This window comes from Muntiacus reevesi, chromosome 5 (assembly GCF_963930625.1).
Source record: "Muntiacus reevesi chromosome 5, mMunRee1.1, whole genome shotgun sequence".
NCBI classification, from domain to species: domain Eukaryota; kingdom Metazoa; phylum Chordata; class Mammalia; order Artiodactyla; family Cervidae; genus Muntiacus; species Muntiacus reevesi.
In genome coordinates this window covers 47,112,007-47,247,505 of record NC_089253.1, presented here as the reverse complement: position 1 = coordinate 47,247,505, position 135,499 = coordinate 47,112,007, and the positions used below count along the sequence as shown (strand labels likewise).

General features: G+C 60.8%; 6 protein-coding genes and 2 long non-coding RNA genes across 31 annotated transcripts; 6 read left to right on the top strand and 2 right to left on the bottom strand.

Moving 5' to 3' along the window:
- The first annotated feature begins 21,583 nt into the window (after window positions 1-21,583).
- Window positions 21,584-24,713, top strand: SYT8 (synaptotagmin 8). The gene is given in 9 exon segments (XM_065937096.1): window positions 21,584-21,943; window positions 23,402-23,500; window positions 23,628-23,795; window positions 23,851-24,003; window positions 24,054-24,114; window positions 24,117-24,179; window positions 24,274-24,407; window positions 24,509-24,531; window positions 24,533-24,713. Coding segments are annotated over 9 exon segments (1,242 nt in total).
- Window positions 24,714-27,416: 2,703 nt separating this feature from the next.
- Window positions 27,417-28,610, top strand: TNNI2 (troponin I2, fast skeletal type). Its single transcript, XM_065936628.1, has 5 exons — window positions 27,417-27,576; window positions 27,689-27,817; window positions 27,941-28,030; window positions 28,135-28,311; window positions 28,422-28,610. The coding sequence occupies exons 2-5, from the start codon at window positions 27,695-27,697 to the stop codon at window positions 28,515-28,517; spliced, it is 486 nt and encodes a 161-aa protein (XP_065792700.1). The 5' UTR covers window positions 27,417-27,576; window positions 27,689-27,694; the 3' UTR covers window positions 28,518-28,610.
- Window positions 28,611-35,349: 6,739 nt separating this feature from the next.
- LSP1 (lymphocyte specific protein 1) lies at window positions 35,350-74,014 on the top strand. Of its 14 annotated transcripts, none has more exons than XM_065938031.1 (12): window positions 35,350-35,402; window positions 36,152-36,378; window positions 61,934-62,071; window positions 64,746-64,916; window positions 66,460-66,655; window positions 67,011-67,100; window positions 67,293-67,336; window positions 68,222-68,303; window positions 69,024-69,158; window positions 69,423-69,500; window positions 69,621-69,726; window positions 73,620-74,014. In XM_065938031.1, exons 2-11 carry the CDS (start codon window positions 36,311-36,313, stop codon window positions 69,711-69,713), a joined length of 1,095 nt encoding a protein of 364 aa, XP_065794103.1. In that variant the 5' UTR covers window positions 35,350-35,402; window positions 36,152-36,310; the 3' UTR covers window positions 69,714-69,726; window positions 73,620-74,014. The 14 variants fall into 14 exon arrangements, with proteins under 14 accessions (XP_065794103.1, XP_065794100.1, XP_065794099.1 ...); XM_065938028.1 differs by lacking the exon at window positions 35,350-35,402 and adding an exon at window positions 35,945-36,002 and having other exon boundaries at window positions 69,624-69,726; XM_065938027.1 differs by lacking the exon at window positions 35,350-35,402 and adding an exon at window positions 35,945-36,002.
- PRR33 (proline rich 33) lies at window positions 69,966-76,448 on the bottom strand. The gene is made up of 2 exons (XM_065938035.1): window positions 76,149-76,448; window positions 69,966-72,682 (listed from the first exon to the last, which is right to left on the bottom strand). The coding sequence occupies exon 2, from the start codon at window positions 72,671-72,673 to the stop codon at window positions 71,189-71,191; it is 1,485 nt and encodes a 494-aa protein (XP_065794107.1). The 5' UTR covers window positions 72,674-72,682; window positions 76,149-76,448; the 3' UTR covers window positions 69,966-71,188.
- Window positions 76,449-81,187: 4,739 nt separating this feature from the next.
- TNNT3 (troponin T3, fast skeletal type) lies at window positions 81,188-94,016 on the top strand. 5 transcript variants are annotated; one of them, XM_065938036.1, is made up of 16 exons: window positions 81,188-81,219; window positions 81,332-81,345; window positions 81,761-81,778; window positions 82,855-82,872; window positions 83,012-83,053; window positions 84,021-84,041; window positions 84,241-84,255; window positions 86,569-86,587; window positions 89,119-89,164; window positions 89,858-89,974; window positions 90,078-90,155; window positions 90,426-90,539; window positions 90,617-90,726; window positions 90,810-90,900; window positions 92,395-92,435; window positions 93,817-94,016. In XM_065938036.1, the coding sequence occupies exons 1-16, from the start codon at window positions 81,203-81,205 to the stop codon at window positions 93,869-93,871; spliced, it is 816 nt and encodes a 271-aa protein (XP_065794108.1). In that variant the 5' UTR covers window positions 81,188-81,202; the 3' UTR covers window positions 93,872-94,016. The 5 variants fall into 5 exon arrangements, with proteins under 5 accessions (XP_065794108.1, XP_065794109.1, XP_065794110.1 ...); XM_065938037.1 differs by lacking the exon at window positions 92,395-92,435 and adding an exon at window positions 91,793-91,833; XM_065938038.1 differs by lacking the exon at window positions 84,241-84,255.
- Window positions 94,017-102,164: 8,148 nt separating this feature from the next.
- On the bottom strand, window positions 102,165-125,352 carry LOC136169855 (uncharacterized). 4 transcript variants are annotated; one of them, XR_010663450.1, is made up of 8 exons: window positions 125,268-125,352; window positions 122,428-122,679; window positions 121,684-121,765; window positions 118,975-119,119; window positions 110,456-110,702; window positions 107,961-108,146; window positions 106,450-106,598; window positions 102,165-104,112 (listed from the first exon to the last, which is right to left on the bottom strand). It is a non-coding gene; the product is annotated as an uncharacterized lncRNA (long non-coding RNA). The 4 variants fall into 4 exon arrangements; XR_010663451.1 differs by having other exon boundaries at window positions 122,428-122,693; window positions 125,268-125,346; XR_010663449.1 differs by lacking the exon at window positions 125,268-125,352 and adding an exon at window positions 117,448-117,526 and having other exon boundaries at window positions 122,428-123,791.
- On the top strand, window positions 123,908-130,562 carry MRPL23 (mitochondrial ribosomal protein L23). 4 transcript variants are annotated; one of them, XM_065938017.1, is made up of 5 exons: window positions 123,908-123,976; window positions 125,663-125,785; window positions 126,604-126,686; window positions 127,238-127,293; window positions 130,356-130,562. In XM_065938017.1, the coding sequence occupies exons 1-5, from the start codon at window positions 123,960-123,962 to the stop codon at window positions 130,518-130,520; spliced, it is 444 nt and encodes a 147-aa protein (XP_065794089.1). In that variant the 5' UTR covers window positions 123,908-123,959; the 3' UTR covers window positions 130,521-130,562. The 4 variants fall into 4 exon arrangements, with proteins under 4 accessions (XP_065794089.1, XP_065794087.1, XP_065794088.1 ...); XM_065938015.1 differs by having other exon boundaries at window positions 123,911-123,976; window positions 127,238-127,311; XM_065938016.1 differs by lacking the exon at window positions 123,908-123,976 and adding an exon at window positions 125,151-125,170 and having other exon boundaries at window positions 127,238-127,311.
- A 2,532-nt stretch (window positions 130,563-133,094) lies between these two features.
- On the top strand, window positions 133,095-134,020 carry LOC136169857 (uncharacterized). The gene is made up of 3 exons (XR_010663452.1): window positions 133,095-133,225; window positions 133,307-133,481; window positions 133,836-134,020. It is a non-coding gene; the product is annotated as an uncharacterized lncRNA (long non-coding RNA).
- The last annotated feature ends 1,479 nt before the right edge of the window (window positions 134,021-135,499 follow it).

Genomic DNA, 135,499 nt, shown 5'->3' with positions numbered 1-135,499 from the left:
GAAGCGCAATACCAAGTACGTGAGCTCTCACACACTGCCTAGGGGCCTAGACACTCTGAGGCTCTGGGATGAGATGAGGGTCAGGCTCACACAACCTGGGTGGGAACGTTTGCAGCAGCATCGTCTTCGTCATGAGATACTGTAAACCACCCAGACACCCTTCAAGGTGGGAAGCAATCAGTATACTGAGATATACACACAAGGGGACCACCCCACTGTATAAGAAACACTTAATGATCCGAGGACAAACCTCAGATGCATCAGTGAGAAAAGCCAGATGCAAAAGGCTACATGTGCTGAAGGCCGCTCTATGGAAAATTCTGGAAGTGACCAACCTGGAGCCTGAGGCCAGATCAGTGGGTGCTAGGGGCTGAAGAGTGAAGGATAGACAGTACACAGGACGTTGGGGACAGAATGGTCCTATCTCTGGATTTTGGTGGTGGTTATACAACTCTTGGCCAAACTCACGGAACTGTACTCAAAAAAGTGCAATTGGCTATTGTAAAATGTAAAAGGCATAAAATACGATATAGGTTCTTTATAGTGTTTCCTGTTAGTCAGCCTCCTAGCGGCCTTGAGCCTCAATCTCTCTCCTTACTGATGTGTTATCAGCAAACATTCTATTTCCACTTTTTGAAAATCCCTACAGGTAAGGTATTTATTAATTTTTAAGATTTGCTTAGTTTTACCTCAATGTTTACCAGTTAATTAACTCATCATTTCTTCTTCTTTTTTATTTTGTTTACTATTTTTTTGCTTATTTATTTGGCTGTAGCAGCTCTTAGTTGTAGCATATGGAATCTTCTTTTTTTTTTTTTTAAATAGTCTTATGCGTTTGTTTATTTTTGGCTGTGTTGGGTCTCTGTTGCTGCGTGCGCCCTTCCTGGGTTGCAGTGTACAAGCTTCTCATGCTCTGGCTTCACTTGCGGAGCACAGGCTTAGTCGTTGGGGCACACGAGTTTAGTTGCTCTGCGGCATGTGTGGTCTTCCCGGGTCAGGGATCAAAACCACCGATGGTACAACAAATAAATAAATGTGGATATTCGTACAGTGAGCACTCTACAGCAATGAAACGGATTACAGATGCAAACAGCATTAAGGAGTCTCAAACAGGCATCCGTGGATGTAGGATGTGTGAGTTGTGTATATGATGTGTATACACATATGGACATGTACACATATGAGTGTGCTTGTGCATACATAAGGTTATCTATTCACTACACATGCATATCCAGATGCATGTGTAGGCATTTATATATTTTGTACACACGTGTGCTTGTACATGAGTGCATGTGCACGTACACATACATGTGCACATGTGCACGCACACATGTATATGTGTCTTGTGTGCCTGAATGCATATGCATGTACTAATGTGTGTGTACATGCACATGTGTGTGCACGCATGTACATGTATGGATAGACGTGTGTGCATTGCATTATGTATGCATGTCTACCAAAGGGCATCCATGTTTGTGTGAATGTACATTCACGTATACACGTGTGCACATATGTGCCTTTATGTATGTCTATGCATGCATATTGTATATGTACTGTATGCATGTGTGCATGTGTAGCACATGTGTATGCATACACACACAAATGCACATATATATGAAATGAGCAGCACTTAACAGAACTGGATGTACACAGATGGTATTTTAACAAGGCCACCGGCTTTCCCAAGTGAACGCACAAATTAACACACTCCCAGCCACACGTGAGCCTGTCTGAGATCCCACATCCTTCTCAGCACCTGGCGTTTTCAGACTTAAATCATCCCAATCTGATGAGTGTGTAATAATTTATTGTTGTAGTTGATATCGCTTTTTCCCTACTGCCAGTCAGCACCTTTCCATGTGTTTACTGGGAATGGTGTTGTTTAGTTGTGAAATTGTGTCTGGCTCTTTGCAACCCCGTGGACTGCAGCCTGCCAGGCCTCTCTGTCCATGGGATTTTCCAGCCAAGAACACTGGAGTGGGCTGCCACTTCCTCTTCCAGGGGATCTTCCTGACGCAGGGATTGAACCTGTGACTCCTGCACTGGCTGGTGATTCTTTCCCCTGAGCCACCAGGGCAGCCTGTTATTAGGAATGTGGATGTGCTATCTGACCAATATCCAGGAGAGTTATCTGCCACTCCCACGCTGATTTTCAACAGAACTTTTCAGTATACATGTGTGGAGTAGTATCTTCTCCAGCGCCATCGTCTCTTTTCAGTGTTTATGAGAAGTTATTGTATCAACTTTATCAGGATAGAATTAAAATGAACACAACAGTTCAGCTAATTTTAGAAATGTATACACTCACTGAATTCTGCATTAGGACATAAAACACCCCCTTTTCTCTGTAAAATTCTCTATCCATTCACCACCAAGGTTGTTTCTACCTCCTGACTATTGTCCTTGACGCTGCTGGCAACATGGGCTGCAGCCCTCTCCCATGTCCCATTTTCATTTCCTTTGGATATATATTCAGAAGTGGACCTGCTGGGTCATATGGCAGCTCTAGTTTTAGTTTTCGGAGGAACATCCGTACTGCTTTTCCTAGCGGCTGCATCAATTTACATTCCCGTAGAACTCTTATGTTCCTTTCTTTTAAATATTTTATCTTCTACTTGACTAATTCTCTTTTAAGCTGCGCCTAATGCAGACTGCATCCATCTAACTACCGCTGAGGTCTTTGTATTTCTAATTCTAGAATTTTCTTCTGATGTGTTTTTTGTAATCTTCCTGCCAAGTTCCTCCATCTGGTTGTTAAAATTCTTAAACATCATGATCAAGTTTTTATTAAAGAGATGCCTGATAGGCGCTGACACCTGAGCCTTTGGTTTCTATTCCTCTTGGTTCTTTCCCCCTCTGCTCTGGTTCTCCTGTTTTTCTGGGCTTGCTTGTTTCTGATTTAGGACCAGACTTGTTACACAAACATCCCAGGGGATGGTCAGAGCTCTGGACGACGTTATCCCTCTCCAGAGAGCGTTTCCTCCTGCACCTGGCAGGTGACCGGGCTGACAGAGTGGTTATAATTCACTTGAGAATGAAGTGGGTTTCAGTCTTTACGAGGCAGGTGGCGTTCAGCTCCCCTTCCCCACTTGAGTATGGGACTCCGGCCTCCCACCCGGGTGTCCTGGGTGCCCACTGTCCTTCCAGCGGTGGGAGATGCAAAACGTACCTCAATTCCCCCAACTCTCAGCTGTTGCAATGTCTTTAGGAACATCTGATCTCGACCGGAAGGGACAAACATCTGCCCCCACCGCGCTCACATCCTCTCTGAATCTCAGACAAAGAAATGCTCGGGTCCTGCTAAGCCCCCATTGTCTTCAAAACTCTTGTTTGATCTTTTGATGTTTCCTCCAGTCGTTCTCATCAGGAGAGATCAGACAGTTTAGCCCGTCACTCCCAGAAGCCGGAATCCTCCTCCCTTTTTTATTATCTGAAAACTATTATTATTTTTTGGAAAACTCAGAGTACTGCTTTACAAGCTCATTGTTGGGCATGTCTGACTGCTTTTATGGGGGAGATAGTGAAGCTTTCTATTCTCCAGGTCCCTGTAAATTGGATCTCTGTCTCTTTCTTAATTGCTTCCCGGAAGAAGGCAGAAAAGATGTTTACACAGTGCTGGATCCCTTTGGGAGAAGTGCCATCATGGAGACGTGCTGTCTCGGGGGGTCAGTCTCTGTGACGGGTCAGCACATGGTCCAGGTGCCCCTGGAGCCCCTGAAAGCAAAGTTTTCTCTTTTCACTTTGACCTGAGTCTGGACTCAGCCCTGCCCTCCACTGGGCCACAGGTGCCCCCACCTGGGGATTCCTCTCCAACTCGGAGGCCAGGGAACGCAAGGCTCCCAGCGCTGAGGGGAGCTGGAGCTGGAGAGGCGGGGGGCTCCAGTCGAGGAGCGGGGAGTCCTGACGGCTGGGCACACTGTCCCGCGGACCCGGGTACTTAAGTGTCCCGCGAGCGCCAGCGACGGCCATGGCTGGACGGGCAAGTCCCGGAGGCCGGGGCGAGGCCGGGCAGCCTGCGCCCGAGGCACGGGCTTTTGCAGCAGCAGCGCCCACGCTTCCCTGGGTTCTGCCCATCACTCCTGCCGCGGGGCGCTCAGTTCTGCGCGGTCTCATGGCAATGGTACCTGAGGCCAAGCCCAAGCAGGACCAGGATGCCCACGTTCGCTGCACGGCCAGCTAGGCCAGAGCACAGGGTGTCCCGGCCGCTCGGCACCCCCAGCCCTGGCCAGGCCCACAGGAGGGTCCCCGGTGACCAGGTAAGCGGAAGGAAGAAGCCCGCACTCCACTTCCCAATGGGCCGGCCACAGCGTGGCCCCGTCACAGGCGCCCCTGAAGACATTGAGGAACTAACCCACGTGGTGAGAGCCGCGCACGCGCCTGCCCATCTGTGTGGGGGGAGAGGCCCAAGCTGAGAAAATGCAGATTGCTGGGGATGGACTGGCGGCCCGGAAGGAAGAGCCCTGGAGGTGGGAGACGCGACCCCCTGGGGAAGACGTGGGGAGGGGCCCGAGTGCGGGGTCTGCTGGAAGTCAGGCACTCCGTGGCATGGAGCGCCCGGGGGGCCCCCTCAAGGCACCCTGGAGGCCCTGCTTGGGGAAAACACGGAGGAGGAGAGGCGTGACGTCCTTAGGGATTAATGGTGTGCACTCAGTCTGACACCCCGCCGCGTCCCCAGTGGAGGGCTTGTGAGTTCAGGAGAAAGCGCGGGGCTGGTCAGGGTCTCTGCAGAAACAGAAGCAATAGGCTAGAGAGACACAGGCGTGTTCTTGTCTTCTGGCTGCTCTACAAGGCTGGTGTGGCTTCCCTGGCAGCTCAGACGGTAAAGAATCTGCCTGCTGCATGGGAGACCCGGGTTCGATCCCTGGGTCGGGAAGATCCCCTGGAGGAGGAAACGACAACCCACTCCAGTATTCTTGCCTGGAGAATCCCATGGACAGCGGAGCCTGGAGGGCTACAGCCCATGGGGCTGCCCAGAGTCCTGGACGTGACTGAGCGACTAACGTAACTTTCACATCACACCACGAGGCTTGCAGGCTTAATTCCCTGACTGGGGGTTGAACCTGGGCTGCCTGCAGTGGACACTTGGGGTCCTAACCACTGGCCTACCAGGGACGTCTGCGGAGTGATCTACTACAGGCCCCGATTCATAGTGTCAAGGAGGCGGAGAGCCCCACTGGACACTGGGAAGCGGGGAGTGTAGGTCACTGGGGCCACATCTGAGTGCCCGAGAAGGTGGAGGGCAGTGCCTGAGGGCGGGAGAAGATGGGCGCCCCCGCTCAAGCAGGGAGCACGTTCCCTCTGTCCCCCTCGGGCGCTCACGGGCTGGATGACGCCCGCTGTGCCGGGAAAGGCATCTGTCTCCCGAGTCCACCCCGTCAGAGCCCGACCCCTCCCGGACCACGTGCTCCCAGCTCTCTGGCCTCCCTCGGCCAGTCGAGCTGACACATGAAGCTGACTGTCGCAGAGTGGGGCCCGCTGCTGGCTGCGTCCCCCAGGACCCCTGGGGCCTGTGTGCTTCCTGGGTCCACCGCCCTGGGCTCGGCACAGGTGGGGGTGCTGGTCCCCAAAGGGGGCGCTGGCTTTTGTGGGCACACCACGTGACCCTGGCATTCAACCTCTCAGGAGGCCTGCCACTCCCAGCCCCGCCTCCCACCCCATGCAGCAGGCGAGCTAGGATGACTCAGTTCTGGCTGCTGGTGGCAAGCCTGCGTCCAGCAGCTTCTGGAACCTTCCCTGAGACACAGACGGTTTGGCCCTTGCTCTCTTCTTCACCACTGCCTTTGCCTCACGCTCAGAGCAGGACCACGGCCACCCTTGCCCATGATCTGGCACCCTTGGCCTGGGGATGGTGGAGTGGTGAGGAGGGCGGGCGCTGCCCCGTCTTCAAGAGAAACTCTTAAGCTGCCAATGTGTTACAGTTGCCACTCGCGCCTGCCCTGACGCCTGTGCCCTGGACCGAGGCCAGTGCCAGAGTCCGCCAAAGGCCCAGCAGCGCAAGCCGGGGGAGCCAGTGTCTTGCACAAACACTTCCACACCTGCAGCAGTGGGCTTGGGTGGCTGAAATGCCTGGAGCTTTAAGCACACTCACTGTCACCCAGGCCTGGGGCAAAGCTTCCTCTTCTTACAAGGACCCTGGTCACACTGGGTTAGGACCCACCCTAGTGACTTCATTTTAACTTAATCCCCTCTTTAAAGGCCCAGCTCCAAATCGTCACAGAGTCTGCGGCACTGGGGGTCAAGACTTCGCCACGTGAACATGGGGGGCAGCATTCGAACCATCAATGGCTGCTCAGCGCTTGTGCACGCATGCACGCCTGGGGCTGCAGAGGTGAGGGGACCCCGACCTGCACACAAGGACATGCTGGGGGAGCTCACCCAGGCCAGCCTCCTAGAAGGCTGCAGACCTCTGGAAGAGGGCAGGAAGAGGTCCGGAGCTCAGCCTCTGGGGCAGCTCCCGACCTTTGCCCACCTCCCAGTACTGGCCAAGCCCCAGGAAGAGGAGACTGCAGAGTGCAAAGAAGCTGGTGTTTTTTTCTTTTATAAATTACATATGGCCTTCCACTTCCTCATTGTTTGGCTGGGCTGGGTCTTAGTTGCTGCACGTGGGATCTAGTTCCCTGACCAGGTACCGAATGTGGGCCCCTGCATTGGGAGCGAGGAGTCTCAGCCACTGGGCCACCAGGGACGTCCCAGGCGTCGCTGCTGAGTGGCCCAGGGAGGCGTGGAAAGTGGCCCCCGGGGGCACCCCTGCCAGAGGCCGGGGGAGCCTCTGGGTGCGGGTCGGCTCCCAGCGCAACTGCCCGCGCCCCCCGCCCCAGCTCCTGGGACGGAGACCTCCCTTCCCTGCAGACACAAGCCAACTCCTCCGCGGGCCGTCTCGGGGGGCCTGCTGAGCCCGTCCTGGAGAACAGCAGGATGGCTGGAGGGAGTGTCCCCTGGTCCCCCGGCCAGGAGTCTGGGTCACCCTCTCACGTCATTCTTCCGCTCCTTCTGGGTCCTGCCCGCTGCCCCTCCTGCTCCCCAAAGGCTCCTCTCCTTTTCTGGGGCTCCGGGTGGCCAGGCCGCTTGTTAATTGTTACTGGAGAGCGTCACCCCGGGCCCAGGTCCTGCGAGGATCATGCTGGAGTTTTCCGAGGGCCGTGGGGCCGGGAGGCTCCGAGGCCTGAGTGTGGCGGCCCAGTGGCCGGGCTGGGCGGAGGGGCACACGGCCGGCCTGGCTGACCCTGGGAGGCCAGGGGGGCCCAGAGCCCACCCTGCGCTCTGCCTTTGCTGGGAAGGGCCTGCGGACAGCTGCGCCGTCTCCATCTGTGAGCAGACTCGGGGCGAACCCGTGTCCTCCGCTTCGGAAGGTGGATTCCTAACCACTGACCCACCAGGGAAGTCCCAGGATGAATTTTGTATGTATTCTACTACAATAAAAATAACTGAAAAGGTATAACTGTCCTAATTCTGTCCACTGAAGAGCCCTCGGAACGATGACCACAGCGGCAGCAGCGAGCACCCAGGGACCGGAAGGGGGAGCCCTGAACACCCACAGAAGTCCCTCTGGGAAGGATCCAGGACCCCCGGAGAAAAGGCTGGGACGGGGCTTCTATAAGCTGAACGAGGACCTCGGGTCCTGCCTCAAGGCACGGAACCCAGGAGTGTTGAATCCTGCCGCATCGCTGCCAAGTGGCCCGGGGGCAAACACGGTCCAAGATGCCACCCCTTGGTCGCTGGCCGGGATGGCAAGTATGACAAGCTGGGATGGTCACGGCAGAGATCCAACATGACCCCGGGCTGTGCAGGGGTGGGGTCCGTGGCTGGCTCCTGACCCCCGGGCTGGGGCAGAGGTGTGGGGCTTTCAGAGGTCACTGAGGCGATCAGGGTGGCTCTTCCTGGCGGCCTGCCCTGTTCAGGGAGGCCTTCCTACGAGGCTGCGGCGTCCGTGAGAGGACAGCACCCGTGTGTCCTCTACGTTTCTGGCGACTTGTTCGAGCACAGAAAATGCACACGCTGGCCCCAAGAGGCAACAGGGCCAAGGCTGAGCAGCTCGTCTCAGGCAGTGGTTTTCTTCTGGGAAGGTGTGTGTGTTAGTCGTCAGTCGTGTCTGACTCTTTGTGACCCCATGGGCTGTAGCCCGCCAGGCTCCTCAGTCCGTGGGATCCTCCAGGCCAGAACACTGGAGTGGGTAGCATTCCCTTCTCCAGGGGATCTTCCTGGCCCACGGATTGAACCCAGGTCTCCTGCACTGCAGGCAGCTTCTTTACCATCTGAGCTATTGGGGAAGCCTTCTATAAAGGGCCAGATAGTAAATATTTTGGGCTTTTCTATCATCACACAACAGGTGACCACAGACTTAGCAGCCAACCAACACTCGTTGTTTCGGCTCGTGTTTCTGAAGGACTGGGGTCCAGACAGGTTCCCTGCTCAGGGCCGCAGGCTGACATCACAGGGGGCTCCCTGCTGCAGGCTCTGGGGCGAAGCCCCCTCTGGGCCCGTCCTGGTGGTTGGCAGAGGTCAGTCCTTGTGGCTGCGGCACTGAGGGCCCCCTTCCCTGGCTGCCTGTCATCGGCGGGCCCTTTCCGCTCCTTCCACGGGGCCCTCTCTGCCTCAGCCCTCCTGTCACATCTCTTGCTTTTTGACTCTCTCTGAATTCCTCTGATACCAGCTGACACTCGTGTGACTTAGATTAGGCCCACCCAGGCCATCGCTTGATTTTACTTATTCATGTATTTTTTATTTTTTCCTCTTATGGCTGTACCATGTACCATGTAGGATCTTAGTTCCCTAACCGGGAACTCAACATGCGCCCCCTGCAATGGAAGTCTGACGTCTTATTTTTTTTTAAGATTTATTAATATTTAATTTTGGCTGTGCTGGGTCTTCCTGGCTGCCTGGGCTTTTCTCTGACTGCAGCAGGTGGGGATCCTCTCCAGCTGAGGTGCGCAGGCTTCTCCGGCTGGGGAGCATGGGCTCTAGGGCGTGCGGGCCTCCGTAGCCGTGGTTCCCGGGCTCTAGAACACAGGCCCAGTAATTATGGCACATGGGCTTTGCTGCCCTGAGGCATGTGGGATCTTCCCACACTGTGGATCGAACCTGTGTCTCCTGCATTGGCAGGCAGACGCCTTACCAGTGACCCACCATGGAGGCCCGGAAGGGTGGAGTCTTAACCATCATCTCTCTATTTTAAAGTCAAATGATGAGCAGCCTTAATGACATCCTCAACCCCCCTTTTGCTAGTAACATAACACCAGCACGAGTGTGAACTCTGATGGTATTCACAGTTCTGGGAACTAGGGCAGAAAATCTGGCCAGGAGCGGGGTTTCTTAGAATCCAGCCCACCACAGCCGTCATACCACGAAAGAAGCCATGGGTGGCCTGCGGACAAAGCGTCGGGGCCATGTTTCAATCAAAGCCTATTTGCAGAAACAGATGGCCAACTGGATTTGGCCTGTGGCTCTGTTGTCTGCCAACCTATCAGGCAAAGGTCACCAGTGGCTGCTAAAACCACGGGAACAGCTGAGGGGAGCCGGGTGGCTGTTGGCTCTGGCTGACCCCACCCTGCCCGCTGGTCAGCTTCACAGAAGAGACGCCCTGGTCACCACGCACCTCTGGCCCTGCTGCCACAGGACACACCATTTCTGCCTTCAAAGTAGTCTTACCCAGAAATCTGACCTCAAATGAATCAGGGCTAACAAAAAACACAGAGCATGGAAAAGTCGGTGTGATCCAGGAAATGCGGAATACGGGGAGTCCCGGAAACAGAGAGCTTTGACCTGTCAACAAATGACTGCAAGGATTCAGGGGGATATTGCAGTTATTCAGTCCCTCAGTCATGTCTGACTCTTTGCGACCCCATGGACTGCAGCACAGGTTCTCCTGTCCTTCACTCTCTCGTGGAGCCTGCACAAATTCATGTCCATCGAGTCAGTGATGCCATCCAGTCATCTCATCCTCTGTCACCAGCTTCTCCTCCTTCCCTCAACCTTTTGCAGCATCAGAGTCTTTTCCATTGAGTCAGCTCTTCGCATCAGGTGGCCAAAGTATTGGAGCTTCAGCTTCAGCATCAGTCCTTCCAGTGAATATTCAGGGTTGGTTTCCTTTAGGATGGACTGGTTTGATCTCCTTGCAGTCCAAGGAATTCTGAAGAGTCTTCACCAGCACCACATTCAAAAGGACCAATGCTTTGGCACTTAGACTTTTTCACGGACCAACTCTCATAGCCCTACATGACCACTGGAGAAACCATAACTTTGACAATACGGACCTTTGTTGACAAACTGATGTCTCTGCTTTTTAATATTCTGTCTAGGTTTGTCCTAGTTCTCCTTCTAGCGAACAAGTGAGTCTTAATTTTGTGGCTGTAGTCCATGTCTGCAGCGATTTTGGAGCCCAAGAAAGTAAAATCTGCCACTGTTTTCACTTTTTCCTCATCTATTTTCCATGAAGTGACGGGACCGAACGCCATTAACTCAGTTTTTTGAATGTGAATTTTAAGCCTGCTTTTTGACTCTCCTCTTTCACCCTCATCACTAAAGAAACTCTCTAGTTCCTCTTCACTTTCTGCCATTAGGGAGGTACCTAGAGTGGTAAGGGCGATACTTATAGATAAAAAGAAAGCTTCAGAGACGTGGCAGCAAAGCCTGTGTGAGCTCTGTGTGGATTTTGACTTGACGAAATCACCTATAAAATTCACTTATGCGACTATTGAGAAAATTTGGACCTGGTCCACAGATTCGATGACATGAAAGAGTTTATTACTGATGCATTTTTAAGTATTATGCTAGTTTTCTTTTTTTTTTTCTTTTTTGCTGCCCTGGGGGTTGGTTGGGACATGTGGAATCTAGTTCCCTGACCAGGAACGGAACTGGGCCCCTGCACTGGGAGCATGGGGCCTGAACCACTGGACTTCCAGGGACGTTCCGATTGTTTTTAAAATTTAAGTTTCTGTTTTTATTTACTTATTTATTTGGCTGTGCCAGCCCTCAGTGGTGGCATGTGGGATCGTGTGGTATGTCAGAGGTGGAACCTGGGCCCCCGCATTGGGAGCTTGAAGTCTTAGCCACTGGATGACCAGGGAAGTCTCATGGGGTCTTTTTTAAAAAAAGAGCTCTTATCTTTCAAAGACATGAGAAGTGATACTGGCCCACAGACTTTGAAGAATGCAGCATTGATGGATGGATAGTATGGTGTGTGAAGTTCGCTTAGAAGTAATCTGGAAAGTGAGGCAGGTGGGCCTGGAAGGTGAGCGACTTTCACCAGGCTGAACATTGGTGGTGATCCTTGGATCTGAGTAGGATGGTGACTGCAGCCATGAAATTAAAAGATGCTTGTTCCTTGGAAGAAAAGCTATGACCAACCTAGACAGCATATTAAAAAGCAGAGACATTACTTTGCCAACAAAGGTCTGTCTAGTCAAGGCTATGGTTTTTCCAGTGGTCACGTATGGATGTGACAGTTGGACTATAATGAAAGCTGAATTGATGCTTTTGAACTGTGGTGTTGGAGAAGATTCTTTTTTTTTTTTCACTTTTCTTTTTTTTTTTTTTTCCTTTTTTTTTTTTTTCCTTTTTTTTTTTTTTTTTAAATTTTATTTTATTAGTTGGAGGCTAATTCACAACATTTCAGTGGGTTTTGTCATACATTGACACGAATCAGCCATTGAGTTACACGTATTCCCCATCCCGATCCCCCCTCCCACCTCCCTCTCCACCCGACTCCTCTGGGTCCTCCCAGTGCACCAGGCCCGAGCACTCGTCTCATGCATCCCACCTGGGCTAGTGATCTGATTCACCATAGATAATATACATGCTGTTCTTTTGAAACATCCCACCCTCACCTTCTCCCACGGAGTTCAAAAGTCTGTTCTGTACTTCTGTGTTTCTTTTTCTGTTTTGCATATAGAGTTATCGTTACCTATATCGTTACCTATATCGTTACCTATATCGTTACCTATCTTTCTAAATTCCGTATATATGTGTTAGTATGCTGTAATGTTCTTTATCTTTCTGGCTTACTTCACTCTGTATAATGGGCTCCAGTTTCGTCCATCTCAATAGAACTGATTCAAATGAATTCTTTTTAACGGCTGAGTAATATTCCATGGTGTATATGTACCACAGCTTCCTTATCCATTCATCTGCGGATGGAGAAGATTCTTGAGAGTCCCTTGGACTGCAAGGAGATCCAACCAGTCCATCCTAAAGGAGATCAGTCCTGGGTGTTCACTGGAAGGACTGATGCTGAAGCTGAAACTCCAATACTTTGGCCACCTGATGCGAAGAACTGTCTCATTTGAAAAGACCCTGATGCTGGGGAAGATTGCAGGCAAGAGGAGAAGGGGATGACAGAGGGTGAGATGGTTGGAAGGCATCACCCACTCGATGGACATGAGTTTGAGCCAGCTCTGGGAGTTGGTGATGGACAGGGAGGCCTGGCATGCTGTAGTCCATGGGATCGCAGAGAGTCAGACACGACTGAGTGACTGAACTGAGCTGAAGAGTAATAATGTCCTCTGTGCTTCTGTAGCTGTGTGAAATTCTCCCAGCCAAGGGTTACAAAGGATCTGCCTTCTGTCTGAGGCACAAAGTTTCAGATGGACCTGCCGGAGGTGGCTGGGGAGCCCCTCGGGGCTGTGGGAAGCCAGACCCCCCTGGTCCAGGGGCCCCCCTCAGGAAGACAGGAGCGAGGCCCTGCGGCATGGGCGGGAGTGAGGTGAGCCAGGGCTCCCGGACCCTCAGCGGGCGGCTCACAGGTGGGGCCCGTGAGTGTCTCGGGACCACTGCCTGCCGTGAGACCCGCCCTCCTTCTGACCCTGAGGGACACTGTCCCTGTCCCCAGAGACCCTCATGCTCACCATCGTCACTCCGGGACGCAGGCGCTCAGGGCAGGGGTGAGAGTGGGCCCCGCGCCTACCCCTGGGGCCGCTTGAGGGCATCATGGCAGACGGGGCAAGCCAGGACGGGAGCCGGGGCCCACCGCCTCCCGAGCGGGCCGTGGGCAGCACTCCCCTCCTCGCTGGCCACACACGAGCCTCACACGGCAGGCGCTGCCTCTGCTTCCTGGTGGAGTGGGAGGGGGTCGCTCACCGACCGCATCCCGGGTCGCAGGTGGCTCTGGCATCCTCTGGTCTGTGTGGACACTCAGGAGAACTTGTCACCTCCCACCTGGGTGCCCCCGGGAGCGGAGGCCTCACCCATCAGAGCTTCTGTGGCCCGTGGATCCCACGTCCCATGTTCCCTGTCTCGCGCCGACCTCTCCAGGGATGGGGGCTTGGTGCTTCCTCCGCTCTGTCCCTTGCTGAGCAGGCCGGGATCTCAGGATGGTTGTCGGTGCTCTCAAATCTCCTGGCTGTACCGCATCCTGCCTCCTCAGCCCTCCACGCTCTTCAGGGTGGAGAGACCCCAGAGGTTCTGCCTGCTCTGGTTTCAGGGTCTAGAGGGTCTGGCTGAGTCCTGCAGCCTGCGGGGCTGTTCCCCAGCACCTGGCACCTTCAGCTGATGAGGCCCAAGTATCTTTCCCCAACAAAGCTGCGGGGGATTTGAGGCCTAAGGGGCCCCATTCTAGGGGAAGAAAGTCTCGCAGGAGAATGGCCTGGCAATGGTTACTTACGTGGGGTCCCGACCCACGATCATCAGCGTCCTTGTGCACAAGCTCCGGAGCCCCACCCCCAAGACAGACTCAGTGAGAAGGAGGGAGGGAGGGAAGGAGGAAAGGGGAGAAAAATGGCAACGTGGATGAATGGATAGATGGATGGATGGAAGAAGGAGAATGGGTGATGATGGGTGAATGGATGGGTGGATGGAGGATGGATGGGTGGAGGGATGGATGGAGGATGGATGGAGAATGGATAGAGGGATGGATGGTTGGAAGGAGAATGTGTGGATGAATGGACAGAGAATAGATGGATGGATGGATGGATGGATGAAAGATGGAGAGTGGATAGAGGATGAATGGAGGATGGATGGATGAATGGAGGATGGACATACACATGCACACAGAGGGTGGGACTGACTGACTGCTGAGGGTCCAAGGAGGATGAGGAGATGACAGGCATGAACACACATATGCAGGGGCGGGAGTAACATGAACGCTCCCACCCCCATTCTTACATCTCTCCACGTGGTCACCCGTTTCAGTCCCAGGAGCCCTCAGAGAGACCACTGCTCTTCTTCCCAGTTACAGAGGAGGAATGTCGGGGTGTTCCTGGCTCCCCAGTTTGCTCCGGGTCACAGGCTATGAAGGTGAGGAAGCCACACCCAGTGTTTCTAGGCACCGAGCAGAGACCCATAGAAACACAGGCGTCACAGAGGTCCCAGAGCTCAGATAAACCCCAGATGTGGGGACAGGGTCCGGCCCACGAGTACACAGAAGCAGCCCAGCACCCTCAGGAACAGCGAGGGGGACCAGGAGCAGAGGTGGAGGCTCCAGACCCTGCCCGAACCCTGCCTGAAAGCGCCGGCCGCCCGCCAGGGTCCGCGCGTGCAGGGGCCTGAGTGCCGTCCGCTCTGGGGCCTGGGCAGCACCCGCAGGGGCCCCACGTGTGACGGTCCCGCAGGGCGGTGAGGGAGCGTGGGAGCCGGTGTCCATCGCGGGCCTGAGACGCCCCCGCCCCACAGGTGTGGCCGAGACAAACAGTGCGGGGGCAGCTGGGGGTGCCACCCGGGGCCGCGGGGTCCCGGGGCCAAGGGGGCCTCCCGAGAGTCAGGTCTCGGGATCTGCGTGTGCACGTGTGTACGTAATGCGCACCACGGGTACGGACATACACGCGTGTGTAGGTGTGCTGGGGTGTGCGCCTGCCCGCACACGCAGCGGGGGCCGCCTGCACGGCCCAGGGGAAGCTGCAGGCTCCGAGGCCCCGGTGGGCGCATGGCAGCGGCTTCAGGACTGAGGGAAGGGGCCGCCCCACAGCCTCCCGGCCAGGCCCACCGGAGCCAACCTTCCATCTCGCCCCGCGCCCCCAGGGCTGTCTGTGGGCTGGTGGGCCGAGCTGAGTTCAGGCAGCTGGACCCCTTTCCCAGGTGATCCCAGGCCCCTGGGGTTCCAGCGAGCCCACCCAGAGCGTGTTTGGGGAGAGGGTGTCCAGGGTGGAGAGCTGCTCGCGACGGGCCTCAGCTAAGGGATTCTGCACGAATCAGGCCCCCAGGTAGGGAGGCCTTTCATCTGGAAGGACGGTTCTGTGTGGAGGGGCCCCAGATGGGGCATTTCAAACTCAGGGTCCCGAGGCCGGCCTCTGGGAGAAGGAGCGTCAGGACAGCGGAGGGGGGCCAGCGTGAGGCCTGTGTACAGAAGGGGGCGCCCACACGCCTGCCAGGCAGCCCGCCCTGCTCTTGTCGGGAGGGTGGGTGGAGCCGGCTGGGCTGTGGGGGGGGAGCCGGGGTCGGGCGGGAGTGGGAGGTCAGGCCGCCTCCAGGAGCGGCCAGCGGACAGTAGGGGGAGCTTGGAACCCGGCTGATCTTGGCCCGACCACCTCGGCCCTGGCCCTGCCGCCCAGCCTCCTGGGGAAGGTGTTGATGGGCCCTCGCTGCCCTGGGGGTGGCTGCCTGGGAGGCTGACAGCGGGCCGGCACCTGTGGGAGCCCCAGGCCTTCCAGGCTCACCTGGAGACCGAGCGGGAGCCCCAGGCAGGGGCCAGAGGGACCAGCTGCCCGTCGGGAGGGAGGCAGGGAGACCACGGCCGGCCTGGGGGGCCCCCGGCCCAGAGCGAGGACAGGAGGGCAGGTGGCCGGGTTCCGGGGAGCCTCGAGCCCCCAGGCGTGGATCAGAGGCCCTGCCTGCAGCTGCTCCCCAGCCTCCCGCTGTGAGTCATCACGCCCCATGACGGCGGCGTCCCCGCCAGCCGCGAGATGGGCAGTCACCGTGGGCACAGGAGGTGTCCCTGGAGGACACTCTTGCAGCAGGGGCCTCCCCACAGCCCAGAGACCGAGAGGCCACTAGGGAGGCAGCCGCTGGCTGCGGGGAGGCCCTGGCGCTGACCTGTCCACACTCCCGGCTCAGGCCCAAGCGTGGGGCATGGGCCTCGGGGCCCACCCAGTTGGCTGACTGGCAGGAAAGCCTCGGAACACCCCACCGACCCCCGGGCCTGACTGGAGGGGTTCCCGTGCATGTTGCTGGAAATGCGGGCGGGCCGCGGCGGCCCGGGGGGCTGGGGGAGTGCTGGCGGCCTAGCCCACAGAGTTCGAGTGGCCTGGATTGCAGTTGCGGGGGGAGCCCGGGACCCTCCAACCAGGGGGACGACTGGCCCTCTGGATCCCGAGAGAGGAGACCCTGCCCAGCAGGCCTGCCCGGAGAACAGACCGACCCCCACCCCAGAGCTCGGATCAGGCCCTCACGTGGGGCCCTAGAGGGTGGGGTTCAGGCCCTGGCCCCCGTGGGGACTTCTGGGAAGCCAGGACGCTCCCTGACCCCCTGGAAGCCCCTGGGCAGAACATGGTCCCACGCACACCCCTTTACATCCTGACGCGGGGTGGGAACAGAGGGGTCAGCCCCAGCCAGGCCCTGATGGGTCCCATCCCCCTGGGGCTGTCAGTCCTGGGGCCAAGTGGGCAGTGGCCAGAGTCACGGTGGGGGCTCAGGGGTCTGCAGCCCCCAGAGGCGGCATTCCCCTACACCCGCTTGGCCTGGGCCCCTGGGCCTGCCTGGAGGCCCCCTGCTTCCCAGCCAGGCAGCGGCGGGTGGGCCGGGGGCAGCCTGGGCAGGAAATGTCAGCTCCAAGGAGGGGTCTGGAATGCACGCTCAGCCGCTGGCAGCCCGTCCAGGACACGCACGGCGGAGGGAAGGCTCCGCTGGCCTGCTCCCAAACCGAGGGTCCACACTCTCCCCCCACGGCTGCTCCCCACCCCTGCCCCCACCAGCTCCTGGTGCCAGCGATACCGGGGTTTGCATTGGCTTCCAGCCAAACCCCGGAATGTGCCTGCTGGCTGCCCAGCAGCTGTTCCTGGAATCGGGGCGACAAAGCACCGCCTGTCTCGGAGTCGGGGCGGACGGGCCGAGCCCACCCAGCGCCACGCATGAATAGGGCTCAGAGCCCCGGGCCGAGAATGAATGGGCTCACAGACGCCCAGACACCCATGAATGGGCCCCGGGCGTCCAAAGACGCAGTGGAACTTGGAACCGGCCACGGGGCACGGAGACCTGGGATGTGGGGTGCAAACCACTCAGGGTCTGTACTGGTGAAATCCTTGGTGAAGGGAGAAGAGAGCCCCCCCCCCAACACTCAGACTCACAGCATGTGGGACTCGGGCACTCGGGAGCGGGGTGCAGGCCGCGGGGCCCTGATACCCAAGAGAGCGGTGGACACTTGCCTCCAAGGGTGCCTGGGGATTTGGAGGCGCAGGGGACGCGAGTCTCCTGCTATTACAGTCACAGGGTGCAAGAGTCAAGGCCTTTCGTGAACAGGGTTCATGCCCCTCAGATGCTCCAGGGATGGTGGAGGGTTCAGACCCCCAGGAAGGGGCCTGGAGTCCCTGGACCCTTGGCAGCAGGGAGCCGCCTGCCTGGAGTCGCGGGTGAGCCCAGTGGAGACAGCAGGACAGGATGAACGGAGTCACGGAGGCCCAGACCTCCGTGAATGGGCACTGGGTCTTCCAGTGGGATTTAGAGCCAGCCACCGGGGGCCCGAGACCTGGCACCTGGGCTCCCTGAGACCCCGAAGAATGGAGATTCGGGCAACTGGAGAGAAGGCCTTGGGAACTGGAGAAGGATGCATATCACCTAGGACTCCCAAGGATGGCCAGGCTGAGGGGCGGACAAGGGGGTGGATGATGAGGGGGTGGGCAATGGGGGCGGACGGTGAGGGGGGCAATGGGGGCAGACGATGCGGGGTGAATAATGAGGGGGGTGGACAGTGGGGGTGGACGGCCCAGAGGTCCTGGAGACGGGGGTGGCAGGGTACCCTTCAGGTTGATGGTTGGCGTCCTTGTTACCAAGGTGATCAAAGAAGTGGGATCTAGGCCACCCAGATACTCAGAAAACTGTGGGTCAGAACCTGATGGCAGGAGCTGTGGGTTCCTGGGGCCTGTGGCTTCGTGGGAAGAGCCACACCCAGAGGGTGGTGGTCGGGGGTGAGTGGTCTGGACCCAGAACATAGGAAAGGGTGGGGAGAGGCAGAAGCTGAGGGTCGTGGTAAAAAAAGCAGTGGGAGTGTCAGTCGCTCAGTCGTGGCTGACTCTTTGGGGCCCCATGGACGATAGCCCCCTGCCAGGCTCCTCTGTCCATGGGATTCTCCAGGTAGGAATACTGGAGTGGGTGGCTGTGCCCTCCTCCAGGGGATCTTCCTTGACCCAGGGACCAAACCCGGGTTTCCAGCATTGCAAGCAGATTATTTACTCTCTGAGCCTCTAGGGAAGCCCGAGGGGACGGTACCTGGCCTGATCTATCTGGATGAACCAATAGGCTGGCCGGCCTAGGTGAGCAGGTGCAGAGGCAGGCAAAGGTGCCAGCCCCCCAAGGATGTGGAGGCACACAGCGAGCCAAATTCAGGTGCTGGGGAGCCAGCTGAGGCTCTGGGACGGGGCAGCCAGACCTTCCGATGGAGGAGTAGGAGACAGCCATCTCTTCGGGGGATGGTGTGAGTGCCCAGGACTGTGTCCACGTCGCCCGATGCCCAGCGGGTGGGCGGCCGGGTGCCCAGTGTCCTGGTGTATATTGTCAGGATGACCGGATGACAAGGAACGCCTCCTCATTCTCCAGGGAACGCGGTGAGGCACCAGGACTCCAAAGCAGAGCCTGCAAGGACTCGCCCCCGAGGCTCCCCCAGGCTCTTGGTCTTAAGGGGACGTGGATTGGACAGTTGAGCTCTGCAGCAGAGTGGGAGAGGGGGCCTCAGACACTCCACTAACGGGGTACGGGACTCACATTCCAACCACTGGGGTAGAGGACCCAGATACCCAGACGAAAGGGGTAGGGCCCTGACGCGTCTCTCGGGTGGCGTCTAGCTCTTGGGAAGCATGGGTGCAGCCCTGGACACCTCGCCCGGCGGTGAGCAGGCACCAGCATGGGGATGGACAGCACACACAGTGGAGTCAAGGGTGAGGGGGGCACGCGCCGGTGGGGGCCGTGAACGGGGCGCAGGGCGTCCAGACCACAGAAGCAGGGCCGCGGGGCTTGGCCGGCACTCAGGCCAGTGAGAGACGTGTCGGAGGGACGGTTCGGGCCCCCAGGGGGCCAGCTCATGCGTCCAGGCTTTCCAGGAACCAGGCGACCACAGAACAGAGAGCCCGTGTCCACACCAGCAGGGAGCGTGCACCCTGCGCCTTGGGTGTGAGAGGAGAGGCTGCCCGGCAGCGCAGAAGCCCTGCGTGTCTCCAAGAATCCCCAGGAGGGAGGAAAAGAAGCTCTGACGGCGGGGGGGCCCCCATGAATAGATCCCCAAGGGAACGTGAATGGGGGCCCCAAAGCTGCAGAGGAACCAGGGGTCCCAGAGGCCCTTGGGAGATGCAGTGCGGGGAGGGACCTGATGCCGGGGTCACAGAGAGCCCCCGTGTTCTGGCACGGGTACTGGTGAGCAGGTCTCACTGCACACGCAGCCGGATGCCGGGTACAGGCTGCCTCAGTCTCCAGATGGATGGGGTGTAGTTCACCCAGATGCCCCAGGAAGCAGGGCTTGTATCCCGGGGAGACCCGGGCTGACTCTGACCCAGAGTCAGCAGGCAGACCCTCTGCTGGAGAGGAGCTCAAGGAACCAGCTCTGCAATGCGGACCCTCCGCGGAGGGGGCAGGCTCCTCGGGTGCCTGCGTGACACGCACAGGCCCCCTCACACTCAGATGATGGGGTGCAGGCGTCCAGATGAAGAAGGCGCAGTTAGCCTGAGTCAAGGACCACCGGGGCACCCTCAAGCTGGGACCCAGAGGGTGGGGAGCGGGCACCCCAGCCCGGGGAGGCCTGTGGCGAGCTGAGTGCCCGCCCCGCGCGGGTCGGGGCGGGTGGGGTGCACGCGTGCTGTCCCAGCACGTCTCATGGTTCCTTGCCAACAGCTCCCGGCTCCCCCAAGCCGGCGACTGCCATGAGTTCCAACCTCAAACATTCCCCCAGCAACCTCAAAGGAAGCATCCCGTCCAGGAGCCCCGCCAGGCTCTCCATGTGGCTCTTGGCTGCCAAGCCGCCGTCTCGGGGCCGCGGGGCTGGCCTGGGGCTGCCAGCTCTGTTTGGTTTTCCCCTTCCTGCCCTGGAACCTCAGACGCCCGTCTGGTCATGGAGGCGCCCGGATCCTGGGAAAGGCACAAAGACCCTACACAGCTGGGCTGGGGAGAGCCCCTCGCGGGGCAAACGCTGCAGGCGGGCCCACGCCCCCGCGCCCACCCACGCGCCTCGCCCCCGCAGCACAGGAGCCCCAGCAGGCCTCCGCTTGGCCCCAGAGCTGTTTCACTGCTCCTTCCGAGCCCCCAGCCCCGGGTGGGACAGGGAGAGGGACCCGGACCTTATACGGGGAACACGTGCCCAGAGGGACACACACACTCCCAAGCTCCATGAGCCCCCAGAGCCACACGTGACCAGCTGGGACACACGTGTGCACATGTGTGCGCACGCATCCCATCGCTGCTGTCCCCAAAACAGCCTTGGCACCCGGGTCCAGTGTCCCAGAAGTCCTGCCTAACGAGCCCCACGTCCAGCCGTGGGTTGATAATGGGTTGGGAGACACCCTGACCTGGGTGGGCCTCTCAGAGCTGGACCCGGGGAGGGACCGAACCTGGAGTAACTGGACCAGATAAACTGGCCAGAGCAGAGTGCGGCTCCGCTGACCGGCCCTGCTGGGCCCGCAGGAGCAGGAGGCACTGAGGCAGACTGGAGCAGGTCTCTACCCGCTGCCTCCACAGCCAGGGCCAGAGGCTCAGACAGAGTGGGCTCCGGAAGGCTCCCTGGGCCCTGGGAGCAACGGGAGGGCCAACAGGCCCAGGCAGTCACCAGTGAGGGCGCCTGGCCCCGCTCGCTTTGCTGGGTGCCAAGTGCCCCCGGGTTTGGCTCCAGCGGACCCAGAAAGTCACTCGCCTCCAAAGCCAGGCACCCTCCTGACTCGGGACACCGCCCCCCGCGCCCCGGTGTACACCTTTCACAAGCTGAGTGCAGCCCGACCTCTCCACTGCCCGCCTGGAGGTCAGTCCCAGGGGGCCAGCACACCCTCCGGCAGGGCCTTCGGGAGGACCTGCGATGCCCCAGGGGGGCCCTGCGGGTGGGGCTCGGGGAGGGGCCCTCCTCCCAAGGGAGTTTCCCGGCCCCTGAGGGCCAGCAGTTCCGGCCCCGAGGTGGGGCTCCCCGAAGCCCTGCCTCCCACACCCTGCCACCCCCCCACCCCACCCGAAGCAGAGTTTCCAGCCAGTGGAGGCTGAGCAAAGCCGCGCGCTGGGGCACCGTCTCCCAGGGCCCAGGGCCGAGGGGGCGGCCTGGAGGCCGGGCGTCAGGTGAGAGCACGTGGTGGCCGGGCGGGCCCGCTGCCCCCCAACATCTGGGGGAATCCTGTCCTTCTGGAAGGAGGTCCACAGGAACTTTGTTTCCTGGAAGAATCAAACATTCCGGTTAGAGCAAAGGTGGCAGGGTCAGTCAGCGCAGCTTTGGTAGGTGCCAGCCCCAGGTGGACAGGGAGGCCCTCCCCCGGGGAGAGCTGGCATGCCCGACTCGGGGAGGACACAGCGTGGAGCCCAGCATCGCTCCTCCAGGTCCAGGAAAGGCTTCCTGGAGGAGGTGGGGGCTGGCTCAGGTCTCCAAGGCCAAGCAGGATGGGGAGGGGGCAGCAGCGGGAAGCTCATGGAACAGCAGGCTGGCTTGGCAGTTTCAGGAGCAAAACGGCTTGTGCCAGGAGGTGGGGAGGGGGACGCCACCCTGCTCGGAGGGGAGAGCAGCGTGGCCTGGAGGGAACCCTGGAGGAGGTGGCGGGGGCTGCGACTCCACTCGGGAAGGGCCCAGCCCCGCTTCCTGGGAAAAGCAGCCTCAGCACCCGGGAGGTTTTCCCCAGCAGGGCCACAGAAGGTAGACTCCTGCGGGGCCTTCCTGGCCCTCCTGAGCGGCTGAGGCACTGCCCAGGCAGGGAGGGCGTCCAGAGGCTGGCACGGGGACAGCGAGGGCTGAGCAGGGCCCGTGAGGGCGCCCCTGGGCCACCTGCCCTCCCGGGCCCCCGTGAGCGCCCCCAGGACCCCAGGCCTGGACGCAGGCTGGCGGCCCGCCCGGCCGGTGGAGCAGACAGCGCCACCTGGTGGCCGCGTGCAGGCCGGAACCCTGACCACCGCAGGAACCCGGCAGTCCAGGGGGACCACGCGCCTGCCCAGGCCTCGGGGCCCCCACCGCTCGCGGCTGGCGTGCCCAGGGGCCCGTGGTCCCCTCGGGTCGGCTCCCAGGCCCCTATCGCGGTTCTGGGGCTCCCCCTTCACCAAATCCCGGCGTCTTGAGGTCCACGACTCTCCGGCCAAACAGGAGGGGGACAGCAGCCAAGCGGGGTGCAGGGAGGGTACACGCATGCACGCACACACACCCACACACAGGCACGCACACGTACCCACACGCACCCTCAATCAGGTAAAGGTGGGCTTTCAGCCCCACGTGGGAGCTGAGACCCTGCATCCACCACAGTGCAGCTCCAGGGGCCCGCGGGCCTGCGGCTCTGGACAGCCCGCCCGGGCGCTCCTCCAGGCGGCTTAGGAGGGGTCAGCGGGGCCGCCTGGTCCTGTGAGTGCCCCGAGCACCCCCACGCTCCACCCCCAGGGCCTCGCCAGCGGCCCCCCGGCCAGGACTGGCTCCACAGTTGTGGGGCCCACGCAGGACTCATGCGGCCTCTTGCTCCAAACCTTCATTCTCCAAGCCAGCAGTGGAGGGAGTTAGAGCAAGCGCAGCCTCTGCCCTGAGTCCCTGCTGGCCTGACGCCCCCTCCTCGTGCGGGTGGCTCCCCGGGGCTGGGCTCTGCCCGCTGTGATCGGACAGCCCCTGTGGGGACAAGACAGGCTCATTCAGGGGGAAGAGGAGACAGCCGGGCTGTGCGGCCGGACCCCCGTGGCCAGGACCCCCCGCTTTGATGGTGGCCCCTCCTTCAACAGGTTGGGCTGGTGCTGGCGGGGGCCACTGAGGCCATTCGTTAGACGGAGGGGCCTCTTCTGACCCTCCCCACAGTAGGCAGCAGGGTGGGCAGGGGACACGGAAGTGGGGTCCAGCTCTGACGTCTGCCTGTTCCTGGGGGCCGGGGCTGGGCTGGATCCTACGACCAAGCCGCCGGCGCCCCCGGGAGGAGGGGAGCCCAGGAGGAGCTGTTGCGGGGAGCCGCAGAGGTTCCGGAGGAAAGCAGTGGCCTGAGAGGTGGATTGGGGGGCGTTGCGGCCAGCCTTGCAGGGCCGGGCGGAGGGTGGCCTTCTAGTGGAGTTCTGCTCCGTCGTGGACCCACTGCCTGCGGGTGGGGGCTCCGATGGGCACAGCGGCCAGCATCCTCGCGACGCCACCCAGGTGCAGCCGGAGGTGGGTGATGTGGCATCTGGACCCGGGGGGGCCCAGCAGTGGGGGCGCCTGCAGCTGTCCCTGGAGTGCGACTCTGGAAGCCAGGAGGTGAGGGGGTCCCAGAGGATGTGTGGGATTTTGGAGGGGTGACGGGTGAAGGGTGAGTGCCCAGTGCTGGGTGGCGCAGGGCTGACCAGGGAGGGGCAACTGGCTGAAACAGTCCCCCGACTCCTAGATCAGGGTGGGCCTCCAGCAGGCCGCGGAGCTGAGGCCCGGGGCGCCGGGCTGCAGGGCGGACCCCTGTGCCCACCTGAGCCTGTCCCCGGACGCCGGGCGCACGCACGAGACGAGGGTGCACCGCGGCACGCTGTGCCCCGTGTTCGAGGAGACCTGCTCCTTCCACGTGAGTCGGGCTGGGCCCGGGGGCCTGGGCGGGGCGGCTCACACCCCTCCCGCAGGTGCCGCCCGGAGCTGCCCGGACGGCCCTGCGAGTGCTGCTCCTGGGCCACAGGCGCCTCTCGCAGCACCGGCCGCGGGGTGCGCTCATCCTGCCGCTGGGCTCCGTGGATCTGCAGCACGTGCTGGAGCTCTGGCGCCCGCTGGGCCCGCCCGCCCCGGGCTCCCGCCCCCCGCCCGGCTCCACGTGCTGGGGGGCGCTGAGGCCTTCTCCTGCTGCCTGCAGCCTGAGCAGACCGTGGAACTGTGCTTCTCACTGCGCTGCGTGCTGGCTCGGGCCGGCTGACCGTGGTCGTGCTGGAGGCCCGAGACCTGAGCCCGGCGCTGGCAGGCGAGCGCTGGACCCGCCCCGCCACGTGGACAGAGGAAACCCAGGCCCCAGCCCTCAGACCTGGGAGGCCCCCTGACCCCTTTCATGCGCCCAGACCCCTACGTGAAGGTCCAGCCCATGCTGAACCAGAGGAAGTGGAAGAAGAGAAAGATGTTGGCCAGAAAGGGCACAGCCGCCCCTCACTTCAGCGAGGCCTTCACCTTCCTTGTGCCCTTCAGCCAGATCCAGGTGGGCTGCCTGGAGGAGGGGGTCAGGGGCACCTCACTCAGGGCCAAGCTGACTTCTGTGTTTCTCCCCCTCCCCCTACACCTCTGCCTGCTTCCACCCAGGGCGTGGATCTGGTGCTGGCCGTGGGCCGAGCCTGTCGGCAAGGCGCTGCTGGGCTCCCGGGCCTCTGGGCAGCCCCTCCAGCACTGGGCGGACAAGCTGGCCCGCCGGCCTGTCGCCCAGTGGCGCCGCCTGCAGCCGGCCAGGGAGATGGACCTGGCCCTGGCCTTGCAGTCCCGCCGGCGTCTGCCCTTGCCCGGCTTCTGAGGCTGTCCCTGGGCCTGGGTCTCCCGCGCGGGTTGCCCCGGGTCCCGCCGTAATAAACGCCTTCCCCCCCACACCATGTGTCCTTCGTGAGATCCGCAGGCACGGCAGCGTCAGGGGCTCCTGATACCGCCATGGACCCTCCTGCGGATGCGGAGAGGGTCTCCTCCCACGGCTCAGCCAGGCCTTGAGGCCTCTGACTGCTGCCTGACCCCTGAGTGAGGGCAAAGGGGCCCCTCTAGGCCCGCTGGGGATGATCCTGGAGGTGGGGCCCCCTCATCTGTGACAACTAGAGAGTTAGGGGTGGGTCCCTGGGGACACAGTGGGCAAGAGGGAGATGTTTGGGGGTGGTGGTGACAGTGGATGGAGGGAACTCCAATTCCTGGGACCACCCCAGTTCCCCACAAAGCCCCCAAACCGACCGGGTGGTGGTGCGGGGCCTCCCCTGCACGCGCAGCAGGGGGCAGTAGATGCCTGCAGAAGCCACCTTGGGGCCTTTGGGGGCTCAGCCTGGCCCAGAAAGCAGCTCTAATCCCCACACATCTGGACGGTTTTAGCTCTCCCTGACCCTCCCCATGGCCGAGAACCCCCAGCTCGAAGGATGCCAAGTCATGGTCGTCCGGATGCCTCTGCTGGGCGGGGGCCAGGGCGGGGGGCCGCAGGCCCGGGGCTGGGGTGAGGAGAGCAGTGCTGGGCCTGCCTGAGCCGCCAGGCGGGCCTGGGGCCCCCTCGAGTTAGGGAGAGGTTCCCAGGCCAGTGGCGCCGAAATCCGGGGTTTGAAGGACGTGTTCGGAGCTGTGCGGGGAGCCAGCCCACAGGCACGGCGGTTGGGCGAGGCTGCATGTCCATCTGGGACCTCCCGTCCCGCTCTGGGAGGATGGTGGGGTCCCGTTCTGGAGGGCAGTCCCCCCACCCTCAGCCCACAGTCCCCGGGGCTGCTGCAGGCCCCAGAGGCTCTGTCTGGGGTCTGGCCTTGCCCCCGGCCAGCTTGAGGCAGGGAGCACATGAACAGCTCATGCCCAAGCCGCCCACTGGGCTAGAGGGGACAATGGACAGCAGAGTGTAAGCAGCCCAGGGCTGTTGTTTCCTGGGGGCCCAGAGGCCTGGGGAAGCCGAGGGGAGCCCAGAGTGAACCCTGACTCTGGGCAGACGGGGCTGGGCAGGAGCGACCCCTCGGCTGACCCCTGAGCTGGGCCTCACAGCTGCTGAGGCCGTCACGCTGTCCTCGGGCTCCTTGCAAGATACAAGGGAGGCGATTCGAAGTCGTCACCTCACCCTAAATAGACCAACCCAACCTCAGCACCCCCCTCCCAAGACTTCTTGGCCTGGACGGCGGCAGCGGCGGCGGGGCCGGGCCAGGCGGCCTGGGCAGGTGGGGAGGTCCCTGTGCCCCCATTGGTCTGAGGAGGACTCCATGCCCTTTCTGAGCAGAGGCCCAGCCTGGGGGAGGCCATTTATAGCCCTCCCCCGGACCCACCAGCCCAGCTCGCTGCTGCCGGCCTGACCTCAGTCCCACTGCCGCTGCCCAGACGCGAGGTGAGGCCGGCCCGGCCCGTCGAGGCCAGCACGGGCGCGTCTGGAGCGCCCCTGCAGAGGGACGTCTCCGGGGCCAGGGTGGGGGTCTGGGGTCTGGGGGCTCCGCAGAGCAGAGGGCTGCAGGGAGACGCCCCTGGAGGGGGCTGGTGTGGCGTGGGGCTCCCGGACGGCACAGCGACGGCCAAGCCTCGGCTCTGGGCCGTGGGGAGGGGACTTCATGGACTGAGGGACCCCAGGCCCTAACGGGGGGCAGCGTCTTCTATGCACTTGGGCCAGAAGCCGAAGGAGCAGAGCTAAAAATAACCAGCGCCTCGGGTGGCCACCTGTGCTGGCCAGACCCACCCTCCCGCGGGGACAGCTGCAGCAGCTCCAGGCCCGCGGGGACATTTCGGGCACACTTTCTCCTCTTACTGCCCCCCCGCCCCGGGGAATTCCAAGACGTGGCCCTGAAGGAGGTGGGGGTGGGGGGTGGGTTGGCGCTCCCCCCGCTCCGCCGGGTGCAGGGCAGGCGGGCAGGGGCCCTGACCCCCTCATCTTTCTCTCCCACAGGCTATCAGCCCAGGACCGCACGATGGGGGAGTAAGTGCAGCCCTCGGCCCGCTGCCCCCGGGGCCCCCACCCCCAGCACTGGGTGGGGGTCTCCGCGTGTCCCCACCTGGCCACCCCGTGCGCCCGCCCGCCCGCCCCATCACACAGCCCCGTGGCCCTAACCTCTCTTCTCTCTCCCCCACCCCCCGCCCGCCCTCCTGGGACAGTGAGGAGGTGAGTACCGGCTTGGGGGTGAAACCCGGAGGGGATGGGACCCCCAAGTCAGGACAGGCCTGAAAGAGGAGCTCCGAGGCCCCGGGAGACCGTCTGTCACCCTGTGGGTGAGACTGCCCCACCCCACCCACCGAGACAGCGGGAAACAGAGGAAGTGGCCTCCCCGCCGGCCCCTCCCACGGGCCAGGGGAAGTGAGGCTGCGGCCTGGTCACCGGGGAGCCGCTTCTTCTTTCTCACGGCTGCTCCCCGCCCCAACCCCGGGCCCGAGGGTCTCCCCTGCCCTCCTCCCGGCCGCCCCGTCCAGTCTCTTCTCCAGACCCCAGGCCTTCCAACCAGAAGGGCTGCCCCGGCAAAGGGTCACCACGCGGCACCATGTCCCGGGCTCATGTGCCCCCCACCAGGCCCAGGCCCTGCCATCCCCTGGGCAGGATGCCCTGGCTGGCCAGGTGGGCAGGGAAGGGTGCAGGGTGCCGGACCCCACGCCCCCGCCAGCCCTGACTGCGCCTCCTCTCCCCTGCCCTGCAGAAACGCAACAGGGCCATCACGGCCCGCAGGCAACACCTGAAGGTAGGTGTGGGCCCGGGGAGGGCGGCCCAGGGGGTCTGCAGGGGCGCTCCAGACGCGCGGGGGTCTGCGGCCTGGCCAGCCGCGGCCCCTCACCGCCCGCGCCCGCCCCCAGAGCGTCATGCTGCAGATCGCGGCCACGGAGCTGGAGAAGGAGGAGGGCCGCCGGGAGGCGGAGAAGCAGAACTACCTGTCGGAGCACTGCCCGCCGCTGCATCTCCCAGGCTCCATGTCCGAAGTGCAGGTACCACCGTGGGCCCCGTCCCTGGCCCGGACCGGCCTCCCCCTGGGTCAGGAGGAGGAGCGGGGTGGTCAGGGCGGGTGGAGGCCAAGCGTGGGGTCGCCCACCCGCGGTCTCCGCCACCAGGAGCTCTGCAGACAGCTGCACGCCAAGATCGACGCGGCCGAGGAGGAGAAGTACGACATGGAGGTGAAGGTGCAGAAGAGCACCAAGGAGGTGAGAGGTGGGGGGCGTGTGGGGTCCAGGGCGCGCGGGGCTGCCCTGACGGCGGGACCCAGGCTCCGCCGCCGCCGCCGCCCAGCCTCGCTGCCCGCCCGCAGCTGGAGGACATGAACCAGAAGCTGTTCGACCTGCGGGGCAAGTTCAAGAGGCCCCCACTGCGCCGCGTGCGCATGTCGGCCGACGCCATGCTGAAGGCTCTGCTGGGCTCCAAACACAAAGTGTGCATGGACCTGCGGGCCAACCTCAAGCAGGTCAAGAAGGAGGACACGGAGAAGGTAGGGTGTCCCCGCCGGCGGGGGCTCAGCCCCGGGGCCCACCTGCGGGGCCGGACGTGGTGGGCCAGGGCGGCAGGGCGCCTGCCTCAGCCCCGGCCTCCTCGCTGCAGGAGCGCGACCTGCGGGACGTGGGTGACTGGAGGAAGAACATCGAGGAGAAGTCGGGCATGGAGGGCCGCAAGAAGATGTTCGAGACCGAGTCCTAGGCCCCTCGCCCCCGGCCGCCGCCCAGCGCCCCTGCGACCGCGGGGGCCCCCGAGGCCGGCTTGGCACCTGTCAATAAAGGATTCCAATCCCCATGTCTGCTCCTCCCTGCACTGGTCCGGCGCCGCCCCAGCCTCTGTCCACAGGCGGCCCTGGGAAGGTCCTGAGCCTGTGCCTGGGCTTGGTGTGGGGGAGCCATGCGCGGGCTTTGGGGGTCCCGGCTGTCCTGGGGGACGGTCTCCAGGCCAGGGGCCCTCCTCCCTGCCCACCCGCTGGGGCAGCCGGGTGGCGTTGGCAGTCAGACCCCCAGGCCTGGACACAGGTGGCCGGGGCCGTTTCAGAGCGACACCCTGAGATGACTGCGCGTCTGTTGTCATCACAGAGGTCCCCTCGAGGCCCAGATACACTGTCCTTGAGGCCCCGGTCCACGCAGGGGCCTGGGGGGCCTCCCTCCCCGCGCAGGCAGCCCGTTCCTCCCAGCTGCCCCTCCCCAGACTGCAGGCCCCCACACGGGCATGGGGGGTGGTCCTGAACCAGACTCCTGGGGGCTTCAAGGGGCTGAGGTCTGTCTCGCCCCGGAGACTGGTGACTAAAGAAGGCAGCCCCACTCTAGGCCCAGCGGGAGGCCCTCCTTCCTGCCCGACCCTGACCCTGCCCACCCCTTCAAGGGACGATGTCCCTGGCATGCCCAGACGGGACTGTCATAGCAAGGCCGCCTTCAGCCTCCGCCTGAGGGATGACGGCGCGGTCCGCGAAGGCCCCGCGCTCAGATCTCTGGTGGGGAGGCCAGGCCTCAGCGGTGATGGAGCGGCTGTCCACCCTGCCCTTGCCCTCGGGAGGCCCCCGGGACTGATGCGCAGGGGCCCAGAGCCTTGAGCCTCGAGGGAGGGACGTCAGCCCGCCCGAGGCCTTGGCCCATCCCGCTGCTGCAGCCCGGGGACTGGGCTCCGTCCCGCGAGCACTTTCCTGCGGGTCCTCCTGCTCGGCTAACCCAGCGCTCCCGACGGCAGGTGGCTCGCGAGTGCGGAGCCCAGCACGGGCAGGCGGCAGGCGGTGGGCTCCAGGACTGAGTGGGCTGCGGTGGCCAGAGCTCCCAGTGGCGGAGGCGGTATCTGCCCCCCACCCCGCAAAGTGAGCCCAGCACCTGTGCAGGGAAAGAGGGCGTGACTCCGTCCCTGGAGCTGGGGTCGGGGCACCCCAGGGAGGCGACCCCTGCAGGCGGAACCAACTCCGAAGGGTTTGGGGAATGATCTTCACCCCATGGACTGTAGCCCGCCAGGCTCCTCTGTTCATGGAATTCTCCAGGGAAGAACACTGGAGTGGGTAGCCATTCCCTTCTCCAGGGGATCGTCCCAACCCAGGGATTGAAGCCACATCTCCCCCATCTGAGCCTGGGAAGCCCTCAGGCTTATGGGTGCTTGTTACATTTTCCAATGAACAAACGACACGACTGAGGACCATGTGAACCAAGCCAGACCGGCAAACACCCACCCCGTGCAGCTCAGCCTGGCTCCACGCCCTCTGCCACCCTCTGAGGGTGACCTGTGTCCCTGCAGCCGTATGGGCATGGGGCCAATCGGGGAAGCACGTAGTCCAGCAGCGGGCAAGGGGTGAGGACTCGGCCTTCTAGGAAGTTCTCTGCAGCGTGGAGAATGGCTGAGGCTGGAGGCAGGAAGGGAGCCACTGTCGCTCCTGGGAGGCAGGGGGAGAGCAGCAGTGGGTGCAGAGAGATTCGAGAGGCAGAGCGCCCAGGACGTGGTGGACCAGGGAGACAGGGCACCCAGGTCTGTGCCCAGAGCAGAGGAAGGGCTGGTTCTGCGGGGGGAGGAAGCGGCTGCTCCCAGGCAGACAGCTGGGCGCAGGGGTCGGGGCTGAGGACGGGGTCTGAGCATCCTCAGCACTGGGCAAGGTCCCTGACAACGGGTGGGGGGAGGCAGCGAGCGCCCGAGCCAGACGCTGCGTGGGAAGAACTCCCGAGGGCAGGAGGAGGTGGCAAGACGTGCAGGGGACGTGCCTGCCGGGGGTGATGCTGGAGGTCAGGAAGTCCCAGGGGACTTGGCTCAGCTGGGCCGGGGACCGGGTGAGGCTGGCGGAGACTGGCTGGATGCTCCCGGGAGGTGCGGGCTGTGTACGGCTTTGGGCCTGCAGCTCGCTCCATCCTGCCCCTGTGAGGGCACCCAGACACCCGGGGCCTCGGTTCCCACACTGTCCTCCAGGAAGCGAGCACGGCTCAGGGGCGGACAGCTGAGCACAGGGGCCGTGGGTGCCCAGAGAGCCCGGACCGTCTCGGCGCCAGAAAGGAGGGTGGAGCGAAGGCAGAGCAGACCCCAGGAGGGCAGGCGGGCGGCAGGCAGGGGTGGCCGGCGAGAGCTCAGCGGTGGACTGAGGCTGGCCTGCACTGCGGGCAGGGGAGAGGGCTGCTCCTGCTTTAGGAAAGACTGAGTCCCTAGGAGTAGAGGAGGCTGGAAGAGGGACAGAGACGGCAGGCGACGGAGCTGAGGATGCGCCGGGGCTCTGAGGGTCAGTCTTGAAACTTTTCTGACGGCCTGAAATAGTTTCCTCCCAATTAAACCTTCTTTAAAAAATGTCAAACCAAGAAACCTCTTAAACAATGGCAAAATGGTTGTTCTTCAGTTGCTCAGTCGTGTCTGACTCTTTGTGACCCCATGGACTGCAGCACGCCAGGCTTCCCTGTCCTTCACCATCTCCTGGACTTTGCTCAAACTCATGTCCATCGAGTCAGTGATGCCATCCAATCATCTCATCCTCTGTCATCCCCTTCTCTTTCCCAGCATCAGGGTCTTTTCCAATGTGTCAGCTCTTTGCATCAGGTGACCAAAGTATTGTTGCTTCAGTCCTTCGATGAATATTCAGGATTAATTTCCTTTAGGATTGACTGGTTTGATCTCCTTGGTGTCCAAGGGACTCTCAAAGGTCTCCAGCACCACAGTTTGAAAACATCGATTGTTCATCACTCAGCCTTCTTTATGGTCCGACTCTCACATCGGTACATGACTACTGGAAAAACCATAGCTTTGACTATACAGATTTTTGTCAAGAAAGTGATGTCTCTGCTTTTTCATACACTGTCTAGGTTTGCCTAACTTTTCTTCCAAGGAATAAGCATCTTTTAATTTCATGGCTGCAGTCACCATCTGCAGTGATTTTGGAGCCCAAGAAAATAAAGTCTGTCACTTGATGGTGGGAGGCGGAGGACCCAGACGAGGATCTCGGGAGGGTTCCAGACCCACCCTTCTTCAGCAGGTCGGGTGAGTGCGGTGGGCCAAAGAGGTAAGGCGGGGCGAGAGGTGCCAGCCTCAGGGATGGGATGTTGCCAGGAGTCCATTCGGGAGCGGACAGAGCCCTGGGGACTAGGACGGGTGTCTTCCCTCTCCTTCACCATCTCCTGGGGTTTGTTTAAACTCATGTCCATTGAGTCGGTGATGCCATCCAACCATCTCATCTTCTACTGCTCCCTTCTCCTCCTGCCCTCAATCTTTCCCAACATCAGGTCTTTTCCAATGAGTTGGCTCTTTGCATCAGGTGACCAAAGTATTTGAGTTTTAGCTTCAGCATCAGTCTACTAATGAATATTCAGGGTTGGTTTCCAAGGGACTCTCAAGAGTTTTTTTCCAGCACCACAGTTTGAAAGCATCAATTCTTCAGTATCCGGTGGTTTTTATGGTCCAACTCTTACACCCGTACACGACTATTTGAAAAACCATGGCTTTGACTGTTTGGACCTTTGTCAGCAAAGTGATAACTCTGCTTTTCAATACACTGTCTAGGTTTGTCATAAGTTTCTTTTCAAGAAGCAAGCGTCTTCTAAGTTCACGGCTGCAGTTACCATCTGTAGTGATTTAAAGCCCAAGAAAAGAAAATCAGTCACAGCTTCTACTTTTCCCCCTTTTATTTGCCATGAAGAGATGGGACTGGATGCCATGATCTCCATTTTCTGAATGTTGAGTTTTAAGTCAGCTTTTTTACCCTCTTCTTTCACCCTCATCAAGAGGCTCTTTAGTTCTTCTTCTCTTTCTTCCATTAGAGTGGCATCATCTGTGTATCTGAGGTTGTTGATATTTCTCCAGGCAATCCTGATTCCAGCGTGTGCTTCATCCAGTCCAGCATTTTGCAAGATGTACTCAGAATATAAGTTAAATAAGCAGAGTGATGATATACAGCCTTGACATACTCCTTTCCCGATTTTTAACCAGTCCGTTGTTCCATGTCCAGTTCTAACTGTTGCTTCTTGACCTGCATACAGGTTTCTTGGGAGACAGATAAGGTGGTCTGGTATTCCCACCTCTTCAAGAATTTTCCTCAGTTGGTTGTGATCCATACAGTCAAAGGCCTTCTTGTAGTCAATGAAGCAGAAATAGATGTTTTTCTGGAATTCCTGTGCTTTTTCTATGACCCAACGAATGGTGACAATTTGATCTCTGGTTCCTCTGCCTTTTCTAAAGCTCATACATCTGGAAATTTTTGGTTCACGTACTGCTGAAGCCTAGCTTGGAAGATTCTGAGCATGACCTTGCTAGCATGTGAAAGGAGCGCAACCGGACGGTAGTTTGAACATTCTTTGGCTTCCTGGCAATTCCAGGCCCACTGAAGCTGCCCCCCTTGCAGGGAGACCCAGCCAGGTGCCCGGGGTCCCAGACGCACCCCTCGGCCTGACCCCCAGCCCCCATCAGGGCTCACGTGTGTGCACAGACACCCTGATCTATTCCCCATCTCCGATGGCTCCTGTCACCCACCTGCCTCCCCCGGGCCCCCACCTGCCCTAGCAGACTCCCTGCCCTTTCTGTCCCCAGGCCAGGACCCCAGGCCCCAGCTCCCCTGACGCGGGAACACGTGGCAGTGGTGGGGGGAGTGCGCCGCCAAACCCCGAGGCTCCTCCCAGAGGAAAGCCCGCCCAGCGTTGCGCACGCTCGCTCGCGTGAAAGCCGAGCACACGATGAGGGTCACGGTGCAGCTGGAGACCCCGGGCCTCCCCCCGGCCTGCTCACTGCCGACCGTCTCTTTTCCGGCGTCTCCCCGCTGTGCCCACACCCACACAACCCCCAGGACGCCTCTGCTTGGGTTTCCGCAGTCGGCATCCATGTCCAGACCCTCTCGAGACCCGACCTTCTCCCGCTTTCTGTCTGTGCTTGCTGATGCCACGCCTGGGCCCCCGGTGCCTCCAGGCACTCTGACTTCTCACCCCCCGGTCCCCAGCCTTTCTCAGGGTCTCTCCACCCCTCCCCTGCCAGCCGGGGCTCCGAGGTCCTCAGAGGAGGGGCCTGGGGCCCTAGGATGAGTGTGGGGCCCTCCCCTCCCACCTGGATGGGGCTGAGAGTGACGCGCGGAGCCCCGAGGTGTGGGGCTGTTTGTTGCAGCAGCTCCTTCCTTCCCTCACGGGCACATCCCCGAGTCAGCATCCAGGGCACCGACAAAGGCGAAGCACAGCCCTGCGACTCAAACGGCAGGGCTCACGTCTCCAGGCCTGGAGGCCGGAACCCAGACCCGGGCGCGGGCAGGGCTGGCCCTCCTGAGGCCTCCCTCCTGGGAGTGCGGACGGCCGTCTCCTCCCCGCATCCTCCAGGGTCGCCCCTGGGTGTGTCTGAGCCCTGACCACCTCTTCCTATAAGGACACCGTCAGCGCTCAGCCGGATCAGACGTGCGTCACCCTCTTCAGCCTTGACCTGTCCCTGCGCTGACCACTTTCCTGATCTTGACCCCGCTCCTCACACACCCCACCCTCTCTCTCATTCACCACCCCTGTCCCCAGCATCTCATCGCCCGCTCCCTGGAGGGTGGGGTCCTGACACTGCTTTCCCCGGGGCCCTGTCTCACCTGGGCCTCGGAGGCCCCCTCGTCCGTGGCCCGGCCTCCCCGGGGTGGTCTGCCTGGGCGTCTCGCAGGCAGAGTCAGTGCCCCTGGGCCCTTCTGCCCCCGTCCGCCTCGCCCAGACCTCCTCCCGGCCAGCACCTCAGGCTCGGGACCTGCACGTCTGGCTCAGCACCGCAGGGGCCAGAAGCCTCCCTGGTGCGCACCCCGTCCTCCCGCAGGACGCGCTGTTTCCCCGTCCTTCTCGGTGTCGCTGGAGACCCTGGCAGGCGGGGGCTGAGCGTGGCCTCGGCCTCCTGAAGGCCCCTCCGGAGTCTGTGTGATCGACGGCGCGTCTGCTTCCTGGGTGGACCCCGAGCTCTTCCGAGGAAGGCCAGCTCTCCTCACCCGCCCCCCAGCGGGGCACAGGGGCCCTTGGGCTCGGGCACTGGGTCCCCAGCGGTGCTGTCTGCCTCGCCCACGTGGTCTGGACGAGAGGGGTGGAGGTGTGAGGAGGCGGGCCTGGGGCATTTCTGCCTGAGGGTGTGAGGTTCCAGCACAGGCATGCAGAAATGGGCTGAAGGGAGCAGCGGAGTCTGGTCAGCAGCTGGCTGGCCCTGGGACTTGGGGGGCAGAGCCTCAGGGCAGGAGCTGGACCTCAGGAGGGGAGAGGGTGGCAGAGCGAGTTGCAGCTGAGGAGGGGGACCCCGGTGAGCGGGGGGACGCTGCCTCCCGTGGGCCCCAGAGCCCCGAGGCACCCTCGGGCACGGCTGCCAGGGGCCCCCACCTTCCAGGCGTGGAAACGGGGTGTCTCCCTTCCTTCCACTTCGGCAAGTGTCAGGGCGACTTTGCTGGACGCACAGCGGGAGGCAGGGGTGTGAGCGTCCCCGAGTGGCTGCCACACCTCCCGTCCTGCAGCCCGGAGGCGGGGACCCCGCTGTCACAGGGGTTGCTCCTGGCCCCTCCCCAGCGGCTGGTGGTTTCCTGGGGCTTTTCGGTTGGAGACGCACCACCCACACCTTGCTTTCATCTTCAGTTGGCATCTCCCGACAGGCCAGTCTGCCTCCAAATTTCCCCTTTTGGTAAGGACATCAGTCGTCCTGAATTATGACCTAGTGACCTCATCTTAACTGATTGCATCTACAATGACCTTATTTCCAAATAAGGTCCCATTCTGGGGTGCTGGCCAGCGGGACTCCAGCCTACAGGTTTGGGGACACAGTTCAACTCCTCCACAGGAGGGATCTGTTGTTTTTGGGCCTTCGAGGGTGGGGATGGGCAGAGAGGACACACTGTGGAGGGCCCTGGGGTCTGGTGAACGCTTGGTGGTGCGGGTCAGTCCCGAGTCCCCCAGCCATGGGCGCTGGCAGAATCCAGGGGCAGCAGAGAGACCCCAACAGTTCAGGAAAGTAAACTGTGAGCAAACACGGGGGTGGGTGAGGGGGCATCTGCGGGCATGGCAGCTCAGGCTGGGTCCTAGACGTCTGGAGAGCAGGGACCAGTGAGGGGTGAGCCAGGCGATGCCCGAGACTCGGGAAGGGGGACCATGCTCTGGGAGTGCGCCCAGGAGACACCCCCCGGGGAGGTCACCACGCTCCACGTGGAGGCTTAGGGACCGGGACCGTGCCCCCTGCTTGGGGACACCAGCCATGCAGAGCTGGACTTCGAGGCCTGGACGGCGGGTGGGTGGGTGGCTCCGGTGTGGGGTCCCAGCCCCCACACCGTGCACCTCCGCCTCACCTCCGCCTCACCTCCGCCTCCGGGCCCTCCAGGCCCCTGCAACTTGCTTAACGCTTCCTGGCGACTCGTGTTTTTTTCTCTTCTCTTGCAGCAACAGATTAGAAAACAACACCCCAACCCCAGCCCCGATGCCTTCCAAACCTCAACCTGCAGCCGGAAGGGGGAAGTGAAACCGGGCTGTGGGTGGGTGCTCCGGGGCGGCCGCCCCAGGAAGCGCTCAGAGCTGCAGCTCACACGCACAGCGAGGACCATGGCGGAGGCTCCCGGCCACCCCGGCCCCGAGGAGCGGCGGGAGCTGCTGGCGGAGGAAGACACAGGGTAAGGCCCGGCCGCGTGCGCGCCCAGCTCCGCACAAGCTTCCGCATCCGCACATTGTGGGGTCGCGCTTAACCCGAGGTCTGTGGCAGCGCGGGCCGGACGAGGCTCGCAGGCTGCAGGGCGGCTTCCTGGGTTCTTGTCCCCACCCACCCCCGGGGCAGCGAGATGCCTCCTTTCGTCTGCCTCTGCAGCTGCGCCCCGCTGGAGAGGTGGGTTCTGCCATCCGCCAGTAGGATGCGAACCGGCCTCCAGGCGGGCTGCACGCCCAGGGAAGAGCCCGGGCCTCGGGCAGGCAGGGCGGAGACTGCGAGGGCAGGAGGTGGGGTGAGCCCCGTCCAAGAGGCCTGGCCAAGATGGGGTGCTCAGCCTCGGGTCCCTCGAAGCCTGTGCCGGGAGCCGGCCGGGCCCTCTCCAGGGCCGCCCGCCCCGCCCCGCCCCGCCGGGGTGAGGAGGCGGAGGGCCCCGCGGGTTCTGAGCTCCGGCTGGCCATGCGCCGCGAGGGGCCGACCGGGGCTTTGGGCGGGTGCGCGTGAGCACACGGAGCCAGGCGGGGACGCTGGCGACCCGGGCGTCTGCAGGAGGCCGCTGGGCTCTGTGGAGCGCCCCCCGCCTGAGGCCGGGAGAGCAGGGGTCCCTGCTGTGGTGTCTGCTGGTCCCAGGGTGCGGGGGCTGGACACGGGAGCGGCCGGGGCTCGCGGGTGGACAGATGTCCCGACGTCAGGGCGTGGGCAGCCGCGTGGAGAGAGACCACGGGCCCAGCGGGAGGACGGCGGAAAGGAAGGGCAGAGGGAGGCGGTGAGGCGCCCAGAGCCACAAGACCGAGATGGAGCCGACCAGCCGCCCCCTGCTCGCTCCAGAGCTGCTGGGGTCGGGGGTGGGGCAAGGGAGACCCCGCCGGCCCACTAGGACCCCGCCGGCCGAGCCACCGCAGGCTGGGCGCCCCGCGGCCTCAGGCCTGCCTTGCAAAGTGGATTCTGACCCCAGCTCTCGCCCGGGAGGCTGGAGGCAGTGGTACCCGGTTCCCTGATGATGCTTTTAGTGCCGAGGGAGGGAGGCTGGAGCTGTTGGCGAGGCTCATGCACCGGCGGGCAGGTGAGGGAGGTGCAAGGGCGTCTCCTCCCGCCAAGTTCCAGGGGAGCCCTGGGGTGGGGGCCGTGGGACTGAGTCCTGGGGGGGCGGGGGCGGCTGGGCAGCAGCTGGGCAGCTGGGGTCTGGTGGGGCCAGGGTGCGCGTGCCCACCCTGGGCTGTCGGGGGTAGCCGGGGGGTGCCGGGTAGGACCCGCCGCTTGCTGCAGAGGAAGGGAGGGAGGCATGACCCAGGCTTGGTGCCCCAAGGAGGCGGCCTGGCCTCCTGCGGGGGCCGGCCACACCGCACGGAGCAGGTGACAGGAACAGCTGTGTCCTTGCTCGGGAACGGCACCTCACGTCAGCACCGCCCAGCCTGGGCTCCCCTGCGCCTCCGGCCGCCGCATGCCCATAGAAGGGCATGGCTTGCGTGGCCTGGCAGGGGCCTGCCCGCTCCTTGGCCCCATCCTTGACCCGCCTCTCCCCAGCTGTTGCGCACCCGGAGGAGAGGGGGCGACGGAGGGCACAGCCACCAGCTCTGGGCTGGGCGGCTCCCCGGGGCCTGTCCCTGGGACTCGGAGTCTGTCGGGCGCTTGGCGGGAGGACCAGTCCAGAGACACCCCCGCCCTGGAGCTGGGCGCCCCCACGACATCCACCCCCGGCACGGTGCGCGTCCTGACCTTTCAGAGTGAAACTGAGACCCAGGGTGGGGGCGGGGGGGCGGTTCTCGTTTCACAGGGTGACGGAGGGAAGCAGGGATTTTCCTGTCGGGGTAAGGGAGAAGTCCCCGACGCCCAGGCAGGGGACCTGCGGCTGGGAAGCCCCTCTCGGGGGCTCCCGGGAGGGCCAGGGTCTGCTGGGGCAGAGAGCAGAGCTCAGAGACGGCCGCGATCTGTCTCCCGGCCCGCACTGGCCGCCCACGGCAGAGCCGTCAGGTCTGTGGGTCCAGGGCAATCCGTCCCCTCAGACTGCCCGAGCATAGGATCTGCCTCCTCAAACCGCCCCAGACGCCTTGGAGGCCCATGGGCACCCCAGCCGTCCCTGAGGCTGGGCCGGAGCATGCGGGTCCTCCCTGCACCCGCCGCCACCCGCAGGCAGCGTCCCGGGCCCCTCCCCACCTCCCCCGGCCCCCAGCTGCAGCCCTGCACCTCCCAGGTTGGCTGGGACAACGGGGTGGCCTGCAGACCCCTGCCCCTTCCCCGGCCACGCTCTTTGTCCACAAGCCAGTGGACTACGTCCTTCCACGCGTGGAACCGTGTGCCACGGAGTGGCATGATCCACGCCCCGGGGCGGCCACTGCTGCCCCAGCCACACGGCCATCACTGCCCCACAGTCTGGCCTTCCCGGCCCTTCCCCGTTCTGGAAGGTGCCGGAATCATCGAAGACTTTGGACAGACCCTCCTCAGCCTCCCTGGCCACCCCAATCCCTCTCCAAGCTTCCGAAGTTTCCTCTGATCTCACCTCCATGGGTGGCCCCTAACCCAGGTTCCCTTGGCATCCACCACTGCCCATGGCAGGGCCCGTGTAGAGCTCTGGTCTGTCCCCTCCCAGGGACAGGGGCAGGCCCTGGCTGACCGTGACTGGGGTGGGATGGGGTGAGCAGGTCTCCCTGACCCCCAGGCCACTGCCACCCTGCCCAGCCAGCCAGATAGGGTGTGACCCCCACCCAGGTGACGCTGCCCCCTCACTGCTCCGTGTGCCGAGGTCAGGGGGCAGGCGGGCAGCGGGGGGGCAGGCGGGCAGCGGGGGGACAGCTTGCAGGGCCCCTTTCTGGGCCATCTGTCCCTACAGGCCCTTTTCAGCCTGCCCTCTGTGCTGCAGGGTCTGCAGGACAAAGGCCGCTGGTCCCCACGGGGCAGCAGGCAGTGGATGAAGGTCCGAGCCGGCCCGGAGGCCTCGGACATGTCCGTCCGGCCGAGGGAGCCGGGCTGGGAGGGGCCCGTGGCGCCTGAGAGGCCCTGGTGGGGACCCCCGGGCACCCCACAGCTCGCCCTGTCGCCCACTTGCCCTCCCAGCAGGCCCGGCACCGCCTGGTACAGCTGGGCATGCAGCCTGGAGCAGCGAGAGGCGCCAAAGCCTGCTCAGGAGGGCGGCCGGGCCCAGGCAGCGTCAGGCACCCCCCCAGCCGCGGGCTGATGGGGCGGAGGGATGGGGGCCACACACTGGGACTGCTCTCCCGGCCTCCGGCCCAGATCCGGGGGCGGCAGTCAGAGCTGGGTCAGGCCTCAGGACCCCCAGGTGGGCCTCATCTCCTCCTCCCCCAGGTCAGGGGTCTCGGGCGCCCGGAAATTTCCCAGGGGAGCGGGAAGGCTGAGCTCAGCGCAGATGATGGATGCCTTCCTCCTGCGCCTCCTCCCGCCTCCATCTGGACCCTTCACATCCCCTCCTCTGTGCGGGGGAGGGAGAGGACCTTCACACACACTTGGGGAAGTCACTGCTGGGCCCACCCTGCCGACTTGGGAAGCCGGAAACCCTTCCCTGCCTCCCCACCCCCTTCCTGGTCCCCATCTGCCTCCTCAGAGAACAATCCTGGAGCTGCCGGGGCAGAACCAGGGGGGTCTCGGGGCCAGGATGGGCGGCCCTGCCCTCCCCCCACGCCCCTCGCCCCAGTCTGCCTCTGCCCCAGCACCCCTCACAGGGCCCAGAGCGAGGGCCAGCCCGCCTCGGGCAGCAGCGAGAACACCCCGGGCTGGCCCCGAGTGTCACCCTTGCCTTCCTCGGCTCTGGCCTGGGGCAGGGGGTGGGTGGGCCCCGAGCCCCAGGGCAGATGGCACCAGCTGCTGGGACTTTCTGGGGTGACTGCACCCCAGCCTGAGGTCTCAGTTTCCCCAAGTGCACAGTCATTGCTCACACCAGCCTTGCTGAGCACTGTAAACCAAGGTGCTCACTGCCCAGCCAGACAGGCCATTGCCAGGGCCCCCTTTCCACGGGCAGAGCTGAGGCTGGAGGGCAGCTGGTCGCCGGCTCTGAGCGTCTGCTTCCTAAGCCTGCTGTCCTGCGGGAGCCCAGGCCCCCCAAGACCCAGCGAGGAGTCAGGGGGACCCAGAGCGGGCTGGGCTGCCCTCGCAGGCCCTCGGAAATCCCACACACCGGTGCCCCCTGAGTTTCCTGGGATGTGGAGAGCCAGCCCGACTAGGGCACAACTCAGAAGATACCCCGGGGTCCGCCCCCGCAGCAGACACGGGGTTCACCACGCACAGGGGGAGCAGGTCCTCTCCAGGGCCCCCTGGAGCGGTGCCCTTAGCTTCTCCCCCAGCCCAGCCCTGTGCGCCTCGGGGCCGCCTTCCCACAAGCTGCGTAAGGCCTTCTTGGAGAAAGGGAGTGGGAGGGGGCCTGGGCCACGAGGCCACCAGTGAGGGCAGGTCCCAAACCTCCCCAGCCCTGAGCCAGCCTCCCGCCGCAGTGAGGAGTGGAGACCTAGCAGGGAGGCCACAGGCGGGCGCAGCCCCGGAAAGCTCCGCCAAAGGGAGCCCCTCACACCTCCCCTGACGCCCGAGAGCCGGAGGGAGGGGGCGGGCCGCCTGCGAGGGTGTGGAGCTTACAGGAGATAAGGGGATGGGGAAAATCAGGCCTCCTCACGCTGCTCGGCCAGCACGGCCCCGCAGTGCCAGACACAGGCAGATAAGGGGTGGGGGTGATGGGAGAGGAAAGCCCTGGCCCTTTCCTGGGGTCAGGCCCGTCTGTCCGCACTCCGTCAGCTCCCCGCCTCCGAGCCAGGAAGGTGGGAGCGGGTGGGTGGAGGAGGCCGTCTGGTCCCCCTGGCTGGCGGGGAGGGGCTGTCTGGGAACCTGGGAGCTGGGTGCGCCTCGCCCCGCAGGAGCCTGGAGCAGGGCCAGCGCCGGGGGCAGGGGGACGCAGCGGTCAGCAGGCAGAGCTGGCAGGGAGCGGGGGGGTCAGAATCAGGCAGTGGTGGTGGGTGCAGCCTCGGCCTCCCCACTGTCCCCCGCGTGAGTGAAGACCGGGAGAGGGTCGCCGCCCGACTCTGTGCCTGGGAGGTGGGGTCTCAGACGCTGCCCCTTTCCACCCCCAGGGTGAAAACACAAGCCCCTCACTCCAAAGGGGTCTGTGTGCCTCCAGGAGAGGAGCCTGCTCTGCAGATGGTTTCCCTTCTGAGGTCCCAAGGCTGCCCAAGCACCTTCTCCTCTTCAAAAACAAGTGGGACTTGGGACAGACGGATCCAGCCAGTTGATTCTAGAGGGACCTGGAAAGACATCATGGGCCTTTCTCCTGGTCCCGGCCCCTCCCCAGATCCCAACTTCATGGGACTCCCACCACAGCACGACCCTGGCCCTCTCCCCGTGCAGGACTGAGACACACACGAGACAGATGAATACTCGGGAGCGCTGCTCTGCTGGGGCCACCCAGGAGTCCCTGCCGCTGAGCCCGCCGGCCCTGAGCCCTCTTCCACACTCCGTCCCTCACGGGCTCTCACTGTTGGATACACCTTTTTAAAGAAAAATTCATTGATCTGGCTTTACTGGGCCTCAGTGGCAGCACGCAGGATCTTCAGTGTATCGTGTAGAGCCTTTTGTTCTGGCGCATGGACTCCCCAGGGCAGCGCGGGCTCCAGGGCCGGGGGCTCAGTAGTTGCAGTCTGAGCTTAATCACTCTGCGGCATATGGGGTCCTAGTTCCTGAACCCGTGACCCCTGCATTGCAAGGCGGAATCTTAACCACTGGACCACCAAGGAAGTCTCTGATGCAACTTTCACTGAGATACAGCTCTGTAAGCGCGCGCATGTGTGTGCATGCATGTGTGTGTGTTTGCGTGCGTGTGTGTGTACTGAGAATGTCTAAACAAGAGGACAGAGCCCTCGCTCCCCAGACCCTATTTAAGTTTTGTTGTGGCACTGACCTTACTGGGGAGAGGATATGGGCCTTTACCTTCTTTAGCCACAAGTTTATGAACTATGTCTTAGTCCCAGAAGAAAGAAAAAAGATAAAAAGACTCAACAAGAGAAAAGTATAAATGAAATGAACGGTAGATGAAGAAAGGTAGGAAGTAGGAACAACTAGATGATGGATGGGTGAATAGATGGCTAATAGGTGGGTGGAGGGGTGGATGGTTGAGCGAGTAGATGGATGGATGGTGGGTAAAGAGATAGATGTGTGGATAGATGGGTGGGCGGATGGGTGGACGGGTGGATAGATGTATCAGTAATGACTGAATGGATGGGTGTCTGGATAGATAAATGGTGGGTAGGTGGGGAGGTGGATGGATGGATGGATGGATGGACGGATGGATGAGTAGATGGATGGAGGGATGAGTGAAAGGATGGATGGAGGGATGAGTAGACACATGGATAGATGGAGGGGTGAATGGGTGCATAGAGGATGAAGGAGGAATGATAGGTGAATGGATGGAGAAGTGGATGGATGGATAGGTGGGTGGGTGGATGAATGAATGAATGAGTGCTTGGTTGGGTAAATGGATGGGTGGATGAAACAGGTGCAGAATGGTGGGGTAGCTGGCTGGCTGGATGATGGTTGGATGAGTGGAAGGATGAGTGGATGAAAGAATGGGTGGATAGATGGATGTAGAGAGGAGGGATGTTTGGATGAATGGATGATGGGTGAATGAGGGGACGAAGAGAAGGAATGAATGACTGAATTTATGGTTGAGAGAATAGTTGGATAGGTGGATGGATGGATGGATGAGTGAAAGGATGAATGGAGGGATGAGTAGACAGATGGATAGATGAAGGAGTGAATGGGTGCATAGAAGGATGAAGAAGGGATGGAGAGGTGGATGGATGGGTGGGTGGATGAGTGAATGGATGAGTGAATGGGTGGGTGGAAGGATAAGGGGTGGATGAATAAATTGATGATGGGTAAGTGGATGATGAATGAATAGATGGATGGGAGGACAGATGCCCAGATGGATGAGTGAATAGGTGGATGGATGAATGAATGGGTGAGTGGATGAGTTGTTGGTTGGGTAAGTGGGTGGGTGGATGAATGGGTGCAGAATGGTGGGATGGCTGACTGGCTGGATGATGGTTGGATGAGTGGATGAAAAAGTGGGTGGATAGATGGGGGTAGAAAGGAGGGATGGTTGGATGAATGGATATGTGGCTGATGGGTGAATGAGGGGATGAAGAGAAGGAATGAATGAGTGATTTATGGATGAGAGAATGGTTGGATAGATGGATGGATGGATGGATGGATAGGTGAATGGATGAATGAACAGATGGGTGAATGAATGAGTGTATGATGAGTGGATGGATAGAAGATTGGTGACTATAGATTAATTTTGGGTAGATGGATGGATGAATGGATGGATGGATGGATGAGTGAATGGGTAGATGGATAAATATATGAATGGAGGGATGTTTGGATGGATGGATGGATGATGTGTGAGTTGATTGGTGGGTAGGTAGATGGCTGGATGTAAAAATGGATTGATAATGGGTGGATGGATGGATGAATGAATAGGTGGATAGATGGAAGTTGATTAAATGGATGAATAGATTATGGGTGGATGAATGGGTGGATGTAAGGGTAGATGAGTGAATAGATGGATGATGGGTGGATGAGTGTATGGATGGATGTGTGAATGAATGGATAGGTAGATGGATGATGGATGGATGAGTTTGCAGATAGACATAGGAATGGCATTAGTGTATGGGTAAATAAATGTAATGTTATAGATAAATAACTGGACAGATAAATGCAGATGGGTATACATAATTGGTAGATTTTTATGAGTGGGCAAATTTAATTCAAATGACCATTATGTTTGCTACTGTGGGAAAGAATCCCTAGAAGAAATGGAGTAGCCCTCATGGTCAACAAAAGAGTCTGAAATGCAGTGCTTGGGTGCAGTTTCAAAAAGGACAGAACAATCTTGGTTCATTTCCAAGGCAAACCATTCAATATCCCAGTATGCCCCAACCACATCTATGCCTCAGCCACTGATGCTGAAGAAGCTGAAGCTGACCGGTTCTGTGAAGACCTACATGACCTTCTAGCACTAACACCAAAAAAAGACATCCTTTTCATTATAGGGGATTAGAAGGCAAAAGTAGGAAGTCAAGAGATACATGGAGTAACAGGCAAGTTTGACCTTCAAGTACAAAATGAAGCAGGCAAAAGGCCAATAGAATTTTGTCAAAAGAATACACTGGTCATAGCAAACACCCTTTTCCAACAACACAAGAGAATTCTACACATGGATATCACCAAATGGTTGATAACAAAATCAGATTGGTTATATTCTTTGCAGCCAAAAATGGAGAAGTTCTCTACAGTCAGCAAAAACAAGACCTCAAGCTAACTGTGGCTCAGATCATTAGCTCTTTCCTGTAAAATTCAGGCTTAAATTAAAGAAAGTAAGCTATACAGGTATGACCTAAGTCAAACCCCTTATGATTATACAGTGGAAGTGACAACTAGATTCAAGGGATTAGATCTGATAGACAGAGTGCCTGAAGAACTATGGACAGAGGTTCATAACATTGTACAGGAGGCGGTGACCAAAACCATCCCAAAGAAAAAGAAATGCAAGAAGGCAAAATGGTTGTCTGAGGAGGCCTTGCAAATAGCTGAGAAAAGCAGAGCAACTAAAGGCAAAGGAGAAAAGCAAAGATATACCCATCTGAATGCAGAGTTCCAAAGAATAGCAAGGAGAGATAAGAAAGCTTTCCTAAGTGAACAATGCAAAGAAATAGAGGAAAACAACAGAATGAGAAGGACTAGAGATCTCCTCAAGAATATTAGAGATACCAAGCGAACTTTGCATGCAAAGACGGGCACAATAAAGGACAGAACCGTATGACCCTAACAGAAGCAGAAGAGACTGAGGAGAGGTGGCAAGAATGCCCAGAAAAACTGTACAGAAAAGTTCTCAATGACCCAGGTAACCACGATGGTGTGACCACTCACCTAGAGTCAGACATCCTGGAGTGTGAAGTCAAGTGGGCCTTAGAAACATCACTACGAACAAAGCTAGTGGAGGTGATGGAATTCTAGTTGAGCTGTTTCGAATCCTAAAAGATGATGTTGTTAAAGTGCTGCACTTAATATGGCATCAAATTTGAAAAGCTCAGCAGTGGCCACAGGACTGGAAAGGTCAATTTTCATTCCAGTCCCAAAGAAGGGTAATGCCAAAGATTGCTCAAGCTACTGGACAATTTAGCTCATTTCCCATGATAGTAAGTTTATGCTCAAAATCCTTCAAGCTAGGCTTGAGCATTATGTGTACTGAGAACTTCTAGATGTAACAGCTGTGTTTAGAAATGGCAGAGGACCCAGAGATCAAATTGCTATCTGTTGGATCATAGAGAAAGCAAGGAATTCCAGAAAAACATCTACCTCTGCTTCATTGACTACAAGAAAGCCTTTAACTGTGTGGATCACAACAAACTGGAAAATTCTTAAAGAGATGGGAATACCAGACCACCTTATCTGTCTCCTGAGAAACCTGTGTGCAGGTCAAGAAACATCAGTTAGAACCTTACACAGAACAACTGATTGATTCAAAATTGGGAAAGAAGTGTGTTAAGGCTGTGTATCATCACCCTACTTACTTAAGTTATTCAGTTCAGTTCAGTCGCTCAGTTGTGTCTGACTGTTTGTAACCCCATGGACTGCAGCACGCCAGGCTTCCCTGTTCATCACCAACTCCCAGAATTTACTGAAACTCATGTCCGTTGAGTCGGTGATGCCATCCAACCATCTCATCCTCTGTCGTTCCCTTCTCCTCCTGCCTTCAATCTTTCCCAGCATCGGGGTCTTTTTCAATGAGTCAGTTTTTTTGCATCAGGTGGCCAAAGTATTGGAGTTTCAGCTTAGCATCAACCTTTTCAATGAACATTCAGGACTGATTTCCTTTATGATTGACTGGTTGGCTCTCCTTGCAGTCCAAGGGACTCTCAAGCATCTTCTCCAACACCACAGTTCAAAAGCATCGAGTCTTTGATGCTCAGCTTTCTTTATAGTCCAACTCTCACATCCATACAGATAGGCAGAGAATATCATGCAAAATGCTGGGGTTGATGAATCACAAGCTAGAATCAAGATTGCTGGAAGAAATATCAACAGCCTCAGATATGTAGATGATATCACTCTAATGGCAGAAAGCGAAGAGGAACTAAAGAACCTCTTGATGAGGATGAAAGAGGAGAGTGAAAAAGCTGGCTTAAAATTCAATATTTAAAAAACTAACATCATGGCATCTGATCCCATCAACTCATGGCAAATAGGAGAGGAAAAGTAGAAGCAATGGCAGATTTTCTTTTCTTGGGCTCCAAAGTCACTGTGGATGGTGACTGCAGCCTTGAAATTAGGAGATACTTGCTTCTGGAAGGAAAGCTGTGGCAAAGCCAGACAGTGTATCAAGAACCAAAGACATCACTTTGCCAACAAAAGTCTATGTAGTCAAAGCTATGATTTTTTCAATAGTCATATATGGATGTGAGAGTTGGACCTTAAAAAAGGCTGAGTACCAAAGAATTGATGGTTTCGAATTGTGGTGTTGGAGAGAACTCTTGAGAGTCCCTTGGACAGCAAGGAGATCCAACCAGTCCATCCTAAAGGAAATTAGTCTTGAATATTCATTGGAAGGACTGATGCTGAAGCTGAAACTCAAATTCTTTGGCCACCTCATGCGAAGAACTGACTCATTTGGAAAGACCCTGATGCTGGGAAAGATCAAAGCCATAAGGGGAAGAGCGCAACAGAGGATAAGATGGTTGGATGGCATCACCGACTCAATGGACATGAACTTGAGCAAACTCTGGGAGTTGGTGGAGGACAGGGAAGCCTGGTGTGCTTCAGTTCTTGGAGTTGCAAAGAGTCAGACACAACTGAGTGACTGAACAACAGCAATGTAAAGGTAAATGTAGAGATGAATAAATAGATGGTTGGTTGGATGAGCTGTTCCCTGGTAGCTCAGACAGTAAAGAATCTGCCTGTAAATGCCAGAGGTTGGGGTTTGATCCCTGGGTCAGGAGGATCCCCTGGAGAAGGGCACGGCAACCCACTCCAGTATTCTTGCCTGGGAAATCCCATGGACGGAGGAGCCTGGGGGGCTACAGTCCGTGGGGTCACAAAGAGTCGGACACGACTAAGTGGACATGACTTAGTGAATGAGAGATGGATGAATGAATAGATGAATGAAAATAATAGTAACTACCATTGATTGAAATTTACTATGTTCCAATAACTGTTTTAGGTATTAACTCATTTGGATGGTCTTACGGGCAAAATAATGGATAAATACGTGTGTGCGTGGGTGCATACTCTGTCGCTCAGTAATGTCCAGCTCTTTGCATCCCCGATGGACTGTAGCCCACCAGGCTCCTCTGCCCATGGAGTTTTCCAGGCGAGAATGCTGGAGTCAGTTGACAATTCCTACTCCAGGAGATCTTCCAGACCCAGGGATTTAAACCACATCTCCTGCATCTCCTGTATTGGCGGTGGATTCTTTACCACTGCGCCACCTGAGAAGCCCAAATATATACACGACAGGAGAAACATATATATTTTCATATACAGGTGGATGTGTGAAGTGCTAGGCAGGAAGATGGGTGGACATGTGGATGGATGAATAGGCAGATACATAAATGGATGTGCAAATGGGAAAGATAGTGAAATATTGATATTTAGATGAATGTAAGTACAATAGGATATTTAGAGAGATAGAAGGACGTATAAAAGAATGAACAAATAGTTCCCCAGCTGGGTAACTGGGCAAATGGATATACAAATTGATGAATACATGGATAATAGTAATTAACATATGTTCAGTAGTTATTTTGTTCAGAATGGATGGATGCCTAGCTAAATACATGCTTTACATGTATTAAGGCCTTTAAATAAATGCGCGGATGGACTTGTGGGGGATGGATGGATAGGTGATGGGTGGAGAATGGATGGATAGATGATGGACGGATTGAGTATAGATGGATTGATATTGAACGGAAGATGGATGGACAGATGAATAGATAGATGGATGGATGACAGATGGTGGAGGACGGATGGATGGAAAGATGATGGACAGAGGATGCACGGACAGGGGGATAGATGGATGGATGGAGAGGAAATGGTGAAGCTGACTTCAGATGCTCTGCCCTATTTTTCCTGTTGGGACATGCCCTGGTTGTGAAACTGTGAACCCTCACCTCGGCATTTAGAGTTCTACTCTTGCTATTAATCCCTCTCACCCATAAGTCTGATAAGTAATTGTGCAATTCTATTTCAGTTTCAGGGACAGGAGACTCCCACCACCCCAAGGCAGCCGTTTCCCCTGTGGAAATATTTTTCCTTCTTTTGAACCGAAATATGCTCTGGCACATTTCATTCCTGGCTGGCTGTGCCTGGGATTACAGAACTAAGAGCAAGGGGCATTGAGGATATGGCCAGTTGAGATGGCGACAAAACGCAAGCTTCCTTTCCCGGGGTAATCTGGCTCAGCCTGCAGCCCGTCCCTGCCATCCCCCCCAATCCCTCCTCCTCATCCCACCAGCATCCGGGGGTCTCTGCATCTCTGGCTGGGGGCCGGGATGCACAGTGGGCACGGCAGCCTCTGCAGCACACCCCGTGAAGTCGCTGGCCCCTCCTGGCTACCGCGGGTGAGGCGGTGGGTCATGGGCTGCAGCCCGAGGCCCGGGGGCCAGTCTGAGCCAGAGGGGCCACCGCAAAGCCTCCAGCAGGCAGCAGCGCCCCGAGTCACCGAGGGCCTGCGGGCCACGTGGAGGCTTTCCGAAGGCTGCTGCCTCCTCCAACACACAGGGGTTCACCCCACGCCCACCCACTCTCTGCTCTGATCCCAGCCTTGCTCTTTGCCCCCTCGCACATCCGCAGTGCTCCCAGCCCCGACAGGCCGGCGCAGCCAGAGGTCAGACGAGTTAGGCAGGCAGAGGCCGTGGAGTGGGCTGGGGTGGCCGGCGGGCTTGGTTCTGTTCTGCCGGGCCCGGACCCTCTGGCCGCGGGTACCAGTACGAGCCTTGGTCTTCCCACCTGGGGCACGGGTCTACGGTGGCATCTGCCCCTCGGGGCAGTCGAGGGCGTGGGTGAGCCCAGCGAGCTGCCAGACACGAGGCAGCCCGGCCCGGAGCTGGCCCTCGGCGGCCCCCCGAGGGCGAGCCGGCCCGGGCCCTCCCCGGTCCGGACACTTGCCCCATGTGCTCCGCGGTGAGTCACCCGGGGCGCCTCAGCCCAACCGGAGGAACAGTGGGCTGGGCTGCTGCTCTGGGGCCTCGGCCAGAGCCCGGGGGGCAAGGGGGGCTGCCGGCCAGGCCACTGCGCTGACCTTGTGCCACTGGCCACTGGTGGGGAGCACGGCTGTCCCCGCCCCGACGGGCGAGCCTGCAGCGGCCTCAGTAGCCTCGGGGCCCTGAGCCGCCCCGGGGCCGTCGGGCAGAGGCTGGGGTGGGCAGCAGCCTCCCCACCGGGGAGCAGACGGCATTCCCGGGGTGCCCCGGCCTGCCCCTCGAGGTGATAACAGGAGCAGGGGACTGGAAAGAAACAACGGGAACATGGAGACCAGGGGAGGGAGGGGAGGAGGGAGGGGAGGAGGGAGGGGAGGGGAGGAGGGAGGGGAGGAGGGAGGGAGACAGAGACAGCGACCGAGACACCGGAGGGGAAAGAGGAGGCTGTGGGACGGGGGGGGGCCGGCGGGCATCGGCCGGGCGGGGGCGAGCGCCGGGAGCACCAGGCCAGGGCCAGGCCCGGGGAGGCGGGCGAGGGCGGGCGCCAGCCCGGGGCGCAGCGGGCGGGGGCGGCTGGCAAGGGGGTGAGGGCAGGAGGGGCACGGGCAGGCGGGGGGCGGCCGCCCGCCCGCACAGGCCTCCCAGGTCTTGCTCAGGCCCCGGGCTGCCGGGCGGCGAGGGCTTCCCTCTGACATTTTTACTAGTCTCAGAAGGAGCGGGGGGGCGGGGGTGGACGAGGCCGAGGCGGGCAGAGAAGGGGGCTGCGGGGGACCAACGCGAAGCAGCTGCTGGGCGTCCTGGCGCAGGAGTGGGGCCCAGAGCCCCGGAGCCCGCGAGGCCGTGGAGACAGGGCCATTCGGGGTACCCGGGGCAGCCAGTGGGCAGGAGACCCCCAGGGGCCAGAGGGGCCAGGACAGACAGACGGACGGAGGGTCACAGACCCGCAGACAGAGAGAGGAGACGAGGACGGGGTGTCAGAGCCGGAGACCAGCCGGCCAGGCACAGGCAGAGGCAGAGCAAGAAGGGGGTGGGGGTAGAGAGGAGGGGAGAGGGTCCCGGGGCAGGAGGAGCCGGGCCAGCGGGCAGCAGCCTCTGAAGAAGCAGCCACAGCCTCCGGCCCCAGGGCGGGGGTCAGGCCAGGTCGCCGGGCAGCCAGGCGCCCACCAGCATCATGAGCAGCTCTGCACTCCTGAGGAGGAGTTCTAGCAGACAGGGCCTGGAGAGCCTCCTGAGGTAGGTCCCTCCGCCCAGGCCGGGGCGTGGAGGGCAGGGCAGGGTGCCCGCGGGTGCCACCTACCGAGGACGGGCACCGCGTGCCTCCCTGGCGCCCGGCCCGGCGGCCCTGCGGCTCCGACCCACGTGTGTGGGCACCCGCCTGCCTGCCATCTCTGCCGCCGCTGCGTCCTTCTCGGCCGCCAGCTGCGTGCCCACGCCCCGGGGGGCAAGCACGGCCCCCGCGCGGCGTCCCCCACCTGCTCTGGTCCTGGGGGCCATCGGGTCACCCCTTACGTTGCAGTGGGTGAAGCCTGACCTGGCCCCGCGTCCAGCGCCCTGGCCGGCCCTTGGTGCGCCTGTCCTGGGGGGCAGGCATCGCGGCGTCTGCCTCGCAGAGTCCTGGAGAGAGGGCAGAAGTGAAGGGCTGTGGGTGGGCCTGGGGCTCCCGCAGTGCTGGGGGCCGCGCCTCACGTGCCTCTGAGCCACCCGCAGTGCCCTTCTCCTCCTCCACCCTTCCAGGCACCAAGGCCAGGGGGAAACGCGGCTTCCTCCACCCAGCCCGCCTCCGCCTCTCCCAAGCTGGGAGGACCTCCTGCTTCCGCAGGGCTGCTGGCCCGCTCCCGCCTCCTCTGATGGTGTGGTGCTCCCTGGGAGGACTGCTCGCTCCTGGGGGGATGGGTAGCCCTCAGCACCCAGGTCCACTGTGGCCCTGACTCGGGACGGAGCAGGAATGCGGTGTGCAGGTCGGCTCCACAGCATCTGAGCGGAGCCAGGAGTCCCGGTCCGTCCCGCTCCGGCTCACGGGGTCTCTGCAGACACAGTCATGGCGCTCTCCCCATGCCACCAGGCCAGGGTCGGGCCCATGCAGTGTTTGAGGGGGCCCGCTTTGCCGCCGAGCAGGCAGACCCCCAAGGGTCCGGTCCTGGCTTCACACCTGCCATTGCTGGCTCTGCTGGGCTCCCCGGCGCCAGCCACCCTCAGGCGTGTCTCGGGGGGCACTCCCGGACAGCTGGGAGGAGTCACCATTGTTCCCCGTGCCCAGCTTGTGGCCCCGGCGTGAAGGGGTGCCTGCCGGGCCTGGAGGCCCAGCAGTGCCCGGTAACAAGTGGGGAAACGGGCCAGGAGGGGCGTGGGGCGTGGCCAGGGGGCCTGCCTGTGTGCGCCCGTCACCCAGGTGTTGTTGCTTTGCTTCGTCCCCAAACCCACTGCCAGGTTGCGGCCTGGGCGAGCCGGGGCACACGAGGTGCTGCTGGAGCTTGGATGGGGCGGCGGGGCTGAGGGCACGGCAGGCCTGGCCGTGAGCCCCACAGACCCGGACGGGCGAAGGCGGGCCTGTGGGTGACCGGCCGGGGCAGGGACGGAGGGCAGCCTGCCCCTGGGAACACCTGCCGTCAGGGGCGGGGGCAGGGAGGTCCCTCGTGAGCTGTGGCAGAGAGAGTCTGTCCACCCGGCCGACGGGCACAGGCCCGCACGCCTTCCAGGCCCCGGCCCAGTGCGCGTGGGCCCTGACACCCGCACACCCGCGTGGGTGCCACTCCCCACTCCGAGTCTAAGAGGCCTCTGGCTGGCAGGCCCTCGCCCTTGGTGGGTGACAGAGCCAGACTCAGAGGCTGTGCCTAGCCGCAGGTGCCCTTGGGATCGGGGAGCCGCCCGCCTCGCCAGGCGGGTCACCCTGGCCCTTCACCCGGGATGCCTGGGTGAGGGGCCGGGGGCGCAGAGGGCCCCGTTCATCACTGTGACGGGTGCTGGGAGGGTTTGCTGGGCCAGCAGCGGCCAGGGTGCCTGTCAGCTGAATGCATCCGGGTCCTCAGTGAGGCCAGGTTTTTCCTGGGCTGCGGCCGCGAGGCTGTCCAGAGAGCCAGCAGGAGGCCTCAGGCTGGCGGGCCGGGACCCCGGGGCTGACCCCTCTCCCCCACTGTGCCCCATGCCCAGCTCTGCCCCTTCCCAGGTGGCGGGGAGTTACCCCCACCCCGTCCAGCAGCCCCTGGGGCTCTCAGGCCCATCTCAGGCCTGGCCCGTGCAGGGGACCGTCGGGAACAGCCACGGTCCCTGGCCCCACGCCCTTCCAGAGGACTCTGGACTCAGGGCGTCCTGCAGGCCACGCAGTCGTCCAGGGCCTGGCCTTGTAAGGCGGGGCCGAGCTGATACAGGGCAGGGTAGCCCCAGTCTGCCCGGGGAGGCCCGTGGGGTGGGCCGCCCGCCGCACTCAGCGCACGTCCGTCTCGGACTTGCCAGTCATCCCCGTGCCCGGCTCTCTCGCCTGAGGAAGCCTGGCCCAGGAGGCCTCGAGGGGCGGCCAGAGGGCAAGGAGTGTGGCCACTGCCTGCCGAGCTGGCCCGAGGGCACTGGGAGAAGCCAGGCCCGCAAACCACAGCGTCCGCGGGGCGGGGCTGCCTCAAGCCCACCCAGGGCCCCCCGTCTGGGGGTGGGCGGCCCCCGCCCTGGCAGGGCTGGGTGCCCGGGGGGTGGTGCTGTTGTGGATCTGGGTGCTCTGCTGCTCAGAGTGAGTGCTGCCCCGGGAGCCTGGGTGAGCTGGCAGGAGTGGGTACGGGGAGCGAGCGGCCCAGCCCCATGGGCAGGCGATCAGGGCCGGAGCCCAGAGCGCCGAGGCTGAGGCCAGGCTCCAGCCCTGAGCTGCACACCCGCTGGGGTCAGAGCAGCCGGCCAGCGCGCCGGGCACCTGGGGCTGGCCCCCTGTCCCCACGGGAGCCTCAGGAGAGTGCGCCGTGGCTCCTGGGCACCAGACGTGGCCGGAGGGGACGCGACCCCCAGGGGCACTGCCTTGGGCTTGCAGCAGCTTGGTGCAGGGTGGTGACAGGGGGCTGACCCCCTGCAGGTGAGGGTTCAGGACGAGAACCCTGGGCGGCCTGTGGACTGGCGGGGCAGTGGGGCCCTGGCCACGCACAGCCACTGAGGGGGACAAGACCCTGGCCCTCCCAGGAAGGCAAGGGCACGGGGCCGTGAGGGCTGGCCGCTGCCCACGACCCGCAGGGCAGTTCTCAGCCTGTGGAGGTGAAGCTGCAGCCGGGCGCCGCGTGCCCTGCGGTCCCAGGGCTCCCATCTGCGTGGATGGAGAGGCTGAGGCTCAGGGAGGTGGGGTCTTGCCCCCGCCCAGGGGCACGGGCCGTGGGGTCTGCAGGGTCAGAGAACACGCAGTGGGGATGGCAGGGCCAAGTGTGCATTAGGGCCGGTTCAGTGGCAAAGCCCACTCATGCCGTGAATGATCCACCCCGAGAGGGTCGGGGACGAGGCGCCCTTTGGAGGAGGGGCTGGGGGCCAGGCAGGGGCTCTGGTGGCAGAGACAGTGCGGAGGCATCGCCAGAGGGTCCCGCTGCTCCGCGTGCTTGGGGCCCCAGGGCCAGGAGCAGGGGGGCCGAGCCAGGAGCAGACAGACAGGCGGCCCGTGCCAGGCTGTGCCTGCCCCCAAGGTGGGCAGCCGAGTTTAAATGACAGGCAGACCCCTGGACTCTGCCGAGCATGTGAGCCCTTTAGCATCGACTGCGGGCAGAGTCGCGTGTGGGGGCGTTGGGGAGTGGGAGCTGGGCCCGTGGTCCCGAGCAGGAGGAGACGGGAGGGGGTGGCAGAGGCTCCAGCCGGTGCCAGCCACCGGTCGCGTGTCCCGGAGCGTGCCAGAGCCTGGCCTCGTGAGCGCTCCGAGGTCTGTGCCAGGCAGTCCCAGCTGGCTTGGGAGCGTCCGGCTCTCCTGGAGGGCTGTCCAGCGCCAGGAGGAGACCGGGCCGGGCCCGGGGCTGCAGCTGGAGCGGCCGCTCGGTGGGGGTGCCGGGCGGGCGGGCGGCCCCCCGGTCCCGTCCCCCGAGGCAGTGTGTAGGCGTGGGGGTGGGCAGGGCGGCTCGCTGGTGTGAAGGGTGGGGCGGGGGCGCCCGGGGAGGTCTCCTGGGCTGCCTCGGCCCCGGGCCAGGCCCCTGCAGCGCTGTGGTCAGTGACTCGGAGGAGAAAGGAGGGACCCAGGCGCGCGGGGCACGGGACAGAGGAAGGAGCGGCCTCAGCCCCGCCGGGCCACCCCAGCCCAGATGGGCAGTCTGGTGAGAGCAGGCGGGGGCAGAGGCATGGGAGCACCTCGGCACGGAGGCTGGGCACGGACCACATCACGAGAGGTAGGGCGTGCGGCCAGGGGAGGTGACGGGCTGGGCGCCGGGAGCCCAGCCTGGGGGCCAGCCTTGGGCACCGAGGGGAAGCCTGGGGTCCGGAGGCGCAGGGCCCGAGTGCCCACTTCCCAGGCTTGGCGGGGTCTTCCAGGGTCACGTGTGGCCAAGCTGTCGGGGTGGGTGAAGCCCCCACGGGGAAGGTCACAGATGCCTCTCAACGGGAGCCTGGGTGCCTGGGGGCCCCGGTTCCCATCAGGACAAGACACCCTCACCATTCGGGTGTTCGGGTGGCTGGTGGGGGTCTGCCCGGCCCGCCTGGACAGCTCTAGGGACGGCGATGTGGTGGGCAGGCCTGACCTGCGGTGCCCCCCACCCGCCAGCATCAGAGCCTGGACCCCCGGGAGCTCTGTGGGTCCTGGGTCTGGGGTAACGAGTACGGCAGGTTCCGAGGTAGCAGGACAGTGGGCAGTGGCTATGGAGGGGGGCTGGGGTCTTGTCAAGAGTCTGGGGCCAGGCACCGCCGGCTTGCAGGGGGTGGGCAGCGGCTGGGCAGCCACCTCCCCAGGAACGGCAAGCAGCTCCAGATGGGGGGCTGCAGTGGGAGCAGGGAGCCCCGGCCACAGGCACAGAGACCCCTCCTGGAGGGGCGAGGACCAAGGAGCAGCCCCCAGGAGGTGCCAGGGCCGTGCGTCCCCCGGGAGGGGTGGGTGTCCCCCTGGGCTCCGGGGAGGGTGGGCAGGGAGAGGTGGAGCCTTGGAGGGGGTCGCAGCTCCGAGGGCCGCACCCGCCCATCTGCAGGTCCCTTGGCCGCGACACCCGGCGTGTCTCCCGGGCGGCCACTGTCCATTTGCTGCCCCGCCCCCTCCCAGGGCCTCCTCCCACCACGGCCTCTTGTCCCTCCAGGCTGGGTTCCGACACAGGGGTCCCTCATCCGAGAGGATGCCCCCCTAAATGAAGCTCAGAACAGGGGTCCTCTTCTGAGGCCCTGGAGCCACGCTGTGGAGCCAACATGAGCTTTCCTGCGTCCTCTAAGGGCAGGGAGGGCATCTCACCCATCGCTGGATCCCTAGGACCTGACAAAATAGAGTGCTGGCCAAAGAAGTGGGGAGGGAGACCCTGGCAGGCTGGGGGGGTGGGCTGCACTGGCTGAGGGAGGTGATGGAGCAGGTGGCAGATGCTGGGGTGTCATCTGGGGGGTCCCGGCCGGGGCGGGAGGCCAGGGCAGTGCCGGGCGGCTGTGGCCCCCTCACCCACCTTCCCAGGGAGACCACAGGCCCTGCAGCCTCACCCCTGCCCCGTCTTCAGCTGTAAGCGGGCGCTGAGCCTGCTGAAACCTGGGCAGTGGGACCATCAGAGACGGCCCAGGTGCCAGTGGGGTGACGGCCTAGAGGAGGCATGGGGTGGGGACGTGGCCTGAGGGGCCCCTGCGGGCTGGAAGGCTAAGGCAGGGGTCAGCCTCCTTGGTCTGCCCGAGGGGCTGGCTGGAAAGTCATGCAGAAGGGGGTCCGAGCCTTCGGGGCCTCCGGGTGGGCAGGCAGCCAGGGGTCCCCCAAGCGAGAGGCCCCCCTCGTGCTGCCCCACTGCTGGAGGATGGGCGGGTGACAGGCAGGGAGGCTCCACTTGGACCCTGAGAGGCAGGGGCCAGGGCCGGGGGGGTCTCTGGACCGGGGGTGCTGAGGGGGAGGGGGCCAGGGCCGGGGGGAGGGGGCCAGGGCGGGGGGGAGGGGGCCAGTGCTGGGAGGGGGTCTCTGGACCAGGGGTGCTGAGGGGGACGGGGCCAGTGCTGGGGGGATCTCTGGGCTCTCTGGCCTCGTCCCCAGGTCGGAGGGCCCTCCGCTCCCTTGAGGCCGGAGCAGCCGTGGCCCTGGGGAGGGCAGGTCGCTCGCTCTCTGTCCCTGGTCCGCCCGAGGGTGCTGCGGAGCCCCTGCAGGGGTGGCCTATCTCCTGCGAGCTTCGGGCTCCCAGAGGTTGCAGCTGTGCCCCCTCGCCCCCACGCCCAGAGGTGCGGGCTGGGTGCCCTGGAGACGTAACAGCCCATCCTGTGCCCCCAGTCTGCACCTCTGGGGTGCCACCCTTCTGTAGCTGTGGGAAAGCTAGTTTGCAAGCTGATGCCCCCTCCTCCAGGGAGGCTCCCCAGATGTGACCAGCCCACGGGGCCAAGAGGACGTGGTGCAGGGGGGAGTGTGGGGTGTGCAGCCCAGACCTCTGAGGGCACTGCGGCCCCCTTCTTGGGGACACGGGTCTGCTGCGGTGCCGGCTGCGGGGAGCGGGAGCTGGGCCCGCCTGGCCAGGGCTGACCTCAGTTCTCACCTTGCCAAGCAGGGTCAGCACCCCTTTCCACAGTTGGGGAGCCGGAGGTTGGGCCTGGGCTCTCGCTTTGGGGAGGAGGGCCAGAGAGGCAGAGCTACAGCTCCTCCCCAGGTGGCCTGGGCCCTCCTCACCCCAGGGGTGGCCGCAGGCTCCCCACCTCAGGCCCCTGCCAGCACCCTCCCGTCTCCTGCTGGAAACCCTCGGTCCCCCAGGGCCTGCAGCTCAGCCTCCGCACTCGATCTTCCCCGGAACACTCGCGGCCCCCCGCCTCTGAGTCTTGCTCCGGGTCTTGCCCCCCGGTGTTGGGGGTACAGCCGTGGGGAGAGTCAGGAAGAGCTGGCACCCCGCACCCCAGCAGAGGGGGCACCCCGAGGCCCCCAGTGGTGGTTGGCAGTGCTGGCCGGGCCTCAGCTGTGAACAGCAGGCCCTGGTGGTGCCCGTGGGGCGGGCGGGGCCGGAGGGCGGCAGGAGGGGCTCTGCCCGCGGTCGCCGGGAGCTGGGTGCCCCCAGCTGGTTGCTCTCCCAGTTCCCCTGGCCACCGTAGGGGTTACTAATCCCGGGGTGGGCCAGGGCACCCTGTCTGCCTCCCTCCCCACTGCCCTATCTCTCTGAGATCCCAGGCAACCCCTGGGGGTCAGCGACCCCCAGGCTGACCCTACCGGGCTCCCGCATGCCCCCTCTGGGGAGCTCCGGGAGCCTGTCCCTTCTCCCTGCAGCCCGCCCGCCAGCTCCCCACCACGTCCGCCCCTTCCCCGCGGCCCAGCTGGGCCTCCGTCCCAAATGCTGGTCCGACACCACCTGTGCTGCCGTGGCCTCACCTGACGCCCGCCCCCAGGGACAAGGGCACCGCCCTCCAGACACCCCACTCCCACCCCAGGCCCGGCCACTCAGCTCTCCCGCCCACCCTATCTCTGCTCTTCCCGCAGCCTCCGAGGTCCGACTCACAGACCCCTGCTCGTCCTGCAGACCCAGGTTTGAGGTCACCTGCCGAGTGTCCCTGGACAGGGGCGGGGCTGGCCCCGTGGTGTGTCTCCCTGGTCTAAGGCGCCCAAGCGGGCACAGACACACCCGGGAAGGTGCTGCTGGACCCGCGCCGGGACGGTCAGGAGGGTGGGGGCCCGGGTACCCGCCGCTCCGAGCCAGCCCCCCACCGGGGCGGCCGCCCACACGCTGCGCCACCCGTGTGCTCCTGGCTCAGCCCTCCCGCTGCTGCGGCACGGGTGAGTGACGGCCCGCACCCGGCCCCCCGCGGACCCTCCGCGAGCTGCCTTGGTGGGGCCTGTACTGCACCCAGGGAGTCGTGGGGTGCGGGTGCTGCCCAGCCTCCCGCCCCCTCCCGAGCCCCCCGGCTGGGCCCCGTGCAGTCCCCCAGCCTGGAAGCCAGGCCGAGTGGCCTCTGGGTCCTTCCACACGGTCCCTGCACGCGTGGGCTCTGCGGTCACTCGAGGCGCCGGCTGCTCTGTGGCGTCCACCGGGGCGAACGAAAGCCTGGGGAAGGGAGGTCCTTTCAGGGGGCCGGACACCCTGCTGGTCACAGGCACATGGGCTGACCGTCCCAGGCCCCCAGGACTCCCGCCCGTGGTGTCCAGGGAACAGTGGTCAGGAGGGTGCCCTGCGGGTCTCTAGAGGGAAAGGCCCTCCACGTCGGCCTGGCCCAGCCTGGCCATTCTCCCTCAGGCCCCAGGCCCCCAGCTAAGGCCCTGGTCCTTCCTGGGACTCTGAGCCGAGCTTTAGGCTCCGGGAGATGGGCAGAAGGTGTGGAGGGTGGGGGGGGAACAGGAGCCGCCTGCAGGGGGCAGAGCTGAGACGGGACAGAGGCTTGAAGCGCCTTCTGGAGCCGCCAGGCAGGCTGGGAGGAGGGCGGTCAGGGTGGTGGGGAGACCAGAGCAGGCCTGGCACCGCCGGCGCCTTGGTGGAGACCGGGGGGCTGTGGAGGAAGGGGAGGAGGGGCCCCCGAGGCGGTGGACGTGGCCAGCGGGGGCAGCCGCTGGACTTGGGGACCCCTGCTGAGAACGGGGACCCGCAGCTGGCTCACGGGGGCCTGCACGTGCTCGTGAGCTTGGAGGGGCGAGGCTGTTCAGTGGAGCGTGACCGGGCTGGGGAGCGGAGCCCCGCTCCGCGGCCCCTGGGGCTGAGCCCTGGGCGCGCCCGGAGCCAGAGCAGACGCAGGAAGGAGATAATTGCGTTTGTGCAGGAACACCAAATCCCTCGCAGCTGCACGCGGGCCGAGCCAGGGCCACGGGCGGCCGCGCCAGCATCCTGACAGCTCCGCTTGGCGTGCCAAGGGGTCTGGGCCGCCGGCCGGGGGCGCCTTCCCAGGCCAGAGGCCCCCACCCCACCCCAGGAGAGCCGCCCCCCTCTCAGTTCCCAGAACGCGGCCCAGCTGCGGAACAGCAAGGGGGTGAGGTCATGGGAGGGGCCGCAGCCCGTGAGTCACATCCTGGGGCGGAGGGAGGGGGGCCGGAGGGAAGGGGCCCGCGCCGCGGGTCAGGGCCCGGGGCAGCGCGGCTTCTCCCCCAGCAGGGGCTGTGGGGAGCCCCCCAAGCCCCTACCCCACGTCCCCCACTCTGTTCCCTGCCCGAGGCTGGGGAGTCACGTGCAGACCGCCGGGAGGGCTGACCTTCGGAGGGGCCTCTTCTCAGGAGCGCAGTTCTCAGAAAACATGCCTTGGCCTCGGGCCAGCGCCGTTGTCAGGACGATGGCGGGAAACAGTAAACACGCGCTGGGGCACCCTGGCTGGGCCGGGGGGCCCGGCCGGGCCTGCCACCTGGCCCTCACCTGGTTCCCAGGCCTGGGTCTGCCACATGCGGACCCCCAGTGTGGGGCGCTGGGACCCGCGTGTGACTGTGGGCCTCTGCCCGCGTGGGAGAAGGCGCGTGCACCCGTATGTGCCTGTGTGTGGTGTGTGTGTGGCAGGGAGGCCCATCATGCTGGCGGGCCTGGGACCAGGGTTGGGTGCAGGCGGCGTGGGGCCTGGTGGCCGGGACACACGGCCCGAGCGTGGGTGAGCAGTCTGCGTGGTCTCTGCGCTTAGCTGTGCCGGCGAAGGGTCCCCGAGGCTCGGGGAGGGGGCTGGAGTTACAGCCTGAGAGAGGCCCCACCTGGGCACACTCACCCTCCACCGGGGCCCACGCGTACACACTCAGCCCCACACGAACACGCCGTGGACATGTGTGCACACAGCAGAGAGGGGGCCCGTGGCTGGTCTCGCCCCTCCGAGAAGCCCCCCGCCCCGGGTGCCTCCGGGAGGCGGCTGTGGACACTTCTCCACCCCATGGAAGGGTCCTGGTCCCACTGCCTGGCGCTGCTCGCCTCCCACGCTGGCCTGGGGGGCTGTGGGTGCTCACAGGAGGGAGGACCCCCAGACCCCGGGTCCCCCCATCCTCAGGATCACCCAGGCTCTTCCCCCCTAGACAGGACACGGCCCCCAGCCCCCACCGAGGGCCTGGAGCGGGAAGCTGGCTCTATCGGCAGTGTGATGGGGCCAGGTGTGGGGGATTAGGGGCTCCCTGGAGCTCGGGGGGGAGTCAGAGGCACTTCTGAGGCGCAGGGGTGGGCGGGCGGGGGGCGCCGAGGTCTGAGCGGGAGGCTGGGTTTGCACGGCTGGGGTCCCCTGCGGCTGCCGCGGGGGGGAGCAGGCCTGGAACTGAGGCTGTGGAGGGGCCTGGCTTTTGTCTAGGAAGCTCCGGGGAGACCTAGGAGAGATTAGATCATGTGTTGGCAGGCCTGCCGAGACCACAGAGCCGGCCCACCCTGGCCAGGGGATGGGGCTCTGAAGGAGCGGGCTGTGGGGTCAGGCGGGGGACACAGCAGGAAGGCGCTGAGACCCCGGTTCGGGAGACCCGGGACCCTCCTCTTGGGCTCCGGGGGAGCCGGGCGGGCAGGCTGGCCGGTGGCTGCGGTGCACGCTGGGTGCCAGCAACTCGAGAGCTGCCGGGCCAGGGCTGGGGTGGCCAGGCCCCGGGGCCGGGCTCGGGCCTCCTTGTGCAGCCTGGGTGAGGGTCCTGGGAAGGCTGGGGGTCAGCAGGCCTGCGGGAGGAAGCTCCCCGGGGCCCGGCACCACATGGCCTCAGTTTCTCGTGGACAGCGCGGTCTGGAGTGAGCCCGCATGGGGTTCTGGGTTGGAGGGTGGCTCTGGGGGGCTGAGGGCTCAGGCCCTGGCTGAAGGCAGCCCCTCCCGGGTCCTTTAACAGGGCCTCCGTCTCCCAACGCCTTTTACTCTGGGGGGGCAGGCAGGAATGGTCGCCCCCTGCCCAAGACGGCCTCCTGAGGGGCTGGGCTGCCTCTGGCCTGACCCCCACCGAGGCTAGCAGTGCCCAACAGTCACGTGACTCGGGGAGAAGGCGGGACAGCAGCTCTCCGCACCTCTGCCGGAGGTGAGGTGCCCGCCAGGCCCGTCCTGGAGCCAGAGCTGCGCTGGCCAGTGTCGGGCTGCGATGAGGGCCAGGGAGCCGGGCTGCTGGCAGGGGCAGAGGGTCTGGCCCCATCCCTGGGGCTCCCCAGGCCCATCTGACTGTGAGCCCCTCGTCACCAGCAGGCACGTGGACGTCCAGAGGCCAGCTCCACTGGCCGAAGGCACCTTCCTGACCCTCTCTCCTGGTCTCTGCTTTAGAAACGGGGAAACTGAGGCCTCGAGGGTCCCCAGCTGGCCTGCTGGGGTGGGAGGCGGGGGCGTGGGCCCCGAGGTGACCCCTTCTCATGTCCCCAGGCTCGCTGCTCAGTGGAGTGTGGAGGATGAGGAGGAGGCCGCCCGCGAGCGGCGCCGGCGGGACAGGGAGCGGCATCTTCGGGCTCAAGACGAAGACGAAGGAAGCCCATCCCCAGAGCAGTCGGAGCAGGAGAAGCTGTGAGCCCCCCTTGCCGGCTCACCCGTCCCACACCACACTGCTGGGCAGAGGGGGCCCCGGGCTGGAGGACCCAGAGCAGAGGGGATGAGGAGGCAGGGGCAGGGCCTTCCTGGAACCCAGGCACGGTGGGGACGTCTTCGGGGTGAGGGTCACTGCAGCGCTGCAGGCCAGAGAACTCTGCTGGACCCCCTCCAGCCCCTCCTGGAGGGGCCCCCTCCCCTCCAGCCTCCCGGGGCCCTGACTCAGCCCCGTTCCCCTGCACAGTCCCCCTGCTTGGACCGATTCTGAGCGCAGCTGTGGGGCCCTGGGCCCCAAGCCCCCGGCCCTGCTCCTCAGAGCCAGTGACTCACGGAGGCCACGTCCAACTTGGCGGCCGAGGCCGGCTCGTCCCCTCCCGGGGCCCGGGAGGCCGCTGTGGCTGGGCTGGGCTGTTTTTCCAATAATGCCCCCCCCTCCTCCCGGCCCTGTTTTGTTCCATTTTCTCTGAGTCAGCAGCTCTGGGTGGGGTGGTGTGCTGTAGCGGTCAAGGCCCTTCGAGCCAGGTCCCCATCCTAGCAGAGACCACCGCAGCCGGGGCCCGGCCTGAAGCGGGGTGCAGGGCGCGGGGCTCACCCCACTGCCCAGGGAAGTAGGCTGCTGCCGGCCCCTGCTGCCTCAGCTGGGGGAGCAGAGGGGGCTCCTCACCCACACTTGGGGACCCCAGGCTGAGGGGGGAGGCCCAGCCCAGCACTTGAGGAGCCCTAAACTGATGGGGAAGACCCAACTCAGCACTTGGGGACCCCAGACTGAGGGGGGAGGCCCAGCCCAGCACTTGGGGAGCCCCAGGCTGAGTGGGGAGGCCCGGCCCAGCACTTGGGGAGCCCCAGACTGAGGGAGAAGGCTCAGCCCAGCACTTGGGGAGCCCAGACTGAGGGGGGAGGCCCAGCCCAGCACTTGGGGAGCCCCAGACTGAGGAAGAAGGCTCAGCCCAGCACTTGGGGAGCCCCAGGCTGAGTGGGGAGGCCCAGCCCAGCATTTGGGGAGCCCCAGGCTGAGTGGGGAGGCCCGGCCCAGCATTTGGGGAGCCCCAGGCTGAGTGGGGAGGCCCGGCCCAGCATTTGGGGAGTCCCAGGCTGAGTGGGGAGGCCCGGCCCAGCACCTGGGGAGCCCCAGACTGAGGGGGAGGCCCAGCCCAGCACTTGGGGAGCCCCAGGCTGAGTGGGGAGGCCCGACCCAGCATTTGGGGAGCCCCAGGCTGAGTGGGGAGGCCCAGCCCAGCACTTGGGGAGCCCAGACTGAGGGGGGAGGCCCAGCCCAGCACTTGGGGAGCCCCAGACTGAGGGGGGAGGCCCAGCCCAGCACTTGGGGAGCCCCAGACTGAGGGGGGAGGCCCAGCCCAGCATTTGGGGAGCCCCAGACTGAGGGGGGAGGCCCAGCCCAGCACTTGGGGAGCCCCAGGCTGAGTGGGGAGGCCCGGCCCAGCACTTGGGGAGCCCCAGACTGAGGAAGAAGGCTCAGCCCAGCACTTGGGGAGCCCCAGGCTGAGGGGGAGGCCCAGCCCAGCACTTGGGGAGCCCCAGACTGAGGAAGAAGGCTCAGCCCAGCACTTGGGGAGCCCCAGGCTGAGTGGGGAGGCCCGGCCCAGCACTTGGGGAGCCCCAGACTGAGGGGGGAGGCTCAGCCCAGCATTTGGGGAGCCCCAGGCTGAGGGGGAGGCCCAGCCCAGCACTTGGGGAGCCCCAGACTGAGGAAGAAGGCTCAGCCCAGCACTTGGGGAGCCCCAGGCTGAGTGGGGAGGCCCAGCCCAGCATTTGGGGAGCCCCAGGCTGAGTGGGGAGGCCCGGCCCAGCATTTGGGGAGCCCCAGGCTGAGTGGGGAGGCCCGGCCCAGCATTTGGGGAGTCCCAGGCTGAGTGGGGAGGCCCGGCCCAGCACCTGGGGAGCCCCAGACTGAGGGGGAGGCCCAGCCCAGCACTTGGGGAGCCCCAGGCTGAGTGGGGAGGCCCGACCCAGCATTTGGGGAGCCCCAGGCTGAGTGGGGAGGCCCAGCCCAGCACTTGGGGAGCCCAGACTGAGGGGGGAGGCCCAGCCCAGCACTTGGGGAGCCCCAGACTGAGGGGGGAGGCCCAGCCCAGCACTTGGGGAGCCCCAGACTGAGGGGGGAGGCCCAGCCCAGCACTTGGGGAGCCCCAGACTGAGGGGGGAGGCCCAGCCCAGCACTTGGGGAGCCCCAGGCTGAGTGGGGAGGCCCGGCCCAGCACTTGGGGAGCCCCAGACTGAGGGGGGAGGCTCAGCCCAGCATTTGGGGAGCCCCAGGCTGAGGGGGAGGCCCAGCCCAGCACTTGGGGAGCCCCAGACTGAGGGAGGAGGCTCAGCCCAGCATTTGGGGAGCCCCAGGCTGAGGGGGAGGCTCAGCCCAGCACTTGGGGAGCCCCAGACTAATGGGGGAGGCTCAGCCCAGCACTTGGGGAGCGCCAGACTGAGGGGGAGGCCTGGCCCAGCACTTGGGGAGCCCCAGGCTGAGCGGGGAGGCCCGGCCCAGCACTTGGGGAGCCCCAGGCTGAGGGGGGAGACCCAGCCCGGCAGTGGAGTGCTGCGTCTGTGCAGACCGGGGTCTCCCATGCTTGGCGCCCAGGGTCTGAGAGCCCCCGGCCCCACCTCCAGCCTGGCCCTGAGATCCTGCCTGCTCTTCCAGCCTCAGCCCACAGCCCTCAGAGGCCCCTGAACTGGACGAGGATGAGGGCTTTGGAGACTGGTCCCAGAAGCCGGAGCAGCAGCGGCAGCAGCACTGGGGTGCTGGGGAGACCACGGATGCGGGGGGCCCCCCTGGGGGCGACAGTCCGGAGGGGACGCAGGAGGATGACAGGCAAGTGGAGGTCACAGCCTGGGGGTGGCGGGCTCCCTCCAACCCCCTAACCCGTGTCCGGGCCGCGCCCTTTGCGCCCCTCCCCAACAGCCCCCCAAAATGCCCCTGCGGCCTGGGGCCAGGAGAAGGAAGAGAACGAGACGGGGGCGGCGGGCGGGGCTCGCTCCGGGCTCCCAGGGCCCCGGCCCGTCCAGACCAGCTGCGGCCCGCTCAGCACGTGTGCAGCCCGCTGACGTCAGGGAGGCCCCGCGCCCCCGGGCCCCTTCCTCCCTGGGGGCGGCGCGCGCTGTTCCCACGGAGGGGAGCAGGTATTTCCAGATGTGCGGCCTCGAGGCGGCCTGGGGGACAAACTTTCCAGATGCGCGGACGCTGAGCTGGGGCTGGTGGGGGGAGGGGGCCTCGCCCCCACCCGCCTGGGGGGCTCCCAGCCGGGCTCCAGGTCCTCGGCCGTGGTCAGGGCACAGATGGGCTCGGGAGCTCTGTGCTTGGGGCCCTGGCCCCCTCCCCAGGCCATCTCCCGTCCCCCCACCCCGAGGTCCCCAAGCAGCCCGAACTCTCACTGAGACCCCTCCCGCCCCTCTGTCAACCCTGGTCCTCCTGCAAGCAGCCCCCACACCCAGAGCCGGCCGGGCCCTGCTCCTGCTGTGGCCCTCCGGCCAGGACCCCCTCCAGGCCTCAGTTCCCCGCCGACTCTGGGGGCCGGGTGCACCCTGCATTGCTGAGCTGGGGTGGGGGGCAGCAGGGAGGCCCCTCTCCTCTGGTCGGAGTGGCCGCCGAGCTGGCTTCCTTTGTCCTCGGCGGCCTGGACCGCCAGCAGGGGGCACTGTGGCTCTTCCGCGGACCCTCCTGGGCGCCAGGCCTCCCTGCCCCCCACACCTGCCTGGCCGCCCGCAGCCGGGGCTGAATGGGCCTCTGTGAGGCTGCTGCTGGCTCCGACCCCAGCGCACCTTGGGTGGTGGGTCTGGGTCTTGGCTGGCACGAACACCAAGGGAGCTGAAATCATGGAAAATGCGAGAATTTCCCATCTTCTTCTCCAGGTTCAGTCCCGCTCAAATGCAGGCCTGCACGGGCTGCCAGCGGCCGGCCTCCCCTGCCCCCAGCCAGCCGTGTCCGGCCCGCTCCTCTGGGCTGTGGTCTCGGCTGTGACCCCAGTTCTTGCCTTGTCTCCCACTGCTCCAGCTCCCAAACCCCCCTCAGTCCCCTCCTCAGGCCTACTGGACGCCCAGGCCTGTCGCCCCTACACGGATCGGGCAGGAACAGGGGCCCCGCCTAGGCCAGCCAGGCAGACGCTGACAAGCAGGACAGGGGCCCGGCCTGGGGCCTGGGAGAGCCTCAGTTGCCAGTGGGCACTGCTCACCAGGGGGCAGACGCTGAGGTCCGTGGCCTCACTTCCCCAAAGCTGCTGGGGTCTTGTGATTCCTTGGCACTCAGCTGGTCGAGGTCCCCAACTTACAGACGGGGAAACCAAGGCTCAGACCTGGGGAGGCCCTCAAAGCAAACCATCAGATGACCTTTGATCGGATTGCCTCCCCCACGACCACAGGCCCCACCAGCGCACCTCTGGGAGCCAGGGTGCCGACGAGCTGAGCCCAGCTGAGGTCCGTCTGGAGGAGCTGCATCTGAGCCCTGACTTGGAGCCCCGGGAGGGGCTGGCCGCAGAGGCCCCAGAGCCCAGCGGACCCGAGGAGCCCGTGCAGGGCAGCCCAGGGCTGGCGGGGACCGAGGAGGCAGAGGCACAGGTGTGGGGGCTCCCCACAGGTCTGGGTGGCACTCCAGCCCTGGGCTGGCTCTTTCTCTGCTGCCTGCAGGCCTTGTGGGCCTCATGGGACCGGCCCAGAGGGAGCCGTCACCCCCACCTGCAGACAGTAGCCCCTGCAGCCCCCGAGGGGGGTGAGGCTGGTGACCGAGGGATGGAACAGCATGTTCCCAGACTCACCAGCTCCGGCGACAGAGAATTCAGAACCAGAGCACACGTCAGGCGGGAGAGGAGCCGAGGAGGCCCAGGGAGGGGCAGCGTCTGCTGGGGCCCTGGGGGGCAGGAGGGGGGACGAGGGGGCAGTGGTCCAACCCTAACCCCAGACATTCTGCCCCCAGCACCAGAGCTGCCGACAGCCCAGGACACCCAGCCCCCTGGTCTTGGAGGGGACCGAAGTGGGCTCGCCTCCCCTGAGCCCCAGCACTAAAGTGGGTTCCGCCCCACGCCTTGGCCCCTCTCCTGCACGGGCTGCTGCCTGTGTGCCGTGCGGCGCTCGCAGGGCCTGGGGTGGGCATGAGCGGGGCCGTGGGCCGGGGGTGGGGCACGGGGCGCAGCTGTGGGGTGGGGGCTCTGGGCCTCGCTCCGGCTTCCGAGGCTCCATCTCCACCCGCCCTCCACAGCTCAGCGACAGAACCGAGTCCCTGAACCGCTCCATTAAGAAGAGGTATGTCTGGCTGCTTCCCAGGCAGGAGCCAGGGTTCTCCAGGGGAAGGCAGGACCCAGGGTTCTCCAGGGGAGGCAGGACCCAGGATTTTCCAGGGGAAGCAGGACCCAGGGTTCTCCAGGGGAGGCAGGACCCAGGATTTTCCAGGGGAAGCAGGGCCCAGGTTCTCCAGGGGAATGTAGGACCCAGGATTCTCCAAGGGAAGCAGGACCCAGGGTTCTCCAAGAGAAGCAGGGCCCAGGGTTCTCCAGGGGAAGCAGGACCCAGGTTCTCCAGGGGAAGCAGGACCCAGGGTTCTCCAGGGGAAGCAGGGCCCAGGTTCTCCAGGGGAGGCAGGACCCAGGTTCTCCAGGGGAGGCAGGACCCAGGGTTCTCCAGGGGAGGCAGGACCCAGGATTTTCCAGGGGAGGCAGGACCCAGGGTTCTCCAGGGAAAGCAGGACCCAGGTTCTCCAGGGGAAGCAGGGCCCAGGTTCTCCAGGGGAGGCAGGACCCAGGTTCTCCAAGAGAAGCAGGACCCAGGGTTCTCCAGGGGAAGCAGGGCCCAGGTTCTCCGGGGGAAGTAGGACCCAGGGTTCTCCAGGGGAGGCAGGACCCAGGTTCTCCAAGAGAAGCAGGGCCCAGGGTTCTCCAGGGGAAGCAGGGCCCAGGTTCTCCAGGGGAAGCAGGGCCCAGGTTCTCCAGGGGAGGCAGGACCCAGGTTCTCCAAGAGAAGCAGGACCCAGGGTTCTCCAGGGGAAGCAGGGCCCAGGGTTCTCCAGGGGAAGGCTGAAGAGGGGGCCCAGGAGGTGGTGGAGATCGGGGGCCTGAGAGAGCTGTGGCGGGTGCTCAGGGTGAGGCCAGAAGCTGAGGGCGGGGCCCTGGGCCAAGACCCTTCTCTTTCCAGTAACAGTGTGAAGAGGTCCCAGCCAGCCCTGCCCATCTCCAAGATTGATGAGCGGCTGGAGCAGTACACCCACGCCGTGGAGGTGGGTACAGGTGCCCTCACTTTCTGCTGGGTGCTTTCTCCCTTGGTGTGCGCTTTCCTTCATCCAGCCAGTGTGCCCCCACTGATCCTACTGCCCTCAGCCAACTAACACCCTTTATTCAACTAACCTTCTATTCCACCAGCGCCACTCCACCCTTCCACATTCTTCCATCTAGCCCTTTATCCATCCAACCACGGTTCCTCCATCGATCCTACCCCCACCCCCGCATCCAACTAGCACATTCAACTCTCTTCCATCCAATCTACACCACTCCTTGCAATCAACACCCCTTTATCCAACCAATGACGCTCCAGCCAACCAATACCACTCTGTCCCGCCAACATCCTTCCATCCAACCAACACCTCTCCATCCAACCAATGTCCCTGCTCTAATTCCACATCCCTCAATCCAACTAACACCCTTTTATCCAACTAACACCCTTCCATACAATCTGCACCCTCCATCCAACCAATACCCTTCTAACCAGTACCCCTCCACTCAGCCAGTGTCTTTCCACCCAATATTTCCTTGTTCAATGTATGTTCCTCTATGCAACCAAGGCCACTCACCCCGACCCACACCTCCATACAACCAGCGCCCTTTCACCCAACTTACTCCCGTCCACCCAACCGTCACTCTATCCAAGGCCCTTCCGTTCAAGCCCTGCTCCTCCAACCCCGTGCCCGAGCAGAGCGAGGATGCCCCTGTCTCCTCTGCAGACTGCGGGCCGGACCCCCAAGCTCACCCGCCAGCCCTCCATCGAGCTGCCCAGCATGGCTGTGGCGAGCACTAAGAGCCGCTGGGAGACGGGAGAGGTGCAGGCTCAGTCGGCCGCCAAGTCCGCGCCCTGCAAGGTAGGCGTCCCTCCTGGGGCGGGGCCGGGCCCCCTAGGCTCAGGGTCCAGGCTGAAGTGTGGGCCGCAGGGCCCGTGGTCGCCGGGCTGGTCCTGGGGGAGGGCTGGGGGGCGGCTTCCAGGCCTCGACCGTGGGCACTCCCCGCAAGGAGGCACGCGGGCCGGCCCTGCGGCCCTGGACTTGCGGGGCTGGCGGCAGCCATGCCCGGGGCTCCCAGCTCCCCCGGTGGGGGCCCCCTGTGACGCGGCTTCCCTCTGCCCCCAGGATATTGTGGCCGGAGACATGAGCAGGCGGGATCTCTGGGAGCAGAAGGGAGGCCCCAAGACTTCGTCCACGGTCAAGGTTCGTCTGAACGCGGCTGACGCCGGGGGCGGGTCCAGCGGGTGGGCGGGGAGGGCGGCTGTCCTCGGTGCCCTTGGGAGGCGTGCCCTACGGCGCTCACCTTGGCCCCGGGCTTCCCAGCAGAGCACCCCGTCTGGGAAGAGGTACAAGTTTGTGGCCACCGGACATGGAAAGTATGAGAAGGTGCTTGTGGACGAGGGCCCAGCGCCCTAGGCCCATCTGCCTGGTGAGTCCGCGGCAGCGGCGCGCGTGCGATGTGTTGTGTGTGAAATTTGCCGCGCTGGGCGCCAGCTGGCCGGGGCCAGGAGGAGGCTCGTGAGGGCGGAGTGCCCGGCTCAGGGCGGGCCGGAGCCTGCCCCTCCGGTCCCCCTGCCCACCCCCATCCTTCTGGGGTCCTGCCCCGCTCCCCCTGGCAAAGCTCGGACTCCCTCCTGGGAGGAGCCATGATGCCCCGTCTGTGCCGCTTGGGCAGGGGAGGCCTTCCCGGGCACTGTAGGGCGAGCGTGGCCAGAAGGGGAGTCCTGGGGGCCCGGTCCCCGCCCGTCAGTGGGCTGAGGGTCTCCGCGGGTCCTCCCTCTGGTCCCAGTGGGAGCTGCTCCTGTGGCTACCGCGCGCCCCATCACCTGGTGGAGGCAGAAAGCCGACGGCAGCGTGATCATGCACACTTTTATTAGTGGCCTGGGTCCCAGGATCCATGTACAGCACCCGGCACATCCCCCTGCCAACCGCCTCCTTCCCTCCTGAGTCCTGCCCGCCACACGTCCGTCTTTCTCTCCCACTGCTGGTCAGAGCCCCAGCGCTGGTCCTGAGTCAGACCCCGTCTGCGGGCACAGTGGGGGCCCCCTTCCCCACCTGTCCAGGCCTTGGCTGGACCTTGCACACTGGGCCAGGCTGTTCTCCCCCAGTCTCCTCATTCAGCCTCGAGGCTGAGACACCCCTCCCACCCCGTCTCATCAGCAAGTGCCCCCAGAGCTTGGCCCTCAGTCCGGGGGGAGCAGAAGCCACAGCAAAGGGCAGCAGTGAGGGGCTGGCTCACCACCCCCAACCCGGGCCTCAGCCTGCTCCCAGCGCTGGCCAGGGCCCCGTCCTCGGGCGGCATGGCAGTTCCGCCGCCAGGGAAGCCCACGCAGGCGACCCCGCCTGAGCCCCCAGCCACTACCCGCCCCCACGGAGACACAAGTCTCCCCCGCTTTCTCGGCAGAAGGGGGCGGCCCCCAGAGTCCTCCTTGTCCTGGCACATGTCAGGACTAACCACCCAGAGCTCCCGGGATTCACCCCGGCCCTGCTTCCTGGAGCCGGGCAGACCCTCCTGAGCACCACGGCCCCTCCAGCTCCGCGGGGGACCGCCCCCTGCAGCCCCGGCCCCAAGCCCTGCGCACACGCCCAGGCTGGCCCTGCCCTGCGAGGCTACTCAGACAACCCTGACCTCGAGGCGGCCTCCTGAACTGTCTGCCTCCCCAGAGGTTCACCCCCGAAGCCCCCACACTCAGACCTCTCTCTGCCCCTCCACACCATCCGAACCCTCCTCCTGGCTGCCCCCTCCTCCCGCCCTGGTGCTTCCTGCTCCGTCTGCTCAGCGCCCCTCCGGACCCCCCAGCCGCCAGGCTCCCCTCTTGAACGGTTTCAGCTTCCCAGCTGGACGCTCAGCCCCTCTCATCCACCCCACGGCCCTGGGGTCACCCAGCCGTTCAGTGGAGCCCCCAGCCGGCCGCCGTCCGGTTGAAGTTCTTGGGCTGGGGGTTCAGGACCAGGACCGGGGAGGTCACGGTGGGGGGTCGGGCGGCCACCTCCTGCAGCTTCCGGGCGTTGAAGCGAGGCCGATAAAGGAAAGGCAGGCGACTGAGGCCGGCCAGGGTGGGTGCCCCGGCTCCGGGCCCCGCCTGGCAGCCGCGGGACGCGGCCACCGACATGCGGTAGAGCACCGCATCCCACATCTTGGAGGCCCGGGAGGCAGGGGGCCGAGGCGCCGGGCTGGCGAGGGCGCTGCCACTCTGGCCCACCTGCCCCGGGCTGGGCTCCGGCCCCGGGAACTGGGGCTCCTCTGGCTCCTCCAGCAGCTGCTGCTTCAGGCGCGTCCAGCCGCTGAGCTGGGGCCTGGCTGCGGCTCTGGGGGCCAGGCAGGGCTGGGGGCCTGCCGACGGGGTGGGGGGCAAGGCCCCACGGGGGCTGGAGACTCTCTCGGCCTCAGCAGGGCCAGCCGCGGGGGGCTCCTCCAGGCGCCCAGCTTCGGGGGTCCCAGAGGCTGGCCTGAAAGGCGAGGGCCCCGGCGAGTGGTAGGTGGGGGCGATGGGCACCACCACCCGGGTGCCAGCCTCCCTGGGCACTGAGGCCTGCAGGCCAGGGGGAGGCCTGGGCACTGGGGACGCCGCAGGCCGGGGGCTGGCCGCCTGCGTCCCAGTGGGCAGGGGGCGGATGTGGGCCACGGGGATCAGGGGCTGAGCCCCGGGAGCGCAGGGGGCCGTGTGCTGATCCTGGCGGGCTGCCGGAGGGGGCTCGGGGGCCCCGGCCTGTGGGGGTGGTGCCAGCCGGACCTGCACTTGGCTGACGTGGCGGCCCCTCGCTGCAGGGGCCGCGGCCTGGGCGAAGCTGCTGGGGCACCCGGCGAGCTCTGGGGCTCGGGTTGTGAGCTGGGGGCCCGTGGCCCTGAAGTGGGAAGCCAGGCTCCTGCGCTGGGCGAGGCTGAAGGAGAACGTGGACCTCTGCGTGGGGGAGGCCACGTGGTGGATGACAGGGGTCGGGGGGCAACGGGGCGTGGCAGCCACAGCCTGCAGGGCCTCAGCCGGACGCGGGGCCTCGGTGGGGCGCAGGGCATCGGCGGGATGCGAGGCTTCTGCTGGACGCGGGGCCTCGGTGGGATGCAGGGCTTCAGCTGGACCCGGGGCCTCTATGGGACGTGGGGCCTCTGCTGGACGCGGGGCCTCCGTGGGACGCGGGCTCGGGGCCTCCTGGTCGTGGCTGGCCTCACTCACGGGGGACAGGGAGGTGCGGAAAGCCCCGGGTTGGGCGGTGGGCCCGCCCCCGCCCATCCTCTTCCGGGCCGCCTTCCTCAGCAGCTTCTGCAGGCGCAGGTTGTCTTTTCCCGGCTTGGGCAACAGAGGTGGTGGAGGTCCGGCGGGCCCCGGGCGACACGGCCCAGCCATCCCAGGGCCCACGGAGGTGGCCGAGATGAGCATCACTGCTCCCTGGGGCGGGAAGGAGGCGGCAGTGAGCCGAGCCCTCTGCCTGCAGGCCCCGTCCCTGACAGGGGCACACGGCCCCCTCGTCTGCAGGGGGGCCCCCAGGTGCTCTGCTCCCTGAGGCCAGCTGCACTCGGGGTGGGAGTGTTCGCAGCATCGATCAAGGGGGTGGCCCCGACATCACCCCCAGATTAGAAGTGAGCCCACCGCGGCCCAAGGTGCCTGGTGGGAGGCAGCAGGAGCCGGGCTGGGGGACCCACGGGCGGGCGCCAAGCGGGGGCACGTGCTGGGCCGGCCGCCCGCAGAGGCAGGAGGGGCGGCTGCCCGCAAACGTGAGGGCCGCCTTGCCGTCGCCAGGCCAACCACAGGCGCGTCCGCTGCGAGCCGCGGCGAGGTGGCGGCCAGCGGCCAGGGAGGCAGGGGCAGCGTCCCGAGAGGTCGGCTGGCTGGGCGGAGGCGGGAGCCGCTCCCTCCAAGCTCCGGCTAAACGGGATGTTCCCACAGGCCTCCCGGCAGGCTGGTCCCGGCCAAGCCACCCACCCCGCTTTGTGGGCGCCACGTGCTCACAGGGACGTTGACGGATGGTGGCTGGGCAGAGCGGGGGCTGCGGGCTGGAAAGGAGGGAGGCCAGGGCTGCGGCCGTGGGGCCGCTCCATCAGGCAGGAGCTGGGGGGCCCAGGAGGGGGTCTGCTCCCGGCTGCTGCCCGCGACCGGAGGCCCGGGACCTCGGGAAGAGCGGGGTGCCCAGGACAAGTCCCTCCACTCTGCGCCCTGAGCAGGGTCCAGGCAGCAGCGTCGGGAGCCGGCCTCCGGGCTGCAGGGGGACCAGGGCGGCTGCTCCTGGCGGCCGGAGGGGGTGGATGGAGCCGGGTGGCCCCCGGAGAGAGGCGGCGGCCCTCCTGGGACGGCGCCTGATGACCCCCCCGCCCCGTGTGTGTCTCAGCTTCCCCAGGAGCAGGGCACGGGCCAGCAACGTCCTGCCTTCGAGTCTGCACGCCCGGGGAGAACCCGGCCAGAGCCGCCCCCCGAACCCGACCTCGCCGAAGAAGCTGCTTCTCACACCTGCTCTCGCCCCGCAACCCGGGCAGCTCCTGCTGCGGGGCCTGCCGACCTGGCCCTCCGACGTGGCGCTCACTGCCCCCGCAGTTCCGGGAGGAGAGGAACTCTGGCTGTTGGTTGGTAAAGGGACCCTCTCCAGAGAAGCCACAAGCTCCCAGGGAAGGCGCCGTCGGTGCTGGGAGCGGCCACGTGCCGGAGTCTCCAGGTCAAGAGCCACAACCCCTGCCCTGCCCGCACTGTCCCCCCCGCCTCCGCTGTCCAGTAAAGCTCCCTTTTGTCTCCACGTGCCGGCTCTCTGGGGCTCGCTGACGGGGCAGGGACGGAGCGCGGCGGTCTGGAAGGGCCGTCGGCCCTGCCCAGCGGTGGGGTCCAAGCCTCTGCAGGTCCTGTCCTGTCCAGTGGCCCTCTGTGCGTGAGGCTCTGGGGTCTGAGGGGCATGGGGGCCAAAGTCAGGGTGCACACGGCTCAGTCCTCCTCTGGGACATCTGTGGCATTCTCCCCCAAAGTCTACAGCCCCCGAGACTGTGTACACGTGGCTCTGTGCCCCTAAGCTGTGCGTTCTCTGAGGACGAGACCTTCCGTAGGGTCATCCTCATCCTGGTACCCAGGAGATTTGGTGGATGATGGACAGAGTGTTAAGATCCTTGGACAGATGGAGGGATGGATGGATAGGTGGATGGAGGGATGGAGGAAGGAATGGATGGAAGGAGGGTTAAGGCTGATGGACAGATGGAGGGATGGGGAAGGGAGGGAGTGTTAGGTGGATGGATGGATGGATGGATGGAGGGATAAGGTTTATGGACAGATGGATAGAAGGAGAGAGGGAGAATGGATGGAGAGAGGGAGGAAGGTATAGATGGATGGATGGATGGATGGATAGATGGATGAAGGGATGGATGGATGGATGAAGAGATGGATGGATGGATGGATGGATAGATGGATGGAGGGATAGATGGATGGAGGGAGGGACGGATGGCTAGGCAGATGGATGGATGGATGGATGGATGGAGGGAGGGACAAGGTTGATGGACAGATGGATAGAAGGAGGGAGGGATGGGTAGGCGGATGGACTGGTGTGGAAACAGCAAGAGAGGTGAGGCCCCTTGGGTGACAGATTTGCACCGTGTGCATGGACAGGCCTGTGGCAGGGGCAGGCTAGGGCTGTCCTGTCCTTCCCGCGTGCGCCCCCCCCCCCGGCCTGCGACCCCCTGCACCGCGGGGCCCTGCTGCCCTCCATGTCAGGGGAGCCCCTTTGATGAGCAGGCCCCCGGGTCCTCTGGTACCCCAGGTCTGGGTCTGCTCAGAGCCCGCTTTCTGAGGCCTCCTGAAGGGGAGCAGGAGTACGGGTGGGCCGGGGATGCTAGAGCCTGGGCACGGCACACACGGTCTGTCGCCCGCGGCCCCTCCACGGGGTCGTCCAGGGCTGTGCCCGCCAGCTGGGGGCATCCCCTAGGGAAGGAGGGCTTCTCGTCCACTGGCCGGATGGGACGTTAGCTGAGGACCACAGGCAGAGGCAGCCCCTGGGCCTCTGGGCAGCGAGCGGAGCCCCGAGGGCCGAGGGGCGGACGGGGCTGGGCAGGAGAAGCAGCCGGTCACTCAGCCCGCACCCAGCCCAGCCCCTCTCGGGGTCCTGGCCTAGGGGACAGGACTCCAGGGCCTGTTTCCTCTGCTGCGGCAGCACTGAGCCCCCGCCTTGCAGAACCTGGGGTCAGGGCCTGCTCACCACAGTGGTCGACAGGCTCGGGGGCCACCGCCTGGGCTCTGGCGCTTTGCCCTCCGTCTTGACTGCCTCAGTGCCCCCCACGCCAGGCAGCCCCTGATCCCCAGCTATGGGCGCGGATGCCAGCCCCACACAGCGCACACCAGTGACCCACTGCGGAGCCCGCAGAAGCGCTCGGGGCGTGTGGGGGTGGCCACCCAGGCTGGGACAGGCTCACCCCACAGTGCTGCGTCAGCGGCTTCTATCTGGGGCCTGGCAGAGCCTGAGCCCGTGGGCTGGGCCGACTGGGAGCTCAGACCGGTGCTGGAGTGGGCGCCCAGGTCAGCTCAGGGCTGCCAGGCGCAGTTCAAGGTCTCTGGGCCCCGCCACCCCCAGCCACGCACATGCGGGGGCCCCCTGGGCATCAACCCTGCAGGAACCTGAGGGGGCGCCCCCCCCACAGCCTCCTCCTGCTCCGTGGCTCAGCTCAGCTTTGCAGGCTTGAGAAGCCCACCCCAGCCCACCGCGCTCTGTCCCCAGGCCGAGGCCCTGCCCCGTCTGCCCTCAAACTCTTCCTGGGGTTTAGGTCATCCCCTTGCTGCAGCCTCGGGCTGGGCCGCCCGGTCCGTGCCTCCAGCCCAGATCCCCAGGCCCGGGGGGACCCAGCCCTGCCCCCTGCTCCCAGCCCAGCCCAGCACACGGGGTGTGGATTACCTGTCGCAGCCCCCGGGCAGCCGGCAGCCGGTCCAGCAGCACCCGCTCGACGCCGTCCTGCTGAACCCCGGGCCTGGCGCCCCGAGAGGGAGGTCGCCGATACCCAAAATAAAACCTGCCGCATCCCTCTGACCTCAGCGCCCGCTCTCTGGCAATGCCCGCTCATGGGCGCGCTCCTGCCAGGGCCAAGGCCGCTGAGCGGGCAGCCACCCTCCTCTGCTGGCCGAGCAGGGTCACTGCAGGGCCGAGGAGTGCCCCCCTGTGGGTAAAGATGCCCCGGGCCTGGGCGAGGTGTGGCCGGCTGCTCCGGGCACTGGCGGCCGGTGGGGCTGGACGCACGTGAGCCCCTACTGTGCTCCCCAGAGTCTCCCTGCATCTGTGTCCGGGGGGACGTGGTCACTGTCGGCAGAGCACGCGGTGCCCGCCTGAGAAGGGCTGTCAGCTCCCACCGTGGGGAGCAGACGGGGCAGGGGTCCCCAGGAGGAGCCTGGGGCTCTCATGTGGATGTGTCTTTACGGCTGAGCCCACTGGACATAGAGTTGGTCAGGTTATCCCAGGGTCGGCGCTGTGTGTGGCCTGTCCCAGGCCCTGGGCTGGAGGAGGGATGCAGAGACCCCGCGAGGGAGGCAAGACAGCCCGGCGCCTCTGGCTCCAGGGGCTCCCCACCCCCGGGAGCTCTGGGAGGGTGGACAGGATGGGGGCTCCATCCGCCCTCTGGCAGAGGATGGCGGGCCCACCCTGCCTGTCTCGAGCCCCACGGCCTTATCTCCGGCTTGCAGAAATTGGATGAGGTGCTGAGGGAAACCTTCCAGAAGGCTCGGGGGGCCAGAGCAGGGCGCGGAGCCAGGGGGCTCCAGGGCTGGGGTGTGAGTGCGGCCGTCCTGACACCCCTGGCCCTCAGCCTCGGGAGGACAGGACCCTCATCCGAGTCTGCCGGGACCACCCCCTGGCCTGGCCCCTGGCCCACCAGCCTCGGCTCTGGGTCAGGCCAGCATCCTCGGAGCAACCGCAGCCCCACCGAGCCTCTTTCAGGCCCCTCTCCCCTGCTCTGCATCTCAGCTTCACTACCCGAGGGGCAGACCCAGAGGAGCCTGTGGCCTCAGTGGCCCACGAGGGACCACAGGAGGCCGCGGGCGAGGTGCCTGCCGATTGGATGGTGCTGCCTGGGGTCTGGTGAGAAGAGAAAGAGCGGGCTCCACGGGCGAGTGGCAGAGCCTGCCATGGGCAGCATGCGGACCCCAGCCTGTGGGCAGAGGGAGGCCTGCAGGGTCTGGACCCCGAGGTGGGAGTTCCCGGGCTGACTGCAGAGGTGCGGCCCCCGGCACCGGGAGCTGCCAGACCCCGCGATTAGCATCTCGCTCGCCCGTGTATTCTGTGTGTCCCCAGCGCGTCACCCAGGGAACCCGGTCTGGCCACTAAAGGGGCTCCAATGCACTGGGGGCCTGGCTGAGGCCTCACAGGCCCTCCGTTCCCCGAGGGCGCAGAGACCGCAGGCCGCCCCTTCGACGAGGAGGCTGGGTGGGCCCGGGGCCTGGCTGGACAGACGGCAGACCCCCTCTCTGGACATCTCCTTGGAGGGAGGGGCAGCTGCCGGGAAGTCAGAGCCCCGGCACTGGGGGCTCCAGTCCAGCCAGGCCCCGGGAGAGTCCTTGGCTGCCTCCTCAGAGCCACCCAACACCTTCTTCACCCTCCTCGGCCCATCAAGAATGTGCCCGCTGTCGGGGGAGTAAAAATAGAAGCTGACACTTGCGGGGGAGGAGGGCGCCCCCGACTCCTCGGACGCGGCCCCCTCCTCGGGCCTCCTCTTCTATTCCTATACTTGGTCAGGGGCCTCGGGGCACGGCCCCTGCCCGCCTGCACGCGCCCGGCCACCCAGGCCCGGCCAATGGGCTGCCGGGCAAGATCGAGTGTCACTATAACTCGAGGGCGCGCGGTCGTCGGGCAGTGCCTGAGCCGGTCTTGTCCACAGGGAGCTCCTGCCCGTCTCTCCAGACCCAGCTGCAGGTCAGTAGAACCACGGGCAGCCCCGGGCCTGGGCCAGCCTGCTGCGTGCTGGCAGCCTGGGGTCCCTGGACGTGGACACCGGGTCTTCCAGTCTCTCCACTCTAAGGACAGCATCTCAGAGATGCCGGGAAGCCGCCCCGGGGTCTCGAGGGTCTGGGATGTGAGCACTCCAGGGTCACGTACTCTGAACGCTGGATGGGGAAGAAGCTGCTTTACACCCGAGCTCTGGGAGGACCAAGAGGGAGGAAAGAGGGGGCCCCTGGAAGGCCCGGGGGGTGGTCCCCGGGGAAGACAGCTAGAGAGAGCTGAGGATGTGGGGTGAAGAGGCCAGGAAGGGGCTCTGTCCAGGGCTGCAAGGCCACCCGCTGCCGTGGGACCCCTGCTGCCCACTTGGCCTTGGCCAGCGTTTTCTCGGAGGCTGAGGCTCTCGGCCCAGTGGCCACTGCCCCCAACACCACCGTCCGTAAAGACGAAAATGAGGGTGGGGCTCGTGTGACGCCCTGCAGAGCGGGTCTGTGCAAGGGGGCGGCCGGGACTCCAGCAGCCTGGGAGTGAGTATCCAGTGGTCCAGGTCAGGGGTGGACAGGACGGGGGCCGGGGCAGAGGGAGCAGCGGGCAGCCGGCGTCTGTCCTGCCCGCCCGCCTCGGCCTGGGCAGAGAAACACGTGCTCCCAGGAGGCCCGGCCTGAGCTCCCCAGCCCCGTCCCCCGCTCCCCGCCTTTCCTGTGCCCCCTGGGGCCGGGACCGGCCGTCCTCCTGACGTCACGGGATGGGGCACCCTGGCTAGGCAGCAACCTTTCTGGCGCCCTTGACCATTCTGGGGGGAGACGGCTGGGGAGCCAGGGCCACCCGGGACGGCGGGGCCCCAGGGGTCATGGAGGAGGGTCAGGGTCCCACAGTGAGCGCGCGGTGGGGCCTCCTGGCTCCCCGCCCACACCCCCCCGTCACTTGGGAAGGAAGGAAGGAGGAGGGGTCCCCGAGGAGCAGTGACCTCAGAGGCTGTTTGCACAATGGCCCCTCTGAGGGCAGGACACGAAGTGGACAGCCGGTTTCCTTCTCAGCTGTCTCAGTGCCAGCCTGCCCCCAAGCGCAGCCCACCCCGGGCCCCTCCCCGGCGGCGGGGGGTGGGGGCGGCACAGCGGAGCCAGGGCAGGCATCACCCCCAGGCCTCCACTGCGAGGGGCAGCAGGGGCCCGAGGGCCCTCAGTTTCCCTGTTTGGAGGCTGGGCACCCTTCCCGGGGGTGCAGGGCAGAGTCCTCCGGCCCAGAAGACGGGAGGGCACGTGGAGACCTGCAGGGGCGCTTACGGGGGAAGGGGGTGGGCAGGCCAAGACCTGAGCCAGAGGCTGTTCTCAGCCCCCCTCCCACCATCTTGGGTTTCTGGGCAGAGGTGTCTTGGCTAATCTGGGTGCCTATTTCTGGACGTCTCAGCTGCCACTGACTCCTTAAAAATAACCCACCCTGGACTCCGGCCATGACCACCCCTCTCAAGGCGGTGACAGGTGTCAGGCGCTGCCAGGGGGAGAGGTGCGCACAGCCAGGGTGTGATGGCGTCCTGGGTGGGGGGCCGTGGAGGGCTGTGGGAGCCGTGTGCTGCATGAAGCAGGAGGCTCTGACTTGAGGGGGAAACAGGGCCCCAGGAAGGGAGAGCAGGCTTGGGAAGCGCTGCTCGGTTTCCTGGAGGGGGTTAGCAGAGATCCATCCGCTGGTTAATTTTGCATGGAGCTTAAATTGCTTTGGGAAAATTAACATTCTTGACAGAGGCTTCGGAAAACTGTTCCCACCTTAGCAATGCGATGTAAATGCATTTTTCGATGATGAACTTGTGTTTTTCTTATACAAAGCTCCCGGGGGGACCAGAACGATTGTCTTCAAGTGGGCTGTAGCGTTGTCATGAACTCTGTTTTTCAAAACCCCGGGCCAACATTCTGATGCAGCTGCCCCGTGCGTTCCCAGGCCCCGGCTGCCTCAGGCCTGCACAGGGGCCAGCTCACGGAGAAACGGTCCCTGAGCGTGCTGGCCCGGAGCCGGCCGCACCTGGACGCATGCACCCAGGCCCGGGCAAGAGCTTCTTTGCAGACGTTGACAAATTCAAGAACATATTTGGGGCCTGGGAAAGCAGGCTGAGGAGGAATGGGGCCGTTCGCTCGGTTCTCAGAGCGAGTGTGGGCCTGGCAGGGGCACCAGACTGGGGAGGGGGTGGCCACGTGGACTCTCAGAAACAAACCAGACCCATCCCGATGAGCTCAGGGCTCGGCCTGCTGGGGCAACGGGGAGAAGGGAGGGAATGGATGCCTCGTGCTCTCTGGTGATTTTGGAAAAGGGCTCTGCAGAGGGCCGTGAGGGACCCCAAGGAATCCCCGGGTGCCCCCATCAGAGGACGCAGCACCCTCATGGGAAACCACGAGTGGGAGAAAGGAGCGTGGCTCATTCCTGAGGAGCGGGCCTTGTGGGCACGGTATGCGGGAAGGCCAGGGAAGGTCCACGGTGCCCACTTTGAGGAGGCAAGCTCTGTAATTCAGAGGCTCCCTGGGAGCCCCCTCCCTTCCCGCCCCACTATCTAGACTCAAGAGCAAAGACCACCAAGAGGGATGTTTTGAGCAACCTCAGCAGGGCCTCACGGGGGCCCAGAGCTGCCAGGAAGGGCCCCCCACCCTGGCCCGCTCAGCTGCATGCTTTCTGGATGATCCTCCTTGGGGAACATTGCAGAGCATTTCGGCCCGGCCACCACCTCCCAGCTCCCGCCCAGCTTCAGGATTCCAGGCTGCAGGCCGGAGCCAGGTCCGGAAGGGGGGCGGAGGGGGATCGGATCTGGGGCGAAGAGAGCTGGGGGCCTGGGGCCTCAGAGGAAGCAAGGCAGCCTGCCGAGGAGGCCCCGCGCAGGCCCGGCCCGCCCAGGCCAGGGAGCTGGCCCTTGACCCCTGTGCAAGGATGGCCCCCCACAGTCAGCTCGCTGAGCCCACCCCCCACATTCCTGCACCTCGAGGCCCAAGCAGCTCCTCACTCTCGCCCCGTCTCCCCCAACCCCCCGCAGAAAGCACCCAGCCGCCATGTCGGACGAGGAAGTGTGAGTACCCGCCCGCTTCTGGACCCCTGGACCTCACGTGCTCAGAGGCCAGAGGAGATTCCCCCCCACCCCGCCAAGAATCGACCCCTCACCCTCGCCCCTCTCCCCACAGTGAGCACGTGGAGGGTAAGTGTGGACGCCAGACTCTCTCTGCATCGGCTCTAGACAGAAGGCCCAGGTGGGACAGGGCCCTCCATCTGCGGCCAGCACCTTGCCCGGGGAGCCCCCCCGGAAGCCACAGGCGTGTGGACGCCCCTCTGCAAAAAGGCCCCCACACCTGACCCCGCGTCTCTTCTCAAAGGACAGGCCCCCAGCCCAGCCCGTGGACACCCTGCCCCGTGACACCCTGCTTGCTGAGTGGGGAGCGTGCTCCCATCGCAGGACCAGGCCTTCGAGGCCCGGACCCCTGCCCACGAGCCTCGGCCTCTTGGCCGTCCTCCCCTGACAGCGGGCGCCAGGCAGGCTGGCCCCCCGCCTCTGTCCAGGCTGGCCCCCCGCCACCCTCTAACCGCTTCCTCTCCTTTGTTCTACCCCCTTGCAGAAGAGTACGAGGAGGAAGGTAACGGAGGCGCCCCCCAGGCCCCCGCCCAGCTCACCCATTAACCGTCCACCTCCGTGGTCATTAATCCCCACCCCCTGCACCCCTGACAGCCGCCTCTCCCCTCCATCGAGAGGCGCTCATTAATTGTTCATTAATACTTCTGTATTATTATGTATCATTTATACATAATAATCTCACGGTATCCCTGGTGTGTGAGGTTAGCTGGAATTTGGTCATGAAGACACTCACCTCATTAATAGCAAGTCTGGTGTGCCGCCCACCCGTCCCTCACTCTCCGATTGCCCCTGTCTGTCTCTCTCTGTCTCTCTCTGCCTCTCTCTCTCTGTTTCTCTATTTCCATCTCTATGTCTCTGTCTCTCCCAGCCTCTCCCCCTCTCCCTCTCTCTGGGAGTGGGGCCCCCAGGTGGGTCAGGAGACCCCTCCTGGCAGGCGCAGAGCCTGGCCCCGGGAAGGGTGTGCAGGGTGGTCTGCAGGCCCGACGGGCGCCCCTGGGCCCCACTCAGCCGCGGCCAGGCTCTCCCGAGCTCCGCTGGGCCGGCTCTCCTGTGGGCTGTTCTGGGAGCTAGGTTTTGAAAATATTTTGAAAACACTTGGCTACCCTAACAACATGAGCAAAGCTCTTCTTTTTTCTGCTGAAAAGGTGGAGAGACTTCTTTCTGAGAGGGAAGCGTGGTCCCAGGCGATGCCTTCCCAGGGGGTCGATGGGGCGCGTTGGCAGGTCCCGCGAGTGGGCTCCTCCAATGCCTGCCTCGGCCACGGGGCCCCCCGAGGACGCCAGCTCACACCCGTCCAGGTTTTCCCCTAACACCTGTCCTCACCTCCAGTACCTTCAGGGCCAGGTTACTTAGCGACAGAGAGACACCTCAGTCCACTCCCCAAGGACAGGGGAGGGTGGGACCCCCAGACCCAGAGTAGGCTGCGCCGCCGAGGCCCTGCGGGTCCGCGATGCCCGCCAGCCTCCCTGGTGCCCGCGGCCCCACCCGGGCGCCCCACGCCCGGCCGCCCCATGCCCGGCATGCTAACGACTGTCCTATTCCCTCTCTCCCTCCCGCTCCCCCCGGTTCCCACCACAGAAGAGGCCCAGGAGGAAGGTAAGTGGGGTCCAAGACCCCGGCCCCGGCCACCCCCCAGCCCTCGACCCTCACGCGACCCCGCGTGCCCCACCCCCTAAGGGCGTGCAGTGCGCTCCCGGCCTAACCTCTCGTCTCTCCTTCGGCCCTGCTCACCCAGCGCCCCCCCCGCCTGCAGAAGTCCCTGAGGTCCACGAGGAAGGTATGCGGACGCAGGACTTCTGATCCCCATGTGGGGCCCGGGGCTGGCTGCCGCACAGTGGGCGGGAGAGGGGGCGGCGAGGTGCCAGCCAGCCAAGGGGCCCCCACATGTGGCCGCCCCGTAACCCACTAACCATGGTCAATGCTTGACCTGAGCGGGCCGGCCCCCCGAGGGCCAGCACTACCCCTCAACATGGGCCCAGCCACCCCCAGCCCAGGGAGGGCGGGTCAGCGGGGAGACCTCTGGACCGCATGAGACCTAGCTGCCCCAGGGGCATCCCTGAAGCCAGCCTCCTGCCCCAGGGTGGGCACCTGAGAGTCCCCAGCACCTGGCCCCTCCACAGGGGGCTCGGGGGAGCCCAGGGCGATGGTGGAACAGCCCCTGCGGTCTGTGCCCCGCCAGGGAGCAGTGCCCCCCGCGGGCCCCCTCCAGCCTGCCCCCGGGAGCGCCCTCCCGGGTCAGGGGCGGGACTGGGCACTGGGAGGGTAGGGAAACCTGGGGTTGGTGCAGTGGTCAAGGCAGCTGAGAGCTGGTACCCAACACCCAGCCTCCTCCGTGGGTGCAGAGAGAGAAGGCAGCGGGTGCCCTGGCCTCGGGCCGGTAGGAAGCTCCCCTTCCAGGCCCCGGGGGCCACCCTCCAGGCCACGGCCCTGCCCGCATGGAAGTCCTCAGGGGCCTGAAGGAGACGGGAAGCGGCGGCGGGGGCGGCCAAGCGAGGCAGGACCCCAGTGGCCCCTCGAGCCGCAGGGGTGTCCCGAGAGAGCGAAGCCCGGCGCGCAGGCAGGGACAGGACTGGGGGGCTGCCCCGGCCGACGTTGACCTTGTCTCGCTCACTCCCCACACGCTTCCCACCCCCGGCCTCGGCCACTGGCCCTCCCGTGGCGACCGGCTGTTTCCATTAACCCGGGACCCTTGCTCCTTTGACCTCTGACCCGCGTATTGCCTCTTGCTCCATGGCCTTCCTTAGTCCATGAAGTTCATGAACCAGGTATGTGCCATGGCTCCAGTCCCGTGTGGGCGCGTGTGCACACGGGGTGTGTGTGGGTGTGAGCTGCAGCCTGGCGACGAGGAACAAGAGGGGCCACGTAACCCACTCACCCGCTTGCCCACCGCCCGCCCCCCGCCTCTGCCCGAGGTTCACAGTGGTTCTCTCTCCCCCCCGCCCCCCCACGGTGCCGCTTCTGCAGAAGAAGTCCAAGAAGGTAGGCTCGCCCCCCACGCTGAGGCCTGAGCTCCGCCGCTCCTGCCTGACTCTCCCTGCCGCCATCCCGAGGGCTGGGCACAGGGTGGAACGCTTAGGCCGGGGATGGGGAGGGTGGCTATGTGTCAGACGGCCGACAGGCAGCGAGCATTCGGGGCTGAGGGGTGAGGCCCCGCCCGGGTCGCTGCAGGAAGGTGGGGGTGGCCAGCCTCGAAGGGCCTCAGAGAGGGGTGCTGGGAGGATGGCACTGGGGTCCACTGGGACCCCCGGGATCCACCAGGCTGGGTGGAGAAGGGCAGGGGGGAGAGGCAGGGCCCCAGACAGCAAGGAAGGCAGAGTGGGGAAGTCACAGGGGGGACAGGAAGGGTAGGGAGGCAAATGGGTGAAGCAGAAAGTCAGCCTGAGGCCGCAGGGGGTGCCCAGGGGCCTGGAAGCGCTGGGGCCCCCTGGGTGGAGCCACCGGGGCCCAAGTCAGAGCCCCCTGCCCTCACACGGCCCTCGTCGGGGCCGCGGAGGGCCTCCCCGCAGGACCTGCACCCAGAGGGCAGGCTCCAAGCTGCCTCCCCGTCCCGGGCCTCAGCGAGACTGCCTGCAAGACAGAGGGGCCGGCTGGGCCCGAGGTCAGGGGGTGGACACTGGGCCTGGCGGGGATGTGGGGGTCAGGAGGTTACCCGGTCACCCTGGAACCAGCCCTGGGGCCGACAGACAGACAGACAGACAGGCTGGGGATGCCAGGTTGCTTCCCGCTCACCCGCCGCCTGGGAGCTTTGCTGCGTGGCGCTTTGCCTCCCCCTGCTCCCCGCCCCCCTCCCAGACCCCCACCAGGTGCCGGGGGTCAGGGGCAGTGACGTCAGGCCCACCTGAAAGCTGCGTGGCTCCAGCAGGCGCGGGAGGCTGTTTGTGCGAGTGGGGGCTGGTTGCTAAGCAACCCAGGGATCTGCCAGGGGAGACCCTGACCACAGCCCTCCCACCCCGGCAGCTCAGACAGGCTGAGGGCCAGATGTGAATGGCGCTGTCCCTGCCACCAAAGGCCCAGGAACAGGGGCAGGCCCTCATGGCCGAGCGGATCCAGGCTCCCGCACCACTCGGGGCTCAGCCTCGGTGCTCTCGTCCCCTTGGCTTGGGACCTCAACTAGCCAGGCTTCCGCAGGTCTGAGGCCCCAGGAGAGGTTATCAGCCTCATTGTTTGAAAACCCCTGGGTTTCAACCCAACGAAATCCAGGAGTCAGGCCCCCAGAGCCACCCAGCCCTGGACACTGAGGCTCAGTCACTCAGGCATGTCCGACTTTGCTCACAGTCACGTCCGCGGAGTCGGTGATGCCACCCAGCCATATCATCCTTTGTCACCCCTTTTCTTGCCCTCAGTCTGGACCAGCATCAGGGTCTAGGTTTCCCATAGCTTTTCTTCCAGGGAGGCCACCCCTAGTGGAAAGGCTTAAGGAAGCCCGCAGCCAGAGCCCACAGGCCCTCAGCGGCCCCTCCAGCCTCCGCTGGCCTCCTGGGGCAGGGGGCAGTCTCCCCGGGCATCCTGGCCCCGCAGCTAGCTCTTCCGACCCTCCCGAACACAAGCGCTGCAGCCTTCAGAGGGGGTCAGCAGTGGGGTCCAGGACAGCGCCCGCCCGGGGGGCGCGGGCTCAGCTGTGCCCTGGCTGGCCCGCCCCCAGCCTGCGCCCGCGCCCGCCGCTTTCTCTTGCATGTGCGCTTTCGCCCGAAGACGCGGAGCAGGAGGACTGGGAGGACCAGGCAGGTAAGGCCAGGCCCCGGCCGCACGCGGTGCCCGCGCGGTCCGCACAGACCCTGGCAGAGAGGCCCGCCCGCCCGCCCGGGTCCGTCTTGAGGGCTCTCGGTGCCTCTGGCTCGGCCGCCTGCCCACCCGTCCGTCCTCCTCTCCTGAGGCCGGGGCCTCCGAGGACCGGGCCTTGCTGCTTCGAGCTGCGTCTGCCGCAGGGCTTAGCTCTGTCCTGAGCCTCACACCGCCCCACGCGGACACCAGGGGGTCAGCAGGCACATCAGGAGGCGGGCAGGAAGACGTGTCCTCCACCCGGGCCCCCAGCCTCAGCCTTGTCTCTGCCCCGAGGGTGTGGCACCCCGGGCCCCTGCTCCCCTTCTCTCGCTCCCCCTGCCCTGAGCCCTGCGCCCAGTCTCCTCCTCAGACCTGCGGGTCGTGGTGGGGGCAAGTCCCCGGCCCCTGGTGGGTGGGAGGGCGGGTCCCCTGGGGGGGGGGCGGCCGGGTCAGGGGCGCGGGGACCGGCGGGCTGCCCTCTCACCCAGCCTCCCCTCTCCTCTCTCCCCCCGCCGCTGCCCTGCTGACCAGAGGAGAAGCCGAGACCCAGGTGAGTGCGGGGCTGGGCCGGGCTGGACGCCGGGCGGGCGAGGGGAGCCTGCGAGGCCTGGGGGCCGGGCTCAGATGGGGCTCGAAGCTTGTTGGGCCTTGCGGACCCAAACCCTCGAGGGGCCCCAGCCACTCCCCCGCTCCTGAATTCGGGGTCCTGGATTCCGGGTGAGGCTCGCCCAGGGAACGGGGTCTCCGGGGCAGTGGTGCAATCCTCCGGGGGGGCTCACAGCTGCCCTGGGCTTCACCCCGGGGACGGGTAGGGACGGACTCCGGAGGCCCAGTCCGTGCCCCGGCCACGCAGAGTGAACAAAGATGGCTTCCTGCAGGAGGAGGCGCGGGGCAGAGGAGGGAAGGGGGCAGGAATTTGGGGGAGTCGGGGCAGAGAGAGGGAGGCCCCATGGAGCTCCCGTGGCCCTTTCTGGTGTCCACCCTCCTGGCCACCCTGCCCCCTGCATCTCCCGGGGCCCCCGATGTGAATGGTGGGGTGCTGGGAGGGAGGCTTTCGGCCTTGAAACCCTCCTGGGAGCAAAACCTTGACCGGAGCCCCAATCTTCCCCTTTGTGGGGGCCTTGAGCCCCCGGGGGAAGCTTTGTCCTGGTTCAAAGAGACTTTCACTCATTTGGCCCGCATGCTAGTGGTTCAGAGGTTTCTTGTTTTAATCTGGCGTTACTGATTTTCTGTTTCTGATAAGTACGTGCGAGCCCACGGCCCTCGTACGTGATTCACCCCCCGTCCTCGGGGGACACGTGCCTCCTTGCTCTGCGGGGGAAGGCATGTCAGAGCCTATGAGCACAGGCCAAGTGCTCGCTCCCTCTTAGGGGAGCCCCGCGGATTCTGCACACAGGGCTGGAAATATGCGAGTGTGTAGCCAGCACATTTCCATCCGTTACACTTTATTTTTCAGCAATTTTAAAGAAAGCTGCCGGGTCACAAGATATTTTCTAGTTTTAAAAAAATGTTTGTGTTTTCATTATGAAAATAAAACACCTCATTAAAGAAAATTTGGAAAATACGTAAAAGTCCAATGAAAAAAAAAAATCATCTATAACTCTCCCACCCCGCCAGCCAGACTGCGGAAAAGAGGAGAAAGAAATAAAAAGGCTTATTTCTTCCTACTCTTTTTCCATGCATAGGACTTGGAAAAAAGGTTTGAAACTCTGAGCTGTTTTTCAAACATCGTCTTGTCTATACAGCCTTGAATTCTGCTTTTCTAAAATGCAGAGCTGTGTCCTAAGTATTTTTCCATGTTTTTACATAGTCTTCTTAAATATTTTGAATGGCCACATAATATTCCATCAATTGGACAAACCATAATTTTCCTAACCATTCCTCTATTGCAGGATATTAAGGCTTTCCCCAATATTTTACTATCATAAATAACGCTGGGTGGAAAGCATTTTCTGTCTTTCGGGTTATTTCCCTAGGCCGCATTCCCAGAATGGAATTACTGGGTCAAAGAGTAGGAACGTTCTTAAGGCTTTTGATGTCCTCTGCCAAAAGGCTTCCACGAGGGCCGCCAACGCGGTCTCCACACCACATGCCCAGGGCCCGCGACGTGCCTGCACACGGGGCCTCTGACGGGCGGATGAGAAACGGCCTCTCTGGCTTGTTTTTGTTCACATTCCTTTGATGGCTCGGGAGCCTCTCCCACGTGTGTTGACTGGTGGTCTTTCTTCTCGGGGAGCTGCTAGCGTTCACCCTCTGCCCATTTATCTAACGGCGGGGGCGTCTCTATGTTTTCTTAATCATCGGTTTGCATAAGGATATAAGTCTTCTCTGTATTTGCTGAAAATATTTTTCTAGTCTGGTTTTCCCCCCCTTTCACGTTGTGCCTTTTTCCATAAGTTTTTCATTTGCATGGACTCCTCTGGCCATCTTTGCCTGAGTGGGACCTTCTGAGCTCAGAAAATCGCTTCCCTCGCCAGCATGCCGATCTGCGTTCAGTTCCACTCTCTTCTTCTTTGAAGAAGCTCTTGTTTCTGTTGTTGATTTAACTCTGTGCTCTGTCCGAGATGTATGGGGGGAGGGGGAGTCACGGCCGGAGGGATTCGCGAGGGATCTCCTTTCTTCTCCGCACGACGTGCATTCTGCCCAGCACCCCCTCCTCTGGACCCCCAGAAAGAGAGGTCAAAGAGGGACCAGAGAAACGCAAAGGGTCAGCCGAGATGGCCGTTCCTGACCACAGAGGCCAAAGAGCCCAGAAGGGTCTATGGTGACCGCCTTGCCTTCTTTTGTTTGAGAAAGAGAGCTCACCTTCCTAGGCGAGCAGGGGTGAAGCAGCCCTTGAGAGGCCCAGGAGTGGGCAAGACAGGCTGACGCTAAGAGGTTATAAACTTCTAGAAGGGTCAAGCCACTCTGGGGACACTGGGCTATATATTTGACAAGAATAAGGTCAGGCCATGTGCCCTCAACTGGGTGCCAGGGTGAAGGGCAGGAAGGCCAGCTTGGGGCCAGGCCAGGTTGGGTCCAGCCCACCGTCCTGGTGGGGACCCGCTCACCCGTACTCATGAGCCTCTCTCTCTTCTTCAGACTCACTGCTCCTAAGATCCCGGAAGGGGAGAAAGTCGACTTCGATGTAAGTTTACGGGACCTGGGTTCACACAGTCTCCCCAGGCCTCCAGCCTTCGGCTCCAGGCTAAGCCTGAGAAGGGCGCGTCGTTTAGAACAGCCAGAACTGGGGCCTCCTGGCTCCATGCAATCTTGCTGTGATTCATATCTGCATCAGAGGGAACTCATCCAGGAATAACACCTCCTCCCCACTCATCCATCCACCCATCTCCCCGTCTCTCCCCATCCATCCAATCACCCACCCAACTATCCATCATCCATCTGTGCATCCTCCCATCTGTCCATCCACTCCCCACCCATCCATCCACTCATCTCTCCATCCATCCAGTCACCCACCCAACTATCCATCATCCATCTGTGCATCCTCCCATCCATCCACCCACTTCCCACCCATTCATCCATCCCCCATCTACTCACTTATCATGCCCCCACTCACTGTCACACCCATTTACCCACCCATCCATCTGTGTATCCAACAGACTACCCCCCCAGTTTCCTTTCTGTCCAACCCACCCAGGCATCTCTGTGCATAACAATGAGGCCAGCTCAGAGGAGTCCGTCCCAGGGGTGCTCACTGACCTCAGGGCTCTGCATGGCCTGGACTCAGCCACAAGGAGGGTGCCACTCTGACCCCGCGGCTGAGGGAGCAGGCAGCCCGAGGTTCGAGAGGAGAGCGGGTGTGACGGGTCTGTCCCCACAGGACATCCAGAAGAAGCGCCAGAACAAAGACCTCATGGAGCTCCAGGCTCTCATCGACAGCCACTTCGAGGCTCGGAAGAAGGAGGAAGAGGAGCTGGTAGCCCTCAAGGAGAGAATCGTGAGTCCAGCCCTGCAGCTCTGGGCGGAGGTCGGGCTGGTGGATGTGGCCGGGGGTCCAGGGGAGGGCCAGGCCGGGCTGACCCGCTCCCCTCTGGCCGCAGGAGAAGCGCCGAGCGGAGAGAGCCGAGCAGCAGAGGATCCGGGCGGAGAAGGAGCGCGAACGCCAGAACAGACTGGCGGTGAGACGGCCCCCCAGCCCCTAGCTCGGCCCCCAGCGTGGCCCCCAGCCCCCCGCTTCAGGAGCCCCGGCTCCCAGACCTCCCCCTTTCCGACAATCCCCTTGACACTGGCCTAGGAACCCAGGCCATCAGCCGAGTCCCCCCTGCCCCGCAGAACCCCCGCGAGAGGGTGGACCCAACAGGGACCAGGACCTTCCAGAAGGTTCCAGGCCCAAGCAGGTCCTCGACGCCTGCGCTGAGGTCTTGGTTGGGGTGGGGGTGTGCCCGCAGGAGGAGAAGGCGCGGCGGGAGGAGGAGGATGCCAAGAGGCGGGCTGAGGACGACCTGAAGAAGAAGAAGGCTCTGTCCTCCATGGGTGCCAACTACAGCAGCTACCTGGCCAAGGTGAGTGCGGGCCCGGGGCCGAGCGCCCCGTCGCGGCCCCGGACCGGCTCGACGCGCCCCCTCCCGTGTCCCCCCAGGCAGACCAGAAGAGGGGCAAGAAGCAGACAGCCCGGGAGATGAAGAAGAAAGTCCTGGCCGAGCGGAGGAAGCCCCTCAACATCGACCACCTCAGCGAGGACAAGCTCAGGTGAGGACCCGCCTGGTGGGGGGGCGCCCGGACCCTCCTGCCGGCGCTGACCCACCAGCCCCTCACCTACGGCCACCCCCCAGGGACAAGGCCAAGGAGCTCTGGGACACCTTGTACAAACTAGAGACGGACAAGTTTGAGTATGGAGAGAAGCTGAAGCGTCAGAAATACGACGTGAGTGTCATGTCCCTGGCTTGGCCCGCTGGCGGGCGCCCTGCGTCCCCGGACCTCGACCGAGGCCCCTGCCCTGCAGGGGGCCCTGCCCGGGGTCCTCCAGGCCGGCCTCACGTCGGGACGGCGCTCACGGCCGGCGGGGGGTGCGGTGGCGCAGAGTGCCCTTGTCCGGGAGCAGGGGTCTGGAGACCCAGTGTCCTGAGCCCGCCCGGGGGTCATTGAGTTCCTCTGGGGTGGGGGTTCCACCTCACCCAGACTCCTCTGCACACCCAAGTTCTGGCCAGGCCAGCCCTGGGGACTCAGAGCTGGGGAGGGGGCCTGGGCGGGGTCTCCCCCACCCTGGAGTCACAGCTCAGGTCGGCAGCCCTGGGTGGACACTCCCCTTGGAGTCAGCACGGGCCTGGGATGGGGCTGGGTACGGACCCTGATGATAGACCCGTGGCAGACCCTTCCCTCCAGCCTCCGGTGTCCCCCCAGGAGGACCGTCCACTCTCAGGGCCCCTCTCCCGCCGGCCCCTGGGACGGAGGGTGTGGGCGAGCAGTGCTGACAGCCGGGGGAGTCCTGCCTCCTTCTCAGGAGCCTGGGGCCCTTGGGCGGGTTGCCTGGTCCTCCTGCACTTGAATTTCTCCACCTCCCTCTGGGGGAAACCCTCCCCCGGCGGCCCAGGTGAGGGGGCACCACGCTCTGTGACAATGCTCCCGGCCGGCCTTGGAGATGGGCTTCAGGGGTCCAGCCCTCTGAAGGCCGGACCACTCGTGCTGAGCCGGGAGAGCAGGCCCCGACACACGTGTGCTCAGGGGTTCCCCGGAGCTCGGACCAGGCTGGCCCTGAGCACGAGGGCACCGAAGCCTCGGCCGCCACCCAGTCCCCTAACCATCTCGGTCTTTCTAGATCATGAACGTCCGGGCCAGAGTGGAGATGCTGGCCAAGTTGTAAGTAGCCGGGGTCCACCCTGATCCAGGCTCTAGTGTTCATGCACGGTGGGCCTCGCGCATGGCGGAAACCTGGGTCGTGGCAGGTGTCGGCGGCAGCGGGCACGGAGAACCCGGAGGATGTCCCTGGGTCCCCCACCCACCTCCTCCCCCTTGCCTGCCACCTGGGGGCTTCCGAGGCTGACCCGCTGCCCTTTGTCGGCAGCGGAGGCTGGCCCTTGCCTCCCGGACCTCCCCTGGGCGGTCGGCAGGAGGGAGCAGCCGGGCCAGGGAGCGAGACGGCCGCGGGGCTCTGAGCTCCGGCCACCAGGCGGGGGCTGTGTTTGCGAGCCCACCTCCGGCCCATGCCCCTGCACCACACCCTGCAGAGGCGGGCAGGTAAGTGGCCAGCTCTGGGGCTGCAGTGTGTCATGGCCCAGGTGTCCAGCTCAGGCCGCCAAGATTGAGTCAGAGACACGAGTCTGAGCTCCTCCAGACCAGAGGAGCCAGGACACGGTGAGAGCACCGAGGCCTGCCAGGCCCCGTGCGGACGCGCAGGTGAGTCCCCTGTGTTGTTTGCAGATCACCAACCTCAGGAGCCGCATTGACCAGGCCCAGAAGCAGTGAGTAGCCCTGCTCGCCCCATGCTCTGCGCTGGGCACGCAGCCCCACGGGGTCGGCTGCCACTGCCCCCAGGGGTCCGGAGACGTCAGCCCGTGCTGGTGGCATGCGGCCCTCAGCAGAGCAGTAACAGGACTAACCGGCCAGTCCCTTGGGCCAGCATGTTGGGCCCTATACCCCAGACCTGCAGCCTCTGGCCTCCCCCATCCCCAGAGCCCAGGAGGCGGGTTGGGTGGGCCAGCAGGAGGCCCCCAGGGTGGCCTTCAGGGTGACCTGGTGAAGCCAGCCTGGGCTCCTGGACACCCCGCAGCGTGTCACCTCAGCGATGACCTGGGCAGGGACTCAGCAGACCCTGCACAGCCTGGGGTGAGACCCCTGGTCTGGGGTTGATGAGCCTGCTGGGTCCGCGGGACCCTTTGCAGCTGCTGCCAGGAAAGGCAGGTGCCACCTGCTGGGGTTCAATGCCCGAGCCTGGAGGCTGAGCTGGGGCGCCCCGAGGGCTGCAGAGGGGGCTGGCGTAGGTGCATGCCCTCCACCCTGGGCTCCATGGCAGGAGGCAGGGGTTCTCGCAGGTCACTCGGCTAGGTGTGAGTGTGAGCATGCACGTGTGTGTGTGTGTGTGCATGGCCCGAAGGGTTCTCAGACTGGCTTCTGCTCAGGGACACGGGCTGTGGGCAGGGCTCTCAGTGCCAGGCCTTCCCCTGCAGCCTTGGGAGCCGCAGGGTCCATTCCAGCCTGAAGCTGCTCACGAGTGCCGATGACCGCCCCCTGCGGCCCGGCCCCCTCCAGCTCCCGGCTCCCTGCTGTGCAGAGGGCTCAGACAGATGGAGGGGCTCCCGAGGACCCCCATCCCCCGAGGTCCCGGTCTCATTGGTGACCGAGGGGCCGAAATTCTAGAACAAGACAGAGGCCTCCCAGGTCCCAAGTCTGTCAGGCTGGACTGCTGGCCTGGAGTGAAGAACTGAACCTGCCCACTGCCCCTGCCCATCCTGGCCGGGGTGAGGGGTGCCTGGCTCTTTTCAGGCCAGAGTTACTGAGAGGATGGCAGCTACCAGTAGGGACAGCTGCCCAGGTAGGCTCGGGTCCGCCTGACATGAGGGCCTGTGCCCCGAGTCCCTCGGGTGGTGAAGGGAGGCAGAGGGGCCCAGCTCTTGCCCACACCTGCTTAACCTCACTAACATCCCTGGCACACAGTCGCCCAAGCCCAGGTGGGCAGGCACAGGTGAGTCACCGCTGCTGGACCAAGGCTGGGGATGCCCCTGGGCGGCCAGGGCTGGGCCGGGCCGAGCTGCCAGGGTCTGGGGTCTGCTGGGGGCTGGGGAAGGGGCCAGCCAGGGTCCCAGACGCCCTCACGCTCAAGACCAACTTGCTTCCCATTTACAGCAGCAAGAAGGCCGGGACCACGGCCAAGGGCAAAGTCGGCGGGCGCTGGAAGTAGAGCGGCCAACGAGGTTCCCGGAGGCAGAGACCCTCGGCCCGGGGGACTCACGTGCGGGGGTCCGGCCCCCAGGGGCCCCCCGCGTCTCTGTCCTCACTGCGTCCATGCTCTGGGGCCTGTGAATAAAGGAGCAGGCTCCCCTCCACCGCGTGTGTGCTGGCTCGTCAGTGGGGCCCCGGGGTGGGCAGGGTGTGGCGGGGGCTGCTCTGCAGCTTGGGAGCCCACGGGACCCAGCTGCTCACCTAGGGGTCAGCTCAGGAGACCCCCAGCAGTGGTCTTCTACGCCACAGAGACCCCCAGGTGCCCACCGGCTCTGCCAGCGGCTTCTGCTTGTGTCAACGGACAGTCACCCCATCCCCACCCCGCGTGCGAGCCCACTTTGCTGGCCCCCAGCCCCCCCTCCCCGGCTCTGCTCTGAAGCCAGTTTGGGGTAGCAGAGCTTGGCCTTTGCAGGGCGTCCGGAAAGCAGATCTGGGGCATGAACGTCCCCCAGAAACAGGGCAGAAGGGGGCCCAGAGCAGGGGACGTGCACGCGGCCCCAGGGAGGGGGAGGAGAGCACATCTCAGGGAGCAGTCGTGGCAACACAGACCGTTCTTTCTATATTCTACAAGAACAGAGCACTCCCTGTGTAATAAGTCTGAAAGGCCTGACCAAGTAGAATTACGGAAAATATAAATCACAAAAATTGGATCAAGACATAGAGCCTTGCTCAGCCAAGTATTCACGGAGGAAGCTGCCGAGCCTGGATGGCCCCCCGGGAGGGCTCTGCGGAGAGGGGGGAAGTGGGGAGCATCCCAGCTCAGGCGGCTGTGGGGCGCCAGACCCCAGACAATGAGCTCGCCCACCCGGATAGTACGTGCCTGTACACAGCATGAACTCCAACACACACACACACGTCCGCAGGCCCTCGGGCAGCCCACCCCCACACAACAGGGCTCCTTGCAGTTGATGTGAATGCCCTGTGCCCGGCCAGTGCGCCCTCCTGCAGTGGGGGCCTCAAGGGTGAGCACCTCCATGTAGCAAACAGTGGGGTCCCCTGAGCCCAGCACCGCCCCTCCACCTCTCGCAGGAACGACGGGACGAGAGCCGCCCTGGGGAGAGGCAGTCAGCACACGGGGGCGGGGGGTCCAGCTCGCAGAATCCTGCAGGTTCAGCACAACGTGAGCTGAGCCGCAGATGGTGGGAACACCAGGGAGGAACAATCGGGGACGGGAGCGGGAGAGTTGCAAGCACATCTCGGGGTCACGGAGTCAGGGAGATGGGAGGCGTGGGGGTGGGTATGCGAGCTCCGAGCAGAAGAATTAAGCCTGACTGATGGTTGCCGATGGACCATGGTCCTTCTGAAGGAGAGTGTGGATGGGAAACTCTGCAGGAACACTTATAGACAAGGCTTTGCAGCAAGCTTCAAGCTCTAACGGGCATGTCTCAGCCAACAGTCACCCCTCCGCAGCCCAGTCAGAACCGATGGCTGGCAGCTTATGAGCATACATTTAGAAATGCAAAAATGCACTCTGAACAGTTGATGGATCCCAGAGAAGATGGGGAAGACACTTAGGAAGCACCTTAGGACTGAGTGATGATGCACGATCACAGAACAGGTCCTGCTGACTCGGGACCTACAGTGAGACGGCTTGTTCTGACCGCTTCGGTTAGAAAAGTGAGGGCAAGAGCCGTATTTGTAGTAAGTTAAACAGCTTCCTGGGTGGCTCAAATGGTAAAAAATATATTCGCAATGCAGGAGATCTGGGTTTGATCCCTGGGTCGGGAAGATCCCCTGGAGAAGGGACTGGCAACCCACTCCAGTATTCTTGCCTGGAGAATCCCATGGGCAGAGGAGCCTGGCGGGCCACAGTCCACGGGGTCGCAAAGAGTCGGACACGACTGAGTGACTAACACAGTCAGAAGTTAGCAAAAGAACAAGAAACCAAACCTGAGCAGTAGAGAAGCACGGACGAGAGTAAGGAAGACAGAAGAAGACAATAAACAAAGAGACAAGATTACAAGGGAAAGTCAGCAAAGTAAAAAGCGGACTCTTCCGAAGGACTGAAAAAATGTCTGGTGTGAAAACCAAGCAGATGAGGTAGGAAGGGGAGAAGGCACAAACCACAGTGAGACGAAGAGAAGGCACACGCAGAGACAAGGCGGTGGCACCTTTTCTGTGAAAAAGTGTTTGAAAAATGAGACAAAATGGTCAGTTTCCAGGGGAAACGAACTGACTTCACTGAAGCTTGAAACCGGAATAGACCGATTTCACATGAAAAATGTTGAACCAGTGATGAAATCCCTGCCCACCAAGAGCTTTTGCAAACTACATCATGATCAAGGGAGAATCCCCTCCAATGCCAAAATAATTTTATATTAGAAAACCGAGTAATGTAATAATTTAACACACATAAACATAAACAGTTTAAAGGCTGGGGAAACACAGGACGATACAGAGCACAGTTCACGGTTTCTTAGTCAACCCAGAAGGCAATTTCCTTACCGTGGGAAGGCGTCCTCCAAAATCCTACAGCAAATTATCCTAATAGTGAATGGTTGGAAGATTACCTTGAAGATCAAGAGTAAGGCAGGAATGTCAGCTTCCCTATTTTCTAGCCTACTAATCCCTGGAAAGAAATGATCATTCATCACAATCAGATAACTGTCTATAAAGAAAACCAGTGAAAACTGCAATTTTAAGTTGTGGATATGTCTGGTGTTAAAAGTAAAGTCCAATGCTGTAAAGAGCAATATTGCATAGGAACCTGGAATGTTAGCTACATGAATCAAGATAAATTGGAAGTGGTCAAACAGGAGATGGAAAGAGTGAGCATCAACATTTTAGGAATCAGTGAACTAAAATGGTCTGGGATGGGTGAATTTAATTTAGATGACCATTATATCTACTACTGTGGGCAAGAATCCCTTAGAAGAAATGGAGTAGACATCATAGTCAATAAAAGAGTCCAAAAGGCAGTAGTTGGGTGCAGTCCCCAAAATGACAGAATGATCTCTGTTTGTTTCTAAAGCAAACCATTCAATATCACAGTAATCCAAATCTTTGCCCCAACCACTAATGCCAAAGAAGCTGAAGTTGAACAGTTCTATGAAGACATAGAAGATCTTCTAGAACTAACACCAAAAAAAGCAGTCCTTTTCATCATAGGGTACTGGAATGCAAAAGTAGGAAGTCAAGAGATTCCTGGAGTAACAGGCAAGTTTGACCTTGGAGTACAAAATGAAGCAGGGAAAAGGCTAACACAGTTTTGCCAAGAGAACACGCTGGTCATAGCAAACACCTCCTTCCAACAACACAAGAGGCAACTCTACACATGGACATCACCAGAGGGTCAACACCGAAACCAGATTGATTTATTCTTTGCAACCAAAGATGGAGAATCTCTACACAGTCAGCAAAAACAAGACTGGAAGCTGACTGTGGCTCATTTCAGATCATGAACTCCTTGCGTAAAATTCAGACTTAAATTGAAGAAAGTAGGGAAATCCACTAGGCCATTCAGGTATGACCTAAATCAAATCCTGTATGATTATAGAGTGGAAGTGACAAATAGATTCAATCATCAGATAAAATCTAACAGAGTGCCTGAAGAACTATGGACAGAGGTTTGTGACATTATACAGCAGGCGGTGAACAAAGCCATCCCCAAGAAAAAGAAATGCAAAAAAGCAAGATGGTTGTCTGAGGAGGCCTTACAAATAGCTGAGAAAGGAAGAGAAATGAAAGGCAAAGGAACTCTGAATTCCAGAGTTCCAAAGTATAGCAAGGAGAGATAAGAAAGCCTTCCTAAGTAATTACTGCAAAGAAATACAGGAAAACAGTACAATGAGAAAGACTAGAGATCTCTTCAAGAAAATTAGACATATCAAGGGAACATTTCATGCAAAGATGGGCACAATAAAGGACATAAACTGTATGGACCTAACAGAAGCAGAAGAGATTAAGAAGAGGTGGCAAGAATGCAAAGAAGTACTATACAGGAAAGATCTGGATGAGCCAGATAACCACAACGGTGTGATCACTCACCTAGAGCCAGACATCCTGGAGTTCAAAGTCAAGTGGGCCTTAGGAAGCATCACTATGAACGAAGCTAGGGGAGGTGATAGAATTCCAGTTGAGCTCTTTCAAATCCCAAAAGATGATGCTGTGAAAGTGCTGCACTCAGTATACCACCATATTTGGAAAACTCAGCAGTGGCCGCAGGACTGGAAAAGGTCAGTTTTCTTTCCAATCCCAAAGAAAGGCAATGCCAAAGAATGTTCAAACTACCACACAACTGCCCTCATCTCACACGATAGTGAGGTAATGCTCAAAATTCTCCAGCTAGGCTTCAACAGTATGTGAACCGAGAACCTCCAGATGTTCAAGCTGGATTCAGAACAAAAAAAGACAGAGGAACCAGAAATCAAATTGCCAATATCTGTTGGATCACAGAAAAAGCAAGAGAGTTCCAGAAAGACATGTACTTCTGCTTCATTGACTACACTAAAGCCCTTGACTGTGTGGATCACACAAACTGTGGAAAATACTTCAAGAGATGGGAATACTAGATCATCTTACCTGCCTCCTGAGGTCAAGAAGCAACAGTTAGAAGTGGACATGGAACAACAGACTAGTTCCCAATTGGGAAAGGAGTACGTCAAGGCTGAATATTGTTACCCTGCTTATTTAACTTATATGCAGAGTACAACATGTGAAATGCCTGGCTGGATGAAGCACAAGCTGGAATCAAGATTGCCAGGAGAAATATCAGTAACCTCAGATATGCAGATGACACCACCCTTATGGCAGAAAGTGAGAGGAACTAAAGAGCCTCTTGATGAAAGTGAAAGAGCAGAGTGAAAAAATTGGCTTAAAACTCAGCATTCAGAAAGCTAAGATCATGGCATCTGGTCCCATCACTTCATGGCAAATATATGGGAAAACAAAAGAAATAGTAATAGACTTTATTTTCTTGAACTCCAAAATCACTGAATATGGTGACTGTAGCCATGAAATATAAAGACGCTTGCTCCTTGGAAGGAAAGTTATGACAAACCTAGACAGCATGTCAAAAAGCAGAGTCATTACTTTGCCGACAAAGGCCCATATAATCAAAGCTATGGTTTTTTTCAGTAGTCATGTATGGATGTGATATTTGGACCATAAAGAAGACTGAACACTGAAGAACTGATGCTTTTGAAATGTGGTGTTGGAGAAGACTCTTGAGAGTCCCTTGGACTGAAAGATCAAACTAGTCAATCCTAAAGGGAATCAATCCTTAATATTCATTAGATGAACTGATGCTGAAGCTGAAGCTCCAAAACTTTGGCCACCTGATGTGAAGAGCCGACTCATTAGAAAAGATCCCGATGCTGAGAAAGATTGAGGGCAGGAGGAGAGTTGGGTAACAGAAGATGAGATGGTTGGATGGCATCACTGATTCAATGGACATGAATTTGAGCAAGCTCTGGGAGTTGGTGAAGGACAGGGGAGCCTGGTGTGCCATGGTCCATGGGGTCGCAAAGAGTTGGACACGACTGAGTGACTGAACATCAAGTTTCAGAATTTCGGGTTAGGGTGTGTGTCAGTGAGCACAGGAAAGAAACACTGAAAGTTATTAACAAGAAGCCGGGCTCCCAGATGTCATTTAGAACAGAAATGTAAAAAACACAATAAGAATAAATCTAACGAAAGATGCACAAGATAGAGGGATAATAAGATCACTTTGTTGAAAAGTATCGAAGCTGATCAACATCCCTGGAAATGTCACCCCTGCTCAACGAGAAGAAGACGCAGTATCTTTAAAATGTTCATTATCCCTAAATTAATCTGTGAATTCAGGGCAACTCACCCACATTCCAATATGGATTCCCAGAAAAACTGACATTAAATCTAAAATTCCCCTGCAAGGAAATAGGGCCTGGATATCATAAGACTGAGGGAGGGGATCTCTCCTACCAGCCACCCCTCCGTGTGAAGCTGGGTCCTCTAAGCTGATGGACTGGATGGTCCTCCATGGGCACAGAAGCGTGGAGCCCCTGACACAGGCAAGCCTGATGGGGGGACCGGTGTGGTGCCAGAAGCAACGGGGACGGGATGGGCTGAATGGACTGAAATAAGAACCTGCAACAGGCGATCTGTGAGTTTCAGTTTTATTTGGGGTTTACGAAGGACTGGGAACCCACGTGGCTCAGTGGTAAAAAATCAGCCTGACAGTGCAGGAGACATGGGTTCTATCCCTGGGTTGGGAAGATCCCCTGGAGTAGGGAATGGAAACCCCCTCCAGTATTCTTGCCTGGAAAATCCCAGGGGTGGAGGGGCCTCGTGGGCTACAGCCCATGGGGTCGCGAGTCAGACACCATGGAGCGTGCACACACCTCACCCCTAAGGACCACAGTCTGAGAAGCAGCCTCGCGGCAGCTCTGAGGAACCGGTCCCGAGAGCTGGGGCTGGCGATCAGTATAGCCGTGATTTTGCCAAAGGGTCCCCGCAGCCAAGCTCCTGTCTTGGTAGAATGTCGCTGAAGGTCATGGGGAACAGGTATCTGAGCTAATGGTTTCAGTGCTTCTCTAAGTATGAGGAGGTGCAAGAATGCGGGTTCATAAATTCTCTCCTGAAAATGTCTAACTGACTGAGGGCCTGTTCTGCCTGTTTCCGCAGAGCACAGAGCGTCTCATTCCTGGTCTCTGCATTGAATTCCTTCCAGGGTGTGTTGTAGGTGGGACTGGGTGGTGGGCAACATTCTTCTCAGCTGAAACAGCTGCACACCCACCGAGAGCGAAACAAAACACCAGCGCTGCCTCCTTTGTGGTGGTGTGTGTTCCGTCACGACACCGTGTCTGACTCTCTGTGACCCCGTGGACCGCGGCGCGCCAGGCTCCCCGTCCCTCACCACCTCCCAGAGTCTGCTCAGAGTCACGTCCCCCGGGTCAGTGATGCCATCCGACCGTCTCATCCTCTGTCGCCCGCTTCTCCTCCTGCCCTCATTCCTTCCCAGCATCAGGGTCTTTTCCAATGAGCTGGCTCTTCACATCAGGTGGCCAGAGTTCTGGAGCTTCAGCATCAGTTCTTCCAATGAATATTCAGGGTTGATTTCCTTTAGGATTGATGGGTTTCAATCCTGGTCACTGAAAGCTCTACATTTAATAAAGAAGGCATCTGAACTTTTAAGAAAAAAGTACAGGAGAATCATCAGAAAGCTCAACTATCAAGGAAAATGTCTTAAATAGGGACAAACTCCACAAACCTTAAGACAAAAGATCAATACATTCAACAAGAATAGGGTTTTAAAAAAATAAACTTCTCTGCATCTAAAGAACCCACAAGTGAAAATGCAAGGCATCTCTTGGGAGGAGGTATTGGTAACACACACATCAGCGATGAAGAATTAGTATTCAGTGTATACAGTAGGCCCTCTGCCTCTGGATTCAACCTGCCTCAGATTGAAAATACTCAGGAAAGAAAATTCCAGGAAGTTCTCAAAAGCAAAGCTTGCATCTGCTGCATGTCAGCAACTACCTATGTACTTATTTACATTGTATTTGCAGCTAGTCACACAACATATACATTGTCTTGCTGTTGTTGCCGTGGTTCCGTCACTCAGTCACATCTGACACTTTGCAACCCCATGGACTGTAGCCCACCAGGCTCCTGTGTCCATGGTATTTCCCAGGCAAGAATGGGAAAGAGTGGGTTGCCATTTCCTTTCCCAGGGGATCTTCTCTACCCTGGGTCCGAACCTACGTCTGGCACATCTGCATCGGCAGGCGGGGTCCTTTATCACTGAGCCACCAGGGAAGCCCTTCCCACTATATTCGGTATTTTAAATAATGTGGAGAGGATCTGAAGAACGTGGGGGCATGTAGGCAGGGTACGTGCAGGTGTATCACTGTTTTATAGAAGGGACTTAACCATCCCCGGATTTTGGTACCTGTGGACCAATCCCCCTCAGACACCGAGGACTGCTCTGCAAAGAACTTGAGGAGACCATCAGGAAGGCAAGAAATCGCACAGAAAATGGGCCAAACTGGGAGCCATCGACCACAGAAAAGGGACCCTGAGTGATCACAGCAAGTGGGAAGTCAAATACAGAGGATCACTGATGTCAGCTCAGACCAACGAGATGCGCAGAACCCAGATGCCAGGGAGGGGAAGGAAAGAATGAGGTCCATCAGCGCAGAGGGAGCGGTGGCCTGAGAGAGGCTCCGCGAACGTGATACTTGACTGAGGCAAAGGTCATCACCGGCTGCAGACGAGCCTGGATGAAAAATCACGCATACAGAACAATCCGTCCCCGGGTCACACCTTCTGATGACTCAGGGCGACAGAAATACGTGCACAGTGTACCGTGGGCATGGAAAAGAATTCTGAGCCAAACGAAGGACTATAACCCGGAAGGCAGTCTCTCGGATGACGCTGAGGGACCACTGCCTGGAAGCGTGTTTTTCAGTCCCGTTTTATGTCTTCTCAGAACAAAGAACTTCAAACAAGTCAGGGGTACATTCCTTCAAGGTTTCGAAGAAAAACAGACCAGCATGTACACAGTGAGTCAGGATGGCCTTGGCGCCTGGGAAGGCGGTCTTATCATCAAAGGAGCGCCAGCATTGGCATCCCAGGAAAGGAAGTGTTTGTCTTTATCTGTAATATGGACATTCCTTACCTCTGGTCAATACGCCCTTTTCTTGAATGATTAAAGCAGATGCACAGTGCCTGTGGGGTAGGCCATAAACAGGCCGTTTTGACTGAGCTTAATAAAGTTTAAGCTGAATCGTGTATAAGCCAGAATAATTTCCCCCCAACAATGAGTATGCCAAAATTACTTTCATTATTTCTCTCCTTTGATCATACATGTTTCGATAGAAAGCATCAGTAACCAAAATATTTGTTCCTTGATGGCAGGGTGCTCATCATCCGCCCTGGGTCCATCCTGCCCCTTGCGTTAGGCCTCCTTTGTTCGTTTCCATGTGCGTAGAGATTGGCTTAGTTATCCACGTAGGGTGGACGCTAATCAGACTCAGTAAACAAGCACAGAGTCTTGCTAATGGGGAAACATTTCACAGGCTATGCATTTTATCAACCATGCCGGACGGTCGCATAAACATTTAGCAGTAGACTTGTGTCATGGACGGATTGACAGGAAAAGACTGATAAATACATGCTATGAAAATAATAATTATCTATAAAGCAGACTGGGAAAAAATTGCTCATGCCTGCAAAGAGCCAGCTAAGCAGGTCATTTGAGGGGTCAGTTTTTCTTACATCTTGGGAAATTCCTTCTAGGCGAGTCTCAGCTGCTCCGGAGGTAAATGCAACAAGAAATCTTCGCCGTAGCACAGACGCCCCCCGTCCTGCCAGCAGAGCACCCGAGGCAGCCCTGTTATCTAAGATGACCCGGGCGAGGGAGTGGAAGGATGTCTGTTTCGCTTCAGTGCGTTTTGCAGCCTCCTCAGCTATTTGACCAGTGGGGCCTGATAGGTTTCTGATCATCTTGTTTACACACATTCCTGTGTTAGGAATTCGTTTTTCTAACAGACTTTGCCACCACTGTCTTGGTATCCTGCTGACACGGGTCTCTTGACTCCGTAACGGGGAGAGTAAGGAGGATCGCTCATTTCCTTGTGTATTGACAGTGGGGAAACTTAATAAGCCAGCGACCGTAAACCTGTTTGCCAGCTGTTGAGATGTTTACACGCCCATCCTTGGCAAGCTGGATCGTTTCCAACGCCACACGTGAAACAGAGACCTGGGAAAGGGAGCGTGATTCCTCCCCGAGAGCCCTCATTGATAGCCTGGTTAATTGGGAGTTTTGCTAACACGGTGTTAGACCATGGGTCATCTCCTTTGCAATCTTTCCCAAAGCCACCCGTGATGGCGGTTGACAGGGGGACTTGCTGGCTTCATCTGCTTGTGCTTTTCTCTTGACAACATTTGTTAATTCAGAAAGGGTCAGAGTGGGGCTGGGGGTGTCCCAGGGAGCTTGTGCTCAGTCTCATCAGAACAGAGGGAAATATCAGACAAGAGGCAGACACGTTCAGACGCTGAAGAATTTGAACCTGAAAGGTCAGGCCAGAGGGAGGGTTGTCGAGCTGCGTGGTTATCTCGGGAGCATCTGAAGCGTCGGTGACGGCTGCTGTGAGGCCTCCATCAGCCTTGCACTGACCGAGGAATTCGATGACAGGCCCAATGGTCAGTTACTTTGCTCGATGCAGAGGTACTTTGTGACAACTTTACCAAAGAATGTTCTTTCCATCCTGAACACTGGGGCAAAAGAATAGGCAGAACAATAGCTTTTTATTTTGCTAGGGACACAAGCATTTGAATAACAGTTGAGCTGAACTAGCGGGTGGGTCTCACAGGCCTGGCCCGGGTTCCTGGGTCAGCGGTCCCTCCTGCAGTCTTAGTTGGCCTGATGGTCGTTTTAAGGTGAGTTTGAGGTCAACAGTCCTCTCTGCAGACCAGTCTGATGCAGAGGCCTTTGTAAAGTGGGAAGTGCGAATTTAGGAGTCAATTCCCTTCAGTTTCACTGTGCATGAGCTAGTGAAGAGTAGCTGGTAAGGGTCCTTCCATCCAGGTTGGAGAGAAAGTCCCAGTCTACACAATCTACTGGGTGCAGGTCATAGGGTGTCTGATCTTCATCCAAAGTTAATTTACTGCGATCAGCCTCAGAAAGCAGCTTAGAACATCCTTTTAATAATTCACTTAAACTTTACAATAACGTGACACAGTAACAAGGAATCATTTAGGAAGTGAGTTTCAAGCAGAAAATACCAAACCTCAAAGACAATAGCACCAGAACTTAATATCCACAAAGGTATACTGTTAAAAAACATATTTTGTCTCTCTAAAATTATCCTTATTTCCATCAAGTTTAGCCAGATTAAGACTGTTTGCAAAAAATAAGTCTGGTTTCAAGAAGCTTGGCCTGATTATTTACCTAAGGTTAATTGGACACACAGGCTCTTTCTTTTTTATTGAGGTATGGTCGATTTGCAATATGCCCTTAGTTTCAGGTATGTAACACAGTGATTCGTCATTTTTACAGATTACACTCCATTCACAGTTATTACAAAACAGTGGCCGTGGTTCCCTGCGCTGCACAACACACCCTTGCTGGTTATCTGCTTTTCACTTTCATTTTATTTTTTACTGCACTGCACAGCAGGTGGGATCTCAGCTCCCTGACCAGGATCAAGCCTGGGTGCCCTGCATGAGCAGCAAGGAGTCTCAACTACTGGACTACCAGGGAAATCCTGGCTATTTACTTTATGTAGTTTGTACCTCTTAATCCCATGCTTCTATTCTGCCTCTTCCCCCACTTCTTCCCACTGATAACCACTCATTTGTTCTTTGTATCTGTGAATCTGTTTCTGTTTTCTGATGTACAGTCATTTGCTTTATTTTTAGGTCCCACATAAAAATGATACGATAGACTATTTGTCTTTCTTTGTCTGACTTATTTCATTAACCGTAATGTTCTCTAGTTAATCCACGTTGCTGAAAAATGGTAGGATTTCATTTTCATGGCTGAGTAATGTCCCACTGGGGCTCCCCTGGTGAGTCAGTAGTAAAGAATCCATCTGCTAATGTAGGAGAGGTGGATTCAATCCCTGGGTCAGGAAGATTCCCCTGGAGAAGGAAATGGTAGCCCACTGCAGTGTTCTTGCTTGGGAAACCCCGTGGAACGAGAAGCCTGGCAAGCTACAGTCCACGGGGTCATAAAAGAGTTGGACACGACTTAGCGACTAAACAACACCAAAACACTCCATTGTGTATATGATATATACACCACATCTTCTTCAGACACTCATCCTTTGCTGAACACTTGAGGGGCTTTCATATTGTAAACCATGCTGTTATGAGCAAGGGGGCGTGCCTTTTCAAATGAGTGCTTTTCTATTCTTTGGATATATACCCAGAAGGGGAATTGCTAAATCATAGGGAAGGTCTGTTTTTAGCTTTTTAGGAGCCTCCATACTGTTCTCCATGGTGGCTGTGCCGACTGACCTTTCCAACCAGGCTTCTCTCTTTCCCATGTCCTCGCCAACCATGTCACTGGGGGTCTTTTTGATGATGGCCATGGTGATGGGGGTGAAGCAACCTCTCACTGCGGGTTTGACTGATGCTTCTCTGATGGTTGGTGACGTGGGCACTTTTCCACGTGCCGTTTGCCGACAGGACGTCTTCTTTGGGGTTAAAGTGAGAGGCGCTCAGTCATGTCCGACTCTGCGACCCCATGGACTACACAGTCCATGGGATTCTCCAGGCCGGAATGCTGGAGTGGTAGCTGTTCCCTTCTCCAGGGGATCTTCCCGACTCAGGGATCGAACCCAGATCGCCGGCACTGCAGGCGATTCTTCACCAGCTGAGCCACAAGGGAAGCCCTCTTTGGGGTTATGGGCACTTCACATTTGGCTGTGCTGAAACTAACTCCTAGAGAATCGCAAACTGGGCTTTCCAAAGGCCCCCCCACGGCCAGGAGAGCTCTGCTATCAGACTCCGCGGGCAGCGCCCGTGCGGTGGCTGGGCTCCTGTCTTCCCAAGGTCCAGAGTGTCTTGGGCCCCCCGTGCCGCCGGGAAGCAGCCTTCCTTACCCACCTGGAAAGGCTGCTGGGCGCCGGAGTTTCCCAGTGCCGAAGGGGTCAGGCAGAGAGAAGAGAGAAACGCTTCAATTCTGTTTACAAGGGTGGTAATTTACAAACTTGTTTCCAGTCATCATAAGCTTAAGGGGAGAGGTTCTTTTACATCTGGAAAACAAAGATTAAAAGCCAATAACATGTCAAACAAAAAGTCGTAAAAACTGTAATCACACTTATCAGGTCGCTCAGTGCAGTGTGATTAGTTTTTGTCCTGTTTGAGTCCAGGCTTCCCGTTAGCTTTGTTGACCTCGCCTGATGACTGAGGGTGATAAGAATACAGATAATTTCAAGAAGTTTGTGAGGTTTTAGTTGTTGTTAAGATTTGCCCAGCGAAGTGGGTGCCTTGATTATTGGAGACCGTGGGAGGCGAAAGGCCAAGGGGAACACACATTCTTAAACTGTTTCTTTATCATCGTGAGGCCATAAGCCTTGCGTCAAGGGAAGGCTTTACTCCATCAAATAAAAAATAGGGTTTGTCAGGGAGACGGGAGGAAGCAAGCGGCCGTCTTGGGTTTCCCACAGCTCTGATTGTTCATTTAATTTACAGCCGTTGTTTACCCATCTTAATTTCTCTGATTTAGGAGCAGGCTATTGCCATTTTACAAGGTCATCAGGATGGGAAACGTCTGACAGTGAGGGATAAATTTTGTAGATGCAGAGTGGACTTTGTCTACATATGCCATAAACTTTACAGATTCTGTTTTTTTACCCTAATTCTTGGGTTCAGCCCCTTCAGTGGGAGCCTCAGTTTTTATGTCAGATAACATTTTATGTCAGAACACACAAGGCTTCCAGGAATTTCATGTAATTTCTGGAACACATAATGTATAATATATTTATATAGACATAACATAAAGAAGGCTTAATGTTGTTTTTTGTTTGATAATATTTCCCATGTAATTTAACATCCTAAATAAGCCTAATTAGTTTAATATCTTTATTTTTTTAATTTATTTATCTTTAATTAAAGGATATTTGCTTACAAATACTGTGCTGCTTCCTGCCACACAAAAATCTCTCTTTAAAATTCTTCAGGACAACATCACACTCTGCCCTTAACAAAATGTATTTCCATTTTTCATCTCTTATTTTACTGAAAACATTCATCTTGTTATTCTCCTTCCTAGTTTCCTTGTATGCTGAAATGTTTCCCTTTTGAAGGTAGCTTTTTAAAATTTATTTATTTTTAACTGGAGGACGATTGCCTTACAGTGCCGTGCGGGCTTCAGCCACACACAGCCATGAGCCGGCCGCAGGTACACGTGTCCCCTCCGTCCCGCTCCCCCAGCCCACCGGGCTTGAGCCCCCGCGGCCACGGCGAGTTCCCACTGCCTGTTTCACACGCGGTGATGGACGCGTTTCCGAGCTACTCCGTCCATCCGTCCCACCCTCTCGTCCTCCTCTGCGTCCACACGCCCGTCCTCCACGCCTGCATCTCCACTGCTGCCCTGGGCACAGGCTCATCCGCACCGTCATTCTGGACTCCATGTACACGCGTTAATACACAATTGTTGTTTTTCTCCTTCTGGCTTATTTCACTCTGTGCAACAGGCTCTCGGTTCATCCACTTCATTGGAACCGACTCAGATGTGCTCATCTTTACAGCTGAGTGATATCCCACTGTATATATGCACCACAGCTTCTTTCTCCATTCATCTGCCGGTGGGCATCTAGGTTAAAGTAGCTTCAATTACATATATATTATAATTTGGAGCCCTTAAAAAAAAACCTGAATCTTTAGCAAAAACCAAGAAGCGAGCACCTGTGAACTGCTTGTCATCTCAACATCTCCTGGTGAGCAAACTTGTAAACCTATTCTGTAACCTCTAGAAACGTCCGCCCCACCTCAGCACGATTTATTTTCTCAATGTGGTATAAGACATGCGTCCAGGTAACCCAAACAGCTTTAGTTTTCTCTGTTAAGAAGATACAGTAGGTAAACTTAGACTTAGCAACTAGTGTTTTAGTATTTTATCTACATTGGAAGTGATCTGGCTATGTAATGAATTCCCATCATTTAATTTAATTTAGCAAAACTAGAGTTGCAAATTACCAAAATCTGGAGAAACTGTTTTTAAGTAGACATACCATAAAACACAATTATCCTTTCTCTCGATTTTTTAGTTTTTAAGTTTTTGGCTGCAGCCCACAGCACGTGAGATCTTAGTCCCCTGAGCAGGGATCAAGCCCGCACCCCATCCACTGGGGGCGCAGAGCCCTAACCACTGGACTGCCAGGGAAGTCCCTCAGTTTTTAAGAATGAAGCACAGTTGATTTACAATGTTCTGCCAATCTCTGCCGCAGGGCAAAATGACTCAGTTACACACACACATATACATTCTTTTAAAATATTCTTTTCCATAACAGTTTATCACAGGCTATTGAATATAGCCCCCTGTGCTAGACAGCAGGGCCTTGCCCTTTATCCATTCTCTGTATAATAGTCTTCATCTGCTAACCCCTAACTCCCCCTCCTTCCCTCCTCCTTGGCACCCAGAAGTCTGCTCTCGTAATTATACTTAATGTCGATGACCCTAAGGACATGTCTGTGTTAATCAAACTGACAACTTAAATTTATTTTCATTTATTGAAGATCAATCCTATATCACAAGGTTCCTTCTAAAAACTTGGTTTTTTGTTATATTTAGAAATATTTACACACTATATTTAATGTGTAAGCACTTGTGCGTGTGTGTATGTTCAGTTCAGTCGCTCAGTCGTGTCCCACTCTTTGTGACCCCGTGGACTGCAGCCCACCAGGCTCCTCTGTCCATGGGATTCTCCAGGCGAGAACAGTGGAGTGGGTTGCCATTCCATTCTCCAGGGGATCTTCCCAGCCCAGGGATCAAGCCCAGGTCTCCTGCATGGCAGGCAGATATTTTACCGTCTGAGACACCAGGGAGGCCTCTACTGTAAGCCAACTAAATAGAGCTCTTTTACAAATTAATTTCGGTAATATTAACCGCAAGGAACAAAGGACCCTATTTATAAGCATACAAAGATGTACGTACATCCAGATAGACACAGACAAAGATCTCATAGTTTTACTGATTCAGCTTTAAAAGTTTCCCCTCATTTTTTTTCAGTTTTATGCTCTTCTCGCTGAGCCAAGGCTCTGCTCACAAGCAATGGGGGTTGTGCTTGCATTTCAAGGACATGATGAGTTCTAACACCGAGCTTCCCCCCGGGAGCGCTTCTGTCCTCTCAGGCTCAGAATCTGGAGAAAGGGATATTTTACAGAGCTAGCTTCTTTAACTATAAGTGCAAAAATGAAAACCCATTTTGAAATGTCTGAAGAGTGCCCATCCAGGCCGTTTTAGGGCCGGACAAGGCCTTGCAAGGGTGGAATTTGTTCCAGCTGCAGAAGCCAGCCAGGGCGCCCGTGGACACTGCTCATCCGATGGGAGCCGGCAGGCTTTCAGAGCACAGTTCCCCACTTCTTTTTTAAAGCTCCATTTTACTATAAAATGGGCTTCCCTGGTGGCTCAGACGGTAAAGAATCCGTCTGCAATGCGGGAGACCCGGGCTGGATCCCTGGATCAGGAAGACCCCCCGGAGGAGGGCATGGCTACCCACTCCAGTATCCCTGCCTGGAGAATCCCATGGACAGAGGAGCCTGGCGGGCCACAGTCCACGGGGTCGCAGAGTCAGACACGACCGCGGGGACTAAGGACTCACCCAGCGAGTCAGTGTGGCCTTGGCACTTGGGAAGAGCGTCCTATTGAAGGAGGGCCGGCACTGGTGTCCCAGGAAGGGAGGCACTTCATCGTTACTTTAACACGGACGCGCTTTCCTTCTGGCCAGTGCATCCCTCCCTCGAAAGATTAAAATAGATGTCGAGGGGACGTCTGATCGGCCACCACCAGGCTGCTTTCCTTAGCATAAAATTCAAGTTAAATTGGAATGAGCGTCTCACACCCTAGAGGTGAACATTCCTCCCATTATTTTTCAAGTTAAAACTGTACCTGAAAACAGAAAACTGGTGAGCCTCATCTAAACCCAGTTATCAGTCTCATTGCGGTCAACAGCGAGAGCCACGGGCCTTGGGCGCCTACACGACCATGAACAGCCCAGAGGACCCAACGCCACTGAAGCTGTGTTCTGGCCCCAAAGTTCAGCCTTGGTCTGACTGTGCAGAAACTGTCCAACCAATTCAATTGTGAGATCCTCTTCAAGAAAACTGGCCCAGACTCTTCAAAGCTGTTGCCGATCCTTCAAAGCAAGAATGAACAAATGAATGACAAGTTCCTACTGTGTGGCACAGGGAACTATGTTCAATACTCTGTGATAAACAGAATGGAAAAGAATATTAAAAAATGTGCACGTATGCATAACTGAATCACTTTACCATACAGCGGTATGGACACAGTGTTTTATATCAACTACACTCCCATGAAAATAAATAAATAATGCACGCTGGATGCTACAAAAAATATAGAACCCACACAACGACATACACAATTTGTTTGTTGTTTCTAATCTTCTTACACTCGGGTTTACCATGAACATGAGTGGAGAAGTAATGAAATATCATGTGAAAACAATGATTTCATCATGGCTACTTAAGAAAAGAATGTATATCTGGCAATTTTATGTTCAACTATAAACAAACAAGAATGTTATGACACTGGCATCTGAAAAGTTAATAAAGTGACTGAGAAGAACAACAACAGAAAAGTGATGACTACTGCTAGACCAAGAGAGATGAAAGGGCCGGACAAAGGGGATACGTGGCCTTGATCATGTCCGGAACGCTGGAGGCCCCATGTCAGTGGTGTGATCCGGGGGCGTGATCCAGGAGGGGGCCCTGTTCTCACAAGACTCCTGTCTGCACCCCCTTTCAAGGCTCGGGGAGGGAGGTGTGCACTGAAGCGTGCTCGCCCATCCTGGGAGAAGGCGCTGGAGGATGAGACCTGGGAGGCTCATTTGTCCGCCCCCGGGCAGCTTGCAAAGGCCCAGTGGTTTCTGCTGAGTGCACACTCTTGTTGGTAATTATGGAAAATGAGAGCAACTCCGATCCTCCACCAAGAGGAGGCACGTTGGGGAGTATCTGAGTGGGGTTGACGGTTGAAACAATGACCCAGAGCTGCATGCGTGCCCTGGCAAAGGTTCCCAGACAGCGCTGGGAGCGCTGAGAAAGGCGCCAGAGGAAAAACACAGGGCGATGGGACTCCGCAGCCGTGGTTCAACACATGGAACATGTTCCATAGGCCTGGCTGTGAGGAGTGCACCTCTCAGATGAGCAGTCCCCTCTGCGGGGGAGGGCTTCTCTGGTGAGGGGTCACTCAGAGCCACGGGACCCTTCCTCACATCCTTCGTCTTTCTTAAGCCAAGTGGTGGGCGGCAGATGCAGGTTCTTCCTACTTTTATTTATGTTTCTGGCAGGTCTTAAATAGTTCATGATCGTTAAACATCGGGGGAAGGATCTTTGCTGAAAGTCAATCCTTATTTCTGAGAACAAAACACCAAGCTCAATAAACTATAGAAAATTATAAATAAGCACTTCCTTTATCTAGACTGGATGGTGGAACACAGGGGTATCTGCAGTCCAAGACAGGAACCAAACAAGGATGCCTGCTTTTACCATTACTGCTCAGCCCTGCTCTATAAACTGAAGACAATGCAAAAGATGTTAAACGGAAATAAGATGTACAACTTCTGGAAAGGAGGAGACCAAAATACCACATTCCTAGGAGCCCCGAGAGAGTCAGCGGAAGAGCGTTCAGAATGAATGAGAGAATTCAGGAAAGGAGCCAGATGCAAAATACATATTTTACATCAATATTTTTATGATTTTCTAGCAACCACCAGTTAGAAGATAAAGCAGAATTTTAAAAAATGTTATTCTAAAACAAAAAGGAGAGGGGGAGCGAAGAACATAAAAACACTTCACAAAAATCCTTCTTCAGAAATGTTCAGGATCTGTAGGAAGAAAACAACATACTTTAATGAGAAATAAAAACATGAAGTCTGAAAAAGAAAGAAAGAGAAAACACACCACGTTCTTGGGTAGGACATTTGCAAACACTAGATCTTCCCAAATTCATGTATAGGTTCGCCAGATTTCCAACCAGAATTCTGATAGGATTTATTTGGGGTGAGGGGTGAGCCAGGGGTGGGGAGGGAGCTGGCAAGACAAACCTAAAATTCACACACAAGGAAAAATAGGCAGGAAGAGCCAAGGAAATTTTGAAAATTAAGAGCAGATTTCAGAAGTGAAGGCAGCATATCTGATGTGTGTGGAGAGCTCCCTGCAGACCAGCAGTCAGGCAAAGCTGCCTCGCCTTTGTCTCCTGAAATCCTCACGGGAGCCCCAGGGGGCAAACACTCTCATCGCTCGCCTTTTCCAGAAGGGCACGCTGGGGTTCAGAGCGGGCTGAGCTGAGTGCCAAGGTCATAGGACCGCGAGAAGGCGCCAGGCACAGGCGGTGCTGTGCGGCCCCGCGCCCTGTCCTGTGGGTCGTGCAAGCTGTTTCAGCTACAACATCTATCACCCTGATACCACAAAACCATAAGAATCTGGCAGCACCTCCATCAGAGGTTGCAGGATATGTAATCAGGAGGTTGAGAAAAATCAGAAAGGTATTCAGGAGGAGAAAAAGGTAATGAGCTTTTTACTCCAGGACCAAATATACCAAATATCAAAATACAAGCCAGGAGAGTTACAGAGGTCAGTATGTGAAGAAAAAAAAATGTTGTAAAATAAAACTATAGAGAAATATAGGTATGTATTTATCTGCTTTCATCCTGGCAAGAGTTTACAAACTTACAAACAATGAAAGTATCATAGAAGAAAAGACTCAGTAAATTTCATTGCTTAAAAGGCTTGTTTTTGTATATCAAAAAATGCTCATCCAAATTAAAAGGCAGACATTTGCTTCTGGCAAGATGGAGAAACAGGGACCAGATTTATCCTCCTGCCTGGAGCAACCCTCCAAACAAAACCAAACAACAAAAAAACATATAAGTACAAGAAACAATTTATTTTTCAGGGCAGTAAACATCAGACAGTTAAGAGCATTGGTCCCTAGGAGATGAGAAACAATCAGCTTCAGGCTTAGAATTGCTCAACTTGCTTCCTCGAGAGAGGAAGGGGGAAGTTGGGGGGGAGCCCAGTGGGATCCTTGAACTGATGAGAAAGAGCTGAGGGTCCAGGGAGACCCAGGCAACAAAAGTTCATGGCACAGAGTATCGGAGCAGAGAGCGTGCGTGGGAGCCCCAGAGGCCTGCAGAGGGGCCCGCTTGCACATCCAGTCGGGGAAAGAGCAACACGTGCTTGGGAGGAAATTATTCAAGGCTTGGAAGAGAACCACCAGGAGGGGTGGAGGGGCCAAAGTCCACTGCTCAGGCTGGGCTGGGAACAGGGTCCGTTCCCACCAACCAGACTCGAAAACGGACACTTCACGGGGCCTTGGGCACTTGGAAAATTCCTGCTTTACACTGGGAGCAGTTAACCCCGAATGGGGCACCTCCCCAGGCCCACCTTACAAACCAAAAAAAATCAAGACCAGAGAGGATCAGATCATGGCCAGGTAACTTAACCGCTCCCCAGAACAAAGCTCCAGAACGTTCGTAGGAGTAGAAAGAGGTCCTGCACAAACAAGGGGGAAACACACAATGTCTGGCATCTGATCAAAAATTAGCAAACAGGCAAAGAAGCAGGAAAAAGCGAGCCATAAGGAGGAGGAAAACCAATCAATCAAAAACAACTGTGAGAAGTCCACACTGTAAACCCTTTGACGCCAAAACAACAGCACAGACCGAAAGACCCAGCAAAGAAGACAAAACGGAATATATAAAACTCTTGACTGACGCAGAAGAAGAGGTAAAAGGGAGGAAATAGAGACAGGACCCGTAGAATGGACGAGAAATGACGCACTTGCTTCCTTCCATGGTTAAGCACGTTACGTGTAAGTGGTCTAAACACCCCAGTGAAGAGGCAGAGATGGTCATACTGGGGTTAAAACAGGAAGAATCCTCCTATGTGCTGCCTACAAGAAGCATGGTTTAAATATAAAGACACAAAAGGTTACTAGGAATTACAGACCTTCGAAATATACATAAAGTTAAACAGGCTATAACTGGTAGGATAATTATATGCACAGTTACACTCCGAGATTTCAGTACCCCTCTATCAATAATTAATTGGAAATTAATGATTAATTGTTTAGTGCAGAAAAATCGGCAAGAAGTTAGGAGACTAATGCAGTACTTGACTTGATTGACATTTATAGAGCATGCCATTCAAATACACATTCTTTCCAAGTGCACATGGAACATTTACCAATATAGATCATGTTCTGGGCCATTAAACAAGACTTAATAAGTTGAGAAGGATTCAAGTTACATAAATTATATTCTTTGACCATAATGGAATTAAATTTTAAATCAATAACAGGAAAAAGTCTTTGGGAAATTCTCAAACATTTGGAATTTAAATAACACACTTCTAAATAGTCCTTGAGTCAAGGAAAAATCAAAAAGGAAATTAGGAAGGATTCTCAACAGACTGAAAATAAAAACACAGCACATGAGAACTTATGCAAAACTGCTAGAGCAGGACTTAGGGTGAAATTTCTCCTACAAAATGCCTATATCAGAAAACAAGAGCAAGCTCAAATCAGTGACCCCAGCTTCTACCCAAAGAAAAATAGGAAAAGAAATGCAAATCAGCCCAAAGTAAGCATGAGAAAGGAAATAATACAGACCAGGAAGAAGCTGATGAAATAGAAAACAGAAGAACAATAGAAAAAGCAGGAAAACCAACCCAAAACTTTGTTTTTTGAGAATACCAATAAAAATTGATAAACCAGATCAGGAAAAGAGAAAAAGCGATAGAACTGAAGTGACCAACATCAGGAAGAAGGAGGTGACATCAATACAGATTGTGAAAGTCGCTCAGTCACGTCTGATTCTTTGTGACCCCATGGACTATACAGTCCGTGGAATTCTCCAGACCAGAATACTGGAGTGGGGGGCCTTTCCCTTCTCCAGGGGATCTTTCCAACCCAGGGATCAAACCAGGGTCTCATGAATTGCAGGCAGACTCTTTACCAGCTGAGCTACCAGGGAAGCCCAAGAAGACTGGAGTGGGTATCCTGTCCCTTCTCCAGCAGATCTTCCCGACCCAGGAATCGAACTGGGGTCTCCTGCATTGCAGGTAGATTATCTACCAACTGAGCTATCAGGGAAGCCCAATACAGATTGTGCAGCTATTAAAGGAATAACCAAGGAATATTATGCACAACTTTATGACAATAAATTTAACAAGTGAGATGAAAGTGACTTTCAAAACAAAATACCAAAGACCAATCAAAGAAAGATAATATGAATAACTCTGTATCTATTAAAGAATTGAAAGTGTAACTTAAAACCTTCCCACAAAGAAAACTCCAGACCCAGATGGTTTTGCTGGTGGGTTATACCAAACGGCTAAAGAAAAAATAATAGCAATTACATCAATCCTAAAGGAAATCAACTCTGAATATTCATTGGAAGGACTGATGCTGAAGCTGAAGCTCCAATACTTTGGCCACCTGATGTGAAGAACTGACTCATTGGAAAAGACCCTGATGCTGGGAAAGATTGAAGGTGGGAGGAGAAGGAAGTGACAGAGGATGAGATGGCTGGATGGCATCACCGACTCAGCGGACATGAGTTTGAGCTTGGAAGGGAAGCCTAGCGTGCTGCAGTCCATGAGGTTCAAAGAGTTGGGCATGACTGAGCTACTAAACAACAACAAAGTACAAATTCTACAAAAAAAATTTTGACTCATCTATGAGGCCAGCATTACCTTGATAACCAAAACCAAAGATAGTACAAGAAGAGAAAATCACAGACCACTATTCCTGATAAACATAGACACAAAAATCCTAAACAAAATTTTGCAAATAGCACTCAATATGTATAATATTGATAACACATCAAGACCAAATGTGTTTTAACCCAGCAATGCAGGGTCGGGACATTTAAATATCAGTCAGTAACTCACCATTTTAACAAACTGAAAAATAAAAACCATATAATCATCTCAGTAGGTGTAGAAAAAGCATTTGACAAAATTCAACACTCATTCCTGATTTCGTTAAAAAAAAAAAAAAAAGTAAAGCTCTCAGCAAACTTAGGAGTAGAGGAAAACTTCCTCTGCCCAACAAGGGCATCTAAGACTGAATGCTTTCTCACTTAAGCCAGAGCAAGGCAAGAGTGTCTGCTCTCTCCACTTCCACCCAACATTGTACTCGAGGTTCTTGCTGGTGCAATCAAGAAAGAAGAAAAAGTCATGCAGATTGAAGAGCAGGAAGGAGAAACTCCTTTATTCATGGACAACTTGATCATCCACAGGTGCAGGGGCAATTCAGTACAGAAGTAACAGCCTTTCCAATAAATCGGATATCCACAAGCAAATGAAGGGGAAAAAAAGAAGAAGAAGGAGGAGAACTTGGATTTATACCTCATGCTACATCCAAAAATTAACTCAAAGTAAATGAATCATAGACCTAAATGTAAAACTAGAACCATACAAACACAGGGGAGAACTTCTGTGAATTCAGACAAAGCAAAGATCTCCTACATTCGATACGGAAAGCATAATCCCTAAAAAAAAAAAATAAAAGAATGGGTAAGTTGAAATTCATCAAGATCTTTTAAAATTTGCTCTTCAAAAGGTGTTGTAAAGACAATGAAAAGATAAGCCACTGACAGGGAGAAAATCTTTGCAAAGCATACATTTCATAAAGGACTGATCCAGAATATATAAAGGCCTTTCAAAACACAATAATAAACCAACTTTTGAAAATGGGGAAAACCCAGTCTTAGAAGTGACCCTTCACGAAACAAGATAATTGGATGGCAAATCAGGATGTGAAAAGGTGCCCGACACCATCAGTTACTGGGAAAATGCAAAATGAAATCACGGGGACACCATTCTAGGAGAGAGGATAAAATAAAAAAGACTGACCGTCCAAACAGCCAGCGAGGAGGGTCCCCGCATCTCTGTTGGAAGCATAAACCAACACAGTTTGGCAGCGTCTTTTTTTCTGTAAAAGTTAAGCGTACAAGTGATCTTGTAATCCTACTTCTAGGCATTTCCCCACGAGAAAAGGAAATGTTTGTCCTTACAAAGGCTTTCACATGAATGCAAATAGCAGCTTTATTTTTAATTGACAAAAACTGGAAACAACCCAAGCGTCCATCGGCAGATGAACGGATAAACAGAATTCTTTCTCTGTCCATACGATGCCAATCAGCAGGAATGCCCCACTGATGCTTGAGTGGGCACGGATGAACCTCAAAATAGTTATGCTGACAGACAAGAGGTCAGGCGAGAAAGAGTACATGCTATATGCTTCCATTTACAGAAAACCCCAGAAAATGTATACGAACACAGCCACTGGTTATTGAAGACCTGGGGGTGGGGTACGGCATGGCGGGTGGCAGGACAGGCTGCAGGGGCCAGAGGACCCTCTTAGGGGTGATGGATGTGCCTGCCTTCCTGAAGGGGGGGAAGGTCTCACGGTGTCTGCACAGGTCAGAACTTGTCTCGGGATGTGTTTTAGAATGGGCAGTGTGTTGTATCGACATGCCAACTACATCTCAACAGAGCTGTCTTTGAAACACTAAACGTATAATGACAAAAGTGGGAAAATATTTTGGGTAAAATATGATAGACAAGGGGGTTATTGTTGTCGCTCAGTCACTAGGTCATGTCTGACTCTTTGCGACCCCATGGACTGTCGCCCGCCAGGCTCCTCTCTCTTGCCTGGGCTTTCTCAGGCAAGAACACTCGGGTGGGTTGCCATCTCCTTCTCCAGGGGATCTTCCCGACCCAGGGATTAAACCTGTGTCTCCTGCATTGGCAGCTAGGTTCTTTACCACTGAGCCACCAGAGAAGCCCCAAGGGCGTAATATAATTAATACATTAAATGCACTTGGAAATCCATAAGGAAAACATTAACACCCTAATTAGTTTGCTAGGTGACCATAACAAAGGCCCAAGCCTGGGCAGCTTAAATGGCAGACATTTATTGTCGTTTTCCTGGAGGCTGAAACCCGAGACCCAGGTGTGGGCAGGGCCGGGTCCTCCTGAGGACTGCGCTCTGCCTGCAGAGGCCGAGCTGCCCGCGTCTTCACAGGCCCGGCCCGCTGCGTGAGTGAGTCCTGACCCCTTCTCACCAGGACCCGGGTCCCGCTGCAGTAGGCCCACCGGGGTGACCGCATTGTCATCCGACTGCTTCTGCGAAGCTCCTAACACGGCTGCATGCTGAGGTGCCGGGGGTCAGGACCTCCCGAGACGGGCCCATCACAGAGCCTCAGAGGGGTTCATGAGCAAATGGCGGGCCGTGACAGGGTCAGAAACCCGGGTGACCCAGAAATGCGCCGGGAAGGTGTGCAACCGAAGTGTGAGCGCAGACCACTGTGGCGTCGAGCCTCCCCCGCCCCGGCCCCCGCTGCCCCCGTGCCGAGGGCCGAGGTCGTGTGTACAGACCCAGCGAGAGGCGGCCCGCTACCCTCCAGAGGCCAGACACGTGGTCCCACAGCGGTGCCAGGACTCCTGGGGGCAGACCTGCAGGGCTCAGGCGGCCTCCTCCAGCCAGGCCACGCCAGTAGCTCCAAACACGGACAGCAAACACCTGAGGAAAACAATTCAAGCGCTAAGGCAAGGCAAGGCAAATTTTAACACGACATTTTTTTCCCCCTGCCCTTTGGCCTCCCCGATCCCCTCTGGTGGGCATTATGCATCTGCATTATGCATTAACCAGACCTCCCCAAGGAAAGGAATACCTGCTCAACCATAAAAATCTATTTTTCTTGTTTTGACGTCAACCATGTAACTCTTTAGAAGATAACATTCCTTTCTCGGTCCTGTAAGGGGTCACGATGACCCACCGCTGGCCTTGGACGTGCAGACATCTTTGGTGGACTTTATGAGCAGTGTATCATTTCCCTTAAAGATAGCAACTGGTAGAGAACAGACGGGCCAGATGACTGGGGGAGATAGCGGGCCGCACCTAACATTCTCAGCTTAAAGACATGCTCATGACCTCATTAGCGCCCCTTGTTATATTACGTGTATTCCGCCTATTTTACAAGACGATTGTTTCTTTGATCAACAACAACGTGATTGAGCCTCAGATAAAATGAATGATGATTACAGACGACTTGAAAGGATTGACCAGCCAGCCAGTTTTGTCAGATCAATCACTGTAACTGTGTAAAATACCAAGGGTAGGAAGAAGCAGCAAGAGCGACCCGTTTCCTGGCCCATGACAGAGGAGTCAGACTGGGGGTCCAGAGGTTTGGGGTGACTGTTGACAGGGTCTAGTCCAGTCACATAGCCCGAGCCACCCGTCACGGAAATCCTTGCCATGGAACACGCTGGTCACGCAATGCCCCTGGAGTCTTGACTGAAGTGAAGGCGGAAAGGGAAGGGACTGTAAAATAAGGAATGTTGCCCACCATCCAGTTCTACAGGAATGAAGTCATCCCCCAGCACGGCGCTGGCCGCCAGCACGCCCTCCAGGAGCTTAGGACAAAGGGCAGGACGGGGGGCACTCTGGGAAAACTGGCAGAACTGGCCCGCAGACAGTTTTCCAGGAGAACATGTCATAAAGCCGGCTTCCTGCATCTCCTCATACTTAGAAAAGCATGAGAACCATTGAAAACATCTTCCACGAGACGTGTGCTTGATTGCACGTACCCTCCATCAGGACCGTGTGTTTACTGGCCTCCCCCGCCCTCTTCAGAACGGCCCTCGGAACTTTCTGGAACATTCGGAGTCGCCCAGGTTGCAAGGCTAGGCTGTGATGCTAAGATTCATGAGACCCGTATGTCTGGTGTTGCCCCCAGTCCCCGGCCCACACCTCCCTCCCCTGGAGCCCCCAGCAGTGAGACCCGCGACGGCATCACTGGGTACAGCGTCTGCTGTCTTGTTCCCAGTTCCTGGACCTCCTGAGAGTCGTGGAGCAGGCATGGGTGCCTTCTCATTTATGTTCAAGTCCCTTCTCCGCACTGCTGGGTGACGTTCACAAGGAAGCTTTGGGAAAAGACCCAAGGAAGGGGGCTGACGGCAGGCGAGCCTGCCCTGAGTAGGGAGGGACTCCAGGACCCCCGCCGCCTTGAGGAGGGGAGACAGGCCGAAGGTTGAGAGTATGGTCAGTAGCCAGTGATTTACTCAATTGTGTTCTGTGATGAAGCCCCCCCAACCCCGATCCCAGGATGGGGGACCTGCTCAGCTTCTGGGCCTGTGAACCTGGGGAGACCTGCAGGCCCGGGGCTTGCCCCCACCCCGCCCTCTGCCTCTCTCTCACGTGGCTGGGGGCCTTCGCATGCAGCCTCTGCGTGCCCTGGGAGTGCTGGCTCCTCCGTGAGGCACGTTGACGGCCGCATGTAAAACCACAGCCCCATCCCACCTCTGCCCCCTGCTCCCCACACCCCCAGCCAGGCCAGTGCATCTCACTGTTTTATCTTGAGACACCGTGGTCCTCAGCGGCAGCCCCAAGGCACTTCCAAGCTCATCTTATCTTCCCCCCCACCCACCGCCCAACTTGGAGCCCTCCAGGGGTGCCCACTACTCTCAGAAAGAAGCCCCCGGCCCCGAGTCTGGCTTGCAAAGCACAGTGGGGAGGCCGCCCCTGGAAGGGCTCCTGCCCACCCCCCTCCTCACCCGCCCGTGGGGGTGCCTCCTCCCCCGGGCCACTGCCGGGCCTGCCCGGCACCAAGCTCTGGGGGGCCCCACGTCAGGAGGACAGATCTAACACCTGAAAATGTTTGTTTAAAATAAAAGAACTATGTCCCTACACGTCTGTGAGGCCCGAACCAAAACACTGACACCAACAGATACCGCCCTGTGGCTGGCGGGAACGCGAGGCGCTGTCTCACGCACGGGACACACGCACCTCGGGGTTCACCCACCACGATCCTTGGTTCCGAACCCCGAAGAGCTGAACACTCAGGCCCAGGCAAAAACCTGCTCCTGGATGAGTGCAGCGGCTTATTCATCATGGCCAGCATGGGGAAGCCATCAAGACGCCCCTCAGTGGGGGAGTGGGGACCTTTCTGCAGTACATCAGGTGAGGGCCTATCAGCTCAGTTCCGTTCAGACGCGCAGTCGTGTCCGACCCTTTGCAACCCCATGGACTGCGGCACACCAGGCCTCCCTGTCCATCACCATCTCCTGGAGTCTACTCAAACTCACGTCCATCGAGTCGGTGATGCCATCCAGCCATCTCATCCTGTGTCGTCTGATGGAGTATCATTCAGCTCTAAAGACAAATCCACTCACAAGCCGTGAAAAGACGCAGAGCAAATGTAAGTGCCAAGGGAAAGAAGCCAGTCTGAAAAGGCTACAGAGTGTGTGGTCCTAACCACGGGGCAGTCTGGAAAAGCAGACCCATGGAGACAGCAGGACGACCCACGGGTGCGGGGTCAGGACCGGGGGCGGACGGGAGCAGCCCAGCGGGTTTTCTGGGCAACGACTCCCCCATAGGTGCGGTGCTGTTACGTGGACACGTGTCCCTGTACATCTGGCAAAATCTGTAGACTGCCCACCAAGAGTGAACCTCAAGCCGACTGTGCACTTCAGCTAATAACAACATACTAGCATCGCTCCATCAACTGTAACATACGTGTCACGTTAGTGTAAGTGTTAATGCTATGGGAGGCTGAAGGGCGGGAGAAACTGAGTGTATGGGAATCCTTTGTACTTTCTCAGCAATTTCCCTATAAACTTAAAATCATTCTTTAAAGAGTCTATTAAAAAACAATAAAGACAGTTGTTTATCTGAGCTTTGAATTTAATTGGCATCCTCTCCTCTGTTTGGCAAACTCAGCCCCCAAAGCTGTGTGTTGCTCGGGAAGGGGGGAGGTGATGACCCGGGCTGGGGGGAGGGTGGGGGGGAGTGGGGTGGGAGGCCGCCCGCGGGGCCCGGGGGGCAGAGACCCACCCACCTCACACTCACAGGTCCCAGGCCAGAAGGGAGAGAATCCAGCTGGCAGATAATCAGAGAAGCGGTCCAGTGTTGCGGGGTCTGCACTGTTGAGGCCCCATCGAGGACCTCCGCGCTCTCAGCCTCACTGATCAGAGCATCGCCTGCCGAGGTCCAGCAGGCTGCCGACCCACACCACCTCCCATCCGCGTGTTCCAGCCACGTCCTGAGCAACATGGAGACCTCTCTCTGGGTTGGCCACGTGGCTGCTGAGTCAAAGCTTTACAAATGAAGCAGAGAGTTTCCTGGCCTCCAGGTTGGGGGACCCCTGTCCTCCAGTTCCTGCCCTCTCCCCACCTCCGGGGCCCTGCCACGGTCAACACCAGCCTCGCTGGGCCCTGGCTGCGGCCGGACGTTGCCTAGCCCTTCTCTGCCCTCCCCTGCAGGCACGCGGCCCCCCACTCACAGTTGACCCCCCCAGCAGCCACGCCCCACCCTGGGTCTCTTCATCTTAGATGAATCCACTTAGGGTCTCCAGCACCAAGCATGACAGTGAGGAGGGCCCTCCAGTCCCCTCCCACCCTGGGGCCCCCAGGAGCAGCCCCTGCGCCCTCCCAGGCTCCCCTGCTCCTGCCTCCTTGCTGTCCTGCCCCCACCCTAGAGCCCCGCTCCCCCCTGATCTGTCCGCCGTGTGTACATGGGGGTGGGTGTGCAACAGAGGGTCTCTGATCCTGCTCTGTGACGGGGCCCCAGTGAGGGCTGTGCCAAGGTTGGAAGCAGGGCGGGCCAGCTGTGGCCTGGAAAAGCCAATGGCCTCACGGAGGCTGGGGGGCGGGCATGGCTGGGGGGTCCCTGGGGGGGCATCTCAGGCATGAGAACTTGGCCAGAAGGGTTGGGGTGGGGCGGTAGAGTTCCACGGACAGAGGGAGGCAGCCACCGTGGCCAAGTGGCGAGAGGTGGTGATTCAACCATTCAGTTGTGTCTGGCTCTTACAACGCCATGGACTGTATGGAGCCCACCAGGCTCCTCTGTCCATGGGATTCTCCAGGCAAGAACACTGGAGTGGTTGCCATTTTCTTCTCCAGGGGATCTTCCCAACCCAGGAATTGAACCCGGGTCTCCTGTACTGGCAGGCGGATCCTTCACCGGCTGGGGCCCCCCACGAATTCACACCTTCCCCACTCCGCCAGTCTCCCACCTGGGCCTCCAGCTGAAGGCTCTGGGTGGTGGGTGGCCAGCAGTGTGCCTGGGCCCTAGGCTGGAGTCGCGGGGGCATCCGTGGGGGCATCCGTGGAGGTATCCGTGGTGGTCCACTGGTGCGCCGGGCCCCGGGAGGAGGGAGGACGTGAGGGGCTGGCGGCACTAGGGTCTGCTGCCGGGCACAAGTAGGGCGCTGGGTGTGCAGGGCTCGGGGCCCAGGTGCGGCCCAGGTGCGGCCCAGGTGTGCGGGCGGTGCGCGTCCTCCCGGGCGCCAGGGGGCGCTGCGCCAGGGGGCGGGCCTAAGCTGGGCCCGCCCCTCCTTCCGCCGCGGCCCCGGAAGCGGGCGATGGCGCGGAACGTGCTGTGAGTGGGGGTCCCGGCGCTCGGGGCCGGGGGCGTGGCCGCCCCCAAGGCTGGGCTCGGGGCGCCGGGCCGCGGGGTCGGGACTCGGGACCCGGCGGAACGCGCGGCGTCTGGGCGCCCGTGGGGGCGGGGCGGGGCGGGGCGGGGCCGGGGGTCGTTCCGGGGCCCGGGGGCCCGAGCCTCTCCCGGGGTCGAGCCTGGCCTTCGGCGAACGTGGGCGGGAGGTGTCAGCGCCGGCCTCGGGCCTTGGGCCCCGCGGGCTGCGCGCGCCCCCCGCCCCGGCAGCTCCCCAGGGGCCCAGGCCGTGGCCCCTGCAGTGCCCGCGGCCGGTCGCCAGGGGGAAGAGGCGAGCCTGGTGGCCACTCTCCGGCCCGGCCCCACGAGGACAGGGCGAGGCTCGGTCGTGGGCGGGCAGCCCCCCGCCCCCCACCCGCGCCCGACGCCTTGCCGTCGGGAGGTGCTGCTGCTGGTGGCCGGCAGCTGCCACGTGCGACGCGGTCACCAGGAGCCCCCAGGAGGCGTCACCTGGCACCTCGCTCAGAGCTGGCCTGCCCGCGGGCGTCCCGGCCTGTGTCAGGGCCCCGAGCCTCTGCCACCCCCAGGATGCCCCATCCGGGACCTCGGCCCGGCCAGTCCTACTCCCCAGAGTTGAGAGGCCCAGAGGCATCCTGGGACTTGGCTTCACCGAGCCCCCCTCCCCTCGTTCTTGGTGACCCCCCAGATCAGAGGCCGTGTGCCATGCTACAAACTGGTCACCAGAACCCCTTGATGGCATCGTCAGCCCCTGTGCCCACCCTCCACTGAAACACCTCTCCTTGGCTCCCAGTGGACCCCTGACCCCTCACAGGCCCTGCCGACCTTGGGCCCCCACCTCCTTGGACCATGAGCCCTGAGGCCTGGTTGGGTCTAGCTGGCAGTGTGGCCCTCCTCACCCACCAGACCCACGGGGGCATAGGTCCAGTTGGAAGGGATGGGTTGGAGCCACAGGTGGTGCCCGCCCATATGTTCTAGATGTCTCTGCCCCGCTTTGGGGTTTGAGGGGTGAGGGAGGCGGGCAGTGAGCATGTCCTGGTGACCTGCACACACCGCCTTCCTGAGCCCCTGAGTCCCTTATCTTTTTTTTCCGTTGTTTGTTCACCCTTTATCGTTTGATCTTCACTCTTGTCAAGGATGAGCAGGCGCTTCCAGCATGGGGTGAGGGGGGAGCGGGGGTGGAGGTGGCCCTGTCCTTGTCCTCTCAGCGGGGCTGAGCCAGTGCAGATTAAGCTGGTTCCGACTGATCCCACCTCACCTGAGCGGAAGGGAGCTGGAGGCCGTGCCAGGTGTGGGGCCCATTCCGGTGGGACAGCCATGCGGGGGCTGCGTGCCTGTGCAGCCGGCACTTTGAACAAACACATGACTCTGAGCCTGTTGACAAGGCAGAGTGGGCACGTCGTCTGTTCGTGAATCATTCACTGATTCTTTCCAAAGGCCGACCTTGAGGGTCAACAGGCCACACTGCCCAGGGGATGGGACTGGCTGCCCCATACCGGGTGAGGGAAGGGCTGACCTGTGGGTGACTGCCCCCTCGGCTCCTCAGCCCCGTGGGCGTGATGACCTGTGCACCCTGCTGGGGCATCCTGGGAGCCTCGTGTTCTGGGCGTTTGACTTGACCTGCCTCCCCCCCCCCCCCCCCGCGTCTTGCAGGTACCCTCTGTACCAGCTGGGCAACCCCCAGCTCCGGGTCTTCCGCACCAACTTCTTCATCCAGCTGGTGCGGCCCGGCACGGCCCAGCCTGAGGACACTGTGCAGTTCCGGATCCCCATGGAGTAAGCCTCCCCCGACCCCAGAGGAATTCAGGCCAGGTGCCGCTGAACCCCACTCACAGCAAGGGTCTTCCCACCACAGAAGCCCCGCAGGCGGCCCTGCACTGACGCCTGGTGTGTGCGGTGCCTTGGGCTCCTTGCCACCCCCGGGAAGTCCAGCCTGAGAGACCCAACTTCTTTCCTTGCATTGGCCTGGCTGCCCTTCCCAGGAGGCTGGGCTCTGACCCCGGCACCCGCTCACCACGGCTCCCAGGGCCTCCGTCCTTCAGTGGGTCCTTCACGGAGGCCCCTGTTGCTGAGGAGACACAGCTTCTCTACCCCGTGCTGAGGTCTCAGGGCTCTGGGGTCAGCTCGAGCCTCCGTGGGAGCTGAGGGTCATGCTGTCCGCCTCGGAGGCCAGGCCAGGAGAGGCTGGGCCCTGTCAGGGGAAGAGGGGACGGCACAGCCATCGCCTTGGCCATCCTTTCTGGGAGTCGCCTGCGGTGGTGGGGGCGGTGGGGGCACCATGGACAGGGCGGCAGCTGCAGCACAGGCGGCCGGGCACTGCGGGCGGCTCCCGGCAGCCAGAGGGCACTCGCAGACCGTTCCTCCCCTTCGCTCGGCAGCTCGGCCCCTGCACAGGGCGAACGGGACTGAGTCCTGGGAGCCGGTCGCCCGTCGCCCCCATGTTGCTGTGTCCAGACGCCTCTGCAGGGTCACCAGGGCCCGGCCCCAGCCCCGGCCGGCTCCCACCCGGTGTCTGCGCTCAGCAGCTCATGCCACCCGGCAGGCTGCTTCCTTCTCCACCCTGTTCAGAGGCCCCTCTTTTCCTCCTGCCCCAGGATGACCAGAGTGGATCTCAAGAACTACCTCGAGCGCATTTACAGTGTGCCGGTGGCTGCCGTGCGGACCAGGGTGCAGCATGGTGGGTCGCGGGCCCAGGGGCTCCTCCCGAGCTCAGCAGGCCTGGCTGTCAGCGCTGCTGGCCTGGCCCCTGTCAGCCCCGCTGGCACGTGGTCCTTTGCGTGTGAGGAAACGGGCACGCCTAGGGGGAGAGGGGCTCTCCTTCCCGGGGCTGGGACTTGGAGGCCTGGTTCCTGCCGGCTCCTCAGAGCAGGGCCCCCACTTGACGCCCCCACGCTGGTGTTGGTCAGCAAAGTGCTCATTTTACTCCACTGGGGCTTTCTCATGCCTTCCTGTTGACCCCTGCTCCCCGGCCCCTGGTTTCCTAGTTGTAAATATGACGATCCTCTGTCGAAGGGAGGTCAGGCTGTGAGAGCCTCCATGACACCAAGGGAGAGCCAGTTCTCCGGTTGTCTTAGACCCATTTGGGTTTGCACCAAGCAAAGGCTGGTGGCCGTCCTCAGACGTAGGTGCCCACGTGTGTCCCTCTTTCTAGAAAGCGGGTTCCTGGGTTAGGGGGGCTGAGAGCTGCATGCTGGGAGTGAAGGCTTCTGTCTCTCCCGCTTCCGACAGGCTCCAGCAGGAGGAGGGACCACAGGAACGTCAGGATAAAGCAGCCCGATTACAAGGTGGCGTACGTGCAGCTGGTGAGCGCTCACCCCCGCTGTGACCCGGGCCGGGCAGAGCCCGAGGCCAGGCTGGCCCCTCGTTCTGGTTCACACGGGGCCCCTGGAGGAGCTGGGTGCAGTTCAGCTGGGGCGGGAAGGGCTAGGCGGGCTCCCGGGAACTTCTCCGGGGCCAGCTGTGAATGTGCTGAGGACAGAAGCAGGCTCCCTGGCCCAGGGCTCGGTTCAGACAGCAACCAGCGTCCAGGCCAGGGAGCAGTTGGTGCCTGGGGTGGAGGTGGGTGGCTGCAGGGGCCCCCGTCTCAGGGGCAGACCACGGGGGGAGTCCTGGGTCCTGACTGACCCCCTGTCCTCTGGCCTGGACTGTGGGGGTCGGCACCCCCACCCCACCCCGGCCAGCTTCTCTTCACACGGTCTCCTGCCTAGCAGGGGCTCCGGGAATGGGGTCCAGCACCCCAGCTGAGCCTTTGCTGACCGAAACCCCGAGCTGGTGAGAGTGAGACCTGCATTTCCAAAGCCCCTCTCCGCACCTTCCTGCCGACCTGAGCTTCCCCTAGACAGAGAACCCCTGGAGTTAGGATCTGCAACCTTGGCCGCCGGCAATGAGGCCCGTGGGCTCACGGTGGGTTCCCTCTGATGGGGCAGGTGACCTTGGACCCGCGCACGGAGTCAGCTAGCTGCTGTTTGAAACCCTGGCTGGGGTGGGGAGGGGGCAGGGGTCTTCTAGCTCCTTCAGTTTCCCTGTAAACAACCTGGTCGGGCGGCGCCCGCAGGCCGGCCGCTAGGTGGCAGTGGTGTTATTATGAAAACACCTCTGCCCAGGGCCCTGTTTCGGGCCTTAGGAGGCAGTTTGGTGAAAGACCCAGTTAGCATGGCAGCTTTTCTGAAAAACAGTCACAGTTGTTCTAAACAGGGGCCCCCATAATTATTTGGCCTAATATTTGCTGTGCATAAAATCAGCCAATCCAGGCCAGGAGAGCAGCCGTTGGCCTTATAAAGACGCCTGTGTCCTCTGCGCTCAGCCGGGCCATCTGTCTTTGTCATGGCAGCCGGTTGACACCCCATATGTCGGCATTCGCCACGAGGCCCTTGAGCGGGAGCTATAGTTACAAGTGGCTTTTGAGTCATCCGAGCCTGGCGTTTCCCGGCCCCACCTCGCTCTGGAAGCCGAGCCGCGTATCTGCAGCTGCCACCCGGCTGCCTTCCTTCCCTGTGAAATCCCAGCGCGTCCCCGCCCGGCACGCTTCCCTCTGCTCCAAAATTAAATTCGTAACGGACTCCCTCCCTGCTGACTCCAGCAGATCTCTGCCTGGAAACGGGCCGGGAGGTTGGGCCCTCACCCCCTGAAGGGCTCCGTTCTCTGTCCCCCACGAGTCCTGGGAGGCCTCCCCCCCAGCGTCTCATCAGAGCTGACAGTGCAGTGCCCCAACATCAGGCAGCAGGACAAGTGAAGCCCCCAGATGCGTGTGGCGTTGGCTGCTTTGAGAAAGCTGGTTTCACGTGGTGGGGGTCCCGGATTTCCCCCCACAACCCAGTGAATGTCTTTCTGGTGGAGAGCTGGGGAGCTGGCGAGCCTGGGTCGCCCCACAGCACAGCCTCGGCCCCCAGCTGCGGCCCGCCAGGGACAGAGGCTGCGTCTTCGTGGAGACCTCTGTTTTGTAGGGAAATCGGGACTCGGCCCCCACGCCCTCCTGCTGTCTTCACTCTTCACTGCGACGCCCCCCACCCGCTCCTGTGCTTTTCTGCTCATCAGCTTCACGAGGGTGGAGAGTTATTTCTGAAAGCACAGGGCGCCTTTCTCTAGGAAGGGAGCCCCGTCTCGGAGAGACGGTGGGGGAGAGCACAGTCTGACCCTCCCCAGGCAGGGAGCCCGTCGCGGGGAGAGGCGGTGGGGGACTCTGCGTGGCGCGCTCCATCCCTCCCAGGCTGTTGCAGATTGCCGTCTTTGTATTTATAGTTAAAAATGTCACTTTGGGTTCCCCACCTCAGAAAGCTAGCAGAATCACCTCGGTATATTAAACATAAATCCCCCATTCTGGGCAAGCAGCCCTGCATGTAAACTATTGCCCTTTGGTATTTTAAAGAAGAAGAAAGAGAGTCTTGAAATGTGTAAGCGACCCCTCCTGCGGGCGGGCTACCGCGCGCACAGGCGCGGCCTTTCATGGCTTGGGGCCTGCGCTCGCCGCGTGAGCAGGCTTTGTGAACGCCCCACTCTCGGGGCCGGCGCTGTGGGCTGCTGCAGATCACGCTTGGCCGCCTGCCCAAATCCAAACTTCTTCACAAAACAAGGGTCTCCAAGAAGCAAGCTCACTTCACTGATTTTATTTATTAAAACTTTCCAGATCCAGGTGCCGGCCTCCATCTCTCTGCCCATCCAGAGGTGGGCGGCATGGCCCTGCGAACATCGGCAGGTCCCCCCAGTCTTTGGAGCCGCTTTGCCACGTGCAGTGTGCGGAGGTGGCTGCTCACCTCCCGCCATCGGGGTCCCCTCCTCTCCCCAGCCCCCTGACGGGCCGGACTGGTGTACTCCGGCCGTGTGTTGGGGGTCCAGGCTGGGACTTAGCCGGCCCTCCTGCATTCTGAACTTTCAGTCAAAGACGTAAAACCAGTCAATTTGCAAAGGCGGTCTTGATTTATAGACGGCTTGCGTGTACATTTCATTGTGCGTTACATGCGTTTTGTTTGCCAAGCTGAGTCAGGAGGGGTCTTGGTCTTTAATGTGGGTGAAGGCCTGTAGGTACTTCGGGTGGGAAACGTCCCGGGGAGGCAGCAGACGCGAGCTGTGCCCCGTTTTACTTGCCCCCCTGCCTGCAGTCTGGCCTGGCAGCTCCTGCTGGGAGCAGGGGCTTCACTGGGCTCCGCCAGTGCTGACACTCCTCGAAGAGCCGGCCTCAGTGCGAAGGGGCCTGTCACAGCAGTGGCTTCTGCTGCTGAAGGCCAAGGCCCAGCCCGCGTATCTGTCCTCTGGCCGTGCGTCTGTCCTGCAGGCGTGGGGCAGGCAGCTCCGTCCCCACCCAGACCGCCCTGCCGGGGTCCCAGGCTGAGCCTCTCTGTTTTGTCCGCAGGCGCACGGGCAGACCTTCACGTTCCCAGATCTGTTTCCCAAGGGAAAGCAGTCCGGAGGCCGCCCCACGGATGAGGACCTCCGGGACCAGGTGCTGGAGGAGCAGCGGCAGCGCCAGAGCCCCGACCCGCGACTCGGGGGCGTCCCGGGCTGGTTCGGCCTGTGACGGGCCAGCAGCCCCGCCAGAATAAAGTGCCGCTTGTGGAGATGGCCTGGCCCTGTGTGCTCTGCCCCCGCCCCGCGCCGGGACCCACCGTGTGAGCCGGCCTGGGTCCTCCTGGCCCCCTGGGCCTGCAGGCCGGAGACAGCCAGGCCGGCCCTGAACCACAGCCCCCGCCATCACCACCCAGCGGCAGGGAGGCCGCCTGCCCCGAGCCCTGAAGTCACCCTGAGCCGCTCCATTTAAAAGCCTGCCTTCATGCTCTTTGGGGAAGGGGGCGGTTAGAAAGTGGGGGGGTGAGGGCAGGGGTCTGGGTGGCGGGAGGGAGCCCACCTGTCTGGGGGTCCCATGGGGCGCAGTGGGCTTGCCATGGAGGGTGGGGGGTCCGCAGGAAGCTGAGCTGAGTCCAGAGCAAGGTTGGTCCCCGGCAGGAAGCAGAGCCTGCAGGGAAGGTGGCCACCACCCAGAGCTCCGGGACGGGACGTGGCAAGCAGTCAGCAGAGGCCGCACCCGGGGGCAGGCGGGAAAGGAGGGGGTCTGGGGACCTGTGGGGTGGGGGGCGGAGGCAGCATGGGGCTCTAGGAGCTGGTGCCTGGGAGCTGCCCATGGCCTGGTGTCTCCTGGAAGCAGGCTGCCACTGGAAGCCACCTCGAGCACCCCTGGGGAGTTAGCTGGGCCCGGCTCTGAGTGTCCGCGGTCTTGGGGGTCTGGGAGACAAGCGGGAAGGCGTCGTGGGTGCTCGGGGAATCAGGCTGTGTTCTCCCCGGGTGGGGGGGGTCACAAGCCACAAGAGCTGGGGGACCACCCTCTGTGCAGCCTCCCGGGTCCCCAGAGCCCATCCTGGAGCTGGGCCGTCCCCTCCGTGGGGGAGACAGTGGGGAGCCAGCCCGCCGGCTCCCCCTCCCTGAGGGACCCCAGAGGCGTCACATGGGCCTTTGAAGCTCCCCTCGCCTGAGGGTGAAGGTCCGGGCAAACTGCAGCCTTCAGCGTTGATTTAAAGTGATGGGGAAGGTCGGGAGGGAGGCCGAGCACAGAGTCAATGGTATTTTCCTGAGAGAAATAATTCATGGGGCCCCGCAGCCCAGAGGACCCCGACTCAAGGCCAGGGGAGGAAGCCCATCCTTCATCCGCTGCACGTCCAGAGCCGGCCGCCCCCGGATGCAGGCCCCCCGAGCCCCCCCACGCGGGGGCCCCCACGTCCCGCAGGGCCCGGCATCTGCGGGTCACGGCCACGGAGGAGGGGGCTGCCCCCCACCCCCAGTCTCCTCAAAACCCCCAGGGCCGGCGGGTGGGATGGCCACGGCCGGGCCCGCTGGGACAGAGGCAGGCGGGAGGGAGGCTGGGCGCGGTGGCCAGGCAGGGGTGGGGGTTGCCTTGCAGGCCGTGCAAGAACAGGAAGCCAGTGGGCCTTCGGCTGGGGGGCTGCCCGCCCCACCCCCAGTCACGGAGCCTGGAGAAGGGGCTGTGTGACCCCCCCGCCCCTCGCCGGCTGCAGGCTGGAGGCTGACCGAGACAGCCGGCGCCTCGGGAGGCCCTGCCCCGGGATGTGGGCCCCACGCTGCCTTCTCTGAGACCCCGGCTCCCACTTCCTCCCACAGCTGGGAGATGATGGCGCTGCAGACTCCTGGGCCCCGCCGCTTGTTCCCCTCTGCTCCCCACACACGGGGCCTGCAGGGGGGGTCTCAGGAGCCCCTGGGCTTGGCTCGCCGAGGCCTCTGCTGGTCAGCCTTGTGGGGGGCTGGGCACAGGAGGGCCTGGTGCAGTGGACTTGGGCTCCCTTCCCTGTGTGGGGACAGCCCTGCTGGGGGCACCCTGGGCCGGCTCTCGGGGAGAGCCCACCGCACTGCCCCCCAGGGTCCCCATATACTGTGTGGCCACAGTGGCCAGTGCGGGGCCGTGAGACCCAGGGTCCAGCAGGGAGAGCCGGCGGGCCTTTGCCGCTGAGTTATGGCTGCAGCAGGCCCGGCCCGTGGCCCCCAGGACACATCCCAGATCCCCCGGCAGCGCCAGGTGAGGCCTGCCCGCCGGGCAGGGCCGCCAGGATGGAGCGGAAACCCATCTGGCCGCAGCCCCTCTGCCGGTGTCTGGTTTTCCTCTCCCAGGGCCGGGGGCCCCCGGGGGGCCGCCCCACGGTGTCCTCACTCCAAGCACATCACGGGAGTCGCCCGCTGCAGGCCGGCCCCCCACCACTTGGGGAGGAGTGCTCGTTCCTCCTGCTGCCGGGACCCCCGCCTGAGTCCCAGGAAGCCTGCCTGTCTGAGGCTCCGTTCTCTGTGCTCTGGGTGGGCTCCCCGGCTGCCCCGACAGGGGGCCCAGGACAGGGACACAGCCGTTACCCCTGCCTGCCCCCCGGCAACTCCTCACCCCCCACCTCCCTGCCAGGCCTTAAAACACAGAGGGGACTGAAGAAATCAGATCAGGGGCCCTGATGGGGACTCTGGCGGGGTCCCCCCACCTCCCGACTTCCGTGTAATTCTGAGCTCCGTGCACAAAGGCCTGAGTGTGCGCCCCGGCCAGTCAGCCGCCCAGTCCTGCACGTCGGCTCGGCCACCCAGGAGAGCCCAGCCTGGGGTGCGAGGAGGGGGGCCCGCCTCCTAGGCCGTGGCTCCTGCCTCCTGGCTGCGAAGACTGGGGCTCCCCCTCCTCACATCACGGAGGAAGGAAGAGCCCGCCAGGGTGGTTCTTTTGTGCTTCCAAGCAGCTTTATGGAGGTGCGGTTCGCATCGGAGTGTTCAGGCGAGGGTGTCTCCATGGCTGGCATCACCTTGAACACAGGTTGCTGTCACCCACAGAGTGACCCCGCACCCCGCCACGGCCCCTGCCCACACGAGCCTGCATTCCGTCTCCGGACCTGCCTGTCGACGTGGCATGGCCGTGGAGTCACGGGGGTGTGATCTCCTGCGTCCTGCTTCTGTCACTCGCCATCGCGGCCTGCAGGCCCACGAGGCCAAGCGGCACCTCTTTAAGGTCGAGCAACACTCCGCCGTGTGCGGGAGTGGACTTCACGTGCCCTGTTTGCCCGTGGGAGCTCGGGATGCGTATGCTCTGGGGGGTGGGGAGCTTAGCCTGGAATGTTTCACGGCAGGTCAGGCCTGCCACACCACCACCCAGGTTGTTTATCAGCCTCTGAAAGTCCCCGCAGGCTGTGGGGAGAGGGGCCGGGTCCAGTGCTGAGGCCTGGGTGGGGATGTCACCCCAGCCCGCCCCCTTGGGGGCCTGGGAGCGCCACTGGGGCCAGGGTCGGGGCCGGGGGACTGGCTTGGGGAGGGGCTTTCCAGCCAGCCCTGGGACGGCATTCCCGTGCCCCCTGCTTGCCTGCAGTGCTTCTCCCCGGGTACAGACCACACGTGGCTCCAGGCCTCAGAAGGCCTGTCAGCACCACGTGAGCTCCGGTCCTTTTCTCCTGCCTCAGCTTCATGACCCACACTGAATCCCGTCCTGACAAAGGTGCCCACCCCCTCCTGGAGCCACACTGGCTCTCCCTCGGGGTGCCCCCACCCCGGGCAGTTCCCTCCACTTCCGCCCGTGCCCCCACCTGCCTGCCCGGCTTGTCTCAGGATGCTCGGCACCCTGGGAGAAACAGCAAGGTGGCCCAGAGCCTGGGTCTCCTTCCCAGCGCCCCACCTGCCCCACCCAGGGGGAGCCTTGCCCCACACGTGCAGCCGGACACCCCGAGGCAGACGCAGGGACCCCAGGGCCGCCGGCTGCCTGCACGGCACACACGTCGCTCCTTCGTGCCTGCGATCACCCTCAGCGCCCGTTGCCCCGGTCACTTCATTATTTCTCTGACCAGGGCTTTTCCTGGTCAAAATGATCAACATTTTTTGTGCTGCTCCCACATCTGGCTTTGATTGGCCCCCGCCTCCTCGGGTGGGTCTGGACCCCTGAGTCTGCAGCGGAGGGAAGGCAAACCGGCCCACTCTCCTCCCCGGGGGCGCCTGGGGGACGCCGTCCTTTCCCCCCACCCATATCTGCAGTCTGCCTGGGCCCAGCTCTGCGGGCACATCCCTGGTCCTGCCTCTGCGGGGCTGGAGCTGGGGCGCCTCTCATCCCTAGACCCTTCCCGCCCCGTGGCCCCAGTGGCCTCCAAGGGGGGCCCACAGACTCGGCCTGCAGGTCACCTCACCGGGGTCCTCCCTCTCCCCTGGGCGGGTACTCTTTTCTCCATGAAGGGGCCCCCAAGAGTGTCCTCGAGGAGAGTCCTGGTTTGGGGCGCCCAGCAGGCCACTCTGCAGGTCGAAGTCAGCCCCCCTTTCCTCTGGCCTGCCCGCCTGGGTGACCCGTCCCTTTAGTCCTCCCAGCCCGAGTCCCAGGAGCCACTCGCCCCCCGAGCCTCTGCCCCGAGCCAGCCCTCCTGCTGCCGAAGCTGGCGGAGGGGACAGCACAGGCTCTGACGTGGAGGGTGCTGCTTTTTGAGCGGGAGAACCCGCCAGTGCCTGGATGCCCTTAGAATCGGCACTGACGGTGTAGGGGGCTCTGTGCCCCCTGCCCCGCTCCTAGCGTGCACGTGCAGAGGCTTCGGGACGCCCCCTTGCTGTGCGTCCTCCAGCCCGTGACACTCCGCATGGCCACAGACCCTGGGCCACAGGCCTCTGCGCTGTGGGCAGAGGGGCGGCGGGACGGTGCCCGCCTGCAGAAGCATGCCCGCCGACCACCAGAGAGGCCTGCCCCAGGGGCGGCCGCTGGGCTGGGCCTCGCGTCCCCTCGGGGGCGGGCGGTGCGGGCCTCACAGGCCCCCTCGGGCCGCGCCGGGGCCCTGAGAGCCGGGACAGCTCTCGCTACTGCCGGGGTCTCTCTGGGCTTCGCTGGCGGCCAGAGCCCTAGATAATTCTTAGAAAAACCAGCGTCAGCCCCCAACCATGGGATATCTGATTTGTAGCCCTAATAAAACCCCACGCCTGCGGTCAGAGGGGTGCCGTGTGAGTCCGGAGGTGGAGAGGCCGTGTGTCACGCGGGTGTGTGTGCACGTGTGTGAGCGAGAGTTC

What these genes read in the sequence shown, in the direction of transcription:
- MRPL23 (XM_065938015.1), top strand. An exon ending in GCGGACCAGGGTGCAGCATG is followed by an intron (nt 126,687 to 127,237) that starts GTGGGTCGCGGG and finishes CGCTTCCGACAG; the next exon opens with GCTCCAGCAGGAGGAGGGAC. An exon ending in AGGTGGCGTACGTGCAGCTG is followed by an intron (nt 127,312 to 130,355) that starts GTGAGCGCTCAC and finishes TTTTGTCCGCAG; the next exon opens with GCGCACGGGCAGACCTTCAC.
- TNNT3 (XM_065938036.1), top strand. An exon ending in GGGAGAAAGTCGACTTCGAT is followed by an intron (nt 89,165 to 89,857) that starts GTAAGTTTACGG and finishes CTGTCCCCACAG; the next exon opens with GACATCCAGAAGAAGCGCCA. An exon ending in TAGCCCTCAAGGAGAGAATC is followed by an intron (nt 89,975 to 90,077) that starts GTGAGTCCAGCC and finishes CTCTGGCCGCAG; the next exon opens with GAGAAGCGCCGAGCGGAGAG.
- PRR33 (XM_065938035.1), bottom strand. Translation starts at nt 72,673, where the DNA reads ATGCTCATCTCGGCCACCTCCGTGGGCCCTGGGATGGCTGGGCCGTGT.
- LSP1 (XM_065938019.1), top strand. Translation starts at nt 60,938, where the DNA reads ATGTGTTGGCAGGCCTGCCGAGACCACAGAGCCGGCCCACCCTGGCCA. An exon ending in CAGTCGGAGCAGGAGAAGCT is followed by an intron (nt 62,072 to 64,745) that starts GTGAGCCCCCCT and finishes CTGCTCTTCCAG; the next exon opens with CCTCAGCCCACAGCCCTCAG. An exon ending in AGTACACCCACGCCGTGGAG is followed by an intron (nt 68,304 to 69,023) that starts GTGGGTACAGGT and finishes TCTCCTCTGCAG; the next exon opens with ACTGCGGGCCGGACCCCCAA.
- TNNI2 (XM_065936628.1), top strand. Translation starts at nt 27,695, where the DNA reads ATGCTGCAGATCGCGGCCACGGAGCTGGAGAAGGAGGAGGGCCGCCGG. An exon ending in GCTCCATGTCCGAAGTGCAG is followed by an intron (nt 27,818 to 27,940) that starts GTACCACCGTGG and finishes CTCCGCCACCAG; the next exon opens with GAGCTCTGCAGACAGCTGCA. An exon ending in AGAAGGAGGACACGGAGAAG is followed by an intron (nt 28,312 to 28,421) that starts GTAGGGTGTCCC and finishes TCCTCGCTGCAG; the next exon opens with GAGCGCGACCTGCGGGACGT.